This window comes from Triturus cristatus, chromosome 9, assembly GCF_964204655.1.
Source record: "Triturus cristatus chromosome 9, aTriCri1.1, whole genome shotgun sequence".
Taxonomy (NCBI): Eukaryota; Metazoa; Chordata; class Amphibia; order Caudata; family Salamandridae; genus Triturus; species Triturus cristatus.
In genome coordinates this window covers 652,049,052-652,193,230 of record NC_140592.1, presented here as the reverse complement: position 1 = coordinate 652,193,230, position 144,179 = coordinate 652,049,052, and the positions used below count along the sequence as shown (strand labels likewise).

The 144,179-nt window shown below is 44.1% G+C and overlaps 1 protein-coding gene across 1 annotated transcript; it reads right to left on the bottom strand.

Moving 5' to 3' along the window:
* Nucleotides 1-24,090: 24,090 nt before the first annotated feature.
* TBCB (tubulin folding cofactor B) lies at nucleotides 24,091-129,169 on the bottom strand. The gene is made up of 6 exons (XM_085625713.1): nucleotides 128,852-129,169; nucleotides 109,010-109,153; nucleotides 54,711-54,807; nucleotides 53,010-53,195; nucleotides 49,655-49,727; nucleotides 24,091-25,917 (listed from the first exon to the last, which is right to left on the bottom strand). Exons 1-6 carry the CDS (start codon nucleotides 128,966-128,968, stop codon nucleotides 25,800-25,802), a joined length of 735 nt encoding a protein of 244 aa, XP_085481839.1. The 5' UTR covers nucleotides 128,969-129,169; the 3' UTR covers nucleotides 24,091-25,799.
* Between the last annotated feature and the right edge of the window lie 15,010 nt (nucleotides 129,170-144,179).

Here is a 144,179-nt window from a genome sequence, read left to right as displayed (position 1 = left end):
AAGGGGTGAAAAAATAAACAAAGCCTCGCTAACATGTAAATGGTCTTTTAAAGACCTGTGAAGTACTCGGGTAAGGCTGCGATAATCTCAAAAACTGTCTGTGTGCGCGCCCGGGCGCCCACACACGACGGGGGAGGTGTGGGGGCGGCTTTGAAGCACTTTGAGCCCCATGGCGTTTCGCGCCTGCCTTCAAGCCCTTACTAGAACCGGGCCTGAATTAGGGCAGTCCCGGGACGCTTTTTTTAAATCAAGAAGTAGGGGAACGGACTAGCATAATTTTTAAAAGTAGGGGCACGCCGTGCCCCTCCGTTCCCCCCCACTTCTAACACTGCATATACCTCATACAAAAATGCACCAGGGATGACCCTCCCAGGCAAAAGAATCTGGCCTTCATTGAAGTTCTGTAAGGAAGCAGAGGCAGCAACGGCCGGGATATAATCACTGGAAAAGACGAGATCAAAGGATTTAAAGTCTTTTTGCAATTGAGACCGCATAGTGCTAATAGGCTAGAACGGGTGGTTACCTAAGTCAATCTGATAGAAGCATGGCGGCGTGGCATCCTGCTCCAAAATCTCGGGTGATCCGATGGTACCGAGGAGTTAATTAATGCATTTAAATGGGACAATGATCGCATTCGTCAGAGCGAATTCCCTGCGTGATACGTCGGAAAATGGATGACGATAGGTGAGGGCGTAATTCTAAATAAAATTAACCTAAAGTAAAATGAATGTATTGTATATTCAGTGAAATAATTCGAATGAAGATATCGAAGATTCGATAATAGGAGGACATTCAGTTAGGCGATAACATTTTATGAAGACTGCCATCAATGGAGCCTGAACAGAGTTAAAAGAGAATTCAGAATGCAAGGATCATATTATTATGGCGTTCGAAACAATGTATCAAAAGTTATCCCGTGTCGGAATTACGTTTGTAGCGTGAGTTCCATATGACACGTTAAAAAATTAAATACACAGACACTTGGTGAACCAATAAATTGGACAAATTTAAGTGGCAGAAGGGTAGATGGTGTGATGTCTGTAAAAGGACCATGTATAAACCAAAAAATGAAGTGAGATTAGGGGAACAATATATGGACCTTGATCGTCCGAGCTAAATTGGAGGAAACATTAATGGGGCCGATGCCATTATTTTATCGTACTCAAGGAGTGGCGATAAATCAAAAAAGACCTTCCCTGGGCCGTGGTGGTGAAACGCTGACCTTCTCCCTGATAAGTGCTCGGCTCCCTGGTTGACCGGACTCCCGCTGCCGCTCTTACACCTTCAGCGGCCGCGGCGCGGTCCCAGGACTCCAACTCCCAGAGACCCTAGCGGCAGGAAGTCGCCGCCGACGCCGTCTTTTCGCGCCAGGAGGCGCACAAAAACCGGCTCTGACTCCGGCTGAGCGGGCAGTCTACCTACCTTCCCTGGGCCGTGGTGGTGAAACGCTGACCTTCTCCCTGATAAGTGCTCGGCTCCCTGGTTGACCGGACTCCCGCTGCCGCTCTTACACCTTCAGCGGCCGCGGCGCGGTCCCAGGACTCCAACTCCCAGAGACCCTAGCGGCAGGAAGTCGCCGCCGACGCCGTCTTTTCGCGCCAGGAGGCGCACAAAAACCGGCTCTGACTCCCGCCTCGCGGGACGCGCGCGGGCGGCGCCGGGAGAAGCCCGGGACAAGGGCGGGGCCGTCTGTGGCTGGACGGTGCTGGGCTGGGCCACCCCCTTAACCAGCTCCCATTGCACTCGAGGACTATCTGTTGCTGTCACTGTACAAAGCCCGTTGCAAGGTTTGGTTCACAATCGTTTGATATGTTGTGTTAACTGCGGTCATAATTGCCCCTAGAGTTTTGATTTAGTACTAGTTATGGCAAATAACCGCAGTAAGGGATCAACTGTAGCTGGCTCAGGGACCTTAGATGCCTTTTTAAAAAGAGCCGAACAGGCAGTCTCTAAAGAAATTGAGATCGTTGAGAAAAGGCTGTCTTTAGAGCCTCTTACCCTGCTCCTGATATCTGTGCCCTCCCAGGCACCTCACTCTATTTCTGCCGGGTCTGTTTTAGAGCTTGGCCATTCTAGCGATCATCTTTTGTTGAATGCTTCTAGTCCGTCAGTGTCCCCTCCTACCTTGCGTTCGAGGCAATCAAAGCCCCCCTCTGCTGGCCCCGTTAAAATACCCAAGGGCAAGAGAAAAGCTAATCGTCCCCCTACTGGTAACTGCCAAAATGCTAAGCAACCTAAAATAAAAGATCCGGGCGAGGGGTTGACTGATTCGACAGGCAGTTCGACAGTGGAGGCTACCAATCATTTAGGTAGCGTGTGTATGGAGCCGACTGCCCAAGGAAGCACTGCCACCATGAAAGACATGTCAGTTGACTTGATCAAACGACTGGATGAGAGTTTGAGTAAGTTCATTTTGCCAGTCTTAGATAGACTTAGCGAGATTGATAATAGGCTCACTCTAATTGAACGTCATATTGCTGGTCAACGTGCCCAGGAGTCAAGGCCCATCCCCCCTGATTTGTCTTCCCTGGGTGAAGTTACCGCTAGAGTGTCGGATATGGTTAAATGCATGGCAAGTTCTGTGGCAGGCCCTACAATCCCCCCACCATCTGCACGGAGCACTAGCGGTGTCAGACCAGGGTTGAGGGACACTACTGATACTCGCCCAGCACAGGGACAGTGGACACACAAGGAGCGCCCATTAAACTTGCCACCAGAGGCCTGCCCATATACGATCATCTTGGCTAATGTCCCGAAGACTTGTGACGGCAAGGAAGAGCACTGGTCCTCCCTGAAAAATAAAACTCTTCACTTTTTGACGGGGAAGACAGTGCTGGGGAGTCATCTCTTTGATAGTTTTAAAATGGTGAGAAGGGTTCCGTGGGTGGGGCAAACGAACAAGACTCTGAGGGGTGATTGCGTTGTTGTGAATTTTAGTTCCCCTGACATAGTCGATCACATTTTAAGACAAGCAGGGTCCTCGAGAATTCAACATAATCACATCAACGTTCTTCCATTGGGCTTTTTTTACCCTCCACCTTTTTTAGGTCAGGCCACACAGAGAGAGCACCCTTTTTTGCATGTTCCTGTAAGTAACCCATTGGTCCTAAAAAACAGATTTGAAGCCCTTAGTACCTTAGATTCAAATGATTGACTTAGAGTTAATGATGTCTACTCACACAACGAGATTTTAAGTACACTTCCTTTTACCCCTGTTGGGCCTTTATCTGTTGGCTTATCCGTAGCGGACTACAATGGTATTTTCACCGCCTCGTCAGTTATTAACTTATCCTCACAGATAGAGGTTGCTATTGATGTTACACAGAGTGGTCCCGAGGTAGTCTCGGCTGTAAAGAGTGGCTCAATTCCCACTCTTAGTTCTGAAAACTTGGGCATCGAATTGCCTTCCCACGGAGTTGAGGCCGAGTCATTACCCCCTTCATGTGAATCGGCTAATTGTTTAGTTAACAAACAAGCGGGTGTAGTGAAATTTCCAGCAACTGATTCATTTTCGGTTTTATCTTGGAACATTGCTGGTCTTCGCTCTAAACGTGGTGATCAAAACTGGAGGGCTTTCCTCTCTACTCATCACGTAATCGCCTTACAAGAAACATGGGAGGCCACAGATCCTTATCACCTGGATGGGTACCATTCTTTCATCAAATACGCCATGCCCTCTGTCATGGGGAGACCACGAGGGAGTCTTTTGTTATTATTTAGCTTAAAATTGTTATATAGCACCGAGCTGATAGTAACCAATTCTCCTCACATTTTAGCGGTGAAATTGGAATGTGTTAATCTACCATCATTATTGGTGGTTAACTTTTATAACTCATTTGCAAGGTCGGATGAGCTAGAGCATCTCAAAGCACTATTCAGTTTTCTAGAGGAGTATGATGCAATTAATGTCAAACCTTATTTTCTTTTACTTTTTGGCGATTTTAACACTCATGTATGTAATCTTAACTGTTTTGTAAATAACTATCATGATCCATGCTCACAAGAGGCTATCCACTTTGAACATTCCAAGGGCGGGAATTTCTTAGAGAACATGGTATCGTCTTTTTACCTCCACATGCCAGTCCAAGAACTGTTGGTCCCGGTTCCCACGTTTTCGGGTCAAGGTCATTGTAGTACAATTGATTATATTTTTGTACCACGTATCATGGTGAATCTATTGGGTACCCTTCGAGTTACGCATAATGTTTTAAGTGATCACAACCCACTCACGCTGGAGATTAAAATCAAGGCACTACGGGATGATATTCTTTTGCCTTTGATTTCCAACACTAGTCTTGAGTCTTCCAGTCAGGGAAGACGACTGAGATGGGAAGTTATCAACCCGGCCGATTTCCTTGTTAAGTTATATGAACGCAATAAAGAGGACTTTAGCCTGTGTCTCTCGCCATCGGCTCAAGCGTTGGCTATCCTGGGCGCTTTTGATAGGATTACTAAACATGTAACGGGGAATCTCACCACTCATGGGAAACCCAAGCCTAAGAAATTTAAAAACTGGTTTGACCAGGCCTGTGTTAGTGCTCACTCTGCCCTCTTATCGGTTCTTAAAGAGCGCGGTAACACTCCAAGTAAGTTAACTGAGGTCAGAAGAAACTATAAAAAAGCGATTAAGGCTAGGAAAAGTGAGCTAAAAAACAAGGCATGGGAAGAGTTATCGGACGCAAGTACCCAGAAAAACAGCAGCAAGTTTTGGAAAGTGATAAATAGCCCTCTTTTTAATGAGCTGGAGAACACTATTAAAGAATGTTTTATTCCGCCCGATAAATGGGTGGCCCACTTTAGCGGTTTATATTCGGAGATACAGGATGACAACCCAATAAATTATGCAGATCATACATTAGCCTCAAGAATCCTCTTTAATGAGGACGAAGTCCTAGAGGCCATTGAGGCAATGGCACCAGGCAAAGCCCCCGGCCCGGACGGTGTGCCTGCGGACCTTTATAAGGCTGACCCAGGGTTTTGGGCGAAAGTTTTAACCCGCGTTTTTAACGCTGCCTCAGAGGCCGGAGCTCCAAGATCATGGGGCAAAGCGGTAATTGTCCCTCTTTTTAAAAAGGGTTCAAGAGAAGATCCGGCTTGCTATCGGCCCATTTCTCTCCTGGACTCCGCCGTGAAAGTTATGGGTAAAGTCGTCCTTGCCCGCTTAACATCATGGTTGGAGGAGTACTCTATAATTTCTGATCTACAATATGGGTTCAGAGAAGGGAGGGGAACAGTTGGCCAATGTCTTAACCTGCATTTGATCATAGGAAAGTACACGGTCGCTAAGCAGGGGGACCTCCATTTAGCCTTTATGGATTTGTCCACTGCTTTCGACCTTGTCAATCGACAAAAGCTATGGGCCTTACTAGCTAGCCTGGGGCTTGATACAGTTCTGATTTCCTTCCTGGCTGTTATCCATGAGGACACAACTGCAGTCGTTCGTTATAGTGAAGATGGAAGTCAGACTGACGCCTGGCAGGTAAAGCGTGGTGTAAGACAGGGGTGTATTCTTGCACCACTACTCTTCTCGGTTTACATCAATAATCTGGGCCCGGTTTTAATTGCAACCAGTAAAGACATTCCGAAAGCCGGCTCCAAAATGATTCCCGCATTGCTATATGCGGATGATACAGTTTTATTGGCCAGAACTGCGAGAGGATTACAAGCACTTTTAAATGGTTTTTATGATTTTATGGTCTCTCTAGACTTATTAATCAATTTTAAAAAATCCCACTCTATGTCGATTGGCTCGGGGAGAGCAAAAAGGGTGAAATTCTTCTGCAATGGGCAGGAATTAACCAAAGTTCAGTCCTTCCCCTGTTTGGGTATTGCATTCGACGACAGATCATCTTGGGTTATACAACGCGCTCAGAAAAAGAATAATTTAGCCAGAGCCACCGGCGCATTGCTGGGCTTTGCAAAACGCATAGGGTGCAAACCGCTTCCTGCCCTATTAAAAATTTATAGCGCAAAATGTTTGCCCATGGCACTTTATGGAAGCGAGGTCTGGGGTTACAAGGCTGCTCCTAGCATTCAAGTAGTCGAAAATAATTTTTTTTCGTTTTTCGGAAATTGTTGTCTCTCCCTCTGTCTGCTCCTATTTTTAACATTCATGAGGACTTGGGGATGGGATATGTCGCCGACCAAATAGCTGTTGCACCGCTATTAGGTTGGTTGAGGGTTTGTGCACAACAGCCACCAAACCTAAATCAACAAATTATCGAAGACTGTCTGTCTTTGGAAAAAGCCTTGTCTATCCCGTGGCTACTTTACATTAAAAACAATCTGAAATCACTCGGCTGTCTGGACTTATTCACCAGCCCTTGTGTTTTAAGTACAGAACAAATTAAGGCCATTAAGCATCAATTTTTGTCTAGATCAATGTTGTCAAGGGAAGGCGAGGAACTAGGGAAACCGTCAGTTAGGAGGTTTGTTACATTAAGTTTGGGGAGTGGGATTCAGTCCTATTTAACTTTTATTAACAAACCTTTCCACATGTTTTTGCTGATAAGGTTTAAGCACGGTGTGCTCCCTTGGCTCTTGGCTTACCCAAAAGGATTTTTTAAGGAGGGAACTTTGGGGCCCTGCCCTTGTGACAATATTTCAGAGCAAAATTTGTTGCATATGTTATTCTTTTGTAAATTTTACTCTTCTCAACGCAAAAAATTCATTTTGCCAATCTTGAAGAAATGTCAATTTAAGCAAGCGAGGCCTGCATTGATTTATTTACAAATGTTGGACTCTCCTCTGACTTGCTTCGGGGTCGCTTGTTTCATTGTGGGTGCTTTAAGAGCTAGAAATAGGGCTCTGCTTATATAGTTATCCTCTAACGAACATTGTTTCTAAATATGTTGTTAGGGACAGAGCCTTGCAGTAGACATGATTTTTTAGAATGTATATTTTTGAATGAAGGAATCAATTGTAAAACATACTTTTATTGTATAATGCGCCAAACAGTATTGTATTTAATTTTTGTGTTAAATTATACTTTTTGTAATTGCATTTATCTGTATCATGAATTTCTGTCCTGTGCTTTGATGGTTTTAATATTTTAACCGAATAAAGCAAACTTTGACTTTGATAGACCCTATTGGTGATCGATTTTCTTGGATCAATAATGCTCCGAGTAAATAATTTGTCACAGACAAAGCCCGCATAGGTCAAAGTGCCTCAATTATAGATGTTATAAAAAGAAAGACAGGCTGCCAGTGTGTTCATTTAAGAGCACAAGAGGATCAGTACAAGGTCCTACACGGTTGTCCCAGCACACGTATTTTATGCTAGAATAACGCTGGTTCAATAAATGCTTATTGAAAGCATCCCCATCGTTTATTCTGTATATCTCTCTAAGAAGAAGTGAGCACGGGTGACTAAATGAAAAGTACTGTACTGTTTCTACGATCCCTGAAGGATCAAGGGTTGTCATGTTTATAGTTCCCAAAAACCATTCGTTCCTTGGTAAGGTTAGGGGGCTTATAGTGGCACTATGAGCTAGCTGGTCTAAAGGCTAACATATCCTTTGGGGGTGTCTGGAATCAGTCTGGACACCAATCCCTTAGTTTATGCTGTCTAAATGTGCAGATCCTATGTGTTATTAGGAACTACACGACACACTGATTCATAGATCTACACACACATCCACTCACTCACCTATAAAACCACTCATACAGCTACTGAACTATCCACTCATACACTCACTCACACACTGAGTCAGTTACCCATAGAGCTACTCACAGGCCTACTCACACACCCATAGTCAATCACACAGCCACTTACTCACTCACCCATACAGTTACACACACCCACTCACTCACTCATACATATACTTACTTACCTAAACAGTCAGACACAAGCACACACACCCATACAGCCACTCCCACATCCACTCACTCACCCAAACAGCCATACACACACGCACTCACCTATACACCCCTGCCACACACACTCATACTCACTAACCCATAAAGCCACTGACTCACCCACTCACTCATCCATACAGGCAGTCACTGACCCCCTCACCCACCCAGACAGACATTCAGACTCCCATACAGGTAGTCAGACAACCAATCACCCATACAGCCACTCATGTAGCCATTCACACACCCATACAGACACTTAAACACCAACCGACAGACTGATACCGTCACACAGTCACTCACCGATGCATTCACTGAGACACCTAATCCCTCACTTATAGTTAGTCACCCACCCACTGAATCATCCATATAGGCACTCATACACCCACTGATTCACCAATACACAATGGTATATATATTTAGAACTCAAACATTTTAAAAACACTCAGTCACTGAATGATGTCATCAGTGATGTCATTTGAGAGGTCATTAGTGATGTCACTGACCATGTCATGAGTTATGTAATATGTGAGCTCATAAGCAGTGCAGTGCGGGGGTGCGAGTTATAGTAAGCTCAGCTAACTATAACTGCTGAATTTCATTGTTTTTGTACGAGTGAAACCTTAAACCTAACTATAAAGACCCTGTAACCTTGGGTTTTTACAGTGCAATATAAAAAAAAATATATATATATATATATATATATATATATATATATATATATATATATATATATATATATATATTGGCTGTCAACACTCCAAATCAGGAAGTGTTGGCAGCCATCTTGTGCCTCGGTAGAACCGAGGCACAAGTAACCTAAGAAACAAACACGCAAAATGCGAAAAGGGGGCCGGGTAGAAACACCCTGACCCCCTAGGCCTGCTCAGGGGGTCCCACAAGGACCCCAGGGACAAAAAAAGCATTTTTTTAAAAAACAAAAATCGGCGAGATTCGCGCACCCAGCACGAATTTCGGCCGAAAATAAAATAAAAACAAGCATTTGCAATGCAATAGGTCTCGCATTTGCGAGAGTTTAAGCTATTGGCATTGTAAACGACAATGCCTTTTATTTAGGTTTTAAAAATAAAAGTAATTGTCATTTACAATGCCAATTGCTCAAATTCTGGCTAATGCGAGACCTATTGCATTGCAAATGCTTGAGCTTTCATTGGCTGGGGAAGTCGCGGAATGATGGGGGCAGAGGAGGGGAAAAGCTTTTTACTTGAGTTGAGGGAAGCTTTTTCGTGCTCCTTGGCAGTCAACTGCATTAGACTCCCGGGTTGGTTTATCAGATCCAGAATTTGCAGATTCGATAATTCTGGGACCAGAGAAACCCTAAACCTTGGGTGTATTTCTCTCTTGGCAACTCGTCACAAGGGCCAAAGTAAACTACTCTACGCAAGACATCACAGGGAATGAAACATTTCTAGCACACGACTCAAGGATGGTTAATGCACCCGCTGTGCAGATACTAAACATCAAACGCTTATTTAGGAGCAATGGCTTAAAATCCCCTTCTTTTGTAGTGCAACTGCCAGCGAGTGGCGTTACCATGCTATAGTTCTGTAACAGGTAAAGCTTCCCACCGCCTGAATGTCGTAGTCAATAATGTAGGTTAGCGCCATGTTTTAGTTTCTGACTAAAAGAAACACTCGGGATACAAATATCTCATGAATGAAAAAACTAAAAACTGGCGAGCAAAATCGTGAGGAGTAAATTGTTTAAAGGAACAATGACAATGCTGGAGGTAACTAATAAAGTAAGGAAAGGGTTAAATTTAAAAGGTAAATGAAGAGGGTTTGTTTAAATGAAAAGGCTGTAGGAATCCTCCCGGGTAAATTTAAAAACAAATACTCACTTTGCATTTTAAATAAAAATAATTTGTAACACACGGACAACACAGAGCGGACGTGAGAGCAAATCAAATGAGTAGCCTGATAAGACTTATGGGCTGATGAGGGAGATAAACTATGCGGTCTGGGGATATTGTGAGGTCTGGCAGGGAGGGGCCCAGAAGAAAGACTCCGGAGGGAAGCTCTGCATAATTTAAATGAATACACTTGTCCTGTGCTGGCGCAGTGCTCAGGGAAACGGAGATAAACCCCTATAAACATATTTGATAAATATGGAGAGACGATGTGGCATAGCATGCAAAGCTGGGGACTTTGGAATTGTGGCTCGAGTCTCCAGGCACTCTGCGTCTTCCAAAAATAAAATGCAGACATGTCGAGTATTAAAAGTTTAGTAAAACAATAGCGAAACCCTGCTATTTATTGGTGCCTTTGTATGATTTAAAAGGGGACAGCAAGTGGATGCAATGGTGCGTGAATACTTACGACAAATCAAAACAAGTGGCTGTGCTTTCAGGCGATCCTCGGGAGAAACAAAAGAAAGAGGTATACGGGAAGCAAAGGGCAAGTGACGCGGCCGCGAAAGTGATCGTGATTACGATCGCTACGGAGGAAAGACACATGGCGCTGCGCGCGTGCACGTTCACGTGCACTGTAGCTTTAGGCCACGGCAGCACTTTGAAAAGCCTGTATACAAAATGTCTCGGCCAGATCAGCGCAAGCGCTGGATCAGGCGAGACCTAATGAAGTGCGGCCTCCCGTGCTTCTTTGGTAATTGGACCCCGGGGGGGCCAAATCCCTGGGGCATTTAAAAAAAAAAATAGTGTGTGGGGGAGTCCCAATCCCCCCCACACTGCCCCAGGGCTCTAACATAATATCGGCGGGGGGCTCACAGCCCCCCTGCAGCCCCAGGGACCGCCAACCCCCGGGCTTCTTTAAAATGGGTGGGGGGGCTCTCAGGCCCCCCCAGCCCCGGGGACCGCCAACCCCCAGGGCAACTTCAAAATGTGGGAGGGGGGCCACGCGGCCCCCCTCCTGGAGCCTTGTATAGGCCCTGGGGACCGCCACCCCCCAGGGCCAGCTCCTGCAGTGTCCCGGGGTGCCCACCTCTGGGACACTGCTGTTTGCAATGGCAGGGCGGGAGCCTCGCAGCTCCCACCCTGCCATTGCAAACTGCTTCACTTCATTTAACTGACTAGCCAACTAGCCTACCAGGTACCTCCAGTAAGCGCCACGGAGCTGCGTTGCAGAGTGTTGTAAAAAGGGGCGTGGCCTCTGAACACCTCTCTGCAACGCAGCTCCCTGGCACATACTGGAGGTACCTGGTGGGCTAGTTGGCTCCCAGGGGACCGCAGGATTGAAGAGGAATTAATTCCCCAACTTAAAACGTGCCACAGGGCGTGTTTGCACATGTCACTTCAGGCCCCGCCCCCTTCCCTCACCATTGTACAAATATTCCTTTAAAATCAGCCGAACTACGAATTCAGATTTACGCACCTATTATCAGGAGAGAGCCCAGTGCTGCATCTGTTAGCCCAGCACCGACCCTGGAAAGTCATTCTAAGCGTACTTACCAGTAACTTGTATTTCCTTCCATAGGAATCCCTTGTGTGGTTTTGAGCTGAAAAGTTTCTAAGTGTCTATTTTCACAAACTAAAAATATTCCTAAAAAATCGTCTGTATGACTTAAACACATTCTTTCAACTGTTTACAGGAGATTCACCAGTGCTGGATCCAGGATCCACCACTGAGTAAGAAAAAGTAACGATAACACTACTTACCTGCTAAGTAAATTTTCTGCCATAGGATAACATTGGTGATTCTATGTGAAAACATTTGTCAACTTTCAAAATACAATAATATTCCTTAAAAATCACTACTGTAACCAAAACGCTTTTACTCAACTGTTTACAGGAGATGTCCAAGGACTGAATCTAGGATCCAGTCCTGTGGTTAGAAAAGTAATCCATAAAGTAACTAATTGCATTTGACTAGAAATTCACATTGATCTCAATGTTGCATTGTGTTTGAAATTGTGTTGCCCATTGCAACAACTGTAACTACTGTACTTAAAAGTCTATTGCCTATTTGCAAAGTATTTAAACTAAAGTAATTCATTCTGAGAAAGTATATTTTGTATTGTAATGTATAATGTAATTATAATGTAATTTTAAAAAAAATATCTAAAAATAAATAGTTTAAAAAATGTAGAAAATCAGTATAAAAAAAATCAGTATAACAATGAATACATTAAAAATTGTCATGTAACAAACCTTTGGAATTCACTGAAAAAAACCATAGGTTTCAGGCCTGATATAGTTAGGAATTAGCATTTTAAAAACCTTTGAAATTCACTGAAAAAACAATAGGTTTTAGGGATGTTATAGTTAGCTGGACATTTCACTCGAACAAAACCATTGAAATTCCTCCGATATAGTTAGTTGTACTAACTACATCTCGCGCGCCCGCAGTCCACTGCTGATGTCACATATTACATCATTCATGACATGGTCAGTGACATCTCAAATGACATCACTGATGACATCACGGATGACATCATCCACATGACAATCAGATACACCTCATCATACACTAGTATAACCTTTCATCACTCACTGTAAAATACAGAGTGCCAGATTTAAAACCATTGACACACCAATACAAGTTTCTAAACACCCACTCAGTGATTCCTCGATCTATACACAAATCTAATCACTTACCTATAGATTCACTCATAAATGCAGTCAATGATCAATAGAACACTATCAAATATACTTATCTATATCGACATTACACACCAGCACACATCCTAATCACTTATGAAGTCATCCTACTCACTTATGCAAACAATGGATCATACTTACTTTTACTTAGCTATACACTTATAAAACACCACTTCATCTATTCATATAGATAATAACTCATACTTAGTGTGTTATAAAAACACTATTACAAGTATACAGTTATCCATTCAGTCACTCATACAATCACTGAGTCTTATGTATACTTATTTATATACAACTGACACATACACTGGCTTTTATTTTTCTAGTTTGTTGGACATGTACCATTGAGACATATATTGGCTCATCACCACACCCATAAAGATATTCCTCACCCAAACAACTGTTATAACATGTAGTTTTAACTTCAGATACCTACTGAATCAACTATTCACACATCTTTGGGCAGTCACCCCCCCCCCCCACCGAACCACACACACATTCACTCTCCCATACAAATACTCAGTTAACTAATCAATAGATAATATAGACTTTCACGTAGCTAGTAACCAGCTGGTGCAGCAGTTTACACAACAACTGACAAAGTGATACAGATATTCACACAGTTTAGTCACTATCCAATATATTTAGTGAGACACTATAAATTAGTCAAGTAAACAGTCAATCACACTGCTACTAAATCCTCCATCCAGATATTTATATTTATATATCCACTCATTCTTCAATCAAATTGCTATATATATATATATAATACATATTTAAATAACGAACCAAACCACATTCACTGGATGATGTCAAGATGTCATCAGTGATGTCATTTGAGATGTCATCAGTGATGTCACTGACCATGTCATGAATGATGTAATATATGACATCATCAGCAGTGGATTGCGGGCGCGCAAGATGTAGTTAGTACAACTAACTATATCAGAGGAATTTCAATGGTTTTGTTAGAGTGAAATGTCCAGCTAACTATAACACCCCTAAAACCTATTGTTTTTTCAGTGAATTTCTAAGGTTTTTTAAATGCTAATTCCTAACTATATCAGGCCTGAAACCTATGGTTTTTTAAGTGAATATATATATGTATATATTGCTTTACACAACACTGGTCAGAGTTTCCATAGGAAATGCATTTATGTTTTCCTAATAACTTTGGCACCGTTTGACGAATCAACACAAACCTTATAGAAAGCCGCACAAAAAAAGTCCATCCACTTTGACTCCTTCATGGAAAGTTTTGTTCTCATCTATAAAGTGGAGCCCAATACAAAGGGACAGGGGAGGGGGGTCCAAAGATGCAATTTCATGCTTTAATTAACATAGGAAATGTTGCTCTCCATTACACAGGAAACAGCTAAATGGAATTACACCAAATGTGGCAGAAAGTTAGAATTTTACTCAAAAAGCATGTTTTTTAATTTGGTGTTAATCGGTTCAGTAGTTTGAGAAATTAGCGTTTAAATGGGTGTTCATGTAGGGTTTAAAAGTTAGAGCTATCTAATAATGTGGTAACTCTGCAGTCCAAAGTACTTTTTTCTGATTTGCTGATACTGTGGACTCACTGCACAATAGTGGTTTTACAGGGAGGGAGGACTCTACTCGATGCGTGGAAGGAAAGACAGTACAGAATGATCCTTGTTTGGCTCAAGGAATTGGTGTGAAGTGAAGGGTCTACAGAGGAACTCTCTAGTAGACATTGGGCTTGTGGAACAAGGTTCAGCCTGACAGGTTGGTAGCTGGCCTCAAGTTCCAGGCCCATTCAGGGTGAGGTCCGTCGGGACAAAGATTGAGGAATAAAACAACGTGCAAAAAATGGTATAGACATAGGAAGCCTTGTACGAGAGATGGGCAGTGCCATGTTTCAGAGGGTTATGATTGTGCAAAAGGTTGCAGTGGTAATTGGGTTGGCTTAGTCTTAGTCTCCCCTAAGTCCACCAAGACAAGAAAAATAGTTACTATTCTTTGTCATAAAAAGTTGAATTGTTTTGTTTTATCTAAAGAAATAGATTCCGAGAGATGGTCACTGTTGGTCAAGTTCCTTACTGATGGTATTTCTCGAACTATTTTTAATGTTTATGGCCCAACTCAGCCTATTAGTTCAGGCCTAATGTTACAAAAAATGCATTCAATATAAAGATGAATTTTTAATTTTACGTGGGGACTGCAACCAGATTATTGATCCTTTTCTGGATCGGAAATCTAATTCCTGTTTTGTTTCTCATAAACCTCACAAACTATACCTTACTACAATCTCACAAACTCCCTTTGTGGATGCCTGGCGTTTGTGTCATTCAGATGCAATAGAATTTTCTTTTTTTCATCCCCTCATGGGTCCTTTACTCGATTGGATTATATATTTTTTCTAGGTCTTTGTCTCAAAACCTTATTTCTACTTAACTTGAATCTATTGGTGTTTCCGATCATGCCCCGATTGTTACTGATTTGGAGTTGCTCCCTCCACACCACAAGTCCAATAGATGGAGATTTAATCATTCTCTTTTGAAAGACACTTTTTCTTTTTTATTCACTTCCTTTGCTAATGATTTTTTTTTATTGAATGTGTCGCCTAATACTTCTCCCCAACTATTGTGGGAAACTTTTAAAGCTGCTGCTAGTGGCTTTATTATTATGTTTCCAGAAAAAAGAAACATCTTCTTCCCCAACATAACATTCTCTTAGCAAACATTAAAAAGTTAGAGCACCAATTTCATACTACCTCTTTTTACACCTCCTTATAGGAGGGTATTTGTGCTAAGCTTGATTTTAATAATACCTCTACTGTGAAGGCCTCTTCTATATTATTACGCAGTAGTGATTGCTATAATGGTGGCCGTAATAAGGTAGGGTCCATTTTGGCCAACTATCTTAAATCACAGGGGGAACATACTCTCATTAAATCCATTTATTCGACGGATGGGACCATTCTCTTTAAAGATTGGGATATTTTGGACGAATTTACAAAAGGGTATAAAAAAAATTATATACCCCGGGGTCTCCTGCCACCTCCTCTGTTATTGATATTTATTTTCAGTGGTATTCCTTCTTCTTTTCAAAACACCTTTAATTTCACGTTTCTTGATTCCGATTTAGCGCCGGAGGAAATTTATAAAGCTTTAAACTTTCTTGAAAAATGCAAAACTCCAGAACCGGATGGTTTTACTGTGAAATTCTATTTGCATTTTTACACTTTATCACTCTTTAAGCTTTTACAAGTTTTTCTTTACTTTCATGAGACAGGTAGAGCGGGTGGCACGTTTCAGGAAGCCACTATAGGTCCAATTCCTAAGGAGGGTAAGGATCCAGTTTATTTTAAGAATTATCAGCCCATTTCTTTGGTAAATGTAAATTATAAAATCTTTACCAAAGCGCTTGCTCTGAGGCTTGACCCTATCACAATTCATTGGTAAAAAACAATGTGGATTTGTTAAAGGTAGATTAACTTTGGATAATTCTAGGTTATTCTTCAATTTCTTAAATAAGGCTCCTTATTTATCTTCCTTATTCTTTGACTGCACTTTCCATTGACACAGACTGAGTTGACTGGTCGTTTGTGCTTAAAGCTCTTGTCAGTCAGTCAGTCAAAAAAGCTTTATTTCTACCGTATGGCCATAAAAGCACATAAAAAAAGACAATATAATACATTTTACATAGCAAGAAAAAATATTAAAATAGGTCATACAGTTTATGTACATTAGTGCTATATTAAAAAATGGTAAACATCTGGTTTGTGGAGAATTTTCTAATCCATTCTTGAATGAGCTCCCTCACAACAGCACTCGGTGCTAAACTTAGGTACAAGACAATAATCAACAAGGGATAAGTGTTCTACCTTGAGTGAAGGAGGGGTTAAAATATTGCAAATTAAAACAAATAGCCAATTCATTGGTATGTATAAAACTCATAACAAATGTTAAAAAAAGCTTTTGACTTTATCTAGTAGATCGATGTAACAATGTTAAAATACAGCATTATAACGGGTAATAGAAAACATTTAAAAAAGGGAGAAAATTTGCGATAATCACACAGTGGATATGTGCAAACATAGCATAGCAGCGTGTATAGAGGGTACTGGAAACTAGGGATTTCCTACAATAGTTTTCTTTAAAATTGCTCTGCGAATGCTCCACATCGAGTAAAGGAACCTAGAAATGGCGAACACAATAAGTGTGTCAGTTTCATACTTCAGGAGCCTGTAGGCCTCTGGGCAGTGTCTGATCCCTATGTTTCTACAGAGGTGTAACACCCACTTAGACCTTGGCCTTCCATAGGCGGGGCATAAGAAAAGGACACATAGTTCAGTTTCTTCAACTTGGGTCACACCCTGGGCAATCAAGTTTGTGGGCTCCCTGCCGGTTGTTAGTAAATACTCAAAGCGGGAGCACCCAGTGTCTGAATTGAAGAAAGAGTTTCTTTGCCAATAATGGTTGGATATGATCAAGTGCCGGTTCTGGCCTATATTGCTGCTTGATGTCCAGAAACCTGGAAGTCAAGCTACTTGGTTTGGTCCCCTGACATAGAAGGGCCAGTTTATATTCTCTGTGGGAGTCAAGTAGTGCCTTTCTGGAGATTGTGGGACAGGTCTCTTCTGGTGTGGTCCATCTATTTGCCTTCCCTAGTACCCAACAAGAATTCCTGATATAAGCTAGCCAGGGGAGTTTCCCTGCACCAAGAAGGGTCATGACATCCTTCAACTCCTCTTTATAGTCAGCTAGTTCAGGTGTACTCCACAGGAGACGTCAGTATAGAAGGGATCTAGAGGAAACTACATCGGCTACAGGGCCAATCCCTAAGTCCACCCTGAGCGGTGTTAATGGGGTACTCATGGGGAAGAAGTTCCCTAAGAAATAGGTTCTCTGGCATGGATAGGGAAGTTGATGGACAGTGGCCCCATAATTCTGCCCCATACAATGAAGCTCCCCTAGCCTGCGTTTTGTAGATTTCTGCTGGTGACCTATCACTTTATGGGTGCAATTTTTGTATATTTTTAAAATGCCCCCCGTGGACTGAGTCAATTTTAGACTGGCTTTCTTGGTTTGTGTCCCCCCAGTCCATTTTTTTCGGTAAGTGTGATCCCTTGATAATCAAAAATGGACACCCTCTCTAGAGCCCTTCCATCTAGATGGGGATGTGGGCAATTTGTGATATTAGCATTGAAAACCATATAGTTGGTTTTTTGGAGGTTGATCTCCAGTCCCCTCTTCCTACAAAAGAAACTAAATACCTCCAGTACCCTCTGCATACCCATGGGCAATTTAGAGAGTAGCAGCGTGTCGTCCGCAAACATGAGTGCTGGAATTTTGCGATTTGCCAGCCTTGGAGCGTCAATGTCTTTACCAGCTAACAGAGTTTCGATTAAGCAGTTTAAGAAAAGAGAGAAGAGTGTCGGGGCCAGTACACATCCCTGTCGCACCCTTTCTCTACAGGGAAAGGGGCGGAAAGTTCACTATTTTTACCGTATCTAATTCTCGCATAGTTGTCTTGGTGCAAGCGTTTGAGCTGCTGGCAAAGATATTCTGGTACTCCCAAGTCGAGAAGTATGCCCCATAGCTGATCTCACTGCACCAAGTCAAACGCGGATTTAAGATCCACAAATGTGAGATAGAGGCTGCCACCCATTAAAACCACAATTTTCCAATGGATACGTTGTAATCTAAAGATCTGGTCCATAGTGGAGGTCTTGGCCCTGAATCATGCTTGTAAAGGTGTTAATATGTTATTCTCTTCTATCCAAGATTGCAAGTGCTCCAGAAGTACGCGAGCAACATTTTTTTGAGTGACATCTATAAGGCTTATGGGGCGATAATTTGCTGGATTGAGTGGAGAGCCCTTTTTAGGACTCGCTGAGCCCAGCGCATGCCCTGGCTCGGAGAGACATTTTGTATGTGCGTTTTCAAAGTGCAGCTAGGTGGCCTAGCGCTTGCGTTCACGTGACCATGCATACGCGAACCGCTAGCCTTCAGCAGCACTTTGAAAACTTGAGCGTCATCGCGATCACTTTCGCTTTCAGAGCTATCGCGATGACGCACGCTTTCAATGCTTGTTTCCTGTCTTATCTTTCTCCCTTTTCTGTCTTCACTTCTGTTTTTCCCTTTCTTCTTGTCTCTCCATTCTTATTCACCCCTCGGTTCTTCGCATTTCTGTTCTTTTGCCCTTTGTTCTCCTTTTCCCTATCTCTACTACCACTTCTCTTGCTTTACCCTCCTCTGTCGCCATATCTTGCCTTTCTCTCATCCTCTCCTATCTACCATCCTATCCCACATGTTTCTCCTCCTTACACAAGACATTTCTTCCAAATTATTTCTTGTTTTCTTTTCTTCTCTTACTGTCCTCAGCTTTTTCCATCTCCCTACCCCTTATAATTACTTTCAGAATACCAAACGCTGCTGTGCCCTCTTGTTCTTTCCACCCCTTTTTCGTCTCACTTCATGGCATTCTCCGGTCTCTAGATCTTCCCTTTCCCTCCTCTCTCAAAGGCTGACTGAAATTAAACCGTTCACGGGGGAAGGAGCATCAGACGCAAGGCCACTGAGGATGTAAAAGATTCAGTTACATGTAAATGAGAGACTTACACAAGTCTTGGCAGGTAACGGATTTGACTCTAGCATAGACAGACTTTCAACGACAGTTTCTACAGTGGCATCTCAGTGGGTGAGAGGGAGGAGATATGATGCTTGTACACTGAGAGTCTATCCTGGGCCTGCAGCTGCTCTGTCTTCACTAGAGACCCCCTTCAATCTCGTGGCATGACACATAAATCACCATTTAGATTTCGTCCAACATGCTACAGGCAAACGTAGGCTTTAGGCCAGCACTGCAGACCACGTCACTCTGGCAGAGCCGGACAGCTGTTGGCTGCAAAGTGAGGTAGTCCTCTCTAGGGTAGTTCACTGAAGCGAGTCCCTGTACAACTGCCCACACTGCACTTGCTAGAACTGGACCGGAGTTCTCAATCTCCTTTTTGATAACTGGGTTCTCTGTCTAGGTGAATTTCTTGAAATTCAGTTTTTCTCAGTTTGAATGCTGCTGTTTAGATTTAGAGGTGTTGAACACCTTCCCACAGGATGTCCTAGCTATAAACTTTGATCTGCAGAATCAGAAGGACGAAGAGATGGAGTTTGATGTATTTTGTCTTAAAGGGAAGAACAAAGGCCACAAAAAGAATACAGAGCAGGGCCTGGTACCCACTATGCAAGAGTGATGCTTCTGTGTCAGGAAAGCAGGAGAATGTCAGGGAAATACTTTGCTTGCACATCAAAGTGCTATTCCTCCTACTGTCCAATTACAAAGGCCTGGTGCACTTGAAACAAGCATTTGCAATGCAATAGGTCTCGCATTTGTGAGAGTTTAAGCTATTGTAATTGTAAATGACAATGCCTTTTATTTATATTTAAAAAACCACAACATAAATAAAAGGCATGGTCATTTACAATGCCAATAGCTCAAACGCGCTTAAATGCGAGACCTTTTGCATTGCAAATGCTTGTTATAAATGGGGATAATTTCTGCTCCGGCCCAAGTGGGGGGTAACGCCATACGTTGTAAAACAGCATTAAATAATACCCGTAGGTAGGGTGCCCAAACTACAGGTTCGGATCAAAGCTCTTACTTGGCATGGTTTGGGTCATCCTTTTATTTCTCTACTTTATAAAGCACCTCATGCTTCAATTTTAGTCAATGGACTGGCGTCCCAGTTTTTTTCTATTACAGCGGGATGTCCGTCAAGGTTGCCCCTTGTCACTGCTTTGGTTTATTTTAGCCCTTGAACCTTTCTTATCTCATATACGTAATAAAAAATCCATTTCTGGCTTTCAGTATGGTGATAGACACCTAAAACTATCTGCCTATGCTGATGATATTTAGATTTTTATTTCCAATCCAGATATCTCTATCCCTCCTTTATTGAAGGAAATTTCTGACTTCTCTTTAGTTTCAGGATACAAAATCAATTCAGATAAAATGGAGATACTACCTATTACCAAATTTTGTGTGAAGCAATCTTTTGATTCTACTGGTTTCCTTTCAAAATGTTCTAAAATTAAATATCTAGGTATGTGGTTGACTAGTTCTTTTATAGACACCATTACAATTAATATGAAGGAAGGACTCTACGAAGTTGAAAAGCTTCTCTCTTCTTGGAACCAGTTACTTCTCTCATGGGGGGGACATCTTGATTCTATTAAAATTATGATTATCCCCATTTTGTTATATATTGTGTCGATGATTCTACTCCCTATTCCATACATTTTTTTTAAAAACTTGGATTCAATGCGTTCTAAATTTCTTTGGAATAATAAGAAACCTAGAACCTCCTTAACTCATCTTAGGAAATCTAAATCTAATGGAGGGGTACACTGTCCTAATTTCCGACTTTATCATAAAGCTTTTTGTCTTCGGCAGGCCTCTAAATGGTTCCTTTCCGATTCCTCTCCCTTTTTACCCTTAGTGTGTATTATTAAACACTGACACATTTTTCTGTGAAAGAAGTTCTTGATTTTCCTCAAAGATTTCTATTACCTCTTCCCCGTTATTTAAGCATACCTGCTCTTTGCTGCGACCTCATTATCAGCCCAAGATTCTTTCTAGAGAGGACTTTCTCCAGTCCCCCTATGGTATAATCATCTTATCATTCTCAATAATAGACCTCTCTACTGGAAGGCTTGAAGACTCAAAAGCATAATTTGGGTTCAGGATTTAGTCGATGGTATGTTCCCCTGTTTATTTCCTTATTTTCAGGCTACTTTCGTTGTCTTGGTTACTTTTCGTATAAATACTCAATTCTCATGGAGGCAATTCTGGATGTTTTCTATTCACTTCCAGCATCTGTTGATACCCCTCCGGATGATAACCTTCTCAAGATACGGTCTCTTTTCCCATACGCTGTTTTGATTTATAATTATCTATCAGCTCCAAATTCTGAGCGCAGTAAAACCAAACTGGAACTTGCTTGGGAGAGTGACTTGGGATGTGTTTGAATCATTGATCTATGGGACAAGATTTGGACTAGAACATTGAAAATCTCTAGATCTGCGTCCACTACTCAAACTATGTTTTTTGTATATCATAGATTATATCACACACCGGTATCTATTGCTACATTCTCACGTTCAAATAACTTGGTGTGTTGGTGCTGTGGCCACCCTTTTGCAGATTTACTACATCTTTTCATTTTCCCTAATACTGCCTCAGTCTGAAAAAGTGTTTTTTCTGAAGTCTTACAATTTGGTTACCTTTCTGTAAATGTGGTTTATTTGATCTCATGTTAGCTTTAGCCTTCCAACAAATTACAATAAATTGGAAATCCGCCTAAAAAAATGTAATTACAGCTTGGTGGAATAATGTTTGTCATTATGATAGGTTGGATGTTGCATTTGCTTCTTCATGTATACCGCACTTAGAGACTTATTTTGGTTACCATTAACTCCTTATTTGAATAAGGTTGGAAAGCGACAAGTACTTTGCAGTTCTGAAAACTTTAAGCCTCCATGAATTATTGCTCTGCTCCTTTTTCCTTTTCAGTAATTTTTGCCACTATACTCACCTATTCGTTCTCAATCTTTAAGTTATTCCATATTATTGTACAATGTTACTCGACCCTCAGTTGTATGATGTACAATTTATTTTATTCCTTTCTCCCCTTTCCTTCATGTAGCTCTTGTTAAAAACTGTAAACAGCTTTCCTATCTGCGGTATTGTTATTAGCCTCACCAATTGGTATTGCATGTGATGATTGTATTGTATTCTTTGCAATCTTGTTGCTAATAAAGTGTATTCAACACAAAAATGGTTGCAGTGGCCTTATGTTGACGATAGGTGCACACAGTAGCCAAAGTGCAGTGGTTGGGGATTGCAGCCACAGTGTCTTATATAATTATGCGAGACACTTAGGATACCAGCTTTTGTGGGGGCCATGATGCAGAGCACCTATCGTCAAGTGTGATTGAAGGAAGAGAGACTTGATGCACAAGGACACTTATATGGAATCGTGTGCAGTAGTGTTGGTGGTATTTTGTCACTTCCAATTTTTCTGATCGGATGTATTCCCCTGGCTGTAGGAATCAATTTTATCCAGTTCACTTTCTTTGGGTGGCTCTTGCCTCTACCTCACTACACCTTTGTTTTCCATTCCCAGTTCGCTGCCACCTTGCCGTCCTTCATTCTCATTACTTTCTTTGTATCTCTATATTTTGATGTATATCTTCATTTGATGTCTTCCTTTGTTTGATTTTTTATTACGAGTAGAGATGTGCTGTATTTTTCTCAAGCTGCTTCAGCCTGCTGAACACTCACTGATGCTTACATTTCATGGTGGTCTGAGTATTTTGTACAGATTAAAGAGTGCCATGTCAGCTGATGAGGGCTGCCTGGCTGGCAAGCACTGCTGTATGCCCCAAGGTGAATTAATGTATTTACCGCAGCTGTCTCCAAGAGTCCATTACTACCATTTCCTTCTCAAGACGCGCAGACTACCCTGGGTGTCAGTAGTCCTCTGACCTGCAACCCCCATACATAGACATTGCATGGGGAGAGGTAGAGACCTGGAGCCCTCTCAGACCAATGGGCATTGCACGATGGCTGCCAACTATATAGTTGTGATAGAATTGCCTATATGGTTAGAGTTGTCATTCAAGAAAAAAGAAACTGCCCTCACTAGCATGTCGGTGTCACTATTATCTGAAACTGACCACTAGCACAGTGTCCATTTCAGAGTCCTATTTAGCTACAAGCCACTAAAAAAAGCCTGGTAAACACACAATCAGAATTAACATAACAAGACGACCTTATTCAATGGCATGTTTTTTCCGTGAGCGAGCTAGAAAACAAGCCACCTTCTTTACAACTTCATGGAAGTCTGAATAAAAACACATCAATATTACGCAAGCTCTCGTGGTAAGGAAGGCATGCTTGCCACTACTAGATTTCGTAAGTTGTACAGAGTTAGGAAATATTTAGTCTTCATTTTTACTGAAGTGTCCTGTGGTTCATATCGGTCTTCATAAAAACAATGCTCTGAAACCAGTCATACTGCCACAGTTCACCACTGTGCGACAATGAAACTGGATGGATAAACAGAACCCCTCTGACATCCTGCAAGTTTGGTATTGCTAATCTCAGGGTGGGGTGTTGTGTGGTGTGGTGTGTGTGTGTGTGTGTATAAACTGGGAGACATTATTGAGAAATGTCAAAAACACCCAGATTAAATTACATCACCAAGTGTGCAAATAGATATTGATACAGGTACTGCATTAATAAATAGAAAGATATGTGCCAAAATCTATGGTTTGAGCTAATATCCAAAAAGTACAAGATAGAAATGCATGGTTGCGTCAATGGCCAACCATCAAACAGTGAGCAAACAAAGACAGCGCACAGATTAAGATGTGAAATAGTAGCGCTTTTTACTTAGCAATTATTTTTTGCCTTTCGTGTTGGGAAAGCACTTCAGGGAGAAGCTAATACCTTATCCACCACTGCAAAAAAAATGAAAAATGAAAAACACTACGCAAAAAGTACTGCTTGGTAGTCCAAGGAACACACCAATTTATTATTAGTTTAATTATTGCTTTATGTAATTATCTAAGACACCCCCTTAGCACTGGAAAGCAAATACTCTTGCTGCTTTATGAAGGCACAATCAATACTTAAGAAATGTTTATTCAAATGCAACACTAAAGACAGCAATCATTTTACAACTGTATAATGAATTTATTGGAAACTCAAAAGCAGGAAAACATGTAATTTCATATTATAATGTTTGTATATACACTTGGCCCAAAGAAATGTATATTTTTGACTGAGCACAATTCAATAAATAACGGACTGAAAAACAATGTAGTTGACTAAACTCATATCGGGTCCACTTTTAGGGAAGTAATAAATCTGGTTTCTACGGAACACAAATGTACAACATTCAGTAAAAACTGGAAATATTAATATGCAAAGTGATGACATGTATTTTCATTATGTTTTTTTCAAGCTCCCTCACTGCTTTGAGGCCATGCCAGAGCACTACTACAGCATAGAGGGGATAGAAGGAACCACAGAATGAATAAATAACCAGCAACATCCAATTTTCTCAGCTTAAGGCAACTATGGATTGAAGCGATTCTTGAAATCAGTAGCTGCTAAGGTGTAAAGGTGTTTGTCCTTCAGAAACATTATAGTACAGTTATGCATATCATTGGTTGGTTACTGTTTTTGTGTTCTGGTGGTTCAATAGACACGTTTCCTTAAATTTCAGCGAATGATCCTCCACCATGGTATTTGACACGAAGATGATAAGGTGGAATTAGGGGTTATAGTGGAGTATAATTTGTCAAGGGGGCATTTTACTTTTATTATCTGTCCATTAGGAAGAAAGTGTAAATTAGCAATTCAAAAACTGAAAAATATATGTTCTAATCTTAGTGGCTAGGAGGTTGCAGTTATCTGCCTGATTTAAAAGAGTTGACAGACTTCAGTTCAACCAATAGCAGTGTCACTTGCAACTCTCCAAACTTTGTTCCACTCTAGATAAGAAAGGAAACTGGAAGCATAGGTTAGGTGAAAGGCTACATTAGTAGCTACCATCACAGGTTAATGGTTTTAATATTCAACAGATAAATTCCAGGAAAATGTTAAAACTTAAAAACTCGGATGATATAATCTGGTTGGACGGTTTTAGACAGCCACAAGGCATGTCTAGGTGAATACACAGACACAGTTTGTAGTAAATGTGCATTAACTGAAAAAAATAGACCTTCACAGAAAGGCATCCTAGGACTATAAAGCTAGATTCTTTATTCATGAATTTTAATGATATGATGAAAGGCCAAAAGTACCCAATATTTAACCCCAACTCACTGTGCCCTAAAACTATTCTTCCAGATTTATAGTTACTCACCTTTTCAAATTATGATTTTACCAAAGTTAGATTTTTGGTAGACTATCTTCAAGGGTAACTTCTATGAAATAGTTTTGCAAATTATTTCTTCCAGGCCGGCTACACTTGCTGTCCAAGATACATTGCTTCAGAAGACACTATCAATTCTAAAAAGACACATTTTGTTAAGCATGTTTAAAAATTCCAATAGTCAGAGGACACATTAAAACTGCACAACAAAAACAGTCCCTTTCACAATGTTTCTTACTCTTACTGTATCACAAGAGCAACAAGGAAAAATTGCATCTTTCACGTAACAAAATGGAACAAAATCTGATGAACACGGAAGCGATTAAGTTTCCACCCCAATAGCTTTCTTTCTGAAGAGATAGAATGTTGCTTCGTCACACATGGATTATTCATCAATGCACTGGTGGCACTGTAAAAGGAGTTCAGAATACGTTCTTCAGTAGATAAATCGCCATCACATTTCATCATCAAGACCGTAGTCTTCTTCAGGAAAATCCCCTACTGTCACAAATTGAGGTTTCACAAATGCCCCATACTTGGGTGGACACTGGAAGTACTGCTTTCCATTTACACTAAATTATAGACAAAAATGAGAAGAAAGAGTGTTTAGTATACATTAAACATATCTTTAGTTAAAATAAAACCACCGCCTACTTTTTTTAAATACTCATTAAATACTTTTGCTATCAAACACTTCATCTAATAAAATTCAGTGAAGGTGGACACTGCTGAAAGCTGGACAAGCAGGAGGGCTCTACATTGGAGAAAAGTAGGGTGCCACAAGTCTTTTCACAAACCGATTACCCTTTCATGTCTGCTTTTCTGATTCTATTTATGTCCGGAACTATTTCAAAGACCATAATCTAAGGGCGGTATTAAAGTATAAAAAATAGAATCTACTGATCTATCTAAACAGAGACTTGTCTTTGGAGGATTAAACGGTTTAATTGTTTTTGTCCATTTTGAAGAGGGTAAGGTGTGGCACAGTTAAATTGTACAGTAATCCGGTTACATGGCATGCTTTCTTCGAAAAATTACTATTGGATGAAATAGTAATACCAATTGAGCTGTATTATAGATCAACTTTCCAGTAGTACATGGGATTTCTTTAGCAGGCTTTTACTACCAGTAGAGACATGAGGTCAGGGCCTGTGAAAAAAGTGTTTCAAGGCTTTATTTTCCCAAATTACAGGGGAGGATCAAATAAACAACTGTCAATAGTGGTATTCCCATCAAAGGCTTTTTTTGCAGTATTTAACAACTAGTTCCTTCTTAGAGTATGAATCTCTACCCACTACATAAGCCTCTATGACTTAGTTATTCGCTCAAGAGACCACAAACAAAAAAACAGATGTTGTATTACAGAAAAATACGAAAAGGTAAAGTTACCTTTGTGGCAGGATGACAGAGTAAGTAGCGCAATAGGTACAAAGTGTGTCCTGAATCATAGCAAGGTTTGCATGCTAAAAGACAGGGTAAAACTATCCATTGGGAAGTTTGGTATTGACGCACAGATGCGTAGAAAGGGTCCATGTTGGAATGGCTAGGCAGGGTGCCAGAGGCACAAGGGACCACTTCAATGAGGCCAGCCAATAATGTCTGGCAAAGTTGCTTGGGGGAGGGGGCATAGTTATTTAATGTGAACCACATGCAGGTCAAGAAAAAGATCAGGCAACAAACATTTTAGTCAGGAATGCCGAACAAAAATCCACAGGTCAAGCAAATTCTGGGCCATAGGCAAGTGTGCTATGTAGAAATAGTCATGAGTTGTTAAGTAAAACAGTACCCAAGTAGTCAACCTACCACATGTAGGGGACATGTTGTAAATCAGTTTTAAGCAAACGGATGCACATTTGGGATGATTATGAAATGTAGGACCATCTATGTTGGTCGTCATTCGAGGCTGTGGGTAGAAAAACTATCTGCCTAGTAACGTGTTCTTATTCCGCGACGGGAGTTTGTGCTGATCATTGGGCTTCAGCAAAAATTAGATCCTCCAAGACATTCTTGCAGAGCGAGTGTGCAACCATGAGTTCGGGACTAGAGCAATGCCTCACATTTTCATTTCCAAGTTTCATTATCGCACTCCTGGTTAGAGAATGCAACGTCTGGCAATGGTGAATTAACTTTTGAAATGTCAAGGCCCATTCTTGGCTCTGGAAAGCTTTGCATGTGACAAAACAGAAGTGGTCCCTTATGCATATTTTAGTTTGCTCGGAACACAAGTTGGATTTTGTGTCACTGATTGTGATGCCCAACTGATGGTGAAGGAAGAGTGCGAGGCATTGAGAATGCTGTGTCCCCTTTACCAGCCTGTTAAACACTGTGCATAGTTAAAGTTAGGTAAAGAGTGTTTTAGGCTACAAAACAAAGGGATTAGAACTTGTAGTATCTAAAGACGAGGCAGGACAAATTAAAACAATTGATAAAACAGAGCTGCAGTAGAGGGGAAACAGGTTAACAAAAATGTAAGAGTTTTGAGAAAAGTGTAATAGGCTGAACAACCCGCATGTTAATGTTATACCAAAAGTACCATGGGGATTGGGTTGATATCAACACATTAATGGTAAATAGCCTAAAAACAGTTTTGAAGGATTATTTTGATGGGGAGCTCAGAAAACCAATAGGGACGGTCCTTGGATACCCATCGTAAGACCCGACAGCCTTAGCGTGGTCATCCCCCCAACTTTTTTCCTGCCTCCCTCCATTTTTCTGACCTCGTTTTAACTGGTTTTTTTTTACAGCTCTGTGCCCTTTACCACGGCTAACCAGTGCTTAGTGCTTGCGCTCTCTCCCCTAAACATGGTAACATTTCCCAATTGACATGTTTAATTTACTTATAAGTCCCTAGTAAAGCGCATAACATGTGCCCAGGGCCTGTAAATTAAATGACACTAGTGGGCCTGAATCACTCATTATGCCACCCACTTTAGTAGCCCTCTAACCATGGCTCATTGCCGAGCCTTGCAAGCCATAGATGCTCCTATTTTGCAAGTAGAACATGCTCTAGGAGGTATAGTTAAAGTTCTTTTAGCTTTAACATAGCAAGTTTGAATACATTTAACAATCCGTCTAGAAATACCGGATTTAGTGATAGGATTTAATTTATGAGGAGGAACAAACGCAACAAGAAGTTGTTTTGTAAAAACCTTTTGTTCTATCAATATAATATAATAGTGTCCTTTTACCATCAAGTGTGTGCAGAGCCCTTTCTGCTACTGAATCGGGTTGAGGGAAAAAACACAGGTAACTCAACTGATTGGTTAATATGAAAAGCAGAAACGACTTTTGGGTTTGTACAAAGACCTCCTTTATCTTTATGAAGTTGAAAGAAAGGTTCTTCTAAGGTTAATACCTGTAGCACACAAACACGTCTTAATAAAGCAATAGAAATTAGAAAGGCAAACTCCCATGAAAGAAATAGTACTGAACAATTGTGTAATGGCTCAAAAGGTGGACCCATATGCCTTGTGAGAACAATGTTAACGTTCCAGACAGGTGCAGGTGGTACCCTGGGTGGTGGTAGTCTTTTAAGGCCTTCCATAAAAGCTTTAATTAATGGACCTTTGACGAAGGATAAATGCTGTCTGCTTTGCAGATATGCAGCTACTGCCGCAAGATGCAGTCGAATAGATGTGTAGGCTAAGCCAACTCGCTGTAGATGCAAGAGATAAAAAAAAGAATATTTTGTATAGATGCATCTAATGGATCAATTGTGTCATTATTAAGGGTGGGCGGTTAACTCCGCTCCGCGGACAGAGTTTTGTGACTCCATGCTCCACTGGGAACACAAAGTTTTGCAAAAAAAACTCTAATTCTGCAACATGGCAGAGTTTGTCCTCGCGGCCACCCCCTGTTTCAGCTTCAGTAATAGTTTATGGCTAATATGGAGACTGACTGATCTGCAACAGTTTCTCAGTACACTTGTCGCTCGTTTCCTTCTCCGTGGACTCATCATGTGAAAGAGGCTCCTTTAGAGCAAGCGGATCCACTCGGCAGGTGTCCGGCGATGGCATGTTTCTGCAATAAGGCTACCTGCTGACTGTCCCGTCTGGCCGGATGTTCACCTTTTCCATAGTAACATCTCTCCACAGAAACAGGAAATAGACAAAAGTCACCTTGTACAAGTGTAATCTGATATCATTTGAGCATTCCATGTAATTTGGCACGTTTGTGGCAGTTAACAAACCACCAGTGATGATTTATAAATGAACTTGAAATACAAAGCTCTAACAAAAACCATATGATAGAGCTGTGTTTTTCAAGTTCAGGGTGGGCATCCTCCCTTTGCAAGAATTCACCGCTCAGTGGAAGCCACCAAATCAAACACTTCCCTCTTGCCCAAGCTGTGAGGCTCCCAAGGAGACAATTCCACACTTTATGTTTGTCTGCCCAGCTTACAAAGTGCCAAGGGGGTGCTGGCTGAAACCACTTTGCAGGGAACTAGGTATCCGTAGTCACCACGAAGCACTACGCATTCTAAGAACTGATTATAGGGACTTTTATGCCTGTGCAATAGCTAAATTCCTCAGATGGGCATGGATCATTAGAGCGAGAAATCTGAGTATTAATTCCCAAACAACCTAAGTACTGTTTGTTTTTTAGCCCTGGCACGTCCCTTTCTACAGATACAATGTACATACAATTTTACAAAAAAAATGTTAAAACTTTTTTCTATTAATCCTGTCTTTTAAAATGCTTTTTTTAATCATTTGTCCTAATGTATTTTATACCTAAAAATGTACTGAGGAGTATTGTAACTGTTTATCTGAGTTTGTTCAGCTTTTAAGATATCTTTGTATCGAAATAAAGCTTACTGAATGATTTATAAATCATTTGAGATATATTTTTCATGTTACTTATGATGAACTAAAAGTGAACTATTAAAATGTTTAATTTGTCACATGTTTCTATGGCGTCTTGGTCAGATTCAGATCACAATTTGTTCAATGGTTTCATCATCCACATGATGATAAACTTACTTTGCTAACATGGCTGTTACGTTCACAAAGGTAGGAGCAGGCACATAAATAACAATACCCTTTTCTGCTTAACTGAAGATGGGAGGTACTCCCTTTTGCCGGTGAGATGCTAACTTGTTTTGTGCTGTACATTGAGTTAGTTTAATTGAAACATTGTCGGCTTTGTTTACAGAACTGCTTTTATGTATAACTTATTGCAAGGTTAATAATATACAGAACTTGCCATAGTACCAATACACTCGGGGATCACCTGCCTTGCGAGGCAATTGATACGGCACACCAAATGGTGAATTTCTTAACTGCTGCTCATGGCTTACGATGTATTGTATTGTAATTGCATTTATATAGCGCTTACTACCCCTGACAAGGCGTTGAAGCGCTTTGTGTGTGAAAACTAAATAACAGCCAGCCCAGGCATGGGCCTGGGACCCTTGGCAGCTATCAAGTTATTACTTAGGGGGTCTCTGTAATGTTGATGCAAATTCTAAAACAGCCCATAAATGACTAACATGGCCTTATCACTTGACCAACTAGTGATATTCATGCTAATACCTTATGCTATGGGCTGAAACAAGCACTCAGAAACAGACTAAATACCAGTAGGATGCACTCAACAAATCATGGGCATTGTCATTTAAACAAAGACAAAGATGCGGCATGGTGCTCTCGCAACCCAAATCAATTTTGGTTGCAAAGGTGCAATACAGACCTGCCCCAAGGATTAGCAGAATGACAGTGCTGTGCCTGCCTCGTGGTAAAATTCTCCTCCTTAATCTGAGTAATGCAGCCTGCCGATGCACTGGCACCACTTTAGTTCACGGGTGACAGTTTGGAGAGGGAGGTTATCACAGTGGAGCATGGAAGACAGGACTCAAAAACTTTCAAAAACTGTAGCTCTGAATATGCAGTGATTGGTTTTCAATGCTATTCTGTAAAAGGTGACACTGCTTTTTCATGCTTTCACGGACGACAGGCTGAGTTATAGCGAAGTGGGTTATAAACACATCAATAATTTACAAGGCTCTTTTCTTTGTGATGTTCACTCAGTGGTCTGTTCAGTGCCTTTCGTGTACTGGTCGCGAGTTTCCATGGTAGTGTTAGCCTGTGGTGACCTACCAGACAGCCTTAACCATGAGGTTTGACCCCAATGTCTGCTCGGAAAGAAGACAATATTACTGAAAGCAAAGCTCCAATGACTGTTCCCCCATGTCATCAATGCCACAGACCGCTGCCTGTAGAATATGAATGATGCAATGCCTAATACCGGCCATTGTTGTCAAAGATTCACTAATGCAAGCAGAGAGAATGAACCTCCTCCATCCCTTTGTTTTGTTCTACTTAGCAGCTATATTATGGTTAACACACAAGTGTTTCAGATCTCTGTTGTTAACGAAAGCCAGTGCACCTCCAAAATCGGCATTAGAAAATGTAACTCTGCACAGGTTTAACTGCACCATGCAAAGTCTCATGGTACAGTTCTCTCTCAGCCTGGTGAGCAGCGCTGCTCAGTCACCAAACCCATAACCGCAGCAGTACGATTGAAAAAAGGATGACATCTTTTAAGGTAATGTTTCATAAACCACATTTTACTATGCCGGCTCCAGGAACTCAGCGGAATTTGGTAACTACGCATCACTCCGCGACCTACGCCCAGGCTTCGTTATTATTACAATAAATAACAAACCTTTCCTACTTTGGTGAATAACATGCTCTAGTGGTAAATTTCCTTGCTTCTTGAGGAATTGTCATACAATCTTATGGTAGATTCAGGTATCCGAACTCTATGACTTCAGGAGCCAGATCGCTAGGTTGAGTTCCTTGGGGTTTGGATGTCTGATTGCTCTGTGGTTCTGTGTCAGAAGGTTGGAAGTGAGGTGCAGCTTTTGGTGTGGAACTGCTGACAGTTCTAGTAGTGTGGTGAAACATAGCGGACGAGCTCATGTGGGGGCCACTAGAATCAGTGTGAGAGATGTCTGCCTGAGTTTTTTCGAACCAGAAATGGAAAAAGAGGGTGAGACAGAAAAGTCTAAGCAAATATCCCTGACCAGTCCATCCATAGGGCATTGCCTTTGGATAGATGGTGTGGGAATCTGGAGACGAAGTTTGGGCATTTTGAGTTCTCTGCTGTGGCAGAGGTCTATCTGTGGAAATCCCCATTTTCGGAAGTATGGAAGGAGAACCTGGGGATGAAGTTACAATTTGTGCACTTGTTGCGGAATCCTGCTGAGGAGGTCAGCAAATTCTTTGTGCATGCCTAGAAGGTATTTTGCCAGAAGATTAATTTTGTGATGTATCGCGCAACGCCAAATGGTCTGAGGCGTCAGTCCCCAGAACCAGTTAGGACTGGTTCCCCCAAGCCCTGTGCCAGGACAGACAAAGCAAATATTAGTATAAATATTGGGGATGTGACCCCATGAAAAAGTTGTGCTTTTGGTGCTTCCTTGGGACCTGCTGCCGCTGGGCCCCAGGAGGAACCGCCACGAGGGACTGCCTCCCTGCTGGAGGGCCCTGTGTGCTGGCCTGCCTGGGCCCAGCTTTGTCCTTCAACCCTGGAGGACCCTAGCGCCTCGTGAGCGCTACAACTTGATTCCTGAAGGAGAGAGGAGCGCGCGTGTCTCGCAGCGCTGAGCTGCAACGTGCCCTGAGGAGATCCCAATGCGAGGATTCCCCTGTATTGCCAGACGACAGCGACATGCTTATTTAGAAGAGCGGGAGCCCACCCGCTTTCATGCCCAATCAAGCGGGAGCCCACCCCGCATTGTGGTGTGCTTTTGCGGGAGAGCACCCCGCATTATGCGCTGCTTGGTTTCTTTTTTGCAGCGGGAGCCCACCCCGCAATTGCAGCCGCGTTGATACCTTATCGGCGGGGACCCACCCCGCACTGTGGTGTTCTGAGAGGAGAGGGAGCCCACCCCGCGTGTGCAGCCTTATCAGCGGGAGCCCACCCCGCATTGGTGTGTTAGTTTGTAGCGGGAGCCCACCCCGCACTGCAGAGTCGCCGGGAATTAGTCACCCAGATCAGCGACCAGGAAGTCAGGCAAGCACCGCCTGACTGTGGGCGGGGCCTGCCATCTAATGTCTGGAGCCTCGCGGGCTCAACGCCGAAGTCCAGAGTCAGCCGGAAGGTGGGAGAGACCCTACCTGCAGCCGCGAAGGAAGTCAGGAGAGGTCCCGGTGTGCTTTCCCTCTCTGACCGGAGGAGTCTATGCGCAAAGCCCCAGTGAGTGGGGGCTGAATGAGAAGACGGGAGGAGTCCTGAGACGCCCCGGTGAGTGGGGCTGATGTTCAAGGGGGCAAGCTGTGATTCGAAGCCCCAGAGGGGGACTTCCAAGGCACCGTGGTGTCCGGGCTCATTTGTCCCACAGCTGCCCCGCCGGACAGTGGGCAGCTGCAACATGGGGGTCATTTTGTGTTAAGAGCCCCGGAGGAGGGCTCAAGAGGCACAGTTGTGCCAGGGATAATGGTTCCCAGCTGCACCGCAGGTTGCGGACAGCTGCAACGGTTGGGCAATTTTTTGTAGCGGCACGTTGGGGCCAGTGCCATTTTCCTTTCGGGGCATTTTGTTGGTGATAAGGAGGGGGTGAGACGCTCCCCTGTGCCCCAGCGCATTGCACAGCAGCTTCGCTGCATTGGCAGCTAGAGGGCCATTTGAGATTCCCCAGTTCAAGCCCTGACATTTTTGGACGAAGGGCATTTGAACCCAAAGGAAGGCCAGTTGGCCTGGGTTCAGCTTTATGGGGGTGGCAGGGCACAAGACGCAAATGGGATTGATGTACCATGATTATTGCATAATGTGTTTATGCTGGTGAGGCCTATTGCGTAATGTGTTATGGTAATGAGGTTTGGGCCTAATGTGTTTTATGCCTAATTTGACAATACTGAGGTCATTATTGTACCAGTAGTTACTGGTTGTGTTTTATATTTACTACCTGCATTCTGATGGTTCTGACCGTGGCCCTGATTGGCCTGGTCCTGTATATAATCCCCTGTGAATATTGCCTAGTGCCAATTGGCACACAGTGTATATTGTGTGATTGCGATTCTAATGTGTTTATGATAATACAAAGGCTATTTTTGATATAACCCTGTGTGGAGTTTCTTTTGTAGTGTGCCTAGTGGGTTGCTGCTGTATGTGTGTGTTGCGCAAATGTTTTACACATTGCCTCTGGGATAAGCCTGACTGCTCGTGCCAAGCTACCAAGGGGTGAGAATGGGTTATATTCAGCGTGTAACTCCCTTGCCCTGACTTGAGTGGTGGTTTCTGCCTGGCTTAGGCGCATGCCCTAGCTAACCAGAAATCCCATTTCTAACACTCTGTATCTTCTCCAAAGAAATCCGGGGTGTGTTCAATGTTCTATAGCTCCATGTCCCTTTGTCAATGCCAACAATCCCTCAAATGCTTTTTAGTTCGTAATGATCGACAAGCGTCGCAATCTTCTTGCTTATGCTCCGGTGAGAGGCACAAGTTGCATACTTTATGCAGGTCGGTGCACGGATACTTGGGAGTAACAGTGGTGTAGCAAGGTCAGGTGGTACCCGTTGCGGAAAATTTCTTGCCACCCACTGCTTGACAAAATGGCAAAATGTGCGTTTAAAACACATATTTTTGCCATTTTGTCACCCCCTCAGTGATGACACCCGGGGCGTCCAGCACCCACCGCACCCCTCTTCCTACGCCACTGGGGAGTGGCACCGAGGGCAGAATTGAAACAGAGTCCATTCCATCGGCAGAAGACAGACGTTGCTAGGCCCGAGGCCGCCAACAATGTCTTTTCTACCGAAGATCGAGAATATTTTCTATATTTCGACAAAAGGAGAATGATGAAGAGCGTACGAAAACAATACCCACGAGGGTACAGTGGATTGCGCACCAAGGGGATCCTGAAGAACTGTTTCAAACTGGAGTGCCGCAAACCACGTCCAAACCCAATGGCGGGAAGAAAACAATTCAACAATGGTGTCGATGCCCATGCACACAATCACCAAGGAGGCGTCACTTTGCCTTGCGACTGGAAAAGTCTTCTTTGAAGAAAAACAACTTTCAAACATCCAGACCCAACACTAGATGGCAGGAGTATGCAAAGCACATGTATCTACAGCACACATGCCTCGAACACTAGTTTACATGACCAATGTTGGAGATCCAATTTGAGCAAGGGTTCAAAAGGCAGTCTCATTCATTTTGGCATATACCCAATCGAGCTACTTCGGCAGGCACCAGATCCAGAAACTTTTCTGTTTGAGGATGAAATATGCTCAAACAGAAGAGGGGGCTGGACTGTCTCGGGTTATTGATGTAAGTCAGATGGTAGGTTCAGATGACAGCACTGCAGATATTCAGGACCCAGGCAGTCAAGTTCAGCAACTGCACACTGGGATGGGATGGAGGCTCTTGTCATACTTCTCAATCTGAGGTTCTGGCCTGAACTGAAAGTTAATGTGAGACTGTGGTTACATGCGGCACAGGTCTCAGTACCACAACAGTCTTAGCCAATCCGTAGTAATCAGGATAACTGTCAATTTTCCTTACCTCATTTTAGCAATCTCCTTGCAGAAAGGAACAGGAAAATGTCCTCAACCAGTGTATCAAAAGGCATTGCCTTTGGACTGAGGTTCCGGATATTAGTGCTGAAAGTCAGTGCATTTTGCTTCCCCCCCCCCCCGTGGCCGGCAAGTCGATGTGAGGGGTAGCCCAGGTCTAAAAAAGTAGTGCGCAGAAGATCAGTCGTCTAGTACCCACTTGTGCTCTTCTACAGGATGGCTTCATTGCTTGTCTGATTCTAATGCTGGGGAATTAGGAGATGTACTACTTCAATGCACTTGTAGAACAGTGGAGCTGACTTGAGACCGAACAGATTAACTCGGAATAGGGAGTGGATGCCCACTATCCAGAACCGCAACAATTTGCTGGGTTCCTTGAATGTGGAAATAAGTACTGTGTAAATTTGCAGAAGCTGTTCAGTTTCTGCGATGGAGGGGTAGGTAGATTCGATGCAGCCAGAATATCTCCCTCTTAATCCAGTTGATAACGAACATGAGGTCTGTAATGGGGCGCTAGTCCAGAATTGGGCTCTTTTACTTTACGAAGGGGTAACAGAAGTAACTGCCCTTGTACTTTTGAAGGTTCAGTAGCGTCTCTATTACATTCTTGTGAAGAAGGCATTGCACCTTCTATACCAGCTAGTTCAGACGTGTAGGTCTCAACAACCATAGTGAATTGTAGGTTGAAGAAAAACAGAATCGGATTGTATATTCCCTCCTGTAAATATTTAGCACCCTTCTGTCTTTTGCTATTCTCGTCCACAATGGGAAATGGCTGGAAATGCCCCCTCCCTCAATCCCAATATGGGCGATGTTCCGAGGTGGTACACTGAAAGAGTAATTGTAGTTGGAGCTCTACCAATGAGCATGTAAGGCTGCTGAGCATCAATGCCAGCTATGTTTTTTACCTTTGTAAATACTATTTACAAAGAGGATAATGCTGTTCTCAAACTTGCTACTACCTTTTATTCTACAAAATAGGAGCGCATTGTTGTTTTCTACTTTGCCCTTTATCTGCACATTGCAGAACACCTTGCACTTCCCAGTTCAAGGTTCCAGCTTCTGTCCTCGTGCACTTAAGTTTCCTCATCTGCAGAGCTACCAATTGAAGAAAATCCAGATAAGGCATTTCGTGTAGGGCCCAAGGAGAGAGTACATCAGGGTGAAGCCATAAGACATGTTACGGACATATCATGGCAGAGATCTTGTGCTTTTAAAACCCTTGGTGTCACTTTTCGTATGAACGGATGGTAACAAGCCATCTTTTAGAATTTGTTTTTTGTTATAACACTATTTTATTGATTTTCCATATATAAATGACACACCGTTCAAACACGAAAACATCCCTTCCCTATCTAAGACCCCAAATAAGTTACACAAGAGAAGTGAAGGCTATCCATAGGTCGCTACACATTTTCTATCCCACGAGTGTGTGTTATCCCCTGAGTCCCTGTCGCACTACAGTGCCTGCATGTATTTTTGTAAGCCTGTGTATAATGTGTCACAATTTAGGATGCAGCACTGTACAGGGTGAGTGGCCCGATCTCCCAATATCTATTCAAATCTTTTCAAACTAGGGCTGTGTGGCCCGTTGTTCTAGGACCATACATTTTTCTAGTCCTGCCCTCCACTGTGCCTGGGATGGGGCTTCTGTGGCCATCTAGTGTTTAGCTATGTCCTGTTTGGCCAACACCAGTCCCAGCCACGGTCAGGCGTTTTTAAACCCCCCACCCTCCAACACCAGAGACAACATCATGCCCTCCCAGTATGGGGCCAAGACTGGGCAATTCCAGCTCGTGTGTAGGAAGTGCCCAGGTTGTTTGGCGCAACGGAGACAGAGTGGAGCAGTAATCGCTCCCATTCGCCACAGCTAGGTCCAGGTATGGTAACTCCGATGGAGCTATTTAAATTGTACAAGTCTGTATTGGGTAGCAATCACAGAGTCTCTTTGGGAAGTCAGGGCTTCCCACTAGTCATTGCTGTCCATCTGTGCTAAGTTGCATGTCCACACCTCCTGTAGTAGATGGAATATGTCGGGGGTATTCTTGACTAAGGATTTGTAGATGATTGACAGTTTATGTTGGATAGGTGAGTTTAGCAGAACCTGGGCCTCGAGTCATCTTTTAGAATTTGCTTCATATCCCACTTCTTCTCTCTGGACAGAAGCTTGCAAAAGCAATGTAAAGAATGCCACAATTCAGTTATGCCTTTCTAGCTGCACAGTAGAGCTAATAACTTTCATTGCCTTAGCCCAAGTTCATCAGAACTCCCTGCTAACCGAGTCTATTCTTTTACTGTCTTTTACTGAGAAAGTTGAAAAGGTTGGACCAAGAGCAGTGTTGAGTTTCGTGCTTGCCAAAACCACCAAGGAATTAGGAGAAACAAGAGATCTATTGCTCTTCTCCATGCATATTACACATGTTTTGTGCAGGATAGTGTAAGAAATGCAAGCATTTAATCTCATATAGGCTTGGAATTAAGACTACTAGATAAAGGTCTGCCTTAGTTTTGAATCAGAGTCCCAGATATTAGTGATCTCAAATACCAAGGTGAGTGCTTTAATCGTGATCCTTTTTTTCTAATTTCAAACACTGGCAAAACTTTAGTGCTTTTAAATAAAATCAGGTTAGAAATGGAGCCACCTAGTTTTCTTTGTTTGTATTGCTTATTTATTATGAGAAAGTACACTACAAAACAATTTCTTTGGACCCCACATGGGGAATATCCGAGAGAATCCCGGGATTGAGAATGTGTGGGGAAAACAGCACTACTGCTTTAAAGAGGAGAAGTTATGTGTAATTAATGACCTGGGAGGCACCAGGAGCCAACACACTCCGCAACTTTTTTCTTCTTCCAAACAAGGGTAACAGATGCTCAAATAAGCCAGCTAGTGAATGGCTTTGTGGGTCACTTCTCTTGGTTGCCAGAACACGCGCTTCCCTCTTTGATGAATGCTGGCTAGTGAGTTACAATTGGGTGTTGATGAAAATGTAATCGGCAAAACTTACTTACTCAGCCTGAACCCACCCCAAATAGTCAGATTTCCTCTCAGCAGGCAGACCTGCTTCAGTTTATGATTTTAACATTTTGGGGTATATAGACTATCCAGAAGTGAATGTTGATTACTACAAAGTGGGCAGTGAACTACTATAGCTTCGACTCAGCCGAAAATTATTTAATAGGGGGGACAGAACCTGAGGCTGAATTTACCTGGTGGGGATTCCGTTGCTGCCCCGTCCGCTTTGCCAGTGATTGTCGCCGCTGCTCCTGGGTCCTACACGCTGGTGTCTCCCCTGCCGCCGCTGTTTCATCTCGCGGCCGAGAGCGGAGGAGACTACAGCTCCCAGGCACCACAGCGGCCGGTGACGACACCCACGCGCCCGGAGGCGCACAAAAGGACGAGGCTCCCTCGGGGGAGCGAACCTGAGGCTGAATTTACCTGGTGGGGATTCCGTTGCTGCCCCGTCCGCTTTGCCAGTGATTGTCGCCGCTGCTCCTGGGTCCTACACGCTGGTGTCTCCCCTGCCGCCGCTGTTTCATCTCGCGGCCGAGAGCGGAGGAGACTACAGCTCCCAGGCACCACAGCGGCCGGTGACGACACCCACGCGCCCGGAGGCGCACAAAAGGACGAGGCTCCCTCGGGGGAGCGGGGGACAGAACCTGAGGCTGAATTTACCTGGTGGGGATTCCGTTGCTGCCCCGTCCGCTTTGCCAGTGATTGTCGCCGCTGCTCCTGGGTCCTACACGCTGGTGTCTCCCCTGCCGCCGCTGTTTCATCTCGCGGCCGAGAGCGGAGGAGACTACAGCTCCCAGGCACCACAGCGGCCGGTGACGACACCCACGCGCCCGGAGGCGCACAAAAGGACGAGGCTCCCTCGGGGGAGCGGGGGACAGAACCTGAGGCTGAATTTACCTGGTGGGGATTCCGTTGCTGCCCCGTCCGCTTTGCCAGTGATTGTCGCCGCTGCTCCTGGGTCCTACACGCTGGTGTCTCCCCTGCCGCCGCTGTTTCATCTCGCGGCCTAGAGCGGAGGAGACTACAGCTCCCAGGCACCACAGCGGCCGGTGACGACACCCACGTGCCCGGAGGCGCACAAAAGGACGAGGCTCCCTCGGGGGAGCGGGGGACAGAACCTGAGGCTGAATTTACCTGGTGGGGATTCCGTTGCTGCCCCGTCCGCTTTGCCAGTGATTGTCGCCGCTGCTCCTGGGTCCTACACGCTGGTGTCTCCCCTGCCGCCGCTGTTTCATCTCGCGGCCGAGAGCGGAGGAGACTACAGCTCCCAGGCACCACAGCGGCCGGTGACGACACCCACGCGCCCGGAGGCGCACAAAAGGACGAGGCTCCCTCGGGGGAGCGGGGGACAGAACCTGAGGCTGAATTTACCTGGTGGGGATTCCGTTGCTGCCCCGTCCGCTTTACCAGTGATTGTCGCCGCTGCTCCTGGGTCCTACACGCTGGTGTCTCCCCTGCCGCCGCTGTTTCATCTCGCGGCCGAGAGCGGAGGAGACTACAGCTCCCAGGCACCACAGCGGCCGGTGACGACACCCACGCGCCCGGAGGCGCACAAAAGGACGAGGCTCCCTCGGGGGAGCGGGGGACAGAACCTGAGGCTGAATTTACCTGGTGGGGATTCCGTTGCTGCCCCGTCCGCTTTGCCAGTGATTGTCGCCGCTGCTCCTGGGTCCTACACGCTGGTGTCTCCCCTGCCGCCGCTGTTTCATCTCGCGGCCGAGAGCGGAGGAGACTACAGCTCCCAGGCACCACAGCGGCCGGTGACGACACCCACGCGCCCGGAGGCGCACAAAAGGACGAGGCTCCCTCGGGGGAGCGGGGGACAGAACCTGAGGCTGAATTTACCTGGTGGGGATTCCGTTGCTGCCCCGTCCGCTTTACCAGTGATTGTCGCCGCTGCTCCTGGGTCCTACACGCTGGTGTCTCCCCTGCCGCCGCTGTTTCATCTCGCGGCCGAGAGCGGAGGAGACTACAGCTCCCAGGCACCACAGCGGCCGGTGACGACACCCACGCGCCCGGAGGCGCACAAAAGGACGAGGCTCCCTCGGGGGAGCGGGGGACAGAACCTGAGGCTGAATTTACCTGGTGGGGATTCCGTTGCTGCCCCGTCCGCTTTACCAGTGATTGTCGCCGCTGCTCCTGGGTCCTACACGCTGGTGTCTCCCCTGCCGCCGCTGTTTCATCTCGCGGCCGAGAGCGGAGGAGACTACAGCTCCCAGGCACCACAGCGGCCGGTGACGACACCCACGCGCCCGGAGGCGCACAAAAGGACGAGGCTCCCTCGGGGGAGCGGGGGACAGAACCTGAGGCTGAATTTACCTGGTGGGGATTCCGTTGCTGCCCCGTCCGCTTTGCCAGTGATTGTCGCCGCTGCTCCTGGGTCCTACACGCTGGTGTCTCCCCTGCCGCCGCTGTTTCATCTCGCGGCCGAGAGCGGAGGAGACTACAGCTCCCAGGCACCACAGCGGCCGGTGACGACACCCACGCGCCCGGAGGCGCACAAAAGGACGAGGCTCCCTCGGGGGAGCGGGGGACAGAACCTGAGGCTGAATTTACCTGGTGGGGATTCCGTTGCTGCCCCGTCCGCTTTACCAGTGATTGTCGCCGCTGCTCCTGGGTCCTACACGCTGGTGTCTCCCCTGCCGCCGCTGTTTCATCTCGCGGCCGAGAGCGGAGGAGACTACAGCTCCCAGGCACCACAGCGGCCGGTGACGACACCCACGCGCCCGGAGGCGCACAAAAGGACGAGGCTCCCTCGGGGGAGCGGGGGACAGAACCTGAGGCTGAATTTACCTGGTGGGGATTCCGTTGCTGCCCCGTCCGCTTTACCAGTGATTGTCGCCGCTGCTCCTGGGTCCTACACGCTGGTGTCTCCCCTGCCGCCGCTGTTTCATCTCGCGGCCGAGAGCGGAGGAGACTACAGCTCCCAGGCACCACAGCGGCCGGTGACGACACCCACGCGCCCGGAGGCGCACAAAAGGACGAGGCTTCCTCCGCGTCGCGGGACGCGCGCGGGCGTCGCCGGGCTGAGCCCGGGCAGAGGGCGGGCCGTCTGTGGCCGTCCGGGGCAGGACGAGGCTGGGCTGGGCCCCCCCCCCTTGCTTCGCCAAAGCCGTACAGGTATTTACATAAATTATGGTGAAACGCACGAAATCTATACCTGCTAATACTGCTACCCCTATTGAGCTGCCCACATCGATTGATGTATTACTGGCTAATGCCCTCACCATGGTTACCAACGAGATTGCGGACACCGAACGTAGGATGTCCTTTGGACTTCCTACTACTACCTTGTTAAACTCCCAGTCCCTTAACGATTCTCCTACTTTGGGTCTCCCCCTCTCCCCTACAGTAACAGTCATCAAAACATCAGCACAAACGGATATTGTAACTCCCATTACTGATACAACCAGCTTGGTGACTGTACCTGGAACTGTTCAACTAGCGGAATCCGCACCAGACAAAACAACACGTCCTGTCACAACAACAAGGGAGAAACGTAAGAGAGGCCCAGTGAAATGTACCATAAACAAAAGGAAACAACCAAGTCACAGCAGAAACCAACCCACCCCACAAAGTTTATGGAACAAAAATAAAGGAAATGACTGTGAAATAGTGTTATCAGGCTCCATTGAAGATTTATCTTCGCAACTTTCACCATCGGATGAAGGAGCGGGAAGACCTACCGTTCCTGCCTGTAGTCCAGAGTCTCCTGCCCGGGATAAGGGTATATGTGAGGTCATTAGACTATGCGATGAGATTGACAATTCGGTCAGTACCCAGACTGAGCATACTGACCGCAATATCCAATCCAAAGTCAATGGTAACCTGGTTGAAACTATCGTTGACACCATTTTTAAGCAAGTCGAAATTCAAATAGCTAAGCAATTTAATCTCGTTTTTAAAAGACTGGACAAAATTGAAACCCTTGTAAAAAAAGAGGAAATTAAAAGGAAAGGCACTATGAGTGCGGATGTCGCCCGGGGTGAAAAAATTATGAACAAATTAGAATCATTATGCAATGATCTGAGGGAGGGAGGTTTGACCATTACTAATGACCCCGGCCATGGTAACACTAAAAGCTTAACAGCGGTTAAAGCCGTTCCTTCTAGCAGTACTTCAACCAATATTCAACCCGCACTGACTAAGGGCCCAAATCATGATTCTTTTGGAGCAGTAGGAAGAGCTATTACTAATACTGTGAGCTCGGACGCCAATCCTACTATCACTTCATCAGTAACCCGAAAAGATAGGACAGGCAATAAACCAGAGAGTGTAAGCGCAAGTAGAGGTGCGACAGTAAGAAATAGCACCACTAATAATTCAGGACCATCACTTCACTTACCCCCAGAAGCCTGCCCATATGTTCTTGTGCTAGCTGGTGTACCAGCCCTTAATGAAAACCAAAGTGAGTCATGGCAACAATTGCACAATAAATGCACTGATTGGCTGACTAAACATAAAGGGGCAAGATGGAACATATCCAATGAGATTATATCAACCCGTCGGGTAAGCTGGGTGGGCCCACAACACAAAAATATCAGTGGGGACTGCATAGTGATTAACTTCCGACACCCGAGTTCAGTAAGATTCTTTTTAGACATACATAATACCTATGCCAATACATCGACTGCAATAACTCTTCACCCACTGGGCCATTTTTATAGGCCCCCACACAGAATATTCCAAACGGCCCCTAACACAATTCCTTTATCCAACAGATTTTCCGCCCTATCTGAATTAGGTAGCCTAGATTGACCACTATTAACTTTCCCCACTACACTGGATAAGGCTACTAGTACAATGCCTTTGGAAAGGGCAAAATTTATAAACACTTCTGAGTCCTGTCCAGATGGTTTAATTTCACCCCTTGTAGTACGCCCCCATCTTCCCATCGCCCAGCCCTCTCGCATTACTAATCCACCAATTGATACTCTCAGTATCATTAGTTGGAATATTGCTGGCCTCTCAAGCAAGATGAAAATTAAAGAATGGGTTACATGGATAAGTCATTTTGATGTGGTAATGCTGCAGGAAACATGGTGTACATGTCCTCAATTACTAGAGGGTTTTTTTGCTCATAACCTTACTGCTTTGCCCTCTGTTTCGGGGCGACCAAGTGGTGGTTTATCCATCTGGGCAAAAGTTTCTAAAGACGTGAAAATTGAACCTTTACATGTGGTCAGTAAACATCTGATAGCTGTGAAATATGTTGCAAGGTTAAGAATTTGTCTTATAAACTTTTATAATAATGATTTTATTAACCATCCAAATCCTACTTTTTTGGAACTGTTTAATTTTATTGATGAAGTTGCAAATGGGGAAAAGTTTGGCCAATTTGATGGCATTTGTGTTGGTGGAGACTTTAATGCCCACATCCACCAAACATCATTGCCCTGTAGACGAGGTACCGAATTATTGGATTTATTACATAGCAGGGATTTAGATGATGTAATGAGCCTAAGTGGATCCTCCGAGGGAATTGAGCCGGCCCCTACTTACATTGGCCGCGGTAGTTCATCTACGATTGATTACATGTTTATCTCTTCCCTCCTTAGTGAAGTGCTATTTAGCTCTGAGGTTGTTAATAGCCCATATAGCGATCACCTGCCCATAGTAATCCAATTTAAATCTATCAATAAACCTATAGGCCCTTGTGAGACAGGAGCCCAAAACATCACTGTCTCTACAGACAGGCTTAGGATTGTCTGGAGAGGGGTCGACAACCATGAGATCCTATCTACTGTGATCAGGAATAATCCTCTGTTGATCTCCAAATGTTTAGCATTCGATGGCCCCGACATAATTAAGTCTTTTTGTGATTTATGCATAGCTATAAAAAGGGCAATATCCAGACCGTCAAAAGAACATAACGTAACCGATCAAAGATGGTTTGACACCAATTGCTCGAGGGCCAACAGAGAACTCAGAAAGGCCTTGGCAGTTAAACCCCGTGATGTGCCCCTTGTCAGTTCACTGCGCTCTAAATATAAATACGCACTAAAAGTCAGAACTGAGGAGCTTTTAATAAGTCACTGGGATAACCTAACGAAATCTGCTGCCCTAAAAGACTCAACCGGGTTTTGGAGAAACGTAAAGAACTTGAGAGCCCTGGGAAGTAACATCACCCCAATCAACTGCAATATCACAGGAGACTCATGGGTCACCCACTTTTCGAAATTATATGCGGAAGATGGAGATCATACCGAGGATAATTTCCCAGACAGCACCATCGTTATAACACTAGAGGAGGTAGAGGAAGCTATTGGAAATAGTGCCGGTAATAAGGCACCAGGCCCGGATGGCCTGTCTATCGACCAGATTAAATCCAATATAAGCTTCTGGGCCCCCTTACTCTGTAATCTTTTTAACAACTTGAGTAAGAAATCTATCCCCCCGACTTGGTCCAGTAGTACTATTGTACCTATTTTCAAAAAGGGAAATAGGATGGACCCGGGGTGTTATCGACCAATATCGTTGATCGATAATACCCTGAAGGTCCTTGGCAGGGTCTTATTTGATAGAATTAGCACATGGGCAGATGACAACTCTATCATCCACCGCTGCCAGTTAGGCTTTAGGAGCAAACTTGGCACGGTGGAACAATGCCTGAACCTCAATCTTATAATGGCCAAATACACAAGAGCTAAACAATCCCCTCTGTATTTTGGGTTCATGGACCTAAGCTCAGCATTTGATTTTGTAAACCGCTCCCGCTTGTGGTCCATTCTCTTAAACTACGGCTTAGATGAACCACTAGTCCACTTTTTGGCCAACCTCCACTGCAACCTGAAGGCCCGCGTCCGAATAAATAATGAAGGCGAGGTCTCAAACGAAATTTTAATAGGCAAGGGGGTCAGGCAGGGCTGCGTTTTGGCCCCCTTGCTTTTTATATTATACATCAATGAATTAACCCATTCTTTATGCAACCTGACAAAAGACGTTCCTATGATTAATAAGAAACCAATCCCGGCGTTACTCTACGCGGATGATGCGGTACTTATAGGCCGCACCCCGAACGCCCTACGTATTTTAATTTCGGGATTCGTCGACTATATGTTTGACTTAGGTTTGTGCACTAATTTCAGCAAATCTTTTATAATGACCTGTGGTCCTAAAAACTATAAAATCCCAAAGATCGTGATAGGTCAAAACTCCCTAAAAAGCACTTGCACTTTCCCATATTTGGGCCTTCTATTTTCTAATAGTGGCTCGTGGCAACCCCACGTTGCAATGGGGAGAAATAAACTCTCAAAATCGATCAACTCTGTTATCTCTCTCCGCCAACCACGCCAGGCGGACGTGGTTCCCAGCCTATTACAAATTTATCGGAGCCAATGTCTCCCAACTGGCACATACGGGGCTGAAGTTTGGGGGTTTTCGAACTGTTCCGAATTACAGAGAGAAGAGAACAGATTTTGCCGGAAAATTTTGGGGGGAGTCATTTGTGCACCAACTACTGTATGCCATAATGAATTAAAACTACATTATGTTGAGGATTTTATAAGAGCCAGACCCGCACTGTTCTGGTTAAGGGTCTGGAAAAACCCGGCAGCTTCCCTGTCCCGCGAGATTATTATGGACTGTCTAAATTGCGAGAATGTCAACTTAATTCCCTGGATTAATGCGGTAGAAAAGAGCCTCATGAGTGTTAATTATGGTCATCTCTTTACAAACCCCGACCAGATTGATGGCTCCCATAAAAATTTAGTGAGAAGGGCACTCTATCAGCATTATCACATAGAGAGGGAAAGAGTAGATTCTGTGAAACCATCTACTATCAGTTATCTACAAATCCAGGAATTATCCCTTGAACTTCCGATGTTACCTCAGCCCTATTTACGCAAAAAATTGGGCAGATGGAAGAGGACCCTACTCTTCAGATTCAGGGATCGGAGTATTATTAATCTAATTTGTTTTCCATTGGGGTACATTAAAAATCTGGAAAAATTAAATTGCCCATGTGACCATGGTGGAACCCAGAGTATGTTACACTTTATTTTTGGCTGTGGTTTTTACATGAAGTTTACAAGGCATTATTTAATCCCCTATTGTAGAAAACATGATTTGACCGACCTCAATCACGCCTATAGACATTTTTTAATGTTGGGATCTGAGGAGTTAATTTTTAGAGTTAGCAATTTTCTTAATGCTATTGTATGCTCTCGCAGGTCCTTGAGAATTGATTAATTTTATACCAAGATATGCACTTTGCACTTTAAAACGTGATTTGCACTAACCTAATGTGTCATAACGCATTTGTCTTGTTTTCATGATAACTATATTTATCCTTTGCTATACACCGCTATATATTGTATCTAAGGTGGTTCTATGCATTGTATAGTATAAAGGCCATTCGAGTTTTCATTGTTGTTTTTATAAATTATATTTGTAAATAATAAGTTGCGGCCCAAAATTGCAGTATTACATGTGTATTTTTAAAATTTACTTTGTGCTTTTATGGATGGTTTTTGAAATCCGAATAAAGTCTATTTGAATTGAATTGAATTATTTAATAGTCAAAAACATTAAGCTTTTCTGCACCTCTCCTGTATCAGCGAGGCAAACAGTATTCAGCTTTGCATATGGTGGACCAACAAATGTATCAAAAAGTAGGTTTTTAAATGCTTAAACTTAAAGAACACCAAATTGTTTGCTGTAAGGCACATGTATGTATATACGTGGACAACATTAGAGTCAAATGCAAAATTGTGTTTTGTTTGTTTGTCATACTAACATTGTGAGAGAAACGCCAATGACAAGGCCAATAGGTTTGACTTCTGTATAGTGCAATCACAGTGAAACATGAAACACACAACATTCAAGTGTGCACATACATACAGACAGACTAAGACAGCTGCCAGCCTCCATGCACGCACAGACCAAGACACACATAAAGACAGGTACCCAGGGCTTTAAGTGGGATGGAAAAACTGGAGGGTCTCTCAAAAGGGCGTGGCCAATGTAATTAAGGGCGTGGCTTAAAAACACAAACTAAAAAGCCTGTGCTGCTTAGCATAGTGTGCCATCCGACTTGTATTTTGCTGTTTCTGTCAGTGGATCTAGATATATGATACAACAAGTAACATCATACCTACAAGTCAGGACTATTGGCTTTGTCAATGGTTGTTAGTTGCATTAGATAAATAAACAGCAACTATGGCTTCATGTATATAATATTGAAAAGCTTCCACTTAGAGCCCTGGTGACACCAGGACAGTGTTGCTGCTCCTGAGTTTCAAAAAGAGAAGGGAAATCCCGAGAGAAAATGACTCTTTAAAGGGTTTCCCTTCCCCTACATCACTCACCTGGCATGACGTCATGCCGTAACTTCTCCACTAGTGAGAAGAGAGCAGTGTGAGCATGTGTTCATCGATGTGCCTGCTGTCACTGCAGTCCGGAAAAAACACGGACTGCCTGTGCCAGGGCACAAAACAGAGCCCGACAGAGACCCGTTTCAAGGCCCCCTTTAAAAAACTGCCGGTGCTCAGACCCGGGTGAGACCCGGCCCACTTAAAGCCCTGCAGGTACCCATTCACACATAAAACAAACTTACAAGCACCTATGCAAACAGGCAACACAGAGCCCTACTCATTAATACCAACACCTGGGCACACACAGAAATCATAGCTATCAGCGCAACAGGTCACCCGCAGAGCACAGTGGTCGCATGTCTCGCAGACACTTTCAGCAGTCCTGGGTTTTGGACAAAAGTATTGTACATAATATATATATATATATATTTTTTACTTGCCTATGCTAGCTAGAACATTTTGGACTGTACCCAAAATAGAAAATGTGAAACTGCAAGTCCCAGAATGCAGTGTTCTGTTAACTGTAAGGCCATACATGGTGTGGGTCCTTTCTTCATGGTGCAATTAGATAAGAACAGAATAACTAACCACATTAATTGTAAATTGCTTTTCTGGATTATACAAGTTATACATTAGTTAGCAACTGCCTTTAGTGCGTCTCATGCTATAAATAATCGAGGAAAATGTTTTACGAAATGTACACAGACCTTTACAGTTAAAGCATGCCTCAGTTTTTGTAACAACCTGCCTAAGGAAACTGTCAAACTGCTGCTTACACCTTTGAGAGGAACAACTATGTTCATGTGTGAAAGATAAAGACGTGCTTAGGCACACGCCATTGATTACTTAAGATTTGTATTTTAATAGCGTAGCCAAAGGCACAGTGGCAACCAAACAGTTTATTAAAATAGCAGTTAAGAAAAAACGAATCAGATTTTAAAAAGAATAAAGATTTGCAGAGTTCTGTTCTGAGGGAAGAGTGGAATGAAAATGGTGGGAACGGAAGAGGGGATTACAACATTTGTTATGGAGGTGTGAATAAAACAGGCGAGTATTAAGTTAAACGCAATATACAAATTACTCACAATAAATTACTCATGTGCAAGTTTAGATGTATATGCGACTACTTTTTCTGCCAGCTAACTCTATTTGTGTATATATTTTGCATCTGCGACTGCAGTGTGCATATCGAAAAAGCTGGAAGGTATTAGGACGTTAACGAAGTCTGAAAATGGCCTTTAGCCATAGAGATGCAATCATTAATGGCCCTATCCCATTTAGAATGTTTGTGCCAGAGAAATGACATTATGCTTCGGTCTTCGTTATGTCAAAAGGAACAGGATTTCCTAATGGGAATAATTCATTTAAGAACATCAGGATATTCTACCAGTTAAACAACAACACCTAACAGTTAATAATAACACATACAAGATTTTTTAGATATGTAAATAGTTACCTTCCATCATTTTTTCCTAAAGGTTCGTCATATCGGACTCCAATCCAGTAGCCAGGTTTGAAATCGACAAGCCCTACAAACAAATTAACATTCAAAGTCAAATGATTTCATTTTAATGTATGTAACTGCCGGAAAGGTCCGATTATGCTCTAAATCACACTGAATCAAAGACAAAGGCACAGCGTTCAAACACAAAGGCAAACAGGAGTCTGACAACTGGCTACTTTTTCTCCTCTCAGGCTTCCTTTTTGCCTGCCGCCTGAAAGATTCGGACCTAGTAAATATTTTTTACTGTCGAACAAATCATACCTACACATTTCATATTTGGAAAAAAAACTTATCATATTCCTTAACCAGATCCATTTAGCTTTTCAGAAATTTGACAAAAATGTAATGTAGGATGTGAGTACACATCTCTCCCCAGCTTTTCCAAATCAGTTTTGTCTGCATCCTACCTGGTAAGTTAAAATGGAATCAGTCGTGTGGCTGGCCATGTCAACTGGGCAATAGTTGATGAACTAAGTACATTTATTAAATATTTTGTTCTCATCCATACTGCCTCCGTCCAATTTCTCGCTAATTCGAGCATTAGCACACCCAATAAAGGACGAGTATTAGCAGCAAATGTTGTGAAGGTGAAAAACGTGATGGAACCGAAAATGCTGTACAGCAGAATAGAATACATAACTGTAATGCTAATTACTGCCTCTTGGGGAAGCAGGCTGTGAGAATTCATAAGAGGCAAACTGATTTCAAACTGCTAAATGAGTGTGACAGGTAAGTAACTTACGCCGCTGCAGCATGACATACGTATTTACAGATTTAGATTAGGTAGCTAGCCATAGTACACAAAGGAGTTGGGTTAAGAAAATGTACTCCACCTGAACAGATTCCATAAGGACACCTGTCCACGTTGGGGATGTTGAGGGGCACCAGAACATGGACAATAGTTTCAGCCAATGTTTGTAAATATGTGGTATTTATAGCTGCTACAGGTCCACCCAAAACAGTCTTTCCTCTTGCATCTTTGAAAGAAACTGAAGCAGAAGCATACTACAATTTTCCTTGCCTAGATTGGGAATTGATGGAGCTCTTCAACAAAACTACAAATACGCAACTTATACTCTAGAATTTTTTCTGAAGGATACAACGGCTTTTCACAGATTAGTGAACTATGAAAATATTGACTGGTGATTCGAAAAGTTTTCAAGTCTGCTGTTTAGGCATCAATGTGATACCATCAGAGAGGGCACTGAGGCATCATTACCAGGCACCTTAGTCTCTGCCTGCCCCCCTGAGGTCAGTTCTGCTGAAAGGGAAAGTGCTGGAACAACAAGAAATAGAATACTGAACACAACCATAACCTCAGGGTGTAAATTCCTGGCCCTCCCAACATCGACAATGGGTGTAGAGGGAAGGATGTTTCAGTAATCCTTTCAAAAGTTTTGTCTCATAGCCATAGTAAAGAAATAACTTTGATCAAAAAGGGCAAATGAAAGTCATCACCGTCTGAAAACCTCTTTTATGTTCGGGAGTATCCAGACTAAGAATAAAGCAGTCTCTTAACCTCCAAGACTTAAGGCACTGGATCTGAAGAGGTTATAGAAGCACAAGATATACCACAGAAAACGTGTTCCAGGGTCACTGAAACCTTTAAAAAAGCAGCAATTGGAGCATTTTCCATAGTCTACGCGATATAATGACCTTTAAAAACAATTCATCAATCCTAAAAACAGATACATATAATCACGATGTAGGCAAACAGGTTGGCATCCTGAACAGCTGAAATGGGAGTGATCATACACGTGGTATGAAAACGACATCAAATTCTCCTTCAAAGGTTTAACATAAATGTCTGAGTGATGATCTTTAAAGTACCTAGTATTCACAATGGAAATGCACAGCCATTTCCCATTATGGTGATCCGGCCAAGGGGCCTTGACATTAAAGTCCTCTCTCTTTCAGATGGGGCTTAGAGTAGGCAACGGAAAAGTAAGATGGCTTTCAAAATAGTAAGTCAAAAGTGAGAGCTAAAAAGGGACACAGCGCTTTCAGGGCAGTACCTCAGGGTACATTTACTCTACTGAATAATGTATTCTTACGGGTTGTGCAGCAACATTCCATTCTGGTGTTGATACAATTAAGTGCAATTCTAGTATCTCACTATAGTTGGTACATTAAGCAGCTCCTCCTTGCATTTTTGTACTCTGTCCGTTTGTTCAGAGTAGTGCGGTAAACTGCTATGGAATGAAAGACTGGGACAGTAGCAGTTGCCTACTTTAGTTCATCTTTAGTCATTATGGGTTGATGTGCACAATGTGCATATCAAAGCCAAAGGTTCCTCGCCCCTCAACTGGTAAAACTGTGCCGGTCTTCTACTTTGAGGTTTGTTTGCGAGTGTTCAGTTGGATCTACATGTAGCCGGTTCTAAAATGTAACGGCATAGGCAAACTAAAAAGAAACAAACAACGGACTGAAAAGCAGCCAGGAGTGATTGACTGACATTAACTAAGGTATTCCACCCACTACTTTTGTGTTGTCTTTGAGTCTTCCTAAGTACAAAAGTTATTCCTAGACTATGGGTGCAAAGTTCGAAGTGAGGTAGAATCAGGATGTGCCCGACTGATTAGGCTCTACAAGGCAAACATTGGTCTGGAGCTCCCCTCTTGGGCAGGGCCAAGCCACTTTGTATGCTGGCCCCTGTATGTAGGGGCAATAATGAGCAAAACACACAATGGGCTGGAATACAGCCCAGAGAGATTACCCATGGCGGAGTTTAATTCAAACATCCCACACAGTCTTTGTTTCTCTCTGGTCAATTAGAATATTTTACCATAAGTATGTGGAACGTTCTAACCATTAACTCAAGCTACACTGATTATTAAAGGCCCTCTTTCCTCATTACAGGGAATTTAACAACTAGTATGTTCTTCAGTAGGTGGTTACTTTGCTATATTAGTACAATGGCACACTGGGAGCTGCACTGAAGACAATGGCGTTCTAAGAGGCCAACAATGGTAGCAGCTCATGATTAGTATTTAACTGTTCTGTTTACATTGTTTCGTCCTGTTTAATTTGAAATATTATGCACTCATTGGGTGTAATGTTCCAATAGCTGTGGGTATGCAGTAGTTCAATGTTCTCGCCCTTATAGGCCATTGTCCTGGACCAGAGCAGTAGGCAGTAATGCGGTTTAAACTATCTTGGTTACTTAAAAATGAATACGCTTTGAAATAATGATTATTACAATTTGCAAAACTATGAGAAGCTGTGATTGCACTTAAAAGAATCAATGTAGAAAAAGCATAATGAAACTTAAAGCCGGTTTGCTCATTAACAACGTGAAGCTACACACCTGAAGACATGACGGTGCCACGTTTTGTAGGCTGCCCTGGAGTGTGGATTTCGCAGCGTGCTCCTACTGCAATTGTCTCGGCCAAAGATTTCTCCACCGCCAGCTTCTGCTCGAGGTCAGACGTCGCCAAGCTTTCATCTTTGAACTGTCCCATCTTATTACGTTTGAGGAATGAACGAACAGAATCTGAACAACAAAAGCGTGCAATCTTCAGACACATGTAACAATAAAACAACTGAATTCAGAAGACAATTACTTCAGTGCCAAAATACGAGCAAGTTACAAACCGTTGTACCTAAACTATTCTTACCGGTTCAGAAACATTTTGCAGGGAAGGGGCAATGGCCCTAGCACGTTTATAAAATTGGCGCACAACTGAAACCCCACGAGCTCCTTGGCCCCGGTCCACTAACCGACCAGATGGAGGGAATATCAAATGATTAAAGGGCTATCGGAATCACTACAAGTGCCCCTTTACCTAGCTCGTTAATACTGCACCTGGAACATGGATAGATTCCATGGGCTTGTTTTCAACAAAGTTTTAATTTCGTTGAAACTGGCCTGTTTTGTCCACGCAAATTAACACTTTTTGTTTAAAATGGAAACATGGTCCCCAATCTGTGCTGTGCCATTGCGTAGGCAGTAGAAAGCATGGATCGTCCCGGCAGCTCCCTCTTTCGGGAGGATGAGGTATCAACCCCCCCACAGAGTGCTACACCACTCATTGGTGCCAACACTGCTTGATATAATCCACTGACATCCCACTCCAGCCGAGACACGCCCTGGTAGGTAAAGATCCCGATATGTGCGTTAGTGGCTTCAAAACAGCCTACCAACTGCTGTGTGCGGCTCCCAGGGGTGCCTTCAACTGAATGGCACACCTCACTAAGTCACACCTCTGGTAAATATTTTGTATGCACTCATATTCCCCTTGTTGTAGTTAAAACTCTGTACCAACACGGCGGCTAAGTGTCTTTCAGTGACCCCTTCATTTGCAGATTGAAAAGTAGATCCGCCCTGCCACGATTTCACAACAAGGCACATGCAGCAATATATGATGGATCCAGCTACTTCATGCCAATGGTCTATCAAAGATTTACACCAACAAGCTCACGTAGCAGCACATAGGCACCACTGCATTAAAATGTAGAGAGAAAAAAGTTCTCAACTGTATATTATTTGTGATCCTGCATATAGGCAGAGGTGTTTGGGGTTAGTGACTATAAGTGGAGATCCCATAAAAGAGAAACAAAAATAAACAAAGCTCGGCAAGATTGGGAGGGTACAGACTATATCAGTGGTCCCAGGGCTTGGAAAAATGCATACAAATGTGGGGGGACATTTCATTCTAAGACAGGTGCATTTCAATAGTTAAGGGCATGTTGTGAAAATGTTTGGGGACTGGAAGTGGGATACTTTATATGTCTGTCCTTTCCATAAACATATAATAAGGATACAATGGTTTAAGAATGGATTGGACGAGTGAGGATTACAACAGAAATGCAGTTGAAGTGTGTCAGGGGGTGATGGGCTGAACCAAGGAAATCACCATAGCTACTGTTAAGGTGTGTATAGAAGTAGCTTACAAAAATTATATCTGTTCCAGTTTGTACTCAATAAACTTATTGAAATGCATCTGCAAGAGGGTGTGGTGTGTGCATGTGTACACAGAACTGGAGTCTTTCTAAAAGACTGCTTTACCTGATCTTTTGTCATAAGCATCATTTGAAATCTCATACTTTTCTACTTTTGAGACATCTTCATATTCTCCAATCCTTGAACCACTTTTATCAATAACCTACAAAAAAAACATCAAGAAACATTGGAAAATAGCGTTTAATATTGTATTTCTAACAAGTTTATCAGGTGAACTTTCACAGCATGCAATAGTGGTTCATCACGCTTCTAAATAGTAAAAAAAGGGAAGAAAAGAAGATCTTTAAACACAACAATTCCTGTAAACCAGTGTTAATGGGTGCTTGATTTGAGGACTGTCTAAATCGGATACGGAGTGCAAATTTGTTCTCAATTGGACAAAATGAGAGGATTTCAATGGCAGCAAAGAATGAATACTCTGCATGGGACTGCAAGGATAAAGAACAGAATCAGAGACATAGATAAGAGAAAAACAGTACCATTGAATTTTAATGCAAATCGTTGGGAAATCTGAGCCCCATCCACAATCCTATGCTTCTCCATGGTCGGCTTCTGGAGTTACTGGGTCCTTGTAAACAATTTACACAGTGGTCTTACACTTTTTTCACCAGCACCAACACTTCAAACAGGAAGGCAAAGGCACCTGATGCACACTACAGCTCTATGTCACCTTACTTTTAACAACAATGACCCTTCTACTGTAGGGTCCGCTTCAGATTACATATTTATTGGTGATTGATTAAAATCCTTAGAAAAATGTAGAAAAGTTATGAAAACATAGGTTTTATAAAAACATATTTATAAATACAGATTTATCAGGAGTTAAGAAAAATAAGAATCAGGAAAAATATAATGCGTCTCGGCAAGCAAATAGATCTCATGCAATCTTACAGGACACTTTGTATCAACTTTGGCGATAGTAGGACATCTTATCCAAAGCAATTTTTAAAATGTGACTCATTGACCACAATTTGACCAAGAAAGTCAACAGCTGAATGCAGCCAAGGTTTAATCATACATTACCTGCGCCACCACAGCTCTGCACATCTTGTTCACAAAGAATGGGATGGAGCGAAATTGGTGTTGATCTACTAATCCTGGCTTGGTCCTGATTTCAACGGTCATGTCTCTTTTTGTACCATGTGGATAACCAGCACCAAATCACGGTCACCATCAAGGGTCTACCAGGCATTCCTGAATACAATGATGGAAATTTGCAGGAACTGAACAAAGAGCATTTGTAGCCTGCATACTTTAGTTAGTGGACAGAGGAGGAATGATGGTGGTGCACCCATCAAATTATATAGGATTTATTTCGAAACTTTGAGATTGAATTCTTTTCTATTTCCAAGATGTGTCTGAGTCCTAAATTGTGCTGTGCAAGAAGCTTTGAAGAGACTGTATATCTCCACATTTTCCCATTTTGAGGCTAGCTCTAAAATAGGCAATGAGTTTACTAAGTATTTATACCAATTATCTGAACTGAATAGATCTTGTTTCTTTCATTCCATATTACACCTTTCAGGTGAGCCTGGTCTGCCAACTGGAGTCTGTAATAACATTTCAGAGAGTTACCCGTAAAATCACACTGCCTCTGGGCTGAATCTACCTCCCTCAAAACTGACTGAGTTCACAGAGTACCTCCATACTTGGCTGCAAAAATGAATTGACCCTTATCTAAATTGTATTCAGAGTCTTCTGGAGCCCTCTTAAATCTAATAAGAGCCTTTACAAAGTTTTTCTTGCAGATTTCATAAATTAATGCCCATATATATCTAAGGATCTTATTCTGATTAACGATTGGATAAATTAGTAAAAACTCCTATTGTTTCGCCAAGCAACTAGCGCTCATTGGCTGTGTATCATTTGTGCTCTGTGTTCAATGTGTATTGTAATGTATAAAAAGTCCATGATAACTTCCGTAAAATAAATGGTCTACACTGGCACCTGGCTCCTTGCATCTGTCTAATAATATGCTATGTTACAAATTTCTCTACCTGATGTCTTTTATAGATTATAGACTTCCACTGTGCGACAAAGTCTATGATGTTGCTGGTTAAATTGGTGTGGGGTCCTAGTGCTCTGTATACGAGGGTGCCACTCACGGAGAAGTTGGCTGTGATGTGTACCTTGAACACAAGGTATTCCATGTAGTTGATGAGGGTGACCGAGTAGGTGGTGTAGCCGATGGTATTTTTGAAGTGGATGGTATTAGCCCCTCTGTGCTTGTGCTGGCAGTGTTGCCTAATGATCTTGTAGCTGGCAGGGATGGCTGTAGCAATGTCCGGTGCCGAGGATAGATTTAGCCATGTTTCTGCCAGACAGAGTAGGTCCGGAGCTATGGTTGTGCAGAAGGTCAATATCACCCAGGCATGTTTGGTGAGCAAGTGGATGCTGAAGAGCATGCATGCGAGTGTGGCGTTTTGTTTGGGCGGTGTTTGCTCTGTGGCAGCGGGTTGCGGTTTGTGCTAGTATGAGCAAGTGGGCTGCTATTGGTGCGTGAGTGGTGGGTGTAGGGTGTGGGAGAGTGCATGAGCACTTGCACGAGGCACATGTGAATGCTCGTTATGTGGTGCAGTTTAGCAGCTGTGCAACGAGCGGCAGCCGGGGTTAGAAGCAAGGAGGAAGGCAGCCAGTATAAGTGGGTTGGGGTAGAAACAGGGTTTTTGGTGGTGGATGTAGTCCAGGCATGGACGGCTTGCCTTCGGCGCAACAGACTTGCCTTTGGCGCTATCGCTGCATGTCCACTCCGCAGTCGTTATTAAATAGGTCCTGTGAGGAGGGAGGAGAGCACCTTAGTGTGGACGGAAAAAAAGGGATGTCACTTCCTGTGCACAGGGATGAGTTGAAATCCACTGATGTCACTGCCTGTGCAGATGGTCAAAGGGGGGCGGGGGAAAGTTTCAAGGCACCCTCAAACACCCTTTCGATGGACATTACAACATTTTATTGAAGATCGCCAAGGCTCTTTTGAGCTTGTGGCATAACAACGCCCTACCTTCGCTTGGGAGAGTGGCATCACTTAAAATATCAATCCTCCCGAAGATAATGCATGTCTTACAGGACCTCCAGCTCACAGGTATAAGATATATGTAATACTTTTGTTTAGGATGGGGAAAAAAACAAGAGTGCATATCGGAGTTTGTAGGACACATCCTAGAAACGGAAGATTGGGTTTGCCAGACATACGCCACTATTACGACTATGCACAGAAATGCTATGTGGTCGAATGGCTCTGGGGAGACACAGACTAGATATTGTGCTTCATCTTCATAGATCAAAAGCCAACAACCTGCACACTAGAGGAAATCCTGTGGATCCCAAAGCGACAAAGGGGTTGAAACCTCTACCTCCCGCCCATAACAAGAGTAAAGCTAGAGACCGGAGACTATTTGATTTGCCATAAAGGACTTACCTCTTATCTATCCCTCATGATACGCAATTGTGGAAAATGCAAACTTACCCACAGGGCTTAAAAGAAGCTGCTTCCGGTCAGGGATAGTGCAGGGATGCTTCCAGCTTCAAGATTTTTATGTAACCAGTAAATTAGTTCTTTTGAGGACATTAGAAATACATATTGATTCCCTGAAAGAGGTACCACAACTTGCAGATCAGGCACTGGGTCACGCAACAACACATTTTTAATAGATCTACACCTTCACACCAACACAACATTTGGTTTCAAGACTTTATGCTGTTCTCAACACCAGTCCCCTTCAGCCCGACTTTGCCTCCCACAAAAGCTTTTGGCATTGCACTGAGTCCAGAACATTGGGATGCTGTTTATATATATGGGCAAACATAATTTTGTACAGCATGCACAGAGGCAAGAAACACTACATAAGATTTTATACAATTGGCATTATACTCCCATGCGACTACACACTATGGACAAGACTCGCCCTGAGACATGTTGAAGACAATGCGGAGAGCCGGGCACAAACTGGCATATATTATGGACATGTCCCACACTTGGTGAGTTCTGGGAAACTGTTATTACTATAGCCTAATTTGAGGGTAATAGATAGATAAAAGCTGGGTGTCTATTGTCTAACATTTTAAACTTTAAAAACCACTGAAATTCAACCATTATAGCAAACTGAAGTAACTATAACTTGCGCCCTCGCCATGCACTGCTTAGAACCTCACATTTTACATCACTCATGACAAGTTGTACGGCATCATTGTTAATATCACTGATATCATCTGAAATTATATTATTGATGACAACACTGTACATGGCTGGGCAGTGAGTTATAGTTACATCAGTTGAATATAACTGGTAAAATTCTGTGTTTTTTAGAGTTTTAAATGTTCCATTTTAACTGAGATCCTCCACTAACTACATAGTCACTTTAATTTGAGTCTTAAAAAAAAAAAAAAAGTATATATGTGTATAACTAATACACACACACACGTACATACACACATATATATATTATATATACATATATATATATCAAAATACACCGTCCCTCTGCAGCTTTGCGCCAATATATATATATATATATATATATATATATATATATATTCACTAAAAAAACTAAAGGTTGCAGGGACCTTATAGTTAGGCTCAGATTTCACTGGTAGAAAACCAGTGAAATTCAGCAGTTTTATTAACCTGAACCAACTACAACCTATGCCTCCGCGATGCACTGCTTATGACTGAATATCATTATCCTCGAAGAAATATGCACACCCCAGATGGAACTATTAATCTTTAAAATCAATTCAACACCTAGGGAACAAAGGAAGGGAGCATTGGTGTATCGTCCACCGGGCCCAAGTGGGAATTTTTCTGTCGCACTTATAGAGGCCTTAGCACCGTATGTCATAGAAAACCAGGATTTCCTTCTGGTGGGGGATTTTAATGTCCATAGTGAGTCAGAGAAATGTATGGAGGCAAGAATGCTCCTAATGGATCTCGACTCTTTGGGACTAAAAAAGATCAATAATGGGCCCACACATGAAGCAGGTCACACCTTGGATTTAGTTCTGTCCAGCTCACCCTTTATTAAATGCTTGTCACCTATTCAGGTAGAATGGACTGATCATTTTATTTTAAAATTTTATACTGCCTCTATGTGTAAGCCACAAATTCAGAATGTTTTGGCTAGTAAAAGGAGACCTTGGCACAAACTTACCACGGAAACCTTCAAAAAGACATATGACACCTCCCGGTTTGAGAATCCTACAGATGACATGGGAACTGCTCTCAACAGGTTTGAGGAGACGGTCAAAGTAGTAATTAACACTATTATCCCGTTGAAAACATACAAGGTTCGACCGACAAATAAACAAGAAGTTTGGTTTTCGGAGGATTTAAGATCTCTGAAACAAAAAACTAGGAAACTGGAAAAGCTATGGAGACAGTCTAAGTCTTTAGGTGATAAAGAACAGTATAGAACTTCCCTAAAGACATATCATAAGGCCATTAGGGCGGCACGGAAAAATCACATTGCAGCACAACTAATAGCGGCAGGGAAAGACCCAAAAGTATTGTATAATATACTACAAACTTTCACCAAACCAGTAGCTTGCGATACTATGGAGGCTGCATCCCAGGACCTCTGTGATGAGATCTCTATCTTCTTTATGAAAAAGATAGATGGAATTTATGATAGGATTATAGCCTCAAATGCAATTGCTGCTGGAGAAAACAACACCTCCCAGAATGCGGTACAGCAAGCGCAAGGTACTCACTGTCTTAAGAGCTTTCCCCCTATCTCCTTAGAGGAGGTAATCTCACGGATCTCTCAAATTAAGAGTGGTAGTCCTTTAGACTCCATCCCTGCACGTATTATGCCTATGTTGGCAGATGTTCTAGGACCAGAAATGCTGAATTTAGTCAATCTTTCCCTTAGCACAGGGGATGTTCCTCCAGAATGGAAAAGGGCCTTGGTAAGACCGCTGAGGAAAAACTCTGCGATCCCCTGGACGGAACTGTCTAACTTAAGACCTATCTCGCTCCTCCCTTTTCTGGGTAAAATGATTGAGAAATTCGTAAATCGACACTTGTCAAACTACATCGAAATGACAGGTGGGTTAGACTCTTCCCAGTCGGGCTTTAGGCCAAGACATAGTACTGAGTCCACCTTGTTGTCAGTCGCGGACGATCTTCACATGTTCCAGGACAAAGGCTATTCTGTTGTCCTGGTTCTGTTAGATCTGTCTGCGGCGTTTGACACGGTGTCACATAGCATCATGGCCACCAGGCTAGTTAACATCGGCCTGGAAGACAAGGCTCTTGCCTGGCTGAGGAGTTTCTTAACAGGTCGTACCCAAAGGGTCATTCTGGGTGAATATCGGGCAGAGGAGGTAGGGATCTCTAAAGGGGTGCCACAGGGCTCTTGCCTGAGCCCTACTCTTTTTAACATCTATGTGGCCCCCCTAGCTGACATCATGAGGTCCTACGGTTTTATCCCAGTGTCATATGCGGATGACACCCAACTCCTCTTTCCTTTTAAAAGCCTCACTGTGGAAGTTCGAAACTCCTTTTCAGGGGAATGAAAGCAGTGGCTCACTGGATGGCATCTAACTTCCTGCAACGCAATGTTGCAAAGACGGAAGTGATGCTATTCGGGGAGGCTAAACTCCTGTGGTCACCGGATTGGTGGCCTCAAGATCTGGGTCCAGTCCCTGAGCCCAAACATGTAGTGAAAAACCTTGGGGTCAGATTGGATCAGGAGTTATCCCTAAAACATCATGGCAACCAAGTGGTGGGCTCTTGTTTCCACATTATTGGTTTGTTACGGAAAGTCTTCCCTTTGCTGCCAGACTCTGCTAGAAAGACTTTGGTGCAGGCTTTAGTACTGAGTCGATTGGACTATTGCAATGGGTTACTATTGGCAGCAAATGAGGGAGTAATTTCTAGACTCCAGGTGGTCCAGAATACTGCTGCTCGCCTTGTCCTAAATCAGCCCCCTCGCACTCCCTCCAAACCTCTGTTAACGAAGCTTCACTGGCTATCCATCAGACAAAGGGTGAAGTTTAAAGTCTGTTGTGTTATACACAAATGCCTGCATGGGATGGGCCCTGCATATCTGTCTCAGAAACTCACCCCTTATGTAACATTGCGTCCTCTGAGATCCAGTGCACAGGCTTTGCTGTGTGTACCCAGAGTAAAAAGAACAAGACCGGGAGCTAGAGCCCTTTCAGTTGCTGGGCCTACTCTTTGGAATAACCTCCCATTATCCTTAAGACTTTGTGATTATTATCTCCCTTTTAGGAAGCAATTAAAAACATACCTATTTCAGAACTAATTATTATGACATACTGCTTAGCCCTTTTTTACTGTAAGATGGTCGACCAACGGCGCGGAGATACTCCTTCGGGAGTCGAGTCTAGCGCGATATAAAGCTACAAATAAATAAATAAATAAAATGACCTCACATATTACATCACTCATGTCATGGTAACTGATATCACTGATGACATCTCAAATGACATCACTGACATTATACAGTGAGTGAGTGTTTCGTAAATGTTTCTGAGACTTAAAGATATATAGTAAGCTACTGCATAAGTGAAATTAATATAGTTTCTAAACTATTAATGAGGGATACTGATTCGAACATATGTCATCTCAGTTGATGTGTGACTATCAGAGTGGGAGTGGGTGTCAGCTGTATGTGTGGGAGTAGATGTACAGTTGAATAAGGGTGTGTGAGTAGCTGCGTGAGTAGCTGTATTGGTAATGGAGTGTGATTGGCTGTATGGGTGAGTGAATGGCTGCCTTAGTGACTACATGGGTGGGGGAGTGTGTGAGTGGCTGTTTTGGTGACTGAGTGAGTGGCTCTATGGGTGGCTGAGTGGGTGTGTTAGTGGCTGTATGGGTAAAATATTGGCTGTTTGAATGGATATATGGGTAGGTGTGTGTCTGTTTCACACAGCACATGTCTGTGTGAGTGGCTGTATAGGGAAGTGAGTGGGCGTGTGACTGCTTGTATGGACATGGGTATGTACGTAGTTAACTGGATTGATGAGTGGCTGTGTGAGTAACTGTATGGGCGAGTGAGTGGTAATGTGAGTGGCTGTATGAGTGAGTGGCTCTATGAGTGAGTGGCTCTATGGGTGAGTGAATGCTAGTGTGAGTGGCTGTATAGGTGAGAGAGTGGGTGGGTGGATGGGTAGGTGTATGTGTGGGTGATTTGGCTGTGGTAGTAACTGTATGAGTGAGTGGGTTGGGTGTGTGTGCTCAAGTTGTTGAATGGTTTGTTAATGGGTATGTGAATGGGTGTGTGTGTGTGGAGATATGAGACGTTGTATGGAGGGGTGAGTGGTTGTGTGAGTGGTTCTATGGATGATGTCATGCGTGATATCACAGACCATGTAATGAGTGATGTAATATGTGAGGTCATAAGCAGTGAATTGCAGGAGCGTACGGTATAGTTTGCTCAGACAACTAGATCTGCTGAGTTTCACTGGTTATGTACGAGTGAATTCTTAGCCTAACTATTACATTATTGTAACCTTTGGTTCTTACAGTGAATTTCTATGTTTTTAAAACTTTTTAATCCCAACTGTAACCTGTCATCTTTGACAGTGGGTATGTGTGAGTGGGTGTGTGAGTACCTGTGTAAGTGGGGGTGTAAGTGTGTGTGTGTGAGTGCCTGAGTGGGTCTGAGTGGCCCTGTGTAGGCCTGTGAGTGGGTGTGCAAGTGCCTGTGTATGTCTGTGAGTGGGTGTGTGAGTGGTGCTATGCATGTTGGGCATTTGCATGCTTAGGGTATTTAAAATGGAGAACCATGGATTCTGTTCTCACCATGAGATGACAAGAAAGAAACTACTCATCACAGTCACTGCACATTAGATAGTGCTCCAATGATCAACAATGAATTCACCTCCATTAACCCCTTCCCCGCTCATGACGGAACCACTCCGTCATGAGTCACGGGCGCCGTGTGCTCATGACGGAGTGGTTCCGTCATGCTGCGGCCGTTGGCGGCCGCTCCGCCCATGCGGCGCTAATTCCCCGCCTGTGCGGGCGATTAGCGCCGTGGGCGGAATCATGACGGAACCACTCCGTCATGAGCACAGCTCGCCCGTGACTCATGACGGAGTGGTTCCGTCATGAGCACCGCGGCGCCGCAGTGCCCCCAAACCCCCCCCATCGCAGCGGCGGAATTCCCGCCGCGGCGAAGGGGTTAAACATTTCATATTGTTTGTAAACATGGAAAACAAGAGGAAAAACACTTGCTTTGCTTTTGCTAAGCCCAAGAAGTTAGGACATTTGTGCTTTACTTAAGTGGAGCTTCAACGGGGGCGCTAGTTATGTGTATATTTGTAAGTGCTCCCACCGGAGGTTTAATTTCTGTGAAATTAGCATCAGGGCCATAATCAACCTGTAGTGAGGAGGTCCAACATTTTGAGTCACATCAGGACTCCAACATTCTATTGAGCACAGAGCACAGGCACTGGCTGAGCAGGAAGTGTGAAATACATTTCCTAACAAATGCAGGATACTACACAACCCTAATTTTTTCCAAGAAGAGTCGCCAGTTTTACTGAAAACGTCTGCCCAACTGGAGTACCGTCATTTGGTTAATTATTAAGTGCTACCTCGTTGGGTAAATCTCTTGTGCATATTCTACACTACAGCTGCGTAAAGGACCACAGGTGTGTATGTAATTTTGGCAATGTGATTGTTCTTCAAGTGTCTTCATCCACAATGCTGGGATAACATGAATCCTCATCAAGAGAAGACAACAAGATTACAAAGAGGTGAATCTTCACCAAACAGGGGTACTTCCTCTTAACTAAATGATGCAAGTGCTTCTTTGTTTGTTGGAGATGTCCTCGTACTCCTCTGCATCAATAACGTGTCACCTTATGTTAAGCTGTCAATCAATGTGGGAAAAGGCGGGAAGTCCATTGCATAATAGTTAGGAAAACTGGGCGTAGCCAAAAAGGGCAGAGCTTGCAGATAAATTTGGGCATTCGCATACTTCGCCCCACCACGAAACAACGATAAAGAAATCCCTTGTCACAGTTACCCCAGATCAGATTGCGCTACAAGAGATAAACGATGCAGTCACCTCCATTCAGGATTTCAGATGGTTTTTCAATGTGGAATGCGAGAGGAAACATTTGCTTTGCCTTCCCTAAGCCCATGAAGTTAGGATTTGCAATTTTTTTTTTTTTTTATAAAACAAGGAGAGGGGACCACGAGGCTCACCTCCTCGGGCCGATTTCAGCCCCGGGGACCACATCCCCTGGGGCTTGGCCACAATTCCCTGGGAGCCCTGGAGCCAACCCAGGGCACCCAGTGTGCCATGATAGGTAAAGCGGGGGGGAGCCTCAAAATCCCCACAGTCCCAGCCAACTCCCCACTTTGAGAGACGGCATTTCTCCCACACACAGGTAGCTGCTAGAAATGCAGCTACCAGGGTGCAGGAGCACATGTTTTATCGGTTTCCCTGCCCGCATGACAGCAGGAAGGGAAACAGATGAAAACTCTGCTTCCAGCAGGCAGAAGCAGTCTGACAGTTCCTGCTTGCTGGAAGAAGAGCTAGTGTTTGCTCTGCTTGGCGCGGCCCCCTCCCAGTTTTTAAAGTTATTTCGCCCTGTGAAGGTGGATTTCCCAGAGGACCAGGGGGGTCCACATGGCACCCCCTTTACTATTTAATTAGCCTTGGGTAGATGGTGGTCCCCAGGCATTCTAAATCCCCTGGAGGAGGTTGCGCACCCCCCAACCACTAGGTTTACAAAGCCCCAGGGACTGGTGGTCCTCTGGATTTAATAAGCTCAAGGGGGGGGGGGGTCCATGAAGCCCCCTCCCAAAGTTAAATAAAGCCCTGGGGAGGTGGTGGTCCCTGGGCTAAAAACAGCCCTAGGAGTGGGGGAGGGGGGGGGGGGGGGGTGTATGCACCCCTCCTTTATTCTTAGGTCTCGCCTGATCCAGCGCATGCGCTGGTCTGGCAGAGACATTTAGTAGCTGCTTTGAAAAGTGCTACCAAAGCGGCCACCAGCTTACTGTCACGCGCACAAGCGCGCGTGCATCCCTAGCGTGCTTTAGCGTGCGATTGCGATCACTTTCAGAGTGATCGCGATGACTTTCACTTTTACGGCCGTGCGGCATTACTTTTACTGCCGCGCATCCAATGCTTGTTTTTGTTTTGCCTCAGCTTGCTCGCTGCCCCTACACCACCTCCCGCCCATTGCTGTCTTTCAGGCTTCTTTTGATTGCAGTACACTCATTTGCATTCAATGGCTATACTTTTATTGCGAATTCCTTTCTGATTCGTGGGGTCTCTCTTCACGGTGTGCTCAAACGCCTTGTTGATGCACATTTCAGTTTTCTTCTGCTCTACTAAATTTTCGGGTCTTAAATTGTCAATCGTGTTTAACCACTTCTTGCCGTCTGACAATAAAGGCGCAGTCTCTGTATCGGCAGCCGGTAGGGCTTACGTGGGTGTTGTTGTGCCTTGACTCTTTATGAGTAAAGGCACTTCTGACTGAACGGGTGCTTAATCCCGCTCCTATTTGCCAGTCGTCGTATTTTCAGAGTGGCGCGTGCTGGTAAAAGGGGATTCAATGAATGACTCTGGCACAGTTTTTATCAGGAGCATGTGCCTGCTCGTGCCAACAAATGTTTTTCTATCACACTAAAAACTATATGGAGAAAAGAAAGGGCCCTGCAGTTACAGTGGAAAAATTTAATACTGTCCTCTTTTATATTTAAACAAGCACTGGCATAGCCTATAGGTCTCGCTTTTGGGACCTTATAAGTATTTAGTTATGCAGCAGAATATCCTTGGTGCAACAACACCAACTGTTGAATGGCTAAACACTTATAAGGTCCCAAATGCGAGACCTATTGGCTATGCCACTGCTTGTTTAAATATTGGTGCATGCCCCAAGGAGCTGGTCCATCGGGATCTTTTTAGAACAAAAGCAAGCATGGAAGACCGTACTTGTTTTTTTTCCCCATTTTGTTGCCACAGATTCACAACTGTTGCGATTTTGTGGCAACATTTAAAAAAAATGCTTTTTTGCCTTTGCGGGGCTCCAGGACCAGGGCTAGAGAGTAAGGGTATTCCTACCCTGCCCCCCCTTTTTTTTTTATTCCTTTTTCAACCCTGCTTCAGCAGAGTTCCAAGATGGCTGCCAACACTTTCTGGTTGATGTGTTGGCAGCCAACCAGATTTCAGCACGGGGACTGTTGGATCCTCAGAGGATCGCAGCCCTATATATACACAAATTTGGCTTTTTTTTAAAATATCTGAAAGTACTAATGAATGGATTTACACCAAATAACAAAAAGCACTCTTTCAGGACCAAGACCTAGCTTCCTGCCAAATTTGGTGTAATGCAGTTCAGCAGTTTGGGCTGTAATCACGTTCAAAATCGCTTTGGGAATTAACATGGAATACGCAATATTTTTGACACCCTGCCCCTCCCAGTTTACTTGGCCCCCTACTGACTCATCGCCCCAAACGTTCCATGCACAAGACCCGACTTGACACTTTTTTGGGAACATTTCTGAAGATGCGTCAAACAGCACCATAGACATAGGTGAGTCACTAAGTGATTTTCCTGTGGAAAATAGGACATAACTAGAACTACCTAATGGCGACTGCCAGAAGGTAATTAGATATACACACACACACACACATATATATATATATATATATATATATATATATATATTCACTGAAAAAACCATAGGTTTCAGGGACGTTATAGTTAGTTGGACATTTGACTCATATAAAACTAGGTAAATTCGCCTGTTCTAGTTAGCTGAGCTAACTATAACTCGCGCGCCCGCAATGCACTACTGATGATGTCACATATTACATCACTCATGAAATGGTCAGTGACATCACTCATGACATCATCCATGTGACAATCTGATGCACATACTGATGCTCTAATATAAACTTTGATACACCCATTGTAAAATGTGACTACTATTTTTGAAACTATACACAGAAGAATGCCATATTCTACATAGCACTCAATATTTCCTAGATCTATTCCTTGATGCTCTATTATATCAATAGCTTCAATGTTAACTATTTCTTGATTTTCCAATTTCACAAAGTTCTCTATTAAATGTATAACACTCTTCCACTGTAGGCATTAAGCAAACTATAGGCTTTTTTTCTTTCATTTTCTTGTACATTACTTCTGCTGGTGTGTTTTCATTTGTAAACAAGTTCTTTAGTAGACGACTTCGAAAAGCTTCTTTACCACGTTTGCTTAGAACACCAATTCTTACATCTTTTAGAATATTTGCATAATCTTCATCTCTTGCTTGTCGCATATTCCGAGCGAGTTCTTTATATTCAAAATGTAACCACAGATATACATTTCCAATACTTCCCAGAGATTTTTGTGTCTTCATGTAGAAGAGTTTTAAACACTGGTTCTCCTTTTACAGGGGTTAGTTGTAGCATATCTCCAAATACAATTAAATGTTTTCCTCCAAAGAGAACGTCGCAATCTGTTTTTAATACCTGTTGCATTGTTAAGTGTACAAAAGCAAGCATTAAGTTTGAGACCATGCTCACCTCATCAATAATTAAAAGTTTCATTTTCTTCAGCACTCTTGACACTTCATAAGAAGCTTCTCCAGACAACTTCTGATATTCTAATTTATTATCATGCTCCACTGGTAACATCAATAATCTATGCTAAGTAACTCCTTTAACATTGTGTGCAGCTAATCCAGTTGGAGCTGTTACCACACAACATAAATGTGAACCAGTAGTTTTTTGAAGATAACTGGTCAAAATGTTAATTAAAAATCTTTTACCTGTCCCAGCTGGACCACTGATGTACATCAGAAGAGGTTTAAAAGATGAACACATTCTTTTTTTCATGCAACAAACCATGTTCTATCCGTTCTCTCACTTGCACATATATTTCTTTCTGTTCAACATTTACTTGTTCTTCAAACTTTTCCAATGTTATATTCTCTTTGTGTGCTTGTTGCATTGTAATTTCGACTTCATGCATAGCAATTGCTGCTTCATTTTCCAGCATTGGTTGTCCAAGAGGATCTTGACTACATGGACCACTACTTTGACTATCTTGAGAACTTTCATGAGCTATTTCAGCTGTAATAGTCTTTTCCTGTTCAACTTAATCATTCAACATTTTTAAATATGTAGGGAAAACTGGACATCGAATGCTATCTTTACAAGCATTAAAAGAATCTTCGTAGCAGTCAAACTCTCCAAGTAATTCACTTTCGCTACACCATGGTTTAAACAGCTGCAGAAGTGCTAAATAGTAAAGTTCTCGCTTATCTGGAGTTTCACAACTAAGTTTCTTGTGGTTTATAAGATTACCCTTTGCATGTTTTACTAAACAACCATGACATCCAACTACTGCAAACTTTCCTTCTTTTAAATTCTCTTTAACATTTCTTTTGAAGCTGTAATGTTGAAGTACTACATACAGACATAGCTGTTCCAGATGTTGACTCCTTTTCGGATAGTATGTGTTCAACATATTAGTTTTAAGAATGTCTGTACTATCTGGCTCATTTGCTGCTAACTGTTCAATTTCTTCCAATCAATTCAACACTATTTCGTTTGCAGGCAAGACCTAAACTTGCCCAAATGATTCCTTGTGACTTGGAATATAAACTTGAAGAACACAAGTGGTCTGAACATTCATACGATCCCATTTCTCGGTGGGAAAGCATTTTTAAACTGGAGCTGTACACTTTTTGCTAAGACTATTCTCTTGTGCAATTTCTTCCCACATTTGTTTCATCTCTGTTTTTTCAGACTGTTATGTACGATGTAAAATAACGTGCAATAGCAATCGAGTTATCCGCAACATACTGGATGCCCATGTTCGCTTCCACAATTTTAAAATGACTGTATTGTAGTCATTGATATACTTTGACACTTCTGTTCTTTTTAAGTTGTAGGTATTCTTTGGAGATTTCCGAGTTATTGTGTGCCTCACAGAAGAAAAAAAAGAATTTACTCTTCCTTCACAAATGACTGGACGGGGAAAACCAAACCGACATTTGGTGTAAAATTTTCCTTTAGACTTGTATTTTCTTCTGCAGTACTTTCCACAACGGTGACTTTGGAAACGTAAAACTTGCTGTCTCAAGCTTCTATCTCCTCCTTCTCTTGGAATCTCACATGTCACATACTGTTCGATGAAAGACAATACTGTTTCATCAGAATCAGTTCCAAATTTAGGTGCATCCTTGACCCATAGTAGCATATGTATATGAGGTGCACCTCTTTCTTGGTACTCCTTTCTCCAAAAGAAAATCGGTAACTTTTCCAAGAGGTGGATTCTTTTTATTACAGATAAAAGACATCATACCTTTAAACTTATGATTAAAATATCTGCATACTTTTACAGGATCCAATGAACACAGTTCACCAGATGTCTTTATTTCAACATTTTTTATATTAGAATTCGCTCCTCTTAAAAACTCAAGCAAATCTTCCCATGCATACTCTGCACAGCTAAGTGTGACAAACCATGTTGGTGTACCTAAGTTTTGTAACATACGCTTGAGTTCTCTATGACGACGATACCAATACTCATTTGTTCCACGTTGACATGCCATCAAATTGATTTAACAGTGCTTCTAAATTTTCATCTGTTTCTTGAACTTTCTCCACAAATTCTTTTGCAGAAAGTGATTAATGAACTCCAGTTTTAAGTATATGATTCACTGCATACGAGAGAGAAGACAGATCACTTTCAAACTAAAGGTGAAATATGTATGGAATGCCCTGTCGAAATCTAGGATCTTCAGAATATAATCTTGTTGACCGATATTCTGAAGCTGGAATCCGTACAGGTCGGTCATCATATCGTCCACCTTCTCCAGTAGGAAACAACTGTGGAAAACAACGAGCTTCCAAGCTTTTCTCCCATACACTCATTGGAGTTCCCTGTGCTTTTTTCATTTGAAATAACTCAATGCTACTTCCTATCACTTCTTTTGAATGCAAAGGACATATTGTATAAGGTTCATATATCTCTTCAGTCCTTGACTTGTCCACTTTCTCTATTTGACCACTTGCAATTTTAAAATCAGCTTCTAAACCCATTACCTGTTCATCCACATTTACATTTTTGTAATAAATATTGTTCTCTAAAGGATAAGGTAGCCTTTTCAACTTTATTAACATCCACAAATTCTTGCCATATTTTCCGAATCCTTGTGGGTACACCATTTGCTAAAATAACTACTGCCTCATCTTCCTCTCCAACAACAGTTTCAATGTTTTTCTTAAAATCCAAAAGTTAAGTACACCACTCTTCCTTTCAGCCCTCTTTGCAAGTCTGTTGGCGACAGTTTACCTGTTTTAGGCTCCATCCGAATTATAGTTTGTAAAGGATGAACAGATTGAATTAGAACCGACTCATATTTATTCAATTTGGCCAGCTCCTGCGGAATAACTACTAACTCCAACTTATTATGCACTGCTCTAGCAGGCATTTTGTTCTCTTCTAATTTGTTGTAACAATATTTACATATACGTTGATCACTACCTAACTCAAATCGACCTTCAACAAACAAGTTGCAAATTCTTCCCACTTAGCATTGTTCTCCTTTCCACTTTTCAGCTCAAATCAACATTCCTACTTTGACTTTTATAATGAGTACGTTGACAAAAAACACAAACATAGTTTGGTATTTCGGAGCACACTACATTAAACTTTCCAATTTCTTCTTCAAACTGATCAGTGCTAATCACTTTCTCATCTCCTCCAACATCTGTAATTGTCGAACTTTCACTTACTATGAACTTCTCTTCTGAACCAAAATATCGCATTTCAATATCATCACACTTTTTTTGAACATCTGATAAAGAACCATATAAAAGACTTCCATTCAGTTCACATAAACTTAATGCAGGACTTTTTACATAGTACAGTTTCTTTACAAAGTTCCGCATTTCTGAATGGTGTACTGCTAACATCCTCAAATGATGAAAAACACTTTTACAAACTTTTCTTGAAAGACAAGCCAGAGAATGCCCATACTTCTCAGTATATTTTCTTACATTACATGGATCTAGTCCTTGTAACAACTTAATCTTCTGTTTTATACTTTTCTGAGTATATTCTCGTAGCAAATTTTGCATTATATCAATGGATTCCTGTCGAATACTACAAATGCTACTACAACTCAACTTATACACAGGAGCTTGTGGACGTTTCCCTTGCACTTCTTCAGCTATTAACTCTTCTGCACTTTTACCAACCATTTCCTCCTTTGGAAGAGGAGCACCATCCTGAACTTCGTAACAACAACCTCCAGTATCAACTGCAAATGATAAACTATTTTCCTGGAAGTAACTTTACTCATTAAAAAAAGGCTCAGTACTAGAAGTATGTCTCTAATGTCCACTAAAGATTTTACAAAAGTTGGTTCTGTTCACAAGTCTTTTTTTTCTACTTTTGTCTTTCAATACTGTCACTATTTTATCCAATACTTTCAATCTCTTTAAAATCAAAATGAACAACTTGTTTCAAATTGAAAGCAGTATCCTCTATACTTTCAATACGCTGCTTCTCTTTGAATTGGAACATTCTTCTTTTAGATTTGCAGCAAGTTTTCAATAAATTCTGAATCACTCTAGATCAAAAAAGTCTGACAAATTTCTTGAAATTGTTTTTGTCTCAGAGTACCAGATACTATTTCTTTATCATCTTTCCTTTTCCTCGTATTTGAAATTGAACTCTGCTTCACCTTACTTGAAAAATTCTTCTTTTTGCTTTGTGTGATGTTTTTCTCATTAAATGTTCGTAATATTTTTTTCAAAAATAATCTTTTGCTTTTACTCGAACTAACAGTTTCTCTACTAATCGCATTTTTTTCTACTACAAGATCTTTCCTTTTCGTCAAATATATATTTTTCTTCTCTTTTCTTTCACTTCTTCTAGGAATTTCCAAATTTCAATCCAAACGAAATTATTTTCTGAAAAACAAAAAATAGATTCAATTAGTTTTCACATTTCTTCACTATGTTAAAATAATACCATACAATTGCAAAACTTCCACTAACAACTTCCAGATCCAGTGTTGCAACGTGATGGAGCACGACAGATGAACACTAGGATGACAAGTAGTGCCATAGAACATACAGCAGGTATTTATTTAATTATTTACATACTTCTGTACAATTTATATATGACTGCACTACCTCATACTTTTCACCTCTCCGCCACACCCCACACCACTTTCTCTGTAACCCACCGCACACAACTTTATAAATAGTATTTTGAAAATGTTTAATCTATGTACTTGGAATGATATCAACCAAACAGCACACATAAAAATTTCCATTATTACCTAACAATTTTATCAACTTCGCAAACATAACACTGCACCCAGGGCTTTAACTGGAGGGGGTATCTGTGGGGATGTGACCACCAACACTTTATTTTTGGGAGCCTCGAAACCGGTCTTTATAGGGCTCTATTTTCTGACCTCACAAACTTAATCCGTTTTTTTTTCTTTATTGCACTGCAGGGACACAGTGAGAGCATGCATATTGCTCACTACTTAGAAGTGCAGACATCATGCCAAGTGACTCGCATTGTAGGAGAAGGGAAATCCTTTAAAGAGAGCCATTTTCTCTCAGTATTTCCCTTATCTTTTTGCAACGCACCAGCAACATCATCGTTGGGTGATTAGCAGACAGACCACCATGCGCGCAACGCCCATCGCCCCATACTCTCTGACACAGCTTCACGGACGCACGCACCAGAGTACTTCACTGGTCTTCAAAACATTTTTTTGTAAAGGAGACTCTGTTCTTTTTCACCGCTTTTTACAACCCCTAGATGCCCACTCTGCCTATTGCTGAAAGAATTAGGCTCCCCGAAAATTCCCTCTGGATGCGCCTCTGCAAACGACCACAACAAGGCAACTCCAGCACGAACCTGCTCTCACCTTTCACACGTTCTTGTTTTAGTGCTACGAAAACACACACTTTGCCTGCCTCACTAAGTTCTCACACCCCCTCTTTAATATGAACATAAAAGCTTTCCAATTACTTTTATATTCCTATACTGTACTTCACATGGAAATATAGAACTCAAGGTTCTCACCACCCCAAATTAGCTCTCTGGTATACTTTCTCAAATATAAGAAGTACAGGTATTCAGTATCTGTCAGTCACGGCCACTTTAAAACAGTGTACCTATAAACTCGACAAAACGTTATGTTTCTAAATTAACGTATTACACTTAAAAGCTCCTTTACATTTCTTTCGCTAGATGTACCTTTGTTTAAAACACCACCAGAGAAGGGTATTGAAGTATGCTCCACAAAGAGTAACTCAAAGCTTTGTTATTCTTTATTAAAAAAATCTGCCTGTCAATGCTTTTCATAAGCCTTTTGAACGTCTTAAGAGGGTAGCTGGATGAGTATAATACGTCGTATTTAAGATTGGACGGTGCACGGAAATAAGAACGTATAGTTGAATAAAGGGCGAGTGGATACAATCAATCATAGCATTTGTAAAGAGCACTACATACCCGTGAGGGTCTCAAGGCGCTAGGAGGGGGGGGGGATGCGGCTACTGTTAGAAGAGCCAGGTCTTGAGGAGTCTCCTGAAGGATAGAAGATCTTCAGTCTGCCGTAGGTGGATGGGGAGGGTGTTCCACGTCTTGGCGGCGAGGTGGGAGAATGGGATTGGAGAGGATTTTCTAAAGCACACAATGATACTTATCTTGATTTAGACCGCGCCCCAACTTGCATAGTCCACACCCCTTTAAGAGCTTTGCCCCCCCTGTTAGAGCACCCCCCACTTTTTGTTCTCCCACTTAGAACCCTAACTACACCATAGTAACAAACAAACAGTGTAACCTTTCATTAAAATCTACCATGGCACCATAATTTTCCCTCAACGCTATCAGCCTTCTACCACAGTACAAGAGTGTCTATCAGCACGAAGATGTCTTATCCACAGAAATGTGTAATTTCTGTACCTCTCTGCTGGAACACTCATCACCAAAACATATTAAAACATGGGAATTTGCCAGAAAAACATATACCAAAGCGATTCATAAATGGGCACACTGCCACTGCACCACCCTCTTCCCCATCCTTCCTTAACTTTACAAAATTAAAGAAAGAGCCAAACCTAGTAAACACACTATACCAATACAAGAACTTAATTTCAACAACCGTCTACCGGAACGCTCCTGAGCAAAGCGTATTAAAACATACAAATTTGCGGATAAAACGTATCATGCCATAGGGCACTTTATAAGTGCTCCCAGCGGTACTACATCACCTTCAGTAGCTCGACATCTGCACGTTACTAAATTCTGCGTTTTAATCAGAAACATACCCACCCCCGCCCTTCCTTAACCGTACGAAATCAAACAAAAACCCCCACCATTCCTAGTAGCGCCACTATACCCATACACAGGCTTAATTTTAACAGGTGTGTGCCGGAACACTCATCAACAAAAAGTATTCAAACATGCAAATTTGCGGGAAAAACAAACAATACCATAGTATAGTTAATAAATAGGCCCACTCAAACTACATTATCTTTACTAACTACAAATGCCCACGTTACAAATGTCCGTCTTATAATCAGCAACATGCGCACATCCCCCTCCCCCACCCATACCCATGCTTAACCTTACGAAATCAAACAACGAGCCCCTGCACTCCTGTTACCGCCACTATAGCCATAGATAGACTTAATGTTAAGAGGTGTCTGCCAGAACGCTCATCAGCAAAAGCTATTAAAACTTACAATTTTGTAACTCAAACATACACCATACCATAAGACAGTTTATAAATAGTCACAGTACCACTACACCACCTCAACACCCGCCCTTGCTTAACTTTACGCAATAAAAGAAAGAGCCCAAGCAAACGTAGAAGCGCCACTATAGCCATACACAGCCTTAACTTCAACAGAGGTCTCCTGAAAAGCTCAACAAACCGTATTAAAACATGCAAATTTGCGGGTAAAACATATACCATGCCATAAGGCACTTTATAAGTGCTCCCAGTGGTACTACATCACCTTTAGTAGCTCCACATCTCCACGTTACTATATTCTGTATTTCAAACAGCAACATAACTACCTCCCCCACACCCACCCCCGCCCTTGGTTAACAGTACGAAATCAAACAGAATCCCCCCCCATTCCTAGTAGCGCCACTATATCCATACACAGGCTTAATTTTAACGTGTGTCTACCGGAACACTTATCAGCAAAAACTATTCAAACATGCAAATTGGCGGGTAAAACATAAACCATCCCATAGCACTGTTTATAAATGGGCCCAGTGAAACTACATTACCTTTAGTAACTACACATGCCCACGTTACAAATATCCGTCTTATAATCAGCAACATATGCACCTCCCCCACCCCCACCCATCCCTTGCTTAACCTTACGAAATCAAAACAATGAGCCCCTGCACTCCTGTTACCGTCACTATAGCAATAGATAGACAATGTCAAGAGGTGTCTGCCAGAACGCTCATCTGCAAAACCTATTAAAACCTGCAATTTTGCAACTCAAACATACACCATACCATAAGACGGTTTATAAATAGTCACAGTACCACTACACCACCTCAACACCCACCCTTTCTTAACTTTACCCAATAAAAGAAAGAGACCTAGCAAACGTAGAAGCGCCACTATAGCCAAAGAGAGGCTTAATTTCAACAGATGTCTCCCGAAACGCTCATCAGCAAAACGTATTAAAACATGCAAATTTGCAACTAAAACATATCCCATGCCATAGGGCGCTTTATAAGTGCTCGCAGTGGTACTATATCACCTTAAGTAGCTCGACATCTGCATGTTACTATATTCTGTATTTCATTCAGCAACAAAACCACCTCCCCCACACCCACCCCCGCCCTTGGTTAACAGTACGAAATCAAACAGAATCCCCCCATTCCTAGTAGCGCCACTATCCCAGGCTTAATTTTAACGTGTGTCTACCGGAACACTTATCAGCAAAAACTATTCAAACATGCAAATTGGCGGGTAAAACATAAACCATCCCATAGCACTGTTTATAAATGGGCCCAGCGAAACTACATTACCTTTACTAGCTAGACATCTATATGTTACAAAAGTTGTTTAAACACTCTGTTTACTCTCCCCATGCCCTGCTATACACTCTACAAAGTTCTAATTCCCAAACTTTTGATATACAGTCCCTTTACTGTATCTATATTAAATGGAATGAATAAATTGACGAGTGTCTCAAAAGGGATAGTGAAGCACACCATCAGTAAAACACAAACCACTTCAACACCTACATATATCCGCCACAGCGACACAGCCTGACAAATAGTATCACTTATAATCACATGTAGTTCTCTGTCAACAAACTCATACAGAAAATATACCGCACATTTACTTTTTTTTTTTCTCACACATTTATAAAACATCTCTTCTAAAGAAGCACTCCAACTACTTCTATTCCATAAGAACAGACAATAATTAATACGTTTACTACCATATATTTTAGTATATCTACCTTATTATTCACTAGTCAGAAACTACAAAAACTATTCACTATACCCAAATGCAAACCAGAAACCATATTCATATTTATATCAACTTAGGATCACATGATTCAAACTATGGGTACATATAAAAGGCACGTATCACTTTTCCTATCTCCATCTCCTCTCCATGTAATCTCAAAACACTGTACACGGCCCCACTGTACAACAACCTACCCTGACTTACATTCAAATCTACCTCTCAGTGTCAAAAATAAGACCACAACCTGCCCACATAAAATTTCTGCATTTCGTTTTATCACTTTTAACTTAACACATACGTCTCCTACCGCCACCCCCTATTTCCACAAAAAACATCAGTTGCAAACGTGCGACATTTTCTTTATCTCCCCAATACATTACAAACTCAAATTAACGCTGCACCTAATTTTCAAAACAATACAGTCCTATAAATATGACAAACTACACTTCTCTGTGAAAAATTCCTAAACATATATAAAATACTTATATAACAGCTCAAATTTTATGCATATTTCATAACCAATATCAAACACCACACTTCACTAACACTATATTACTTTGAAATAAAAAATACTTTCAAAATTAAAAACAAGACCTCAAATACTTAATCAATACTATAAAAACACATAACACACCTTGTTCATTTCTAACTCACCTTTGTAGTTGTTATCCAGACTTCAAATGACACACGCATACAATTCTCTCTTTCTCACATAGTACATGTAAAGCTCCGACTGCATCAAGAATGAAACCACGAATGGCAAAATTTCTCTGTCGCTCCACACATAAATACATGTAAAGAACAAATCAGAATACTTCATTCCTTCAACGACATTCCAAAACTTACCTCCATTGGTTAATTTTGAATTTTCCTTCCGAAAAGCTACTTATTATTCAGCGCCACATACAGGTCACAAGTTCAACCTATTTTATCACCACACTTTCTGGAACCTTCTACGACACCTGTTTTGCAACATTTTATCGAACATTCAACGGCACATGCATGTTAAAAGTTCACAATAGGGGTCAGTAGTTCATCAGCTTTATTCCCAACTCCAGCAGCACCTCACCTTACGCCCCCAGCGCCATCAGACCCGTAGGAATCAGTGCTTTCTACTTCCCAAATACCAAATTCATTTCATACACATGAATTTACCTTTGCACTCCCTATATAACACCCCCTAAGCACCATACACAAGTTACAATGTTCGAAACAAAAGTTCCTCCAAGTAGCTATAACTACATGCTGACACTACTTGCACAGATGTCGCACAGCGGCCAGAGCACATGACTTCACAGCATATTACACACAGTTTCATCCCCAAGTCCGGCAGCAGCTCAGCTTAGTAGCATGAGACTCTACACACTACCTCACATATTTTCTGTACCCCAGAACTTTCAGACCAGTACGGGTCAGTAGTTCGTCCTAATAGTTTAAACACATGCTGACACTACTTCCACAACTGTACTGCAGCGGCCACGACACATGACTTCACAGCACAAGACACACAATTTAGACTCACGGTCTAATCCCAGAGTCCCGCACCACCTCACCTTAGCAGCATCACACTCTATGCGATACCTCACTTAATTTTCGTAGCCTAGCACTTTCACACCGGTAGGTATGATTAGTTCACTTCGCACCCCCTCTAAAGCACACCCTAAACACCCCACAAAGGTTACAGTGCTCCTACCCTCCTCTTTCCCACATTTTTCACCCTTTTTCCCCCCTTACTCGCTTCAACGGAATCACAAAATGGCAGCCAACACTTCCTAGTTGCAAACGCTCGCAGCCAATCAGTAGCAAGCTCGAGCTCGTAACGCCTCAGCCAATCAGATGGCAGAATTCCCAAATATCGATATCTGTAAATTTTGATATTTCTCAAAAACTACTGAACGGATTTACACCAAATAAACAAAAGCGTGCTTTCTAGACCAAGATCCTTCCCCCTGCCAAATTTGGGGTAATTCCGTTCACCCGTTCGACCGGTAGCCTGGTCTAAAGATTCCTATGGAAATTAACATTGAAAAAACACGTTTTGGGACCCCTCTTTTTTCTCCCCCCCCCTTAATGAATCACCCCCAAACTTTCAACATAGGAGCTGATCTCAACAAAGAATTAGTTTTGAAAATTTCACGAAGATACATTAATCGGCGCCAAAGTTATTGCAAATAGAATGTTGCCTTTTTCCTATAGTAACTAGGTCCCAACTGGCGACATATATCTATCTATCTATATCAAAGCTCCAAGGTTCCCACCTGTGGAGACGCACTCTGACATCCACTGCAGCAACCTTCATGAGGTAAAAGCCGGGTCGGCGAGTGGATCCAGTTTACAGCATGCCTGTCGATTCACGCCGGACGCGTTTCGTGCTCATTGCACTCTTCAGAGGCGCGACAGTCATTTTGGCATAGAGGCCACACCTCCCACTTTGAAATATGAGCCCTCCAATGGGCGACTCGAATGAGTCTGCGTTGGTTTGTGGGTCTAGTGGCGTGTGCCTCAGTTATGTGCCGCTGTCTGAGACATTTCAAGCCCACCAATGGGCCTCCACTTGCACATCCGGCTTGTCAATCCTCCATGGATGCCTCGACATTGAGACTCCGCGATACAGAGCTCCGTGGCCCCAAATTTTCGGGTGGTGCATCTACCGCGGCTGGGAGGCCGCGTGTACATGAAATCTTCAAGATGAGGTAATAGCCGAGTCAGCGAGCGGATCCAGTTTACAGCATGCCTGTCGATTCACGCCTGACGCATCTGAAGAGTTCAATGAGCACGAAACGCGTCAGGCATGAATCGACAGGCATGCTGTAAACTGGATCCACTCGCCGACTCGGCTTTTACCTCATGAAGGTTGCTGCAGTGGATGTCACAGTGTGTCTCCACAGGTGGGAACCTTGAAGCTTTAATATATATATATATACATACATACATATATACTCGCTGAAAAAAAACAAAGGGTAAAGTAAGAATAGTTAGGTGAATATGTCCGTGATAACATTAACGTTTTGAAGTAAAAAGGAACACAAACGACATAATCCAAAGAGTGTTAGTTTGTTTTAAAGTTTACATAGTGATGGATAACTACCATACTACTTTTCTACCTAATTTTGTACAGCCTGTGTCCAATTAGTGGGTGCACCGGTGTACAAAACACATGTGCTCCTAATGCATCATAGCTCTGTAGAGCCATTGAACATGTTATAAAACTTGGTATTGAAGAGTAATTCTGTGTACAGCAGACAATTGACAACTTGTGTCTAGTATGTTGCACACAAGTGTTTCTGGTTCTGCAGAAAGAGTTTCCAACAGTGCAAAGATTCTATGTACTATAGACTAAGTATTGTAAGCAGCCGTTCGTTATTAGACAAAATCCTTTCAGCATGACAATTTCTACATCACATACAAGACTGTGTGCAACAGGTACTAATCTATGTACATTTGCTTCTTTTGCTTGAGAAGATGAGCTATCTTTATAGTTTTCACCACAATATGAAGGCTGCAGGTAGGATGATGTTTATCACCATCAGACCATGGTCATTTTAAATGAATATTTGCTCATTGGACAAGTTTTTCATTGAGTATTCGCTGTTTTAGTAGATACTTTATAATACTCTGTGGTGTATTGCGCATGAGAGTTTCACAGTCTGCAAGGGGTGTGGTACAAAGTAAACTCTCCCCATAGAGTAATTACTGTTAACTGTACCCACTTTTCTACTTATATCTGTGAGAAGTTGGCCTGATATATGCTGTCCACTAGTTCTAGTGGGCACCCTGTATCAGTCCAAACAACCCCTTATGGTGATAGGTTAAAGACAACCTTTATTGAAAGCTATCCTAGTGGTAGCTATGGAGAGCAGCCTTCAGGCTAAGTCTTGAAGGAATGTAAAGCAGCTTGTTTTACCAGTCTATAATCTCTTGAATGATCAAATGAAAGGACAACCACACCAGGTATATATTTAAAATATATGTATTTAAGAAAAAAAAAAAAACCCTGTAGTCTCTTTATGAGACTGGAGTTCGAAGTACTTAGTTTTCAAGTTAGCAATCAACAGTAATAGCACAAATACACGTTTGGGCCCTAGGGGCGTACCAAACCATATACCAATAAAGTGGTATAAGAACCACGACTGAACTAGACAAGGCCTAGAGCCTGTAGAATCGCTGGGACCCCAAGGAACCACCCACGGTAGTGACACAGGGGACCCACGGGGACTGTGTGCAGTGTGTAAACACAACCGCGGGTTCCCGTAAGCTTCTATGGGCAATGTCGCGGTTGTAAATTTAAAGATTAGGGACACTTCTAATCGAGTCAGGACCAAACCCTTTTGGACTTAAGAAGTTCTAGGGCAAGCACCCACAGGAGAACCGGACTACTCGTGTTACCTCACCCAGGGAAGACGGATGCATAGGTGTCTTTTTGTGTCGGGTCGTGTCGTTGATTACAATGGAAGCTGGCGAAGAACTGCTGCTGCCGTGAAGAGACGTGTCCGAAGGGATCCAAGCCTGGATCTAGGATGGAAGGAACCTGAAAGCAGAGGGGACAGAGTCTGGGTCACTTGCCAGTAACCAAGGGCAGGATGGACCAATGCCCACAGATGTCGGGTGCTTCAGTTGAGTTGACGGTTGTCTTGGCTCTACAGCCACGAGGTCCAGGAGGCGTCGATGAAGTCCATGAGCCGGATTCGAGCTGTCCCACGAAGTCTGTGGAGTGCTGCGGTGTCGGCGACCAGATTGGACCCAACAAGCCTTGGCAATGGCAAGTCTCGTGGAAAGAGAAGAAGGATGTCGGTGCAGACCAGCGAGGGTAAGTCAGGGCACATCTGGAGCAACCAGGGAAGCCCAAGCAGAAGAGGAGTTGCCTTTATGGAGAACTACCAGCCAACGGGCTAGCGATCGTGAAGGAGCCTCGAGCGGTCGCACTGGAACCCGGCCCATGGGTCACTCGTGGTGTGGAGGCCAGAGGTCTTCGGTGCAGTCAATGCTCAAGGCTGGGGATACTCGGAGCCCAAAGCAGAATTTCAAGGACAAACAGGAAGTCGATGTACCAGCAATAGTACGCAGTGCCCAGGGGTCACGGTTCCTCTTCACCCACGATAGCCACTGGCCTCAGCTTTGCTGTGGACTCAGGATAGCCTCGGGGGAAGTCCGGAAATCCACCTCTGGTGATGCAGAGACTTCAGCGTCCAGCGGGAGCTTCGGAATTGCAGACCGGACAGTTGCTTCTTTGGTGCCTGCCAAGCAGGGGAGTCACTTCTTGACTCCAAGGGAGATTTCTTCAGTCTTCTAGTCAGGACAGAACGTCGAATGTCCAGGAAATATATTTCAGAGTTTCGTCCAGGGTAATCTAAAGCCGCAAGGACTGGGTTCCCACACTTATACTAAGTTTGGGGGTTGGACATACTCTAGGGACCCACCTATGGGAGGGTTTGGAAAGAGGGGTGGTTACACCCATTTCCTTTGTCCAGTTTCGCGCCAGAGCAGGGGCAGGTAGCCCCTGCAACCGATTTGAACTGGACTATGCACAGGGACACCAAGTGTGCCCCCAGTGCAGGACTTCAAAGCACCAGAGAGTGCTCCCGCCCAGCACCAATACACATCTGCCTGTCTGGGGAGGTGGTTACACCTCCCTGGGACAGGAAACCTATTGTCCAGGCCTCCCCTGCTGGAGTTTCGGTCAGCAGCAGGAGGCCAGACTCGTGTCTGTGGCAGAGGCATCCGTTTTGTGATGCCAGGGCTCTAGAAAGTCCTACCGGGTTAGACCAGTGTGAACATGTCTCTCCCTCTAGAAGGGTGGAATGCTACCCCCGCCGCCAGAACTGGCGGGGGGGGGGGGGTAGTATTCCAAAGCGTTTGACACCAAACACGACATGTTTCCGTGCAGCCATCCCAAAGTTAGCATTTACAGCGAGGTTATAATGCACTTAAGAGTATATGGTCAGGCTGCACCACAAACCGCATCAGAGGAGGTACTTCGAAAGCTGCAGAGGGGCTCTGCTCATGCAGGGGCACCCTCTCACATAAAAACCAAGCACTCTGCCTTCAGGATTGTTAAGGCCTGCCATAGGAGTGACTTATAGGTTATGTGTGTGTGCGCAATAGTAGTGATATAGGTAGCCTATATCACTGTAAGGGGTGCAAGCACACCCTTACCCAAGCTGCAGTAACAGACCTGTGATGCCATTTTGGAGTGCTTCCGAGGGGTGGCATAATACATGCTTCAGCCCCTGGTAGGCCTCTGAGGTACCTATGCCCTATGTACATAGTATACAATATACTAGGGGCTTATAAGGCACTCCAGAATCCAATTGGAAATGTACCTAATGTACACGGAAACCATTTTACAGAGAAAGCAGATAGACTGGGGCCCTAAATAGCAGGATCCCAATCCAACTAAGTCATAAACCAGCAAAACACCAGGAAAAAACTGGGGGCAACCATATAGTCACATTCCACCTTCCTACAATATCCACTTAATTTCTGTGTGTTCAGTGACTGTGGGTTTTGATACAGGTAAAGACTGTCCGTAGTAAGGCGTCAATTATGTAACAGGGCTTGAGTATATGGAGGAACTTTCTTTACCCTGAACAGTTGTATACAGATTGAACACGTGCAGTGCAGGTTACCCTTTTATCTGTGGTTGATGGTCAACAAGATGTTACTGAACGCAATATGTGATTTAATATGTGAGGTCATAAGCAGTGTTTGGCTGGGGCGCAAGTTACAGTTAGCTGTGCTAACTGGTGAATTTCTGAGAGTTCAAAACGTTACTGTTGGCACTGACATATTCACTTAACTATAACATTACTTTAACCTTTGGGTTTTTTCAGTGAATTTCTAGTTTTTGGTTTATGGAAATAAAAACGGATCTTTTTATTCACACCAAACTATAATGTTACTTCAACCTTTGTTTTTTTCAGTGTATTGCTAGTTTTAACGTAAAGTAATATTTTATTACAGAGTATAAAGCCAACCTGACACCGTGCACGGCCAACCCAGCCTAAGGCCAGGATCTGCTGGAAAAAACCCTACCGGCAGCCAACCCCACACTGACTTTGGTTGTGCATAGCAGAGGGTTGGCGGCAGGGCATGGCCTGCAGCTAGGCCCGGTGAACAACCCAGCCAGAGGCAGCCAACCCAGCCAGAGGCCGCCAACCCAGCCAGAGGCCGCCAACCCAGCCAGAGGCCGCCAACCCAGCCAGAGGCCGCCAACCGCCGCATCCCCAACAGGCAACAAATCTCACAATGCACACAGCCTTTCATCACACGTGGTATGGAGGTTGTCCGCAAGGTCTGGCTTACAGTTAGGCCCTGCTTTCAACTTCCAGCAGGCAACCTTTGGCTGTGCACAGTGGAGGGTGTTACAGGGATTGCCATGCTGCCAGGCCCTGTGGCCAAACCCCCAGGAGGCTGCCAACCCCATACCGTGACAACCTTTGGCATGCGTAATGTAGGGTTGGACTTCGGGCCTCAGAAATCCCATCCCCTTAGGGCCAAACCAATTGAAAAAGGGGAGGGGGGGGGGGTTCGGGGGGGGGGGGGGGGGACGACATGGGGACCCCCCCATTCCTGAGCCTTCATACGCCCCAAGGAACCCATACCCCAGGGGACGTTTTTTGTTTAAAAGGGACAGAGAGCAGCACAGCTCCACTCCGCTCCCCAAGCCACATTAAGCACTCAGGTCCGCATTCCCCCAGTGCTGTATTTATTTTTTATGGGGAGGGGGGCACATAGCCTCGCTCCCGAGCCTATTATGGCCCTGGGGACCCCATCCCCTGATGCTTCCATTTGAAGTCGGTGGGTTCCCCGGTACAGCAAGCACACGTTGAAGGCCGTGGGGGGAGCCCCTTGGCCCCCCCAGCTCTACGCATGGTGCAGGATCTGGCATTGCTCCCACCCAGAGGGAACAGCTATTTATGCTGCTCCTTCCAGGCGGGAGCAATCTGTTCTTTTTCCCTGCCCACATCAATGTGGGTAGCAAAAATCGATCAAAAGTTTGCTCACTGCCGGCGTGAGCATTTTAAAAGCTCATGCCAACTGGGAGCAGACCGTGTTTTCTCCCGGTTGGCAGGAGATTTGAAATTTCTCCCACCAGACGGGAGCAAACACGTTTCACCTGCCGGCGCAAGTGTGGGCATGGGAATCACTGTGTCCCAGCGGTGGGCTCCCCAAGACACACGTGAGCCAGCCGTGGGTTATGAGTTCTCTGGGGCACTGAAAGGCTTAGGGAGGCACCGCCCCCTCCTCAAATAAATACATTGAGCCCCAGGGGATGGGGTCACCGGAGTCAAATACGGCTCGAGCAAGGGGGATGCATGTGACTGCTCTGGGGGGTGGGTCGCCAGGGCCTTTTTAAGGAAATGTTTGCCTGTTTTATTTTTTCATTTGGCCCCAGGGGGTAGGGAAGGAGGGGGCCCTCTGGCTCCCCAAGGGGCCAAATGGGGCAGGGGTCTACCCTGCTCCCTTATATTATGTTTTTTTATTTGCTTCAGGACAGGTGACTAAGTCCCAGAGTCCTGTAATGGCTGCCAGCAACATTTTTCTCTCTGCAGCCATTCAGAGTGCTCGTTCCTGTGGAAGTCTCACACCTGTGGGAGCAAATTGGCCCGAGGGAAAGAAAAGCTCCCTTGGCCACTCAGAATGCTCGGTTTTTAAACTAGTACAAACAAATGGGTAACCCAATAAACCCTTGGAGGCTGGGGCAGTTAGATAAGCAGGTAAGTGTACCTATAAGGAATTAATTCAAATGTGAAATAATGTCAATTAAGAAAATAGATTAAGGTAAGCTCTATAAAAGTCGATTACAGTTGGAAGTATTCTAAAGACAATTCAGTTGATTAATCAATGAATCAAACATATATATATATATATATATATATATATAGATATAGAGATATAGAGATTAAGAGCAACACGGGTGTAAGTATTCCAAAAATCAGTTTTTATATTAATAAAAGAATATTGTTGATTTATAAAGGGTACAAAGAAAAAAATACAATGTAGCCAGAAGTAAGAGCATATACAACAAATTAGATAGTCTTCATGGTTACAATTGTCAACACCTTTTCACAGAATATTTATCGGCCCTCTGAAAAGTTTACACAATCCCAAAATTGCCGGTAGTACAGTCGAGTGGGAAATAGGTGTAACAATTTTTTTGCTTGTTCGCCCTTTCAAAATGGGTGTTCGCGAGATATTTCCACGCAAACAGCGTTCGCGAACAGCAAAAAGGCTTCACGAACGGGTGGAACAAGCAGTTCCGCGTGTTCGCAGAACTCTGCGTGCTCGCAGAGATTTTTTCCCGTTTCGCGGAGCTTTACGTAGCGTGACTAAGCAAATTCCGCAAACCCCTAATACATTTATACATATATATATATATATACACACACACACACACACACACACACACACACACACACATATATATATATAGATATATATATATATATCATGTCATGTGAACAAGGCTCTAGGGGAGCCGAAACGTTATGGCGACAAACTTGCGGAGAAGCTAATAAATTTTCGCACGAAGAAAACGTTCCGTGTTTTCTGGGTCAGAGGCCACGAGGAGGCAGCCGTGCCTGGGAAGCAACATTGATTGACATATATATATATATATATATATACACACACAGAAAAAATATAGGTTTCAGGGGTGCTATAGTTAGCTGGCCATTTCACTCGTACAAAACCATAGAAATTCCTCCGTTATAGTTAGTTCTGCTAACTATAACTTGTGCGCCCGCAATGCACTGCTGATGAGGTCACATATTGCATCATTCATTACATGGTCAGTGACATCACTGATGACATCATCCAGTGAATGTGGTTTAGTTTGAAATTTAAATATGTATTATATATATACCCCAATCTGTATTGAAGATTGAGTGGATATATAACTGTCTGGATGGAGGATTTAGTAGCTGTCTGACTGTTTAAGTGAGCAATAATTAAAAGTGTCTCACTTAATACATGGATTAGTAACTAAACTATGTGAATGTGTGCATCACTGTCTCTGTTGTTGTATAACATGCTGCATCAGTTGGTCACTAACTACATTAGTGTGTATATTAGTGATTGATTAGTTGGGTCAGTATTTGTATGGGACACGGAGTTTGTGTGTGGTTGGATGGTGTGTGTGTAACTATGCATAGATGTGTGAATGGTTGATTGACTAGGTGTATAGGTTTCAGTGTGCATTTGGAAACAGTTATTTGGGTGAATGAGTATTTATTTGTGTGTTGGTGAGCCAATATATGTTTTAGTTGTACATCTTCAACAAAGTAAAAAAATAAAAGGCATTGTATGTGAGAGTTGGTGTATATAAATATGTATGTGTAAGAGTCGGTGATTGTGAGAGTAACTATATGAAAGAGTGTATAATTGTAATGGTGATTTTTTAACATATTAACTATGAGTTACTATGTGTTTGAATAAATGAGGTGTTGGATAATTGTGTGAGTAAATGTAAGTGTTTTTAATTTTTTTCATGAGAGTAGGATGACTGCATAACCAACTAAGATGACTGCTGATGTGTCAATGTCTATATATGTGCATACGTGCATTTGATAGTGTTCTATTAATTAGTGACTGCATGTATAAATGATTCTGTTGTTGAATGGTTAGTTGTGTGTGTAGACTTAGGAATCAGTGAGTCGGTATGTAGTAACTGGTATTGGTGTGTCAATGGTTTCAAATATGGTACAATGTATTTTACAGTGAGTGATGAAAGGTTATACTAGTGTATGATGAGGTGTATCAGATTGTCACGTGGATGATGTCGTCAGTGATGTCATCAGTGATGTTACTGACCATGTCATGAATGATGCAATATGTGACATCATCAGCAGTGCATTGCGGGCGTGCGAGTTATAGTTAGTAAAACCAACTATAACGGAGGAATTTCTATGTTTTTGTACGAGTGAAATGGCCAGCTAACTATAACACCCCTGAAACCTATGGTTTTTTTCAGTGAATTTCTAAGGTTTTTTAACTGCTAATTTCTAACTATAACGTCTCTGAAACCTATGTTTTTTTCAGTGAATTTCAAAGCTTTTTTAAATGCTAATTTCCAACTATAATGTCTCTGAAACCTGTTTTTTTTCAGTGAATTTCAAAGGTTTTTTTAAATGCTAATTTTTAAGTGTGATAGTAGTTATACCTATTTTTTGTACTGATTTTCTACAGTTTAACTATTTATAAATTTTTTACTCATTAAATAACATTTTTCTGAAAATTGCAAAAAAAAAACAAATATTAATCAAACTGAAATATTGATTAATTTTCTTGTTTTCATTTTTTATTTTAATATATTTATATTTTCTTTAAAAAAAAATCAATTTTTTTTTCGGAGTGGGGCACTCAAAGCGTACACATCACGGTGGGTGCGCGCATTCTAGCCGTCATTTTAGAAAAGTCATGAAGGATCTGCGTACGGTGTGCGACGGCTGCGTGTTTTTCAGTTACATCATATACATTTAATATTACGTGATGTGCGCGATTGGTATGTTTCCAGTCCGCAACTCCTGCTCCTGCACATTCGCGACACATGCGCATTACGGTACGAGATGCTTGCGCGGTTCTGTCCCGCGTGACGTCCTATACGTGCTGGGGTGCGCAACTCCTGCAAAAAAACGTTATGTTCCAAAATGATATGTATGTGTCTTAAATATACATATTAGGGCAAGAGATTATCTAAGATATTCATAAAAATAATATATTTGTAATTATAATACACTTATATTATTTTTAAATATATTTTTGCAAAGTCAGATGCGTGCATCATGAGTGCAGAGAACCAGGTCAGCAGAGCTGCTGTAGAGCCAGACAACCATGTCAGCAGAGCTGCTTTACAGCCATAGAACCAGGTCAGCAGAACTGCTTTACAGCCATAGAACCAGGTCAGCAGAGCTGCTATAGAGCCTAAGAGCCAGGTCAGCAGAACTGCTTTAGAGCCAGACAACCAGGTCAGCAGAGCTGCTCTAGAGCCAAAGAACCAGGTCAGCAGAGCTGCTTTACAGCCATAGAACCAGGTCAGCAGAATTGCTTGAGAGCCAGAGAACCAGGTCAGCAGAGCTGCTCTAGAGCCAGAGAACCAGGTCAGCAGAGCTGCTCTAGAGCCAGAGAACCAGGTCAGCAGAGCTGCTCTAGAGCCAGAGAACCAGGTCAGCAGAGCTGCTCTAGAGCCAGAGAACCAGGTCAGCAGAGCTGCTCTAGAGCCAGAGAACCAGGTCAGCAGAGCTGCTCTAGAGCCAGAGAACCAGGTCAGCAGAGCTGCTCTAGAGCCAGAGAACCAGGTCAGCAGAGCTGCTTTAGAGCCATAGAACCGGGTCAGCAGAGCTGCTCTAGAGCCTAAGAACCGGGTCAGCAGAGCTGCTCTAGAGCCTAAGAACCGGGTCAGCAGAGCTGCTCTAGAGCCAGAGAACCAGGTCAGCAGAGCTGCTCTAGAGGCAGAGACCCAGGTCAGCAGAGCTGCTCTAGAGCCAGAGACCCAGGTCAGCAGAGATGTTGTAGAGCCAGAGAAACCAGGTCAGCAGAGCTGCTTTAGAGGGAGAGAACCAGGTCAGCAGAGCTGCTTTAGAGCCAGAGAACCACGTCAGCAGAGCTGCTTTAGAGCCAGAGAACCACGTCAACAGAGCTGCTTTAGAGCCAGAGAACCAGGTCAGCAGAGCTGCTTTAGAGCCAGAGAACCAGGTCAGCAGAGGTGCTTTAGAGCCATAGAACCGGGTCAGCAGAGCTGCTTTAGAGCCATAGAACCGGGTCAGCAGAGCTGCTCTAGAGCCTAAGAACCGGGTCAGCAGAGCTGCTCTAGAGCCAGAGAACCAGGTCAGCAGAGCTGCTCTAGAGCCAGAGAACCAGGTCAGCAGAGCTGCTCTAGAGCCAGAGAACCAGGTCAGCAGAGCTGCTCTAGAGCCAGAGAACCAGGTCAGCAGAGCTGCTCTAGAGCCAGAGGCCCAGGTCAGCAGAGCTGCTCTAGAGCCAGAGGCCCAGGTCAGCAGAGATGTTGTAGAGCCAGAGAAACCAGGTCAGCAGAGCTGCTTTAGAAGGAGAGAACCAGGTCAGCAGAACTGCTTTAGAGCCAGAGAACCAGGTCATCAGAGCTGCTCTAGAGCCAGAGAACCAGGTCAGCAGAGCTGCTTTAGAGGGAGAGAACCAGGTCAGCAGAGCTGCTTTAGAGCCAGAGAACCACGTCAGCAGAGCTGCTCTAGAGGAAGAGAACCAGGTCAGCAGAGCTGCTCTAGAGGAAGAGAACCAGGTCAGCAGAGCCGCTTTTAGAGGGAGAGAACCAGGTCAGCAGAGCTGCTTTAGAGCCAGAGAAACCAGGTCAGCAGAGGTGCTCTAGAGCCAGAGAAACCATGTCAGCAGAGCTGCTTTAGAGGGAGAGAACCAGGTCAGCAGAGCTGCTTTAGAGCCAGAGAACCAGGTCAGCAGAGCTGCTTTAGAGGGAGAGAACCGGGTCAGCAGAGCTGCTCTAGAGCCAGAGAACCAGGTCAGCAGAGCTGCTGTAGAGCCAGAGAAACCAGGTCAGTAGAGCTGCTTTAAAGCGAGAGAACCAGGTCAGCAGAGCTGCTTTAGAGGGAGAGAACCAGGTCAGCAGAGCTGCTTTAGAGCAAAGGGACCAGGTCAGCAGAGCTGCTCTAGAACCAGAGAACCAGGTCAGCAGAACTGCTTTAGAGCCATAGAACCGGGTCAGCAGAGCGGCTTTAGAGCCAAAGAACCAGGTCAGCAGAGCTGCTCTGTAGCCTAAGAACTAGGTCAGCAGAGCTGCTTTAGAGCCAAGGGACCAGGTCAGCAGAGCTGCTTTAGAGCCAAGGGACCAGGTCAGCAGAGCTGCTTTAGAGCCAAGGGACCAGGTCAGCAGAGCTGCTTTAGAGCCAAGGGACCAGGTCAGCAGAGCTGCTTTAGAGCAAAGGGACCAGGTCAGCAGAGCTGCTCTAGAACCAGAGAACCAGGTCAGCAGAACTGCTTTAGAGCCATAGAACCGGGTCAGCAGAGCGGCTTTAGAGCCAAAGAACCAGGTCAGCAGAGCTGCTCTGTAGCCTAAGAACTAGGTCAGCAGAGCTGCTTTAGAGCCAAGGGACCAGGTCAGCAGAGCTGCTTTAGAGCCAAGGGACCAGGTCAGCAGAGCTGCTTTAGAGCCAAGGGACCAGGTCAGCAGAGCTGCTTTAGAGCCAAGGGACCAGGTCAGCAGAGCTGCTTTAGAGCCAAGGGACCAGGTCAGCAGAGCTGCTTTAGAGCCAAGGGACCAGGTCAGCAGAGCTGCTTTAGAGCCAAGGGACCAGGTCAGCAGAGCTGCTTTAGAGCCAAGGGACCAGGTCAGCAGACCTGCTTTAGAGCCAAGGGACCAGGTCAGCAGAGCTGCTTTAGAGCCAAGGGACCAGGTCAGCAGAGCTGCTTTAGAGCCAAGGGATCAGGTCAGCAGAGCTGCTCTAGAGCCATAGAACCAGGTCAGCAGAGCTGCTCTAGCTGACACCGACTGACTGACACTGACTGACACTGACTGACACTCTACTACGCTCTCCACTACACACACACACACACTCCACTACACACACACACACTCTCCACTACACACACACTCTCCACTACACACACACTCTCCACTACACACACACTCTCCACTACACACACACTCTCCACTACACACACACTCTCCACTACACACACACTCTCCACTACACACACACACTCCACTACACACACACTCTCCACTACACACACACTCACTCTCCACTACACACACACACACACACACACTCTCCACTACACACACACTCTCCACTACACACACACACACTCTCCACTACACACACACACACTCCACTACACACACACACTCTCCACTACACACACACACTCTCCACTACACACACACACACTCTCCACTACACACTCTCCACTACACACACACACACACTCTCCACTACACACACACACACACACACACACACTCTCCACTACACACACACACACACACACACACTCTCCACTACACACACACACACACACACACACTCTCCACTACACACACACACACACACACTCTCCACTACACACACACACACTCTCCACTACACACACACACACTCTCCACTACACACACACACTCTCCACTACACACACACACACACACTCTCCACTACACACACACACACTCTCCACTACACACACACACACACTCTCCACTACACACACACACACACTCTCCACTACACACACACACACACACACTCTCCACTACACACACACACACACACTCTCCACTACACACACACACACTCTCCACTACACACACACACACTCTCCACTACACACACACACACACTCTCCACTACACACACACACACACACACTCTCCACTACACACACACACACACTCTCCACTACACACACACACACACTCTCCACTACACACACACACACTCTCCACTACACACACACACACACTCTCCACTACACACACCCTCACACTCCACTACACACACACTCTCCACTACACACACACTCACTCTCCACTACACACACACACACACACACACTCTCCACTACACACACACTCTCCACTACACACACACACACTCTCCACTACACACACACACTCTCCACTACACACACACACTCTCCACTACACACACACACACACACTCTCCACTACACACACACACACTCTCCACTACACACACCCTCACACTCTCCACTACACACACACACTCTCCACTACACACACACACACTCTCCACTACACACACACACACTCTCCACTACACACACACACACTCTCCACTACACACACACACACACTCTCCACTACACACACACACACTCTCCACTACACACACACACTCTCCACTACACACACACACACTCTCCACTACACACACACACACTCTCCACTACACACACACACACTCTCCACTACACACACACACTCTCCACTACACACACACACACTCTCCACTACACACACACACACACACACTCTCCACTACACACACACACTCTCCACTACACACACACACTCTCCACTACACACACACACACTCTCCACTACACACACACACACTCTCCACTACACACACACACACTCTCCACTACACACACACACACACACTCTCCACTACACACACACACACTCTCCACTACACACACACACACTCTCCACTACACACACACACTCTCCACTACACACACACACTCTCCACTACACACACACTCTCCACTACACACACACTCTCCACTACACACACACTCTCCACTACACACACACTCTCCACTACACACACACACACACACACTCTCCACTACACACACACACACTCTCCACTACACACACACACACACACTCTCCACTACACACACACACACTCTCCACTACACACACACACACACACACTCTCCACTACACACACACACACACTCTCCACTACACACACACACACTCTCCACTACACACACCCTCACACTCTCCACTACACACACTCTCCACTACACACACACACACTCTCCACTACACACACACACACACACACACACTCTCCACTACACACACCCTCACACTCTCCACTACACACACTCTCCACTACACACACTCTCCACTACACACACACACACTCTCCACTACACACACACACACTCTCCACTACACACACACTCTCCACTACACACACACACACTCTCCACTACACACACACACACTCTCCACTACACACACACACACACACACTCTCCACTACACACACACACACACACTCTCCACTACACACACACACACACACTCTCCACTACACACACACACACACTCTCTCCACTACACACACACACACACACACTCTCTCCACTACACACACACACACTCTCCACTACACACACACACACTCTCCACTACACACACACACACTCTCTCCACTACACACACACACACACTCTCCACTACACACACACACACACTCTCCACTACACACACACACACACTCTCCACTACACACACACACACACACACTCTCCACTACACACACCCTCACACTCTCCACTACACACACTCTCCACTACACACACCCTCACACTCTCCACTACACACACTCTCCACTACACACACACACACACTCTCCACTACACACACACACACACACACACTCTCCACTACACACACCCTCACACTCTCCACTACACACACTCTCCACTACACACACTCTCCACTACACACACTCTCCACTACACACACACACACTCTCCACTACACACACACACACTCTCCACTACACACACACACACTCTCCACTACACACACACACACTCTCCACTACACACACACACACTCTCCACTACACACACACACACTCTCCACTACACACACACACACACTCTCCACTACACACACACACACACACTCTCCACTACACACACACACACACACTCTCCACTACACACACACACACACTCTCCACTACACACACACACACACACACTCTCCACTACACACACACACACACACACACTCTCCACTACACACACACACACTCTCCACTACACACACACACACACTCTCCACTACACACACACACACACACTCTCCACTACACACACACACACACTCTCCACTACACACACACACTCTCCACTACACACACACACTCTCCACTACACACACACACTCTCCACTACACACACACTCTCCACTACACACACACACACACACTCTCCACTACACACACACACACACACTCTCCACTACACACACACACACACTCTCCACTACACACACTCTCCACTACACACACACACACACTCTCCACTACACACACACACACTCTCCACTACACACACACACACTCTCCACTACACACACACACACTCTCCACTACACACACACACACTCTCCACTACACACACACACACTCTCCACTACACACACACACACTCTCCACTACACACACACACACTCTCCACTACACACACACACACTCTCCACTACACACACACACACTCACTCCACCACACACACACTCACTCCACCACACACACTCCACCACACACACACACACACACACTCTACTACTCACACTCTACTACTCACACACTACACTCTACTACTCACACTCTACTACTCACACTCTACTACTCACACTCTACTACTCACACTCTACTACTCACACTCTACTACTCACACTCTACTACTCACACTCTACTACTCACACTCTACTACTCACACTCTACTACTCACACTCTACTACTCACTATTTATATATATATGTATGTATACATTACTTACTGGCAGTCGCCAGTAAGTAGTTATAGTTAGGACCTATTTTCCATAGGAAGTCCGCAACATTCTATTTGGAATAACGTTGGCGCCGATAGAAGAATCCTCGTGAAATTTTCCAAACTTTTGGCCAGCTCCGGTCTGCTCCTATGCTGAAAATTTCACGGGGGATTCGTCAAGCGGGGGGATCCCAAAACGCATTTTCCCCATGCATTTTCCCATAGGATCTGTTGACGCAGCTACAGCCCGAACTGCTGAACGGAATTACAGCAAATTTGGCAAAGAGGTAGTCCTCAGTTCAGACTCGTGCCTTTTGCTTAAATGGTGTAAATCCGTTCAGTAGTTCCTGAGAAAATCAAAATCACATGTATATATGGGCGGAGCCTAACCACACATCTCATCGTGAGATCTGATTGGCTGTCAGCACTTAATCCAAGAAGTGTTGGCAGCCATCTTGTGACCAATATACATGATAGCACCTCATTAAAAAGCATTGCAGTTAATAGAAGGTTTTAAGACTTTAGTTACATTATAAATCATTTGTTGATGGTACCATAATCATTTTAGGAATTGTGGTGTGTTCTAAGGTGAATTTACCATGTGAAAAAGCCTTCTGCTGTGATATCATGAATCATGTTTGAGAGAAAACTATTTTCTCATGCTTTTCCCACAGAGGTTTGGAAGGTGATCTATAAGCTAAACTGAGAGCATATTTTCTGTAAATTCACATTATCTTTCTCAGTCATGTGAGAATGAAGTCTGACATTCTCAGTAAAACATGTACATCCAACAAGGGCAGAGACTGTCAGTTGATTCCTTTGTGTTCTACTGCAGCTTCCCAGAGTGTTCCAAAGAACAACTAGAGCGCTAACAGTCCTACTTATGACAAACGTATGGCACACCTGAAGCCATCTTGATTGGAATAAAGTGGTAACACTTTAAAACATTTAATTTACAAAGGAAAAAAAAGAGGGGGTTCATTTTACCGTAGAAATTATGATTAGTGCTGCAGAAAGAAAAAAAATTAGAGCACATTTTGACTTCTCAAATCCTCTTCTATTTCATAAAAATATTCTGACATGCAGACTGAAACATGCACTTTTAATACCAGCAGCAGACTTCCGTGGTTAGCAGTAGCTTTACTACAGTGATCTAATGAGCAACTAGAGTGCTAACATTCAGAATTTATGGCAAATGTGAGACATATCTGAATACCTTCTTGATGGAATCAAAGTAAAAAACTGAATGTATTTCCTACTGAGGAGACAGCAGTAAATGAGGAAATTAGGAAACTTCATAACAAATAAATCTCCCAAGAAGGCCACCAGAGACCAAAGAGCCCAAATGCGGCACAAATATCACCCAGATGTAGCCCACATGTAGCCCAATGACAGAAGTGTGCAAAACACGTATTTTTTGTTTATTTGCAGTTTTATATAATGCAGACTTGTCAGGTATTGGAGTGCTTTACATGAGCATTGCTTACATCACACAAGATCAAATTCATTTTGGTTGTAGACATGGGGAGACTAAGTGATTTGACCAGAATCACAGAATATTGAGCTGAAGCAGAAACTCCAACCTGGTTCCCCAGTTGCAAAGTCTGCAGCTCTGGAAGTAACACCACATCCTCTCCCCTAAGTGCAACATTTAATCAAGTGGTCAACTGGATAAAAAAACAAAGATTACAAATAATTTAAAAGTGCTTTGTCGCTATTTGAAAACTCAGAAAATATGTCCTCATTTTAGTTTTTTAGAGCACTAACCATAATTTTGATGCAAATAAGACCCTCTCATATATGTCATTTCTAAAGGAAATGCTCTAGGTATTACAGTTTTGATTACATCAAGATGACGTCAGGCGTTCCACACTTTTGTAATAAATATAGAATGTTAGCAATCTAGTTGTTCATTGGGATACTGTTGAGAGGCAGAGGCCAGGGGCACGGACTCTAAAAATGGAAGGCAGGTAGGAGAGTGCAGAGGCAACAATTTGACCACACTGGGCAGGCAGGAAGGGCAGTGGCAGCACAACAGACTATGGAGGGCAGTGGAAAGGGGGGGGGGGGAAGGGGCAACAAACCAACAATACAGGACTGGCAAGAGAGGCTGTGGCAATATAATAGACCATTGTGGGCAGAAGGAAGAGGCAGTGGTAGTACAACCATACATGCCAACAGACCCGTTTCAGCCAGGAAACGTCCAATGTTTTTAAGCTCAAATGGGCTTTATTTGATCTGTCTCCTGTCTACAATCTCCTCTTTTTCAATGCAACTCCGAGAGGAAAATCATTACCCCAGTTTTTTTTCAAAATCTTCCTCTTACCAAGTTCAAAATGTTCGCAAGTATGGTGCATTGGATCATGGTAGGTAGGAGGAATTGGGGTAGGGACATGGACTCGGATAACAGAGGACAGGAGGGACATGGAGAGGTGCACCAAACTGACCCTACAGGAAAGGCATCAGGGTTTGCAGCAGCACAATACACCACACAGGGCATGCGGAACGGGAGTGCAGCACAACAGTCCATAGAAAGCAATAGGGAGGGGACAGGACCATGCACATGGACAACAGAGAACAGAGGGGAAAGAGGCAATGGTAGCTAGCTGACCATAATGGACAGACAGAAGAGAAAGCTGCAGCATAACAGACCATAAAGGGCAGGAGGGACGGATCAGGGGCATTACAATGGAACAGACAAGCCAAGAGGGAGGGAATAGGGGTCTGCACATGGAAACTGAGGGCTGGGGGCAAGGGGGCAGGGCAGGAGCAGCAAGATGACCATGGAGATCAGGCAGGAGGCGCACTAGAAACAAGACACACCATGGAGAGCAACAGTGAGACTATGATGGCATACACACAGACCGTGGAGGGAAGGTGGGAGGGGGTCATGGGCAGCTAGCTGACCACACAGGGAAGGTGGGAGGGGCCATGGCAGCACAGAAGACCATGCATGGCAAGCGGGAGGGTTAGTGGCAGCACAATAGCTATGATGGGCAAGAAGGAGGGTGCAGGGGCATGCACAAAGGACCATGGAGGATAGAAGGGAGGGTCAGGACCTGAGTTCAGGAGAAGGGGCCTCACAACAGACCGCGTGGGGCAGGCAGGAGGAGCAGTTGCAGCACAACAGACCAGGGAGGGCAGAAGGGTGTGGCAGTAAAATGGACCATGGAGGACAGGAGGAAGGGGATAGGGGCATGGCATGTGGACAGGCAGGGTGGAGGTGCAGGGACAGGTTACAGTCATCTGACAATGCTAGGCAGGTGGGAGTGGAGTGGCAGCTCAACAGAACACTCAGTAGATAGGAGTGGCAGGTCCATGGAACATGGTGGGCAAAAAGGATGGAGCGGGGGCATGCACAAAGACATCGGAGGGCAGGGGGAAGGAGAATAGGGGCAGCAAGCTAAGCACAGCGGCTAAGCAGGAGGTCAATGATGGGCCATAGAATTGGGCAATGGAGGGCAGGAGGAGTGGACTGGTACATCATGCTAAATGGAGGGCAGTGGCAGCACATCAGACCATGCATGGCAGGAGGGAGGAGGCTAGTCCATGGATTCAGACAACAGAGGATACGGAGGAGGTGATGGGGCAGCAAGCTAACTGTTCAGAGAAGGTGGGTATTAGGAACTTTATTGTTTATAAAATGTGTGTATGTGCGAACTACTTAAAATATGAACAAGTATGCAGCATAATCTCACTTTTATTCAGGAAGAAGAGGACGTTTGTGACTGTGACTTAGGGCTCACTTGGCAGAAACACCCCCTGACCCTCCAACTCCCATCGCAAAATGTAATGCCTGTGAAAAGGGTAGGTGGACGCAGTGTTATATAGAACATAGTCCTGAGAGCACAATTAAAAATGAAAGTTAGATATGGTATAAACTATGCACCAAAAAGTGTGGTATAAGATGAACCGGGCGTGAAATATAATATGCAATACATTGTGCGCAATGACAGATTCATTGGAGAGCGCAAGATAGCACGGGCACTAGCGCGTGATATGCGCCTTGGAGTGTAATATGCACAGTGTTGTGTAACCTAACTAGTCTCTAAAGTTGTAATATAAAATATGTGCTGGGGAGTGTAACGTTGCATATGCACTGTGACAAAGATATGGATCCTAGATTGTAATATGAATGGCATAGCGCTGTGAGTTATAACATAGGAATCGAGGAAGGCACGTTAGATGGGGCAATATAACCCGTGCGAAGGCAAGTGTGGCATGACATATTCACGGGGTGGTGTTACAGTGCACATGGGCTAGAGTGTCATGGCATACTCACTAGCTGGTGGAATACAACACAGAGGTGTGTGGCACTCGGCGGGCAATGGTGGGTGTAACACAGCATTGGGCTCACTGTATTCTAAGTGTCTTTTAACATAGCACTGGCTCTAGGACTGGTTAGTCAGACTCAGTTACCACCAGTATCTGTCTGAAAAAGTTGAGGGTACAGGATGATGTTGCAACAAGGCTTCTTTCTGCTCTTCTGTTTGTTCTTTCTGCACGTTATCCTTCTTCCTGCACTTTTCTTCGTCTTTGATGACTTCTGTTGCTTCTTTCTGCATTTCTTCTTTTTTTTCTGTGCGTTTTTTCTTCTTTCTTCACATGTCCTATCTCTGTAGGCATAGTTACAAATTAGCATTTAAAAAACCTTTGAAATTCACTGAAAAAACCATAGGTTTCAGGGGCGTTATAGTTAGCTGGACTTTTCACTCGTACAAAACCATTGAAATTCCCCTGTTATAGTTAGTTCAGCTAACTATAACTCGCGCGCCCGCAATGCACTGCTGATGACGTCACATATTACATCACTCATGACATCACTGATGACATCGTCCTTGTGATAGAGTGGCAGACCTCCTCTCCCCCCAATATAACCTTTGATACACACATTCAAAAATAGAAACTAAAATTTTCAAAACAATGGACATACCAATACCAGTTACAACAACCTATTCAGTAATTCTAAGATCCACATACACATCCACTCATTCACCAACAGTCCTGTACAGTCACTCATACATGTACTCACTCATCATATGTACTCGAACACCTATACATCCTGTTACACAGCGCCACTCATCCATAGTTACTCACACACCTAGTCACTCATGCTAATAAAGAATCAAACATCCATTTACTTGCATATACAGTTATACACACACCACCACACTTACTTCTACAGAAACTTACACATACTTAGTCTTTTAAACAATCACTTATAGAAACACATACTTATTCATACAGGAACTCTTCCAATCTCTCACTCTCACATATACTCACTTATATACACCAATAGTCACATATACTAGTTTAAAACATATGTAGTTACTCATAAAGACACTATTGAGTTAGTCATTCACTCACTAACACACCCACGCACACACTCTTCCACCCTTACAGTCCTGCACACATGCTGTCTTCAACACATACAAACAGTGAGTCACTCATTCATGCACCTATGCACTACGTAATACCCCCCACCGAACCATACAGACACTCACACTCATACTGATACTCAAAAAACCAACTAATAACCTATATAGACACTCATGTAGCTACTCACCAACCCATGCAGCCACTTATACACAAAGTGAGAGACTGATACAGATATTTACATATTTAAACATTACTCACTAAGCCATGTATTCACTAAGCTACACTTAATCAGTCAGTTATACAATCAATTTTTCAAACACAAATCATCCATTTAGACACTTGTATACCCATTTATTCTTCCATCGACCTGGAGATATACATATATAAAACATATGTAATTTTCAGAAAAACACACATTCACTGGATGATGTCATCAGTGATGTCATTTGAGATTTCATCAGTGATGTCACTGACCATGTCATGAGTGATGTAATATGTGACGTTATCAGCAGTGCATTGCGGGCGCGCGAGTTATAGTTAGCTGAACTAACTATAACGGGGAATTTCAATGGTTTTGTACGAGTGAAAAGTCCAGCTAACTATAACGCCCCTAAAACCTATGGTTTTTTCAGTGAATATATATATATATTAACAATCGAGGGCGAGACCTATTGTATTTTCAATGTTTGTTTACTTTGGTTCCATCAAGAAGCCATTCAGATGTGTCACACATTTGCCATAAATTCTACTCACCCTCTACTACTCGCTACTACTCACTCTACTACTCTCTCAAAGCTACACTCTCTACGCTACACTCCCTGCTGCTCACTCTATCTATATATATGTATGTGTATTTATATATGTGTGTGTGTATATATATATATACACACATAAACATATATAATCTGCATATCTATATAAATACAAATATAAATGCATGCATACATATACATGTATGCATGCATGTTATGTACAGGAAAGTTTGAAAAACACTAAAAAAAAGCAAAGCTAAAAAGCCACCTAATTACAAACAGAATTGCTTTAACTTAAACGAGGGTGAGACCTATTGCATTGTCAATGCTTGTTTACTTTGGTTCCATCAAGAAGGCATTCAGATGTGTCACACATTTGCCATAAATTCTGAATGGTAGCACTCTAGTTGCTCATTGGATCACTGTAGTAAAGCTACTGCTCACCAGGAAAGTCTGCCGCTGGTATTCAAAGTGCATGTTTCAGTCTGCATGTCAGAATTTTTTAATGAAATAGAAGAGGATTTGACAAGTCAAAATGTGCCCTCATTTTTCTTTCTGCAGCACTAATCATAATTTCTATGGCAAAATGAACCCCCTCATTTTGTTCCTTTGCAAATTAAATGTTTTAAGTGTTACCACTTTATTCCAATCAAGCTGACTTCAGGTGTGCCAGACTTTTGTCATAAGTAAGACTGTTAGCGCTCTAGTTGTTCTTTAGAACACTCTGGGACATTCTGTCATTGGGCTATACTTGGGCTACATCTGGGTGATATTTGTGCTACATTTGGGCTCTTGTCTCTGGTGGCCATCTTGGGATACTTATTTGTTATGAAGTTTCCTAATTTCCTCATGTACTACAGTCTCCGCAGTAGGAATACTTTCCGTTTTTTAATTTGATTCCATCAAGAAGGCATTCAGATGTGTCACACATTTGCCATAAATTCAGAATGTTAGCACTCTAGTTGCTCATTAGTTCGCTGTAGTAAAGGTACTGCTCACTAGGGAAGTATGCTGCTGGTATTCAAAGTGCATGTTTCAGTCTGCATGTCAGAATATTTTTATGAAATCGAAGAGGATTTGAGAAGTCAAAATGTGCTCTAATTTTTTTCTTTCTGCAGCACTAATCATAATTTCTACGGCAAAATGAACCCCCTCATTTTGTTCCTTTGTAAATTAAATGTTTTAAGTGTTACGACTTTATTCCAATCAAGATGGCTTCAGGTGTGCCATACGTTTGTCATAAGTCGGACTGTTAGCGCTCTAGTTGTTCTTTGGAACACTCTGGGAAGCTGCAGTAGAATACAAAGGAATCAACTGACAGTCTCTGCCCTTGTTGGATGTACATGTTTTACTGAGAATGTCAGACTTCATTCTCACATGACTGAGAAAGATATTGTGAATTTACAGAAAATATGCTCTCAGTTTAGCTTATAGATGACCTTCCAAACCTCTGTGGGAAAAGCATGAGAAAATAGTTCTTTCAAACAGGATTCATGATATCCCAGCAGAAGGCTTTTTCACATGGTAAAATCACCTTAGACCATACCACAATTCCTAAAATGAGTATGGTACCATCAACCAATGATTTATAATGTAACTAAAGTCTTAAAACCTTCTATTAACTGCAATGCTTTTTAATGAGGTGCGATCATGTATATTGGTCCCAAGATGGCTGCCAACACTTCTTGGATGAAGTGCTGACAGCCAATCAGATCTCACGATGAGATGTGTGGTTAGGCTCCGCCCAGATATGTGATTTTACTTTTGATTTTCTCAGGAACTACTGAACGGATTTACACCATTTAAGCAAGAGGCAACAGTCTGAACTGAGGACTACCTTTCTGCCAAATTTGGTGTAATTCTGTTCAGCAGTTCGGGCTATAGCTGCGGCTAAAAGGTCCTATGGGAAATTGCATGGGGAAAACACGTTTTGGGACCTCCCTTTTTTCTCGGCCCCCGCTACCTGAATCATCCCGAGATTTTCAGGATAGGAGCGGACCGGAGCTGGCCAAAAGTTTTGAACATTTCGCGAAGATTCGTCAATCGGCGCCAAAGTTATTGGGAATAGAATGTTGCGGATTTCCTATGGAAAATAGGTCCTAACTATAACTACCTACTGGCGACTGCCGGTAGGTAGGTAACTAATACACACACACGTTAAAGTGAAGTTATATTTAGATATGGTTATAATGTGTCTTACTTTGCATTAAAAGAAACCTTCGAAATTCACTGGAAAAAAAACCTGAAAGGTTAAAGGGACATTATAGCTAGGAGAAAATGTTTATGACATCATTATACAGTAACAAACCACTGAAGTTCACCACTTCTACTTATTTCACATAGCTATAACTTGCGTCTCTGCAGGTGGTGGAGCCAGCCACCTTGTACTGAGGAAGAGGGCGACTGAGATCCTGGCGGCCTGTGATCCTCCCAGATCTGTCTGACAACTGCTGTGTCCCCTGCTCCACTGGAAACAGATCCCGTACACATACAGGACTTTGGCTCCCCGCCTGTGATCCTTGGGAGGATCGGGCTACACTGTGGGACTGGTGCAACTTCTCAGAGTCAGAATTATCTATTAAGATGGCAGACCGCTTTGTCTGCGGTGGCCACCCTCTTGAGGCCAACAGTCGTGGCGATGATAATTTCAGAGGAAGCAACCACTTCCAGCGGGCACCCACCACGCAACCGTGCCCTGGTCCATGACGGAGGGATTGGAATTACTTGGTCTTCTGTTGGGGCACAGAGCACCGCAGAGATGCCCCGGCCAAGATAGCGACCCGCAGCCGGTGATTCTGGGGAAAAGCGCCCCCCACCTCACAGGGGAACTAATGGGGCTTGTGGATCTCCAATGGCCCTCTCCCTAGGGCCTATACCTCATAACCTGCAGTGGGGGACAAAAGGGGCCATGCAGCGCTTAACCCTGGACCAACCAGGTAGCCCCACTCTGAACATTGGGATCGATCGCTGGCTTATCCAAGAGAACGGTGGTGACCTCCACTGGCCTAGAGCCCCCTTATGCTTGTTCTGGCAAGGGGCCCATGAACTGAGTTGTCCCTTGTCCCGCTGCCCCACAGACCTGTGGGCCCCACCAGTTTCCTCCCGCCCTCCTCCTTTATCTCATAAAGGCTGCTCTCTGCAATGCCGGTGGTCCCAGCCGTGTGTTTTTGCAGTACTGGTGACCCTTCCTCCCCGTTGTACTGTGGGGAGCCCTGAGAGTTCTTTGCTCCCACCCAGGTATCCGTCCAAAGCCAATATGTCTGGTGTCAATTGGGGGCTTTTGCTCATTTGAGGAGTCAATATGGGGCGTACATTAAGGACGATGCGGCCACGAGCGCTTCCCAGCAGGGAATCAAGCAGGGCCTTGGCGGTGGAGACACGTCGTACATGGACAACAAGTCCGACAAACTCTTGGCAGCAATGGATGACTCATGGAAGCGGCTGGAGGGCAAAATCGATTCCCTCTTTGTTGAGATGGATCTTATACGTGAGGATTCGTGGAAGGTCTCAGAGTTTCACTGCCCAGGAGACAACAGTTCTGTCACTGACACCAGTAGCTCAGTCGGCAGTTCACCACATTCAGACCCTTGAGGCACAGACTCAATGCCTGGCCGCCCTCCTGGATGATCAGGAGAGATGGGCTAGATGTAACAAAGTTAACATTGTGGGGCTGCCTAAACATGGAGTGGGAGACTTGTTATTGGCCTTTGATGAGTCCTGGATCCAGGAGGTTGTGGCCCCAGAGGGTCACTCCAACTTCTAAGCCCTGAAACGTGCACACCGAGAACTGGCTTGAAAGCCTCACCCTGGTGCACCGGTGCGGCCTATGGTGGCCCACCTCCTCCAGGTTAGGGACCAAGATAATCTTCTTCAGCAGGCTTGAGCCCACAGCTCATTTGCGGTGGACAATTCCAAGGTGTCATTGCATCCCAACCAACTTTACTCTTCAGGTCCAAACACAAAGGTCTGCAATCACCTGATAGTGGGAGAGTTTACTGCTGGCAGGATCTTTGAAGAAGAAATTGTGTGACTTGGGTCTTTAGTACTCCTTACTCTTCCCCGCTCGTCTGCGAGTCCAGTCTAAAGATAAAGGTCACTACTTTACAGATCCATCTGTGGCGCGGGAATGGATTGAACTCTACGATAAGGACACAGTCTGTACGGAATCTTCTGGGCATACTCGTCCCTTGCGCCATAAGCACCATTTCCGGGGACGAGGGAGGACATGCCGCTCTAAGACTCAGGTGGCTCTAGAACAGACAAAGGCAGTTAAAAGACCTGCCACTATAAGCTCCAGCGGAGCCTCTCAAAGGCCCAAGTCCCCTGAATGTTGATTCTTCGCCTCAGACTCTGAGGACTCTACAGCTCCTGGTCTCGAAGACATTCTGCCCTGGGTCACTCCGGGATTAGTGGATGACTTGATTTGATGTGGTCCCATGCACTTGTACTAATTATTCTATAATTTATGTATATTTATACACAGAGATAACTAGAGGCACAGATAGATAAAAGGCAGAGATGGAGAGAGAAAGAGAGACAGATACAGTACAAAAACATTATGACGAAAACACAACATACAAGTATGTCATATATGGGGAATATGTCATATTCACAAAGTGCTTCCAGGTTATAGTGGCCCAAACTCTCCGTCCGGGGAAACTGTAAGGCTCCACATTACACATTTATAAAAGAGGATTTCTACAAATTGTCTCTCTTTTGAAGTTCCAATTTGTTTTTTCTACACAAGGTCTTTTCTCAGTTCTGTCTTTTTTCCAGACTTGTGTTTTTTACTGAAGGCTATAGGTCTTCAATATTTCCCATGCTAACAACAGAAAGGGTATAGCAGGCATTCCTGGTGTGTATCTTGTTTCAGACTTAAGGTATTTGACCTTATTCTATTGTTAATTACATTTGTTTTTGCCCATTTGAGAACATGCAAATATGAACTTAATGTGATGACCTACCTTAGCTAGTTGCAGGGTAGATATGAGAAAGTTCCATGACTCCCTATCAAAAGCCTTTTTCCGTGTTCAAGGGGCTAATACATTTCTTTGCATGATTTATTATGTATGTGAGTAATCTACTGTTGTCATTTTCCAGACTTCTCCTTATAAATCCTGTCTGGGTTAGAGATCTTAGAGCTATCAGGAGAGGGATTAACCCATTTGGAGAGGTTTTCACAGACTTTGCAACTGTCACTAAGTTATCAACAAGCATTTGCAATGCAATAGGTCTCGCATTTACGCAAATTTCAGCTATTGACATTGCAAATAACAATGCCTTTTATTTTTGTTTTAGTTTTTAAAACAAAAATAAAAGGCATTGTCATTTACAATGCCAATAGCTTAAACTCGCGTTACTGAGAGAACTATTGCATTGCAAATGCTCGTTAAGGTGTGTCTGCACTCTGTCGTATGCATGTTGGGTATTCGGTCTAATATTCCTTGATGGGTGCAGGGTGTAGCATAGGGTGTAGATGTTCTCCCCACCCCAGTGGGCTGGTTACAAATATATCGGTGTGAGACATGGAAGGCGCATACCTCGGTAGCCGCCTTGGCCGTGCACACCACTAAGGGCGGAGGAGACACATGAAAAGGCCCATTGAGCGTGCCCACCATGCTGCACAGCGGTGCCCTTCTCCGGCCATGTAGGCACAGCCACGCCTGATGCCTGTGCCTTTATTCCTGGTGTGCCTTTAGTGATGACCCCGTTACTTTGGTGAAATATGTTCAGTGTCACTGGGGGAGAAACACTATTACATAATTGTGCAGTCATGGCATTTTCCCACCGAAATCTGTAATATTTTTTGACGCACTCATCACACAAGCCATCATTGTGTTTCTTCATAATTTAAAGACTTTAACAAAACAATTTCTCGGTCAAAGGGATCGGAGGTTGTTTAAATTGCGGCTCATTTTGATTACTGTAGTGGGACATTTAAAGGGGTGGCAGTGTTGCCAAGATAAGGGTACGCTATATAAATGCAAATAAACATCCCCACAATCCTTGTCATTATGCAGAAGGTGAGCCTGCTACTTTGCCACAACCTATATTCTAGTTATACTGCCCTTCAAAATCAGGTAACCCAGGCGTTTAATGGTTCAGCTTACACGCCCTTCGCACACTTTCAGACAAGGCTGTCCTTCGGGAACGGGCCACACTTTGCGATAGGCAGGCAGTTCATGTCTGCGATTGTTGAACTTGCCACAGGCCCGAGAGGACAGTCTGTCTGGTCATTCAAAGGTGTGAGGCCTACAATAGGACACCGTCCGGAAAGGGGTGTGCCCCCCGCGAGAGGGGCACGGTGAGCGTATATGTCCTATGATAATAGTTGGGAGGTGACTATTTCCACACGCCAGCCCCCTCCGCTCTTGGCAGCCTCGCACATACCAGTGAAAAGGTTATTTTGATTCGTCACCCGTATGTATGTACAGTCGCCGTGCCCCCATGGACCCCGAGAGGACGTGAGAGCAGAGGGACTGCACCCCCACCCCCACCTCCCCCGAGAAAGAAGGTATCTTATATGTTATTTATTATCTTCGAGAAGTTGAACCCTCTGATGTCCTCTTGCCTAGCGTCTGTTTTATTTCATCGTCCTTTGTGCCTCGTCATTTTTGAGCGGTGAAACGGAATAGAGGTGCACGAAGCGTTCACTGTTCTCTTTTCTGCATTCAGACTATGACAGGCCTGTCTGGGTTGATTGCTTGGCTGTAAGATAGCAGACTGGGTTAATGTTCCGGCTGCTGCGATCTCCGTGTCCTGACGGTAACATGAGGTTAAGTGGTAGCATAGAGTGAAAGACGAGGCAAAGCTACAATATGAGAATAGGTGGCATAAGAGAGCGCATGGCGGGGGATAAGCACCGCGAGTTAAGACCATGAGGAAGAAGTAATATCCTCATGTTTTGCACTCAGTCCCTGTAAATCAAGCGCGCGAGTGGACAGAGAAACAGTAACTAAAAGCTACATCAAGCGCACAATGGGAGCGTGAGAGCGAGCGATGGGAGCGTGAGAGCCAAAAAGGAGCCGCAATGCGGGCGCGCACATGTACTGAAAGCTAAATCAAGCGCGCGGTGGGAGCATGTGAGGAGACGCCATGTGCGTGCACATCACCTGTCCGGGTGCGCACATGTTTGGTCTCCCTTCGCGCACCAAACCGACAACAATAGAGTCTCGCCAAGGCGAAGCAGCGCAAGCGCTGCGTTCGCTAGGCGAGACCTAAAAACATGCGAGTATTCACACACATATAGGCCTGCATTCAGTAGGAAGAAGACAACTGACCAGTATAGTAGGGGCAGGACTAGAAGCCAGAGTCTGGACTCTGGTGCGCTCATGGGCCACGGTCATTACAGCTTTACATGTGTCTGTTGAGTTACTCTTGAAAGAAAAAAATCTAAGTCACAGCCGGGTGCGTCACTGTCAATCACTAGAAAGGCATAACTATAAGATTAAAATTAAGTGAAATATGCTTACATGTATCCGACAGCCATCATCTACAGGATACGAACCCAGCAGAGAGTCATCACTGTCCATCCTCATAATGAGTTTGTTATCCAAACCGTACAGTTCAAGATCCATGCAGGAAGCAGGTGTTCCAACCACAAGCTCCAACTTACACTGCAAGAGAAAAAAAATTAGAAGTGTACAGAAAGTGACAATGAAGGGGACAGGGCTTGAAGCAACAGCTACAAGCCTATTACACATTTAAGATTTTCACAAATAGCACAGATGTGCAATTTCCAAAATCATGCCAGTGTCCAACAGATAATTGCATCTATTCACCTAAATCACAAATGCACCTCAGCACCAAGAAAAGCGTTCATAATTTATTTAGCAATTGAAGCCTTCTATATTTCCATCACATGCCTTATCTATCTTCCACCATGTTCCAGGATCACTCATTACCCACAACTTTTGCACAGTTAATTTTGGCCCTGTAACCCTCATGCTTTAGTTCGGGGACCCATAACATCTCATTATAAGATGGTAAAGGAGCCTTTACCCATCATCCACACTCTATGAAACACCATCCTCACTGCCCACCTGTACAATGGTGGAACACACCCAGGCCTGCGTGATACAATTATATTCCCAATGCATGTGTGCAATTTAATTCCAACCAAGACATGAAATAATGCCAATGTACCATTTTTTTCAACAAACTTCTATCGAACCATGACTATCATTCTCAATTGTTCCCCAATCCCTCATTAGGCAAACCACTTGATCTCAACCTAATTTACTCTAAACAAGACTTCTACTACTTACGAGGCACAGGTCGTCCAATGTCCCAATTGCTCATTTTCAATGTCTAGCGCCATGGGGTACTGCAGTACTCATGATAATCTTTCTCCTGATAAGTCTACTCCAGCCCCTCAGGCTCCCATTAAATGCCTCCTATTAAACGCCAGATCACTTATTAAACATAGCGTAGAATGTGCCCTGTTTATGGAAGACCACAATATTAAACTTGGTTTCATAACGGAATCCTGGTCTGATTAAGCCTCCGGGCCTGACTTGTTGAAGGCGTCCCCCCTGGCTTCCTCTGTTATACTCAAGACAGACCTTTGAAGAGAGGCGGCGGGCTGGCAGTCATTTATCATGACTCCCTTAAGCCCTCCTTTACCAAAGCATCCAATTCACCCTGTGAAGCACTGTTAATTAGTACTCAAATATCAAATTATGATACTTTTAACAATGTCCTTCTGTACAGCCCTCCTGGTCCCAGGGGCACATTTTTAGATGCGCTGGGATCACTTTTAGAGGATGGAATGTGTAATAAGTATTTTACAATCATGAGTGATTTTAACTTTCATATCGAAGACGCTTGTGACGTGGACAATATAAAATTACAGGAATTGTTTGATGGGTGAGACATGAAGCAATTAATATTAGATCCAACACATTTCCGCAGGTCACACACTGGACGGAATTTTTTCTAATAATCCTAATCTGGTTTACCTTCAAACTATCCCCCTTACTTGGACTGACCACAATGCAGTTTTATTCGAACTTAAACTAATCCCACGTAATTATCCCAAACCTCCGGCAAGAGCAACCATAATCACTAAGTGCTGGAAAAAAACTAGACAACGCTGCACTACGTAATCTTCTACAAAGCTCAATGCCAGCTATGGTGACTGAGATAAATGAAGCTACGGATAAATACACTGATTGGGTAGACCAAGCTTGTAAAAAAAATGAGCGCCGGGTAAACGGTCCATCACTAAGCGGACACTGCCAACTGCCCCTTGGTATTCTGAGATTTAAAAAAATCCAAAAGTAGCGTGTAAAAAATTGGAAAGACTATGGAGGAGCGAATATAGTTACACAGATAGGGAGGCCTGGCTAGCTATAAAACACTGCTCATTGAAACAAAAAAGACCTTCGGTGAACAAATCAGAAAAGCTTCCTCCAAAGAGCTATTTAAAACCATTAATCTGCTAACCTCTGCCGCTAAGCCGCAGATTGAAAGTAATATAGAACTTTGCGAATCACTGGCTGCTTTCTTCCTGCAAAAGCTCGAAAATATTTTTTCTTCTTTTACCTTTACGCCTATGACAACTAATGAGGTAGTGTTAACAGAGGGCCCAGAGCCCACTGGCCCCTCTTCTGTATTTGATCATTTCACACCTTTAGATCAGCCTAGTGTTATTAAGCTTCTATCCGAGATTCGTTCATGCTCCCAGTTAGACCCGTGTCCAGCTTCAGTATTAAAATCGGTTTCAGACATCATTGGGGAAGCCCTCACTCCATTGTTCCACACCATTTTTAAGTCTGGTCATTTTCCAGCTCCTTGGAAAATCGCCTCCATTTCTCTATTGCTCAAAAAACCTAATTTAGACCCTAAACTTCCGAGCAATTACAGGCCCATCTCTCGTCTCCCTTTTCCGGGTAAGATGTTGGAAAGAGCCATGAATGGTCAACTTAGTCTTTTTCTGCAGTCTAACTCCTCCTTAGATACCACGCAGTTTGGATTTCGTGCTGAACACAGCACTGAATTGGCACTTATAAAATCTACAGACGAGATTAGGGAGGCTTTAGATCAAGGTGGCTCTGCTATCTTGATCATGTTGGATCTCTCGGCCGCATTTGCTACGGTTCATCACAAAGTATTGATGGACCATTTATCAGCGGTTGGGGTCAGAGACGAGGCTTGGGCTCTTCTGAAATCGTTCTTAGCCAACAGAACACAAACAGTGGCCCTCGGTAGAGATAGTTCTAAACCCTTCTCTCTTCCGTGTGGAGTTCCCCAGGGGTCTTCGCTTAGCCCGACACTGTTTAACATATATATCACCCAGTTGTCGACTTTCATCAAATCCTTCGGATTTGACTTGCCTTCTTATGCTGACGACACACAAATTGTGTTGTCAGTTAAAAAGGGGTCAGAAGCTGAAACCGCCTCGATGTGTCACAACTGCATGCAAGCAATTGCTGCCTGGATGGCCTCAAATTGTCTTAAGCTTCATGCAGACAAAACTGGTGGACGACTACAATGGGACAGCCTCCTGTCCCAGTGGCAAATGCAAAAAATCTTGGAGTGATTATAGACTCAAGACTGTCCTTTAACACTCAGGTCAGCAGGGTTGTTTAATCCTGTTTTCTTATGCTTAAAATACTTCGTAAAGTCAAGTTTCTCCTCCCAGAAGACTGCCTGAAAACAGCCGTTACTGCACTTATTCTATGGAGGCTGGACTATTGTAATAGTCTTTATATAAGTATTCATTAAAAACATCTGTCCAGACTCCAGATTGTGTCGAATGCGGCAGCCAGATTGCTCACGGGGATACCTAGGTTCTCATAAGTAAGGGCGGGCCTCAGATCGCTTCATTGGCTGCCTGTGACAACTCGCATTCAGTTTAAAGCCATGTGCATTGTCTTTAAAGCCCTCAATTGCATGTGCCCTGATTTCCTGAGACACTCCATTCAGTTGTATGTGCCGGGGAGGGCGTTGCGCTCTATGCACTCAAGACTTGTTCTCCTCCCCCGCTTTAAGAAAGTAAGCTGGGGTGGGGGAAGTTTTTATCACTGTGCCATTAAGGCATGGAACAATCTTCCTTTTTATCTCAGGAATTCCACTGAACCTCTCCCCTTCAGGAAGGGATTAAAAACTTGGTTATTTGCCAAGGCTATTCCCAGCCTCAAGTTTCTCAGCTTTCACTTAGGTAGGTAGCGTACAGCGCCAGGACACCTCAGGGTAGCAAAGCGCTCTAGACATTTTAATAACATAACATACTACTAGCTTGTGAGTTCTACCTGAAGACAGCTCTTCTATGTGCAGCCCAGCCTACTATATTTAGAAGCTTTACCCCCGTCACCTCACCTGACCTGTGTGTAGTTTTTGTTCATTCATCCTAGCTAGTAATTCAATTAACCCACCTGGATCTCCCATGTCTGCTAATACTCTCCAGAGACTCTCCCCCAGTATCAAATTGAATGCAGCACACAGGTCAACAAATGCCACATAGAGTTTATGGTTACCCAACAGGACATATTTCCAATAAAGGAGGGCAAATTTAAAAACATGGGTATTAGACTTCCTCAAACCTTAGAGAAGAGACATTTGAATTTTCTCCCCCACACCAAAGGGGAAAATACATTTGCAGAGATAGGTTAATTTACTTTTTAGCTAGGATTTACCTAAACATGAGTTTTCCTGTCAATGAGCTCATCAGCAGTCGTCTAAACCAATTTTAAGACAGTTTCACAGAGCTCCCCCTCTGAGTTTTCCTTTGTACCAACAAGTATTAGATGTGACTAAGTGAATGGAAAGATCCGGATAGGATTAAAGACTCCGATTCATGTCCAGATTATATTCAACTGATAACATGTACAAGACCCTTCCGGAGTCAGTACCTGTGGATTCCTTAGTGGCCAGTTGGTTGATCAAATTTTGATGGCTGCGGATAATAACTTGAGGGACCCAACTGATAAGTAGATGAACCTGCATTAAAAAAGGTGTATATTGACGCACATCCACGATGAACAGGGATTCATGGAGCCTGTGAGAGTCAATCTCGGATTGCAATTAACTTTTCTAAACAATTCAGTATGGTTGAGAGCTCGCAGCATTTTTCGAATCTATGAAGAGACAAAGAGTGTATTTCTGACATTTTCTTTGATGCCAAATGTGCATCAGCCTTGGCGGACGGTGCAACTACAGATTCTAGAGGGAATCTCTAGTTAAGGGTTGGCATACTGATAAAGCACAAATCTGCAGCTTTGTGCAGGCCTTTTGAAGGACTATCACTTTTTGAATCTTGAATGGAAGAGAAGCGTCACCCTCTGTTCCTTTCATCAACTCTCGGGCTCTGTAGCTTCTACAATGCAAGCAGCTAACAAGTCATTCAGTGTTCTGTCAACCTAACATCTCACCTTCAACAGCAAACGTATAATTTAAGGAGAAATCATGACAGAATCTTCAAGAGTTACTTTGAGCAAAAGGAACGTCTTCTCTTCAACACATCGCTTTATCAGTCTGGAGATGGAGAGTACGGAGCCCTAAAGTAGGAGTATTACAGTCAACTTTGATGAAGCCATTCAAAGATCCAGATATGCTTTCGCAGGCTACTCTAAACATTTGAGCAACTTCCAGAACTAGAGTTCCGCTGATATGTATCTTCTATTAACCGTAAATAAATGTTGACACGCCAATCTCTTTATGAGAGGTTTGGAAGGAATTTGGGAGTACCAATCCCAAGGCTCAACAGGCAGCAAATGGAGCTTTTTGAGAACAAGACTTGCAGGGTTTAGGTAAAGATGAAGGTCTGGATTTTTAGAATTCTAAGCGTTATTTCTCTTTCTAGAACTTTGGTGAGACCTGCGCTTCTGCCATGGGATTTCCCTGGTCTAAAAGTCTTATCTGGGGTTTGTCTGCAGAGTTCATGTTTGGACCATGAAGGGGGTCTTTTTGGAGGTATTACTTCTGACAGTCCTCCTTTTCTTAAAGATTTGGAGGATGGTGTAAATTTGAAACCAGACCCAGAATAATTGGTGCCAAAGAAGGAGTGGTAAGCAGGAGGAAGTAGTGAACCTATTCCCAGCTCAAATAAATGTGGTATGAGTAGACTGACCATTGGTGTTGGTTCATCCTACTTTAGTTTCAATTTACCTGCAAAATCTTATCCCGCATCTTCTTTGGCGATATGATACATCCCCAAATACTACACCATCACCATGTGATTTGAAAATTGCAACCTCACATATGTAAGTGTGGATGGTGACAGAGGCTTTTTTCGCAGCACTGTGCCTTGTTTTAGAAAATTGGAGGCTCCAATTCTGGTCACCACATATTCACATCGGAAGAGGCCTTGTATGCTATCTGTCTGCACAAGCAAATCTGAATTAATCCCACTGCTCATAGTTCTTAGCCAGGCATGCTCATTACTAAACCTTGGGGCTTTCTATTTTTGACATGCGCATGGATTAGCTCCGTGCATTCGTATTACATTTGGTACTCCGAGCATGCCATGAGGCTAAATTAAGCACTATTGGGAAAATGCACCATTTTGTCAACTATTAAGTGGGCAAAATGACTTTCTCTGTATCTAAGCAGACAGTGAAAGACTCAATGGAAAAACACTCTTCAAAAATAATGGCTCAATCACATTCTCCTGCTTTGCATTCTGGCTCCCCCTCTCATAAGAGGCACAGAGGGAGAATCAGTGAAGATTGAAGGGAGAGTCAGTGAAGATGAGAAGGAGAATAAAAAAAAACTGTTGTGGAAATTCTTGCATCCTTCAAAAATAAGGATACTAAAAGGAACATTAAGAAACACCTTATGCCCAATGTGGATATTTATTCCAATGTTTCTGGTTCACAGGATAGTGAAACAGATATGCCTTTAGGAGATTAGAAAGGCAAATATGCATCTAGGGTTTTTTGACTCATTAGTGTGATGGGGTTTCCTTTGCCGGATGCCAATTGCACTCCAGAGGAACCAATTTTGAGGCAGTTCAAGAAAATACAAAATGTGAGGTTGCCTATCCATCTGTTTGTCATGGATGTCACTCAGAATTAGTGGAAAGATTCCAACAGGATGAATGTCACAAACATTTATGGCAAAGTTGTACCCCTTGGATGAAATGTAGAGTGAATCCCGGACCTGGTTCATGTTAATTCTGCAGTGGCTATCCTGCTGGGCAAATCCTCTATGACCAACCAGAATATTTCAAAGCTCCATATGGCAAAAAAGTGGATTAAGCTTACAAAAAGGTTTATTCTGAATCATATCTGTCCCTTGGCTGGTACCTTTTAATCATATGCAATCAATCCATGTATTCAAGGTACTTTTAAAGCAGCTCAAGATAGTCAAGAACATACTGATTTAATGGAGGATCTGAAAAAGCAGCCGGAGCTTCTCTCTAACATTTCAACTTTGTGAGGGACTCCGCCTTGTGTTGTGGAGCTTCTGTTGCTGATCGTTAAGAAGTTTGTTTCTTAAAGTTCTGAACACAGACTTGGTTCAATAATCAGCTGTGCTCAGAAAGCCATTTGAAGGTGTCAGTCTCTTTGGGCCGAGTTGGTGGACAGACTACACAAACGTTTAAGGACAGGAAACACTTTTTTTTTTCTTTAGAAAGCATCAACCTAATTCTTCTCCCTCCCCCGCCTCCTCCCTCCGTGATTCTGCCTCCCCTTTTCCAGCCTGACTTTTCTGTGTCCCCCTTACTATGCTTTAGTAACTCATGTAACTATGTTATACTGTTTCCCTTTCTATGTTCTGCGATGCTCCAGCAACTGATGTAACTATGTAACAATATTCTGAAACAATGTCCTACCTCATGTAAAGCGCTTTGATACCGCCGGGTCTAGCCAGCACTATAAAAAACTTTTCAAATAAATAAATAAAATTCTCCTATTGTTCTTCCAAAAGATCTAAATCTTCTTTTGGGCAGCCTTCAAGGAAGCTATTGAGTTTGGCTCAGAGTTCAAGAAAACTCTTCTGAAGAAGGTTCAATTAAAAGCAAAAAGGTAGAAGCTAGAGCAAAAGATCCTCATTCCTGAGCATTTCTGCTGACAGGAAGGTGATGGATGAGACTTGCAGGTGGGCAGATGAATCCATCACTTCATACTAGAATGGAATAAATCCACTTGGAAAAAAATCGGCGAAGGATACATGATATAGTTCAATCCCATTGCTCTGGAATCTGGGGTCATACCTACCCCATCCAAAGAATCCAGAAAAAAATTAGATTACATTTTTTTAAAAGTAGTGGAAGCTCTTATTTCCAAAGTAGCAATTGTTCCTGTTCGAGAGATGTAGAAAGATGAAAGAGTGTATTCAACTGTTTTTATGGTACCCAAAGCGAAGAGGCAAAAACATGCCCTTCAAGATGGAGCGATTCTAAAGGACTATTTCTTAACTCCAATGAGTGACTTCATGTGTACAATAGACTTATTGAATCATATTTTACTGTTCCTATTGTTCAGAAGCTGCAGAAATACCAGAGGTTTTGCACTTTAGAACCACTAGCAATTTTAAGTTCTCCAATGCAGTCTGAAATCAACTCCAAAGGTGGTTGCTTTTCTTCATCTACAAGACAGGTCTTCAAACTGTTCCCACCCCCTCCCCCCCCCCCCGCCCCCCGCCCATGGAGGTCCGCAGCTGCATTCCCAGTGGGGCACAAATGTCTCAATGAATAAGTAAATGAAGATGGTTTGGAAGAGCCTCCTTGTTTATTTGGCGCGTTTCCAGGCTATCTTCATTTAGATGGAGCTATTAAAGTGTATTTAAAAAAAAAAAAAAAAAAAGTATGGGAACTGTGATCCTCTCTCTCATGGGGGCGGGGTCAGTCAGTGTGATGGCAGGATGAAGGACCTGCATACAAAAAAAAAAAAATATATATATATATATACACACACACACACATACATATACACACACATACATATATATTCTGTAGCTGTTTCTTTCGCCTACAGATAACTGCATATAAATAATGCACACACTTTAGAAGAAAAATAAATGCTAATTAATCAGTGGGAAAAACACTCTCAGGTGTGAAACCACAGTTGGTTAATACAATCACTGCAGATGTCAGTGTGTGAGACAAGAAACTCCCAGAATTGAATACTGGCTGATGCAGTGGGGAATAGGGACTGCTGTGAAAGAAAGCACAGCAAGTGTGTCATAGTTTTAGAATTGCATTACACACAGCATAAGACAGGCTGCAACAAAACGATTTAGGCCTAGATTTACAAAGACTCTGCATTAAGTTGGTGTTACTTTTTTAGAACAAACCTGACGCAAAGTGTTGTTTTGGTATTTACAATAGAGCGCATATTATGATTTGTGAGTTTTATATGGTGCAAACTTGACCCGAAGGCATCAGTGCACTTTACATGAGCAGCAGTTGCATTACATAAGGAGACATTAATTTTTGTTAGGCACAGGGAGATTAAGTGATTTGCCCAGAATCACAGGATGTTGAGCGTCGTTGCTGAGACTCGAACCCGGCTCCCCAGATCTGAAGACGACCTCCCTAGCCATTAGGCCACATCGTCTCTTGGATTGTAACCACACATAATGCAAGGCTGTGAAATCTTGTCCCATGGCCAAGATTAACTAATACTTTGCAACAGGTTTGCTTTATTTTTGTAACGCAAAACCTACACATAGCGTTATGCTGGGATTTACTATCCAACGGGAATCAGGATTTTCATTGGATATTCTCCCAAAGTAGAGGCAACGTTGCACTACACACTGACTTGTGTTACTTTGCATCAAAGGGGCCATTCCATGGATAAAGCATTGGCGTGCCCACGCACCAATCATGGGATTTGACCCCAATCAATATCTACAAAGAACTGTGAATGGGGGATTTGCATCAAAATCCTGGGCCTCCTCGAGACAGGTGTAACAATGAGAATGTTTTAGATTTCTCCTCTTTGCAAGTGTGCGGCATTCTACCGTGCACATACAAAGAGGGAAATGCCTTAAAGCATAGTTTTTCTATAGGAAGAAACCCCTTCCTGTACAAAGACTAAGCTGACCACATTGCAGACACGTCTGCACTATGGCCCACTGGGGTTGGCATTGGCACATGGCAGCATAAAGTACATCAGTGGAGGGAGAGAGCAGAACAGCTTAGTAGATATGGCTCTGTTCTGCTCCATGCTTATGCAACGCTGCACATTACCTCTCACAAAGAATACAACTTTGTCACCAGGAAGCTTCAATAAATTCCATGTATTAAAGCCAATACCGACTCACAGGCTCCTCTACATTTGGTGATTAACCAACTGCAAAGACAAGGAGATGGACGGAGCGCTGAAACTTTTCAGATACTCACCCCCAGTCACAGATCTGGGTTCAATCCATAATCATTCTTTAGCTCACTTCGCCACCCCAGTTCCGACCAAGCCATATGCAAATAAATCTTGTCCCTGTGCCTTATGGGAACAGTCCAGAGCGAACTGCCAAGCAAGGTCTACCCTAGAAAGGAAACTAGCATCCTGGGACCGGTTTCGTGATAACACCCCTCATCAGCCAGGCTAACTTGAATCCAGTGGCAAAGATGATGGATGGAGCGCTGGGGTGGCGAAGTGAGCTAAAGAAGGATGATGGATTCAACCAAGATCGGTGCCTAGGGGCGAGTGTCTGAAACGTTTCAGCACTCCGTCTATTATCTCCTTGTGTTTGATTAACCAACTGAACACATTTGTTTTAGGTAGCATGCACCCTGATGAGAAGACCCGTTTCGTATTTAGCTTTCTGCCCCTCTCTAGGCTTCAGAGCACAGGAGACCCTCCACCCCCCCTTCTCTTTCAGCAAAAGGCACCTCAAGGTCCGCATTAACTGTTCTGCGAAAGTATGGTAGATTTTTAACAACTATGGGAACGGTTTTAGTAAAGTTCAAAAACACATGGGCACGTGGGTCCCCATAGATTCTATCTGCTTCCACCTCTGTTTACATGTAGATTTTCCTTACTACCTTTAAAGTTCATGTCACCATTGCTGCAAACGGGCCAAGCAAAAGAGGGGCGAGATGTGGGGCTTTGCTATTTTTCTCTTCTTTTTACAGAAGGGGGAAGACAGCCCATTTCGGGTCTTGGCCAATTAGACCCCAAATATAGCTTTTTTACTATAATTCCTTGCTTGCATTAGACCCCACTGCACCACTGCAGTGTCACTGTAGCTTTGGGCCTCACAGCAATGGCCCAAGGGATTGGGGAATATAGATGCAGAGGAAGTACTTAGCTTGGTACTCAGAAAAAATAGCAGGGAGAGAAATAGGGCAAGACGGGGGCCCATGTTTTTAACAGAGAGCAGAGGAGACATCCTGCTTCCAAGGTAGTAGACAGAAGCAATCATTAATTAAGGTGGTGCTGGGGCCCAAGAGTGTGTGAGGCCCATCGTATCACAATTACGACTGTCTTACTTTACAAAAGGGGCATCAGGGCTCATATTACTTGCAAGCATTAAAGCCAAGGGCACCCGTGCTGCAGGGGGGAGGGGGGGGGGGGGGGGGAAGAGAGTAACATGTGGGGGGTACATTTCTCCCCAGAAAGGGACACTGAGCCTCTTTCAAAACTGGATTGATGTAATGTATGGTGGGGAAGAGGTGACAGAGGCACACAAAACCAACATCTACAGAAGGCCACAGCTATCAGTAGTGCAGCAGGTGCAGTTGGATTGGGGCCCGGAAGTGAGAGGTGCTCCAACACCCCCAATTATGGGGAGTGATCTTTGAAGATTACTTTTTGTTTCATGCACTTACTCTTTTACAAGTCGCACATTTAGTGTGGAATAAGACTACAGAAAACAGTACTCCTGAAAGTATCTCACAAGCCCAGTCCCCTGCCCTCAGCCTTGTCACTCCTGCGTCTCCAATCCTTGCCATAAAGTTTTGAAGGCGTTCCAAACTCTAAAACATTTACCATAGGAAGGATCAGAGCAAAAACAATTGAAGACCTCTGATCTGTCCAAATATTCCCATTCCTTGATAACTGACTGATTGATTTATGCAGCTTCAGAGGAGTCCTTACTTCAACTGCTGTAGATTACAAAATCTACTCCAAACCTGCAAATTATATCATCAAAGGACCTAACATTTATCAAAGAAAGGTTCAGGATGGAATTTGACACTGTATTCCTTTCGAAAGCCAGAGTAGTTAGTTTTCACAACCATCTAATGATTATACTATTTTGCCTAATAGCTTTAGCACAACAATGATTACAAGCTGTAGGCAAAATGTTATCTTGTTTCTGTGTCTTCAAGGCTCAGCAGGCAAGGTCCCATCATCTGTTATCTTCAAAAGAACTGTTTCCAGAAGATTTAATTAATCGATGTGATGGTGCAAGTGACATACAAATTTAAGTATCAATTTCAATAGTGGCCATGTCCACAAAAGCTCTTCAAGTAAATAAGGGTTTATATGGTTACACAAGACATTTTAACAACAGATGCCAGTTTAATTGGTTGGGGAGCACCATGGAAATCTGACAGTTCAGTCAAAATGGACAAAAAGGGAGGCAAGCATGTCTCCAAATTGGAGAGAACAGATGTTCTCAAAGCTTTGTCCCTTTTCAATATCAAATTCACAAAATGAATGAGATAGTGAAGTCAGACAATACTGTAACTATTGATTTCGCAAACATAAAGGCAGCACTCTCTTGAAGTCTCTGAATAAAGTTGCAGAGGCTCCTGGACAATGGTTGGGTGATCATCTGCTTTCAATCTCAGCTGTCTGCATTAAGGGTTTGGCCAATGTAAAAGCAACAGATGGAGTCAAATAGTTTGTATAACTCAAGAGATGTATCTTTTCTTAGATAACCTTTCAGAAGCTGTGCACGAGATTTGGCACCCCTTAGCAGGATCCCTTTGCATACAAGACCAATTACCTGCTTCTTAGAGTCGGAAGCATGGGGAGTAGATGGCCTTCTAATCAAATAACCAAAGAAACTCCTGTATGGATTCCCATCATTATCCTAGATACTGAAAATGCCTCTGAAGGTTCAGTGGAAGAGGGCAGAAATCATTGTAGAGGTGCCTTTTTGGCCAAGTAGATCGTGTGTCCCAATCCCCAAGTTCCTAGCGTTGTGCCCTACTTGGATGTTTCCTCTTGTTTTATATCCTCTAAAACCACCTATATTTTGTCTTTGCTCGTGTCTCAAGGATGTTGAGAAAATGATATTGCTAAGAAAGGGCCTTTATTAATGCGGGACGCAAGCAATTGGGGGTTAAAGAGGCAGTCAACCCTGAAATTCCTTTTTAGACATTAGTCTTCATTTTCTAAATGGTGTTTATCATACTCAGAGTCTCCAACTGGCTGCTCTCTGTCTACTACTTTGACGTTTTGGGTGGGTAGATTGCATACAAATATTGCACTTTCAATATGAATGTTCAGTGTTTCACTATTAAGGCATTAGTGAGCTTGAGCACCCTTTCAGGGAGGCCGATTCTAGGTTTAAGTTTAGTGTTATGGGGCATGGCCAAGCAACATGGCCGACAGGACGTGAGCTCCTTCGGCTGCCAACCGGCCAGCTGCCAAAATCCTTCATTATCCTGTCCCGTAACGCCCGTGACAGTATCCCTTGTACGGTGTGGACTCTGCCAGCTGCGGGAGCGCCCTGAGGAAGAGTGAGCCGGTGCAACGGCCTGGAACCGGCCACACCGGCTTCGCTCCTGTCGGCCCGTTCAGCCATAATCACGCGTGGTCGGGGACGCGGCCTACGCTCACCTGGGCTCCGGAGCAATGCTTTCCCGCTCCCCTATCCCGTGGCCTCGGCGGCTGCTGAGGGGGCACCTTCCGTCATTGGGGGCCTCCCGGCATACCTTTACTCCGGCCCGTGTCCTGGGGCCTTGGTGCGAGGGATGATCTGCGAGGGGCACCGTGAGGTCTCTATTCCCAGCCTGAGGAGCTGCTCCGGAGGCACTGGCGCTTACCGAGGAAGTGTCCGACGCTGTTGGAGGGCTCCGGAAGTGAGTGGTGACCCTGTGCCTCCATGCCGGACCTACGGTGGGCTGTGGACCACGGGCCAGACCCGGGGGCACCCCCGACAGTGACCGGCCGGAGATATTGGGCGATCGTGATCTCCCCCCTGTCGTGCTGGAGAACCTATGGTGGTGTGGAGGCACTATTGGCCACGTTAGGCTGGGGTATGCGCGCTTTTCAGGTGTGCCGCAACTGACTGCCTTGCCTCCTTCGGTGGGTCCTTTCCGGGTCTTCCTGCTGGCGCTTGGTAGCCCCCTGGCCCGTGGGGTCCTCGGAGGGAAAATTGCTGCTGTTTGCCCGCGACTCTCCTGGAGGTGGTTGCCTTGATGCAGGGGGACTAATCCTGCCCCGGGCCCTCGTATTCTCTGCTCGGTCCGCATGTCAGTTGGATACACTGTTAGCGCTCGAGTGCATGTGAAGCGCGAGGCAGGATCTTACCTTCGCAACACTCAAGCAGCTTTGTTGGAAGGCTGCGCTCAAGCGTGTTTGATTTCCCTCGCGCCTCCTGTTTCGAGGAGTGCGAGGGAGATTACATTAAAAAGAACTAACAGGGCCGCCGTACTTATGCTACGTATGGCAGCCATCTTGGATGTTTGGGAATCAAGTAATTAAATAACATACGGATGAGGAAATTGACGCAGAGTCTGTGGGAACACGAGTCAATTTCAGTCAGACTACGGTCACGAGTTCAGGAGGAGGTTGATTATTTTGGATTACGCAGTGAAATTTCGGGTAGTGACAATTTTGGAAGGTATTGTGAGGAAAGGAAAATAACAGGAAAGTTAAACTAGAGGTTTCTTTGGTGGAGGATTTAGACCCTATTGAGCACACTATGGAGCAAACTATGGCTATGCACGGACGGAGCAGGGTAGTTTTTACCCACCAAGGCAGAGAGCAAGGTCAAGAGGCATGCGGTCAGAGAGAAGATCAAGGGGTGCCTCAGGTAAGTTGTATACCAGGCCCTATTTCTACCCAAGTAAAAAAAGAATACATTTTGTGAGATGTTTTGAGGTAAAGGTTTTTATATTTGTGAGGAAGATATTAATTACATTTTACAAGATAGAAAATACAGAAACAGGTTTTGAGGAAAGGATGAAAGTATATATGGAGAAGATGTTTGGAGAAATGTCAGCATCTCTAGATAAGAACATTGAGAGTAGTGTGGAGAAAAGTATGTTGAAAAGAGACTCAAGAAAGATAAGGAGGTGATGATAATTTCTGGACAACAGAGGAGGTTGAGGCTGGTCAAACGCAAAAGAAAGCATGTGGACAGAAAAAGAAAGGGAAATGAAATTCAACGAGAGGTTCAAAAAGAAAGTGCTATAAAGGCAAAAGGAACTCTATAAGGGCGCGATAAAGGAAACAGTGTTGTGGCTGTGATTCGTCATCTACAAGTGGGGATGTAGAGTTGACGTGCACCACAACAAGTTTTGAGGATTCAGATGTGGAGGAAGTTCCACTCAAAAAGAGAAAATTGGCTCAGAAGGAAATTAAATTGGAGATAGGCGATTTTGTAGACCATCAGGGAAAGGAGTTGTTTGATCCTCTACTGATTCAGCACCCTCTGTCTCCTCATGGGACTCCTGCTGAGCACGTGGCTAAATATGTCAGATATTGGATAAGAAGAGAAATTCCGAAGGAGGTTAGAACAAGGATGAGGTCAGAATGCCCAAGGCCTAGTTTGGACAGTAAAGTGGCGTATACGCTAGAATTGGATCAGAAAATGATGGCTTTTCTGAATAAATCAGGCAAAGATCCACAAAGGGGTCTGGATAAAGGACTCAAAGGATGCCAAGATAGGCTGTTGGATGTGCTGGGTCCTCTTACTAAGATTTTTGATTTATGCGAATTGGCGCACTCTAACAATACAGGAGTGAAGGTAGTTGAGTTAGGTCAGTGGGTACAGAGGGCGATCTGCCTTCTAGGGAACTCTAATGCGGCACTATGTGTGGAAAGAAGGAAAAGCATCCTTTCTAAAATTGATCCTAAGCTAGCAGATTTGACTAGTAAGGAACCGGGTGAGCAAAGTGAAGGTTTGCTTTTCAGGAATGAATTTGTAAAGGACATGGCAAGGTATGTGGGTACCTTTAACTCACTACAGAAGGCTTAGAAGGATATTCATAGGGTTTTTGGAATGGCCAGGAGAATTCGGGGTCGATTCCCCGGCCATGGACAGGGCATTACTAGAGGTTTCTTTGGTGGAAGATTTAGACCCTATTGAGCACACTATGGAGCAAACTATGGTTATGCACGGACGAAGCAGGGTAGTTTTTACCCACCAAGGCAGAGAGCAAGGTCAAGAGGCATGCGGTCAGAGAGAAGATCAAGGGGTGCCTCAGGTAAGTTGTATACCAGGCCCTATTTCTACCCAAGTAAAATTGGGCTGCAAACTAGCCCAGTTTGTTTTAAGATGGAAAGAAATAACTCGGGATCCTTGGGTTTTGGGAACTGTGGCAGGTTATCGAATAGATTTTATACAGACGCCAATACAAGAGAGGACTCCCAATATTTTAAGGTTTTCAAAGGAGATGGAAGATCTAGTAACAAAATAAGTAGAAGCTTTGAAGCAAAAGGGGCGATAGAGCCTGCAAAAAGGGTTCAAGGTTGTTTCGTAAGCAATTTGTTTCTTGTAGAGAAGAAGGAAAAAGGTATGAGGCCGGTAATAAACTTAAGGGAATTGAACGATTGGGTTTGCTACAGCCATTTCGAGATGGAAGGAATTCATATGTTGCAGGATTTGCTGAGAAAAGGGGATTGGTTGACCCGGTTAGATTTGAAGGATGCTTAGCTGACCATTCCGATGTGCGAAGAACAAAAGGGACTACCTTCAGTTCAGGTGGAAGGAAGTGCGTTGGAGGTTTAAAAGTCTCCCATTTAGGTTGACATCAGCTCCATGGTGTTTTACGAAAGTGATGAGGCCAGTAGTGGAATAGCGGAGGTCCAGGGGGGATTAGTTTAATTGTTTATCTGGACGATATTTTGATTATGGCAGAAGACAGGAGTTTGGCAAGGGATCAAACGGAATTTGCAATAAACGTTCTGGAGGATCTGGGTTTTGTGGTGAACAGGGAGAAGTCATGTGTGGAGCCCGAGCAAGTGATGCAGTTTTTAGGTTTTCAGATACAGACATTGGATTGTGTGTTGAAGTTGCCTATGGAGAAAATGAAGAAAAATTGGAAAGAGGTGAAGACAGTGAAGAATGCAAAGTGGATTACTTTGAGGCAGTTGGCTCATCTGTTGGGTTTGTTATCAGCATCGATTAAAGCAATCTTTCCTGCTCCCCTTCATTACGGGGCGTTGCAGAGGTTGATAGCTTTTCATTTAAGACAGGGGGCAAAATATACACAGAAGGTGCGAATGAATCAGGAAACTCAGGAAGAGTTGGATTGGTGGTTGAGGAGTTTGGAAGCATGGAATGGAAGGGCTATATTTAGAGAGGACAGGGGGACAGTGGTCCAGGGAGGAAAGAGAACTGCACATAAATTGTTTGGAGCTAATGGCAGGGTCGGCTGCGATAAAACGTTTCTTGAAGGATAATGTGAAATGTTGTGTCCTATTGAAAATGGACAATTTGTCGGCAGTGCGTTATGTGAAGAAGTTGGGGGGGTCCTCAGTCGAGGGGCCTAGCGGAGTTACCAAAGGAATTTTGGATGTTTTGTTTGGAGAAGGAGATTATGGTTCAGTATATCCCAGGATTGAGCAAAGTAGAAGGTATTCAAGGTATCTCAGGGATGTGAGCAATTGGAAGTTGGACAGGGAGCTTTTCCAGAGGTTGCAACATAGGTGGGGTCCTCTGCAGGTAGATCTGTTTGCGGACAGCCTGAATACTCAGTTGATCGAATTTTACAACTGGGGGCCGATTCCGGAAGCAAAGGGGATAGATGCTTTTCTATAGGAGTGGAAGAGGGGGAGGAATTATGCTTTTCCTCCTTTCTCTATGATTCAGAGAGTGTTGACGAAAGTCAGGAGGGAAGAGGTGGAGATAGTCCTGGTAACGCCATTTTGGAAAGCACAAGTGGTTCCCAGATGTGGTGAGTTTATTGATGGAGGATCCGGTCTTATTCCTGAACTTCAGTGAGTTAATTTTGGATGTGCAAGGGAATGTACACAAGTGGATAGTATCAGGACAGTTGAGGCTAATGGCTTGGTTGATTTCAGGAGACTTTGGCAGATGCATGGCCTATCAAAGGAGGCTGAGGATCTCATCCCGGGATTATGGTCTCCAGGGACAACTAGGATCTACAAATCCGCTTGGAGAAAATGGAGTGGTTGGTGTGTTGAAAGGGGTTTGGATCCCCTATCAGCACCTTTAGTGGAGGTGGTGAATTATTTGTTGGTTCAGTATAATAGTGGTTTGGCATATAATACTGTGAATTTAAGCAGATCTGTGATTTCTGCAGGGCATGTTCTGGTGGATGAATTGCCTGTGGGACAGCATGCTTTGGTTAAAAGGTTGGTTAAGAGTGTTAGGATTGATTTGCCTCCAAAAGCGAAGTATGGTGTTTTGTGGGATGTTTCAGTGGTTCTGAAAGAGCTGGACAGTTGGGGTGCTAATTCATGTCTGGATCTGAAGAGTTTATCTTGGAAGTTGGCTATGCTTCTGTGTTTGGTCTCCTGTAGGAGGGTTTCTGAAATGAGGGCCTTAGAGGTGAATTCTGGATATTATCAACCGGAAGGTGTGTGTTCTGAGTTGAGGATGAACACTATGTCAAGGACTATTTTTTATCCTCTTTTGGAGGGGCATAGTAATTTGTGTGTGGTTAGTTGTCTTAGAGAATATGAGAAGAGGACATTCGGATTAAGGCAAAGTGGTTCTTTTCAGTTGTTAATTTCTTATAAGAAGCCATTTAAGGCTGTTTCAGCACCTAGCTTGGCGAGGTGGGTAAAGGAGGTTATGTGTAAGGCTGGTGTAGATGTGAGCCCTTTTGGGGCACATTCGGTTAGGGGTGCTATGGCTGGTAAGGCGTTTATGAGAGATTTTAGTTTGAGTGGTATCTTGAGAGCGGCTGATTGGTCAAATGATTCAACTTAAAAAAAAAATCTATTTTAAACCTGTGGAAAATGTATTGGAAAGAGTTTTAGATTAACTTTGAACATGCATAATGGCCCGGGCCTTGCCATAAATTGAATATTTTCCACAGTTTTAATGGGTGGAAAATCAGGATTTTATTAAAGGCTCGGAGGCTAATATTATCCCTCCACTGACTTGCCCAATTTTAAATGTTAGTTTATATTTTTTTGATGTAGGTTAAAGAAGAAGATTTGGACAATGGAGAGAAGTGCTGGGGAGCGCCAAAGATTTGGACTTTTTGGCCTAGCAGATGGACATATGTATTTGGGCTCTATTTATTTCGCAGCAGTTAAAAAAGAGGAAGATGGCTGCCTGTTCTATTAATATATGCATGTTCTACGTTCTAGACTTTATTAATGTTCTAATTCTAGTGTTTTGTTGCTGCTGTTTGAGGAGCAATAAAAGGTATACTGCATAATATTAGCCACCGAGCCTTTAATAAAATCATGATTTTCTACCCATTAAAACTGTGGAAAATCTGCATTATCCTTAGCCCAACAGGTCCTAGTCACAAGAATTATAACCCACCCACTCCCTTTGCCTTTTAGAGATCCTTCAGGCTTGGTAAGATCAGAAAGAATGTTCAGGAGGCTATACCGTGTATAGCCCCCATGTGAGTGGGAACAGTTAGCTTGATCACTCTATATGTTCTTTCTTCTATCTTCAAAAGTAATGCCTATGTGAGGACGAGTAGGACTAAGGGTAATCTGAATGTGTCTGTTTTTCTTAAATGGCTCTGGTGTACACTTGCTTTTTACGCCTTATTCTCAGCAAACCTGAACCCTTGTGTGCCCCTATTCCAATAAAGGTTGGAATACTTCAAGCAGTAAGAATTCATATAACACCGCTCATCAACCAAGACATAACACGAATCAAAGTCAACTCCATTGTGCTGTCAAATAAACACATAAAACTTAACCCGTCGCACTTTGAAACTCCTAACACATGACAACCTATCCCCAATTGTCACCAAAGTTAAAAAAAAATCCCTCTAAACAAAGCTATGAAAATGCAGGAAATGTAATTCAGTCGCCTCCATCACCAGGATAAGTGGATCCTTTCGAGAATGCAGTAGACAACCTTGCACGTCAAAGCTTCTGACGTATAAATCAGTAATATTCATTGATTATCCTTTTCTCTCCTTTTAAATATACCTCGACTCCAACGCAAATTAATGGGGGGGGTTACTCAATTTTTCACTTAACCTTCCTCTTAGTTCCCTTTAGTAGTTACTAAGTGTTGGCACTTAGGATTTTTACCCCGGAAACCTCCACCTCTAAGTGCAGCATAACCCAGCATCTTACCTTCAACTCGGCCAAGGTGAGTCCTCGGTTGAAGCGCTTCTCGGAGCTGTATGGGTTCAAGGTGCTGCTGATCAGCACCGTCACCGTCGGTGCAGAGTGCACGACTGGCCCACTCATGGTGTCGAAGCCTGTTACTACAGGTCAACTGACGTTGAATGCGAATGGGGCTCTTTGGGTCGGGTGGTCAAGAGCAGGATCCTAATGTCTCAGCCGGTGTTCCAATAACACGTAGGTGAGCTCAGAAGGCTCTTCCCATGCTTTCTTCAGTGCGTGCTGTGGTCTTTGAGTCGGCTTCTAGCCTCGCCCAGTTCTAACAACAGCAGAATGTGAAATAAGCGCAATCGCCCGTCAATATAAACCGAATCCTTAAAACGACTACAAGCGACTACAAAAGGCAGCGCTCAAAATATACATGACTAGTGGTAATGTATTTATGTCGTTTTCTTTCACGCGGATCTCAGGTTCTGTCATCTAAATGAATAGTGTATGGAGTGCTTATGTTATTAAACTTGTCATTCACTCTGGAACCTCTTACTTCAATGTTCATTGTGTGCTCTCTTTAATGTTATTGCATTTTCGATTTTCTATTAAGTTGTATATAACGCGAACTCGACCCGAAGTTATTGGAGCGCGTTAGATGAGCACCAGTTACATTACACAACAACTTGTTAATTTGTTTTTTTTCGTTTTCTAATGCACGGGAGATTAAGTGAAGCGCCCAGAATCAAAGGATGTTGAGTTTACGCCGGGATTAGAACCTGGCTCCCCAGCTCCAAAGGGGGCAGCTCTGACCGTATTTGTAATGATGTCTTTATCTCCATAATACTAGGCACCTATTGTAATGCTGCTTATGTCTCAATAACACTGGACACCTTCTTAACTGTGTGCAAGTCTTCTTTATTTAGCTTGCGGGAACCGAGCGCCGGGAACACTCCCGTCTCCCTCAGCCTCCGCGCTCTTTCTGCCTGCGCGCCGCGCTCTAAGCCACGCCCCCTTCCCAGCGTGCCCTGGCGCTAACCACTAGAGCGCAACGCTACATATCTCCCCCTTTTAATGTCTTTAACAACAACAACCTCGGAGGCCCCCCCTTATGGTTCAGTCTTACTTGGTTTGCGTTTCATAGTCCCCAAACCTTCCTGGCATCTTGACCTCTCTGCCCGATCTTGTATAGTTCTGTCTTTTCTCTGGAGCCACCTGTTCCTTTCTAGCCGGGGATTCCCCCCCGGTTGCACCTTCTCCTTGTTCCTCTTCTACTTGCTCCAGAGTCTCATCCTCCGTGAAGCGCTCCTTTAAGTTCTTTTCCAACGCCCACAGGCTCTGGCTCTCCCCCCTTTTCCCGGGAGACTTTAGGCTTGGTTCTTCCTCGGCTTCACACTCCTCCCTTTCCAGTGCCTCTTCATTTGTGGGGCCCTATGTTCTTCTGTCCTCCGGTACTTCCCATTTCACTATTCTATTGCATTTTGCCATTCTGTCCTGCAACCATACCTTTCCGTCGCTCAATAAAGCCGACCTGGTGTACGTTTCTATGACCTGCAGCGGCGGGCTGAATCTACTCTCTCCTTTTCTTTTCAGTGTGGCCTGTTTTACTCTCACCCACTCTCCCTTCTCCAGGGTTACCCCTTTTGTGTTCCGTCGCTTGTTATAGTACTCCGTATATATTGCCTGTGCCTTGTCCAGGTTGCGCCTCACTACTGCTGGCGACCATTTACTCTGTACCATCATGTGTTTCCACGCGACATTGTCCTTTGTAAAGGGTTCACGTCCTCTCAATATCTTGAACGGGCTGTACCCCGTGCTGGTCGGAGTAATGTGGTACGCCCAGAGCATGCGTTGGAGTTCCTTCTCCCACTGCAACCCTGCACTGATGGCCGCTTGTATGGATCCCATTATTACTCGATTAAATCTTTCGGCCAGCCCATTTCCCGCCGGGTGGTAGATTGGAGTATGTTTGACCTCGATTCCATTCCTGGACATGAAAGCGTTCCATTTCTCTGAAACGAATTGTGGCCCATTGTTACAAGTTATTACCTTGGGTATTCCTTCCCTCAGAAACGTGGCTGTGAGAAATGCTAACACCGTCTCTGTGTCAGCGCTTTCACAGACATCCACCTCTGGCCATTTCGAGTATCTGTCCACTGCCACAATGAGGTACTTGGGTACTCCCTCCGCGTTCAGGACTGGGCCTAGGATGTCCACTGACAGCATTTCCCAGGGACTCGACTCCCCTGTGAACTTTCCCAGTGGTGGGCGCAGTAGGGTTTGTGTCTTATCTGCCCTGTTGTATTGTTCACATGTCCTGACATGTCTTTCCACTTGAGCATCCATGGCTGGCCACCAGTACGCCTGCTTCGCTCTTGCCTTTGTTTTCAAGATCCCTAGATGTCCCTCGTGTAGGATGGATAAGGGATGGCTCACCATGGAGCTCGGAGGAACCACCTTGTCCCCTCTCAATAGAAACACAGGATTGTCTCCAATGGACATCTCTTCTCGGACTTCCCAGTACTTTCTCAGCTCACTATCTAGGTGCCTTTTTTCAGGCCACCCCTGTGTCACATAGCCCTTCACTGTGTTCAGGGTTTCGTCCGCTGTGTACGCCTCTTCCCATTCCTGGATGCTGACCGCCCCTTCATGGTCCTGTGTAACTGTGACCACATACTCTTCCCATTCCGAAGGTTCTCTATCTCCCGCGGGTTCCATGGCCGCTGCCCTGCTCAAGAAATCCGCCACCTTGTTTCTAGAACCGGGGATGTACTCCACATCGTACACGTAGTCCAGCAGTCTCAAGCTCATCCTTGCGATACGAGGCGTCGCATGCGCGTGCCCACTTGAGGTCAACACTTTCACCAGGGGCTTGTGGTCAGTGCGGAGCAGGAATTTCGCCCCCCACAAGTACTGCCTGAACCGTTCCATCGCCCACACCGTCGCTAGCATCTCTTTCTCTATGACGCTGACTTTTTCCTCGTTCACCGCTAGAGCTCTTGAAGCAAAGCTGACGGTGGTGACCTCTCCGCCTCGGGCCTTCTGTATAAGGACCGCCCCTAGACCCTTGTCGCTGGCATCCGTCGTCAGTATGGACAACGATTCTCGATCGAACCCTTCCAAGGGAACGGCTGTGCAGATGTCTTGCTTTACACTCTCTAATTCGAACTGCTCCTCCTGTGTCCACTTGAATGCCGTTTTTTCCTTCAGGAGTTGCCGCATGTTGTGCGTCTTGGTCGCGAAGTGCGGGACGAACTTACTGTAAAATTCAGCCATGCCCAAGAAGGAGCAAACATCTTCTTTCCTCGTCGGAGTGGGTGCGTCTTTTATGGCTGCCATGTTTGCTCTTTTCGGTTCTATGCCCCTTCCGCTGATCTCGTGGCCCAGGTAGGTCACTGAGTTGACTCCGAACCTGCATTTCTGCCATTCCGCTGTGAGGCCATTTTGGGCGAGGATCGCCAGCACCGTGCGCAGTTTCTTGTCGTGATCTTCCTGGGATTTCCCCATCACTAGGATGTCATCCTGGAAGTATTGGACCCCTTCCACTTTTTGGAATAACCTGTGCATCAGTTTTTGGAAAACCGCCGCTGCGGATGCAAGGCCGAAAGGCATCCTGAGAAATTTGTAGCACCCGAATGGCGTGATGAACGACGTCAGATGATTGCAGGTGGCATGCAATGCGATTTGTTGATACGCAGAGGTGAGATCTATGGTGGAGAACCATTGACTCCCTTGGTCATCGCCAAAATCTCATTTATCCTGGGTAGAGGCAACTTGTCCACTAGAATGTTCTTGTTGAGCTCCCTCAGGTCCACGCATAGTCTCACCTTCCCATTTGGTTTCTGGGCTACCACCAATGACGCCAGCCACTCAGCGCTCTCTATCACCTCTATGACTCCGTTTGCTTCTAACCGCTTCAATTCTTCCCGAAATGCCAACCCGGCATCTGAAAGGAATATTGCGGGCTCTGTGACTCACTGGTTTGGCTCCCTCCTTGAGTCGTATCTTGTGTGTAAATTTTGTCATCTTCCCTATGGTCCCTTTGAACACCTCGGGGTACGCCTCCATCCACTTGCCTTCATCTCGCGGTGGCTTGGTATCTATTAGCAATACTTGTTTGGAGCCTCCTGGGTTGAGCTGTATTCCCAAGTTCCCTTGGTCCTTCCACCCCAGTACGGAGGGTCCTTTCTCTGCCACGTACAGCTTCCCTTCAGCTCTGCGCCCTCTGAACTCGAACATCAACTTGCGATAACCCACCATGGGTATTGGCTCTCCGGTGAACGTGACCGGATGGATGTCGGTGGGTAGTAGTTCGTCCCCGACTTTGGAACTAAATTCGTTTTTCCACACTGCCCTCTGGATGATCGTGTACGGGGAGCCCGAGTCTGCCACTATGTGCACTTGTACTCCGCCGATCGTCATTTGTAGTGCTGGTTTCTTGGTCCGTGTGCAATTCACTCCCAGCACTTGATCGTCGATGCATAAGACTTCGTCTTCTTCGTCTTCTTCAACTTGGGGCTCTTCTTCCCCCTCTGGGTCTTGTGCTACGTACTTCACGTCTCCCCTACCGAGTTTGCGCCTGCACACCTTCTCGTAGTGCCCCATTATTTTGCAGTATGTGCACTTGGCTCGAAATGCGGGGCAAACCTTGTCGTTGCCTTGGTGTGATTGGCTGCCACACCTGTAGCACCCCTTCTTCCTCTCTTCCGGTGGCTTCTGGTGCTTCATGGTCCTTTGCGGTAACCTCCTTTGCTGCCACCTGCCGCTTGAAGCCTGCTGTTTCGAAGCGTCTGGTCTGTCCCCGTCTATTACTCTGCAGACTGGCGTGCGGTCGTTGCCTTCTCTTTTGGCCGCTTCTGCACATCCTTTAGATAGTTCAGCCTTCTTCACTAGCGCTACCACTTCCTTCAGCGGGGCATCTCCATTGACCCACAGTTTCTCCTGTATGGCCGTGTTGGTGGTGTGCATGATAATCTGATCTCTAATCAGTTTGTTGTGAAGTGCGTCGAATTTGCATGTTACCGCCATCTTCTGTAGCGCCGCGACGTACTCATCCACTGATTCTCCCTTGATATGTTTTCTCTGGAAGAAGTTGCATCTGTCGATGGCCGTGCACACCACCGGCCTTTAGTGAGCGTCTAAGTCTTCCAGCGCATGTTGAAACACTTCTGTGTCTGCTGCTGGTCTGGTCTCTTTCACCAAACTGTCATATACCCTGATGCCCTCCGGGCCTAGGTTGTGTAGGAGTATCTTCTTTTTCCTAGCACTTGAGAACTCCCCTTCGCTCTCTTCTTCCAGGGCCTCAATATAGTTCAAGAAGTACCGTTTCCAGTCTTCCCAGGGCATCGCCGGGTCTCCTCTTTTCGGCAGGAATGGTACTAAGTTGGTGAGCGACGTTGTTTGCGCTCACATCCTGCCCCTCTCGCCGTGGGCTGTACTGCCCCTGTCGTCTTCCCCTGGAGGACTCCCTGGCGTATGTCTCCCTCTCTGGTCGCTCTCTTGCGTAGGCGAAAGGCTGTCTTGCCCCCTCTGCGAAGGCCCTGGGGTCGCCAGGTCTGTCTCTGTCTTCCCCCGTGGGCACTGGGTAGCTGCTGGGGCCCCCTTGTGCTGTGGCGTCGCTTCTCCCGCTAAGTCGCTCGGGCGCCGCGGTGCCGCTGGCTTCTGTGCAGCCTGGTGATGCTCCTCCCCAGGTGTGGCCCTCTCTCTAGGTGCGCCTTGTGCCTGTCGGTGTGCTGCATCTCCTTACCCGGTCAGGCCTCCTGTGCTTGTGGCCTCCTCGCGCCTCTGGCCACCCTGTTCGCCGTGGCTGTCGCGCTCTGCGCTTCCGAGCTGCTGGTGACTCCTGGCTGTTGTCCCTGGTTCAGGGCGACTGGGTGCCTCTGCCACGCTCGGTTCCTTTCCAAGGTGCCTGGGTTCTATGCCGGTCTCATCCCATCCTCGTCGCCATTGTAATGATGTCTTTATCTCTATAATACTGGGCACCTATTGTAATGCTGCTTATGTCTCAATAACACTGGACACCTTCTTAACTGTGTGCAAGTCTTCTTTATTTAGCTTGCGGGAACCGAGCGCCGGGAACACTCCCGTCTCCCTTAGCCTTCGCGCTCTTTCTGCCTGCGCGCCGCGCTCTAAGCCACGCCCCCTTCCCAGCGTGCCCTGGCGCTAACCACTAGAGCGCAACGCTACAGTATTCTGTCACGTTGCCTATGTTGATGTTGACTGGACATGCGATTGCTAAGTTGCATGTTGCATTGTTTTCTTTGTACTTGGGTGTTCATTTCGCTTTCTTTATTGTTTTGTTGTTCATGGTTGCTGCCAGGCGCGCAACACCTATTGGACTCAAAGGGCTTCAGCCTCCCCCCCTTCGTGTGTGGCAGCCCGGGATGAGACACCTTCCCGGGCAAAAAAGCAGCCTCACCCGAGCACTTCACAGGTCTTTAAAAGACCATTTGCATGTTAATGAGGCCTCGCTGTTGTTTCACCCCTTCTAAGAGCCCCTGCAGCTCCACGCTGCCTATTGCTTAAAGATTCAGCCCCCCCCCCCCCCCCCGAAATTTGGCTCTAGTTGCACCTTTGGTTGCAGCGAAACCTTGTCTGCTACCTTCACCTCTGCTCTGTCTCGTGTATCGTTGCCTATCTTGTATGCACTGCTTTCATTTCACGTTTGTAGCGCTTTTTGCAATATTGCCATTCTTGCACTCTGCCTTTTCTACTAGGTTAGAACGTTTGCTACTATTCCTTTCTTGCAATAGTTTCCATTTGAACATTTGTTCTTTTCTATTGTTGCTTTTTGGGGTGTACTTTGTTGGACTTGTGGCGTGTTGCGGTGATCTTCTCTCTGCTTGCACCCTCTTTGCTTTGTTTAATTTCACCTGCTCAGTGACCCCCACTACTCTTGTCGGTTCTCGTTTCTTCAGCAGGTGTACCATATGTAAAATCTACCTTCTGGGGTCAATGACTGAAGGAGCCCATGCCTTCTCTGTTGAGTAGGTAGTGTCATTAAAACAATTTCTCAAAGGCGCGCTTCGGTCGGCAATTAGTTTGAAACACAACGCTAGACTAGCCCGAAACTTTGCAGAAATAGAAAGGCGACCCTGTTGCCTTACAATATACGAGAGCAACAATGCTCCGCCCATTAAGCAGTACGACCTAAACGTTTCTTATGCTGACAACTGCGCGCTTTGTATCCCAGCAACTGTTTAGAGACAGACGCAGGGCCAACACGTCCGCATCAGATGGCACGCAAACTCCTTACAGTGAACATTCTGCATAGTTCTGCTTGTGACGACTAAATACATTCTACCCTTAGTCACAAGTAGAGTAATTAAGTAAACACAACACATCTCCTTCCTTCCTTACATCATTGAGATATAACACTCAACAAAATATCATCATTAAAACTAACAATTGATAATTTAAGTTTTTGCAAACTATAACTCTAAACATAAGTTCCTAAATGCAATATACGACAATAAACATCTACTCAAGCAAAATAATCCTTTAAATATCCAGAGCCTTTGATTTCTCTTCCAGACCTACTATTAACTTGTGCTAATAATTTAGTTTGATCTAGACTCCTTTCAGAACTAGCACTCTCTCTTTTGCACTTTAAAACGTAAGTTTGATGGTGATGCTGTATAAAATCAAATGTTGTTAAAGGTAAAGTTATTATTGGGTTATTATGTTAAGTGGTTCATCAAGTGATGCTGTGCAACTGTAGCTAAAAGGTAATTGTTACAGTCAACTTTTTTGTTCAGCAGTTGAGTTGTGGCGTTTGCATAAGTATCCTAGTGCGAATGGGCCAGACTGAGCCTAAAAATTTGGCTATTGAGGATGCTACACAAGACCCCATATTTGAACTGCAGATGCTCAATGCTTGCTTGTATAGCCTTGTTCCAAGGCGCATGCACAAGGGGACAAATCAGTGTATTCACTGTTTGGTATATGTGAGGCAAAAAAGAGTAAGTGGGCCTCTGTCTCCTGTTCTGTGCCACATACCGAGCAGACAGCACTACCCCTTGGGTGGGAACTCCGTTTGCTGATAAAATTTGCAACTGGCATAGTCCTCAGCCTGAGTTTTTTTTTTGGTACAGCAAAGAATCAGCACGACGGCCACTGATGGTGGTTTCCAGTACCTTCCTCCATTCATTTGTCTAGAAGGCCTATCTGATCCCCTTTACAGAGGAGACAGAGATGCCCTCTTGGCTTTGCCAAAGGTCAGGGGCCCCCAGTGCAGTGAGCGCTTCCCTGATGCAGCTGAGCCACAGCAAAGTATTGGCACACCTTGGGGTTAAAAGAATATCTTTCAATCCATTTCTAAAACATTCCAGCTCTGGCACCAACCATAATCTCAGCCAGTATATAATTGGTGTAAGTCTCACTATAGCATCAATAGGGTGTACGTTTAAATCCACTCGGTAAAAAAAGCAGGGGTGTGTCTTGTGGGAGTCTAAGTGCTGTTCTCAGAAACTTGTTTTCGGCAATACCCAACTGGTTAAAAATGCTATAGCCCCATAGTTCAGAGCCGTAAGAAGCCGCAGCCATGGCTTGGGCTCTCCCGATTTCCAATAGTGGGGACATAGGATGAAAAGATGTATTCCTAGCAAAATTCAACGTGGCTGCTGCCCTATGGTTAAGAAGTAATCTACTCTTGGCGACCTGGCTGTTCCAAGAGCTGGTGTTGGAGAGGCGTATACCCAGATAATCAAAGTCTAAGACTCTCTCTAAATTGACTCCCCCTAGTCTGACTGTTCCTCGAAATTATCTGTGTGGGTGGATAGCCATACATTTGGTTTTATCAGCATTTATTGCTAGCCCGTTGGTGGTGCAAAATAAATAGAATCTTTCTAGCAATAATTCCAGGCCTTTGGGTTTTTTTTACACCAGAAGGGTGTCATCAGCGAATAGTAACGCCGGGATCTTAACATCACCCAAGACCGGTGAGTGGTTTACGCACTCAATTAGGAATTCAACGCATCTGGTAATTAAAAGAAGAAAAAGTGTTGGAGCAAGGACGCATCATTGCCTTACACCCCTATCTACAGAAATTTGATCAGTTAATTCACCCTCTTGGCCCCATCTCACTTGGACATAATTTCCAGAGTGCAGTCTCACCATTATTTCCAGTAGCGCGAGAGGGATTCCCATGTCCCTCAGGGCAACCCAAAGTTTGTCTCTAGGAACCATATCGAAGGCAGCCTTGAGGTCCACAAATGCTACTTAAAGGCTCCCTCCGTTAAGGTCTACCATGTTCCATCTCAGCATCAAGAACCTAAAGACCTGATCTATGGTATTTATTTTAGTGCGGAACCCAGCCTGGAATGGGGACAGAATGTTATTGTCCTCCAGCCACATGTTGAGGTGGTTCAGGACTTGTTTGCAAAAGATCTTCTGGGCTATATCTACCTGGCTTATTGGCCGGTAGTTATGATGGAGCATGGATTCAAGAAAATGAAACTTGCTCGGAGCAATCCCTCATTAATAGTACTAAACGTTAGAAATGGTAAAGAAAATAAAATTAATGTGAACACAACATTTACATATGGGAAGAGAGCTTTAGGCATGCTTAAATAACAAAAAATAAAATGCAACACGACTAAAACCTGTTTTAAACTGGAAAACGGTTTTGCACATGTGCGAACTAGAATTGCGTAGATAGTAACGTGACTAACTCGTTTTGAGAGGGAAAAACTCTCACGCATGCGCAAGAACTATTAACATGAAGTCTTGAGTCACCGCATGCCCGGCATATGCTTGCCTGAATTTCAAAAGAGCTATTGCTGCTAATGCTTTTGTTTAAAGAAAGAGATAATAACATGGGATAGAGTAGAAGTGGGTGGTGAACAGTGAAAATCATGTATGTGAGAAATTAACATTTGTTTATGATTCCTTCATTAATAGTGTACGTTTGGATCCATGGTTACGCATAATGAAAGAAAGATGTCGGCGAGATGGAGGCAAGCTACGCATGCGCAATGAAGTCATGATGTGACCCGCTGACCGTGTGGCTGAACGGCTGCCAAGATTCAAGGACAAGAGCCGTGTGAAAATTATTCTCGACTGTGGAACTGCATTTAAAAATGTTATTTGATTTGCAACATTAGATATATGAGAATGAAGTTGAATTAAGCCATGAATGAGCTAAAGGGGAAGGGTTTTTAAACAAAAGAGAATTATTAAAAAGAAATATGTCAGCATGAGGTGTCGACAACTCTCCTGCCCCTGCCAAATCAAAGTCCGTATTCCATCTTTATTTGCAACTTTTGAGGGTGTGATATGCAGAAATAAAGACTATAACTAGGGTGAATTAAGAGAGAGTAGTAGACATTGATGCAGAGAGATTTGAGAGAGGCGAGAGCTGCTGCTGATGAGGAAAGAAGAGAACAGACTGGGAAGATTCACCACTGAATGATAACCTGATTAGATTGAGGACTCCGGAAGAATATCGAGGAGGGAGAGAGTGTAAGAGAGGGATGCCCCCCAGTGCGTCGGGTTTGTAGAGAAGTTTTAGTAAGTATTGCCCTGTCCTAGTCCTGTCCTATAGTCTTTGTCTCCTGATTCTCAATCAGGGGACCTCCACCAATTCTTTGGCCAGACGGTTGGTTTTCCGTTATCACCATTGGGTAACTATTATTCTGTCTTAAAATTTGAATATTCTTTGCAAATGTACGATTTATTATGCCTTCTGTGTCTACATCTATCCACTCTTAATGCACTAATTTGTTGAATGAGTCTGTGAATTTGAATGTATTTGCCTAATGAATTTTCTCTTCCATTAAGGTTGACGTCGTTTGCACCGTGAATTTGTACTAATGAGCGTTCATGACTGAAATTTAGATAAAATTAATTCAATCAATCAATCAATCAATCGCATTTATAAAGTGCGCTACTCACCCATCAAGGGTCTCAAGGCGCTGGGAGGGGGGGGGGGGGTCAGTGCTCGAAGAGCCAGGTCTTGAGCTGCCTTCTGAAGGAGAGGTGGTCAGGTATGGCGCGAAGGTGGCTGGGCAGAGAGTTCCAGGTCTTCGCTGCTAGAAAAGAGAAGGATCTTCCTCCGGCGGTGGCTTTGCGGATGCGGGGTACGGCTGCCAGGGCCTGTCCGGTGGAGCGCAGAGTGCGCGGGGGAGTGTAGAAGGAGACGCGGTTGTTGATGAGTTTGGGTCCGAGGTTGTGAAGGGCTTTGTGTGCGTGGGTGAGTAGTCGGAAGGTGATCCGCTTGTTGACGGGTAGCCAATGGAGTTTTTTCAGGTGTCCGGAGATGTGGTGGTGGCGAGGGATGTCCAGGATGAGTCTTGCGGCAGCGTTCTGGATCCGTTGGAGTTTCCTCTGCAGCTTGGTGGTGATGCCGGCGTACAGGGTGTTCCCGTAGTCCAAGCGGCTGGTGACGAGGGCGTGGGTGACGGTCTTCCTGGTGTCGGTGGGGATCCAGCGGAAGATCTTGCAGAGCATGTGGAGGGTGTTGAAACATGCGGAGGTCACCGAGTTCACCTGTCTGGTCATGGTGAGGGAAGAGTCCAGGATGAAGCCGAGGTTGCGCGCGTGGTCGGTGGGTTGGGGAGTGCTGCCTAGGGCGGGGGGGGCCACCAGGAGTCATCCCATGCGGTGGGAGTGGGGCCGAGGATGAGGACCTCAGTTTTGTCTGTGTTCAGTTTCAGACGGCTGTCTGTCATCCAGTTCGCCACTTCCTTCATTCCTTCATGTAGTCTGGTCCTAGCTGATGTGGGGTTGTTGGTGAGGGATAAGATGAGCTGGGTGTCGTCGGCGTATGATATAAGGTCGAGTCCGTGTTTGCGTGCGATGTTCGCCAGGGGGGTCATGCAGACGTTGAAGAGAGTGGGGCTGAGGGAGGATCCTTGAGGTACGCCGCAGATGATCTCCGTGGCTGTGGATCTGAAGGGGGGAAGGCGGACTCTCTGAGTCCTTCCGGAGAGGAAGGAGACGATCCATTCCAGGGCCTTGCTTCTGATGCCGGCGTTGCTGAGGCGGCGTATCAGGGTGCGGTGGCAGACCGTGTCGAAGGCTGCAGAGAGGTCCAGGAGTATGAGGGCCACGGTCTCTCCCTTGTCGGTCAGGGCTCTGATGTCGTCCGTTGCTGCGATCAGGGCGGTTTCGGTGCTGTGGTTGGCCCTGAAACCGAACTGTGTGGGGTCGAGGGAGTCGTTGGTTTCCAGGGCGTTGGTGAGTTGAGCGTTGACGATTTTCTCAATCACTTTGGCGGGGAACGGCAGGAGAGAGATGGGCCGGAAGTTTTTGAGTTCGGTGGGGTCTGCTGTAGGTTTCTTTAACCCCTTGCATGCCCGCCCCTTTCCCCGCCCAGTGCCGCGCCTTCCATTAGCGGGCGGAGTTCATGACGAGCTGGACTCGTCATGGGCACAGCGCCACCGCAGCCCATGACGAGTCCAGCTCGTCATGGGCACTGAAGGGGTTAAGAGGGCATTGAATCTTAATCAAAGTCTGTGGTTATTTCACTGAGATCTGTAAATTAGTTAGTTAATTGTTAATATCACCATCAACTACTCAACTAAGGTCCATCGACCAGAGGAAAGAGTAATTGATCTGTGAAGATTAGTTAGGAATTGAAATAATTTCCTTAAATGATTTTGAGGTCAGAGTAAATTAACTAATCAGAACTGTAGTATAAAACTTGACCCCCCCAGCGAAAGCAGGCAGGAAATTTGATGGGCCCATTTGAATTTTTTTTTGACTGTGAAGTGTTCATCCCTGGCTATTTTGCTGGATCAGTTAGATGGAGCCGCTCTCCCACGTTTCTTATATATAGAGACTATTATTGCTCCCTTCCAGTAGTCAGGGATGGGTGCACTTGCCGCAATGGAAACAAATGTGGTTTAAGTATGGCTCCCAGATTTCAGGTACAGATTTAAGCAAGTCCCCGGGAATTCTATCTGGCCCAGGAGCCTTACCAGCTTTAAATTCATGGATGGCCTGTTGAGTGAATACTATAGTTTCGTTTGCGAGTCATAGCCAGGACCCTGATGGATCTCTGCCCGTGTTTGGTTGATCGCTAGGCAATGGCTTTTGGGTGGGCGAGTTCCGCTCAGAGTAGGTTGGTTTACCCTTGGTATGAAGGGATTTGAAATGGTCCACCCAATCCATGAGCAAAATGTTGATTTCAGGTCACATTTTACTTGATTTGCTTCCATGGCTCAGTATGTGCCAAAAGGTGGCTTGATTTTTTGTCCATATGGCTTCTAGGGCAACCTCCCAAATTAAGAGTCCCTGTTTTTTTAACTGTTTTGAAGGGTTACTTTATACCTGGCCCTTGCTGCCTGTATTAATGGCTGTTGCCCATTTTTAATGGATTTCTCTAGGGAGGTTTTAGCTTCCCTGTACTCTTTGTTATACCAGGCGTGGTTATTAATATGTGTGTGGTTACTGTTTCCTTTGGTTTCAGTGAAGCAGGTGTTCCTGAGAACAGTGAAACAGTCATCATGAAGCTTTACTGCGTCCGCAGGGGTGAAGCAAAAGACCCGATTTAGGGCCACCCAGGTCACTCGCGACCACCTCTCAGCCTTCCATACAAATGAAAAGTCGGTCAGACAGTAGAGACTACAAACCAAGTATATGTTTATTCAGATACACTCGAGCGGAGCCCCATCTGCCCAGTCGCTTAGGAGTGCTGCAGAGAGGACTGACTTCAGCAAACTTGGTGATACATTATGTGTGATTCAGAACAAAGGAAGGCACGCCCTGACTGGAAATTTTCAGATGGAGGCACTTACACAAAGAAGATACACATGGATAAGTTTCAATCCTGAGACCGGGCACACACTATCTCTAAACCAAGGTTATTCTGCCTCTGCCCATCTCTGGTCTAGTGGGAGCAGGCCTCTATCTAGCGGGAAAGGTATGCGCTAATAAGAACAGTGTATTCAGTAGTACAGCAAGGCCCAACCTTGGAAAAATGAAAACTACCACAGCTGCTTTCAGCAGAAACAGAGAGAAATTATTTTCGATCATAGCTCAGAATGGCAGCCAAACATAAAATGGTGCAGTGAATGCTAACTTAAGACGTACAATACATTAGCAGCACAGCCAAGACATGTTAATTCTAACAGACTAAAGAAGCCATTGACCCTCTGTAAACCTGATCATTTTATATGTAATCCGGTCTACAGTACTCATGATTCTTGTTGTTTTATCTATCTTGACAGAGTGTGGCATAATAACTTAGAAATATAGTCACAAAAACAGTATCTGCCAGTGGCCTGTCCCTTGCAGCAGAGTATCAGCACTAGTAAGTACTCTTTGAGGAGCTCTTGCACTCCACAAAATATGCTTATCTTGCAATATAGGGTAGCCACTAGGCAAATTCTCCTTCTGACAATTAATGGTAGTTTTTGCCCCTTTTTCCTTTTTCTAAACGATTCACTATGGCACACTGTGGTGGAGGTATAATCTTTCTGAGTTCTATCTAACGATCCTCCCTCAGTAAGAATGGGAAGGATTTTCAGGTTAATCTTTGGGCTATATGGAGCACATCTTTTGGTGTTCTCAATGTTTAGGTATGTGAAATCTGTCTTGTCACAACCTATTGCACCCATATGTGAATTAAAGTTTGTGCTTTAAGGTCCAATCAATAAAACCTGTTCTATACATGGGCTGTAAACTTACTGTGTTTATACCTTTTAGGTATCCACTGGGTGTGTCAATATTGGTCTGATATCTGGCTTAGGTCCTGAGAAAGGTGGTGCTACCATTCTCTAAGCCACCGAAACGCGCGTCAACCAATGCTGTTCAGATCATGCTATTTGCAGTTACTTTAATTGGTCGCGGAGATTTTACAACCTTCTGTCTCCCACCCTCCAGATATATGCACTAATGAATGTGGTATGAGTGTACTTGAGATGGGATGCATGTGAGGTAGTGTGTATGAATGTATTTTTTTTGTTTCTTTACTCGGGGGTTAGTGATGCAAAGATTCTTTCACATGCAAATGTCATGTCACAACTATGCAACATTGTCTGTAGATGTTTAACACATTGATTTTATATGTAAAAATATGTAAAAGAAAGTATAAAAATATTTTTGATAAAACAAAGAAAATAAATAAATAATATGAATATTTATAAACAAGGTTATGTTTTTGGACTTTGTTGTTGTTTTGTCTATATGCAGCCCATGTTGAATTCAATTTCAGTTTGACAAAGGAAACTTAGGTCACGAGGGAGCTTATCTAGATTGTATTCTAACAGACCCCCATTTTAGCATTTGCTAACTACTTTTATGTAACTATCAAGAAAAATAAAAAATAATTCGGGAGCAAGAAACAACACTGAGAGAAATGGTTCATATAATCAGTACTCAAAGATAACTTTGTCAATCTGCATCA

What these genes read in the sequence shown, in the direction of transcription:
- TBCB (XM_085625713.1), bottom strand. Translation starts at nt 128,968, where the DNA reads ATGAGTGGGCCAGTCGTGCACTCTGCACCGACGGTGACGGTGCTGATC. An exon ending in ATGATGGCTGTCGGATACAT is followed by an intron (nt 54,808 to 109,009) that starts GTAAGCATATTT and finishes TTTTTTTTGTAG; the next exon opens with GTTATTGATAAAAGTGGTTC. An exon ending in TTAGGAAAAAATGATGGAAG is followed by an intron (nt 25,918 to 49,654) that starts GTAACTATTTAC and finishes TCTATAATTTAG; the next exon opens with TGTAAATGGAAAGCAGTACT.